At 34.7% G+C, this 102,013-nt stretch overlaps 22 protein-coding genes, 4 long non-coding RNA genes, 1 other non-coding gene and 2 pseudogenes across 46 annotated transcripts; 11 read left to right on the top strand and 18 right to left on the bottom strand.

The window, feature by feature from the left end:
* Window positions 1–960: 960 nt before the first annotated feature.
* Window positions 961–2,932, bottom strand: SADHU1-2 (annotated as a pseudogene; the record flags this gene model as incomplete). 2 transcript variants are annotated; one of them is made up of 2 exons in its annotated part: window positions 988–1,211; window positions 1,868–2,932. The 2 variants fall into 2 exon arrangements; another variant differs by having other exon boundaries at window positions 961–2,932.
* A 3,260-nt stretch (window positions 2,933–6,192) lies between these two features.
* On the top strand, window positions 6,193–6,266 carry AT1G30830. Its single transcript has one exon. It is a non-coding gene; the product is annotated as a tRNA-Val (tRNA).
* Window positions 6,267–6,607: 341 nt separating this feature from the next.
* On the bottom strand, window positions 6,608–8,931 carry DIS2 (Arp2/3 complex, 34 kD subunit p34-Arc). Its single transcript, NM_102820.3, has 10 exons — window positions 8,672–8,931; window positions 8,415–8,481; window positions 8,114–8,321; window positions 7,861–8,018; window positions 7,680–7,757; window positions 7,469–7,601; window positions 7,281–7,372; window positions 7,098–7,154; window positions 6,962–7,027; window positions 6,608–6,875 (listed from the first exon to the last, which is right to left on the bottom strand). Exons 1-10 carry the CDS (start codon window positions 8,731–8,733, stop codon window positions 6,840–6,842), a joined length of 957 nt encoding a protein of 318 aa, NP_564364.1. The 5' UTR covers window positions 8,734–8,931; the 3' UTR covers window positions 6,608–6,839.
* A 6,196-nt stretch (window positions 8,932–15,127) lies between these two features.
* Window positions 15,128–15,551, bottom strand: AT1G06373. Its single transcript, NR_139071.1, has one exon. It is a non-coding gene; the product is annotated as an other RNA (long non-coding RNA).
* Window positions 15,552–20,356: 4,805 nt separating this feature from the next.
* Window positions 20,357–24,931, top strand: AT1G30820 (CTP synthase family protein). Its single transcript, NM_102819.4, has 22 exons — window positions 20,357–20,676; window positions 20,971–21,131; window positions 21,210–21,289; window positions 21,385–21,471; window positions 21,564–21,614; window positions 21,697–21,814; window positions 21,899–21,955; window positions 22,063–22,127; window positions 22,222–22,305; window positions 22,417–22,467; window positions 22,550–22,612; window positions 22,694–22,740; window positions 22,832–22,901; window positions 22,980–23,042; window positions 23,134–23,223; window positions 23,317–23,355; window positions 23,436–23,663; window positions 23,753–23,838; window positions 23,932–23,980; window positions 24,062–24,142; window positions 24,230–24,323; window positions 24,407–24,931. Exons 2-22 carry the CDS (start codon window positions 21,014–21,016, stop codon window positions 24,586–24,588), a joined length of 1,803 nt encoding a protein of 600 aa, NP_174368.1. The 5' UTR covers window positions 20,357–20,676; window positions 20,971–21,013; the 3' UTR covers window positions 24,589–24,931.
* A 180-nt stretch (window positions 24,932–25,111) lies between these two features.
* AT1G30814 (uncharacterized protein) lies at window positions 25,112–27,191 on the top strand. 4 transcript variants are annotated; one of them, NM_001332930.1, is made up of 8 exons: window positions 25,112–25,522; window positions 25,610–25,761; window positions 25,855–25,971; window positions 26,089–26,195; window positions 26,278–26,538; window positions 26,584–26,685; window positions 26,779–26,832; window positions 26,930–27,191. In NM_001332930.1, the coding sequence occupies exons 2-8, from the start codon at window positions 25,614–25,616 to the stop codon at window positions 27,011–27,013; spliced, it is 873 nt and encodes a 290-aa protein (NP_001322833.1). In that variant the 5' UTR covers window positions 25,112–25,522; window positions 25,610–25,613; the 3' UTR covers window positions 27,014–27,191. The 4 variants fall into 4 exon arrangements, with proteins under 4 accessions (NP_001322833.1, NP_001031120.1, NP_001117391.1 ...); NM_001036043.2 differs by having other exon boundaries at window positions 26,278–26,685; NM_001123919.1 differs by having other exon boundaries at window positions 26,278–26,832; window positions 26,930–27,176.
* Window positions 27,192–27,546: 355 nt separating this feature from the next.
* Window positions 27,547–33,074, top strand: JMJ18 (Transcription factor jumonji (jmj) family protein / zinc finger (C5HC2 type) family protein; the record flags this gene model as incomplete). 3 transcript variants are annotated; one of them, NM_001198189.1, is made up of 10 exons in its annotated part: window positions 27,547–27,793; window positions 28,014–28,072; window positions 28,259–28,369; window positions 28,734–28,820; window positions 28,919–28,996; window positions 29,082–29,798; window positions 29,888–30,421; window positions 30,518–31,091; window positions 31,179–31,462; window positions 31,551–31,936. In NM_001198189.1, exons 3-10 carry the CDS (start codon window positions 28,334–28,336, stop codon window positions 31,698–31,700), a joined length of 2,460 nt encoding a protein of 819 aa, NP_001185118.1. In that variant the 5' UTR covers window positions 27,547–27,793; window positions 28,014–28,072; window positions 28,259–28,333. The 3 variants fall into 3 exon arrangements, with proteins under 3 accessions (NP_001185118.1, NP_174367.6, NP_001319118.1); NM_102818.7 differs by lacking the exon at window positions 28,014–28,072 and having other exon boundaries at window positions 31,551–31,700; NM_001332929.1 differs by lacking the exon at window positions 27,547–27,793 and having other exon boundaries at window positions 27,871–28,072; window positions 31,551–33,074.
* AT1G30800 (Fasciclin-like arabinogalactan family protein) lies at window positions 31,740–32,916 on the bottom strand. The gene has a single exon (NM_102817.2). The coding sequence runs from the start codon at window positions 32,842–32,844 to the stop codon at window positions 32,125–32,127; it is 720 nt and encodes a 239-aa protein (NP_174366.1). The 5' UTR covers window positions 32,845–32,916; the 3' UTR covers window positions 31,740–32,124.
* Window positions 33,075–33,442: 368 nt separating the features above from the next.
* AT1G30795 (Glycine-rich protein family) lies at window positions 33,443–34,155 on the bottom strand. The gene has a single exon (NM_102816.2). It carries the CDS (start codon window positions 34,006–34,008, stop codon window positions 33,679–33,681), a length of 330 nt encoding a protein of 109 aa, NP_564363.1. The 5' UTR covers window positions 34,009–34,155; the 3' UTR covers window positions 33,443–33,678.
* Window positions 34,156–35,772: 1,617 nt separating this feature from the next.
* On the bottom strand, window positions 35,773–37,126 carry AT1G30790 (F-box and associated interaction domains-containing protein; the record flags this gene model as incomplete). Its single annotated transcript, NM_102815.2, has 1 exon — window positions 35,773–37,126. The coding sequence occupies one exon, from the start codon at window positions 37,124–37,126 to the stop codon at window positions 35,927–35,929; it is 1,200 nt and encodes a 399-aa protein (NP_174365.1). The 3' UTR covers window positions 35,773–35,926.
* Window positions 37,127–39,748: 2,622 nt separating this feature from the next.
* On the top strand, window positions 39,749–40,303 carry AT1G30784 (annotated as a pseudogene). The gene has a single exon.
* Window positions 40,304–40,870: 567 nt separating this feature from the next.
* AT1G06363 lies at window positions 40,871–41,180 on the bottom strand. Its single transcript, NR_139070.1, has one exon. It is a non-coding gene; the product is annotated as an other RNA (long non-coding RNA).
* On the top strand, window positions 40,909–41,834 carry AT1G06357. The gene has a single exon (NR_139069.1). It is a non-coding gene; the product is annotated as an other RNA (long non-coding RNA).
* Window positions 41,835–43,277: 1,443 nt separating this feature from the next.
* AT1G30780 (F-box associated ubiquitination effector family protein) lies at window positions 43,278–45,920 on the top strand (the record flags this gene model as incomplete). The annotated part of the gene is made up of 5 exons (NM_102814.2): window positions 43,278–43,732; window positions 44,259–44,657; window positions 45,148–45,474; window positions 45,549–45,679; window positions 45,784–45,920. 5 exons carry the CDS (start codon window positions 43,278–43,280, stop codon window positions 45,918–45,920), a joined length of 1,449 nt encoding a protein of 482 aa, NP_174364.2.
* A 1,846-nt stretch (window positions 45,921–47,766) lies between these two features.
* On the top strand, window positions 47,767–48,004 carry AT1G06353. Its single transcript, NR_139068.1, has one exon. It is a non-coding gene; the product is annotated as an other RNA (long non-coding RNA).
* A 1,125-nt stretch (window positions 48,005–49,129) lies between these two features.
* AT1G30760 (FAD-binding Berberine family protein) lies at window positions 49,130–51,572 on the bottom strand (the record flags this gene model as incomplete). Of its 2 annotated transcripts, none has more annotated exons than NM_001332928.1 (3): window positions 49,130–50,018; window positions 50,155–50,641; window positions 51,022–51,561. In NM_001332928.1, the coding sequence occupies 3 exons, from the start codon at window positions 51,516–51,518 to the stop codon at window positions 49,398–49,400; spliced, it is 1,605 nt and encodes a 534-aa protein (NP_001319117.1). In that variant the 3' UTR covers window positions 49,130–49,397. The 2 variants fall into 2 exon arrangements, with proteins under 2 accessions (NP_001319117.1, NP_174363.2); NM_102813.3 differs by having other exon boundaries at window positions 49,162–50,018; window positions 51,022–51,572.
* Window positions 51,573–60,054: 8,482 nt separating this feature from the next.
* Window positions 60,055–60,859, bottom strand: AT1G30757 (uncharacterized protein). Of its 2 annotated transcripts, NM_001332927.1 has the most exons (2): window positions 60,688–60,859; window positions 60,055–60,576 (listed from the first exon to the last, which is right to left on the bottom strand). In NM_001332927.1, the coding sequence occupies exon 2, from the start codon at window positions 60,550–60,552 to the stop codon at window positions 60,448–60,450; it is 105 nt and encodes a 34-aa protein (NP_001319116.1). In that variant the 5' UTR covers window positions 60,553–60,576; window positions 60,688–60,859; the 3' UTR covers window positions 60,055–60,447. The 2 variants fall into 2 exon arrangements, with proteins under 2 accessions (NP_001319116.1, NP_683333.1); NM_148492.2 differs by having other exon boundaries at window positions 60,055–60,809.
* Window positions 60,079–64,108, top strand: AT1G30755 (elongation factor G, putative (DUF668)). Of its 6 annotated transcripts, none has more exons than NM_001332926.1 (13): window positions 60,079–60,544; window positions 60,973–61,314; window positions 61,413–61,741; window positions 61,822–61,914; window positions 62,012–62,102; window positions 62,186–62,279; window positions 62,356–62,453; window positions 62,530–62,599; window positions 62,689–62,786; window positions 62,867–62,983; window positions 63,079–63,155; window positions 63,232–63,276; window positions 63,362–64,022. In NM_001332926.1, the coding sequence occupies exons 2-13, from the start codon at window positions 61,066–61,068 to the stop codon at window positions 63,846–63,848; spliced, it is 1,848 nt and encodes a 615-aa protein (NP_001320549.1). In that variant the 5' UTR covers window positions 60,079–60,544; window positions 60,973–61,065; the 3' UTR covers window positions 63,849–64,022. The 6 variants fall into 6 exon arrangements, with proteins under 6 accessions (NP_001320549.1, NP_001320551.1, NP_564362.1 ...); NM_001332925.1 differs by having other exon boundaries at window positions 60,083–60,778; window positions 63,362–64,108; NM_102812.3 differs by having other exon boundaries at window positions 60,083–61,314; window positions 63,362–64,108.
* Window positions 64,109–64,114: 6 nt separating this feature from the next.
* AT1G30750 (TPRXL) lies at window positions 64,115–65,064 on the top strand. The gene has a single exon (NM_102811.2). The coding sequence runs from the start codon at window positions 64,151–64,153 to the stop codon at window positions 64,787–64,789; it is 639 nt and encodes a 212-aa protein (NP_564361.1). The 5' UTR covers window positions 64,115–64,150; the 3' UTR covers window positions 64,790–65,064.
* Window positions 65,065–65,099: 35 nt separating this feature from the next.
* Window positions 65,100–66,844, bottom strand: AT1G30740 (FAD-binding Berberine family protein; the record flags this gene model as incomplete). 2 transcript variants are annotated; one of them, NM_001332921.1, is made up of 1 exon in its annotated part: window positions 65,100–66,844. In NM_001332921.1, the coding sequence occupies exon 1, from the start codon at window positions 66,817–66,819 to the stop codon at window positions 65,209–65,211; it is 1,611 nt and encodes a 536-aa protein (NP_001322315.1). In that variant the 5' UTR covers window positions 66,820–66,844. The 2 variants fall into 2 exon arrangements, with proteins under 2 accessions (NP_001322315.1, NP_174361.1); NM_102810.2 differs by having other exon boundaries at window positions 65,209–66,812.
* Window positions 66,845–67,212: 368 nt separating this feature from the next.
* Window positions 67,213–69,158, bottom strand: AT1G30730 (FAD-binding Berberine family protein). The gene has a single exon (NM_102809.3). It carries the CDS (start codon window positions 68,983–68,985, stop codon window positions 67,405–67,407), a length of 1,581 nt encoding a protein of 526 aa, NP_174360.1. The 5' UTR covers window positions 68,986–69,158; the 3' UTR covers window positions 67,213–67,404.
* Window positions 69,159–69,863: 705 nt separating this feature from the next.
* AT1G30720 (FAD-binding Berberine family protein) lies at window positions 69,864–71,914 on the bottom strand. Its single transcript, NM_102808.4, has one exon. It carries the CDS (start codon window positions 71,640–71,642, stop codon window positions 70,059–70,061), a length of 1,584 nt encoding a protein of 527 aa, NP_174359.1. The 5' UTR covers window positions 71,643–71,914; the 3' UTR covers window positions 69,864–70,058.
* A 797-nt stretch (window positions 71,915–72,711) lies between these two features.
* On the bottom strand, window positions 72,712–74,587 carry AT1G30710 (FAD-binding Berberine family protein). The gene has a single exon (NM_102807.4). The coding sequence runs from the start codon at window positions 74,557–74,559 to the stop codon at window positions 72,964–72,966; it is 1,596 nt and encodes a 531-aa protein (NP_174358.1). The 5' UTR covers window positions 74,560–74,587; the 3' UTR covers window positions 72,712–72,963.
* Window positions 74,588–75,124: 537 nt separating this feature from the next.
* On the bottom strand, window positions 75,125–77,394 carry AT1G30700 (FAD-binding Berberine family protein). Its single transcript, NM_102806.3, has 2 exons — window positions 76,589–77,394; window positions 75,125–76,357 (listed from the first exon to the last, which is right to left on the bottom strand). The coding sequence occupies exons 1-2, from the start codon at window positions 77,214–77,216 to the stop codon at window positions 75,402–75,404; spliced, it is 1,584 nt and encodes a 527-aa protein (NP_174357.1). The 5' UTR covers window positions 77,217–77,394; the 3' UTR covers window positions 75,125–75,401.
* A 2,037-nt stretch (window positions 77,395–79,431) lies between these two features.
* On the bottom strand, window positions 79,432–82,232 carry AT1G30690 (Sec14p-like phosphatidylinositol transfer family protein). 2 transcript variants are annotated; one of them, NM_102805.3, is made up of 4 exons: window positions 82,012–82,184; window positions 80,455–81,563; window positions 80,105–80,368; window positions 79,432–80,011 (listed from the first exon to the last, which is right to left on the bottom strand). In NM_102805.3, the coding sequence occupies exons 2-4, from the start codon at window positions 81,553–81,555 to the stop codon at window positions 79,754–79,756; spliced, it is 1,623 nt and encodes a 540-aa protein (NP_564360.1). In that variant the 5' UTR covers window positions 81,556–81,563; window positions 82,012–82,184; the 3' UTR covers window positions 79,432–79,753. The 2 variants fall into 2 exon arrangements, with proteins under 2 accessions (NP_564360.1, NP_001031119.1); NM_001036042.3 differs by having other exon boundaries at window positions 79,456–80,011; window positions 81,989–82,232.
* A 1,134-nt stretch (window positions 82,233–83,366) lies between these two features.
* AT1G30680 (toprim domain-containing protein) lies at window positions 83,367–88,360 on the bottom strand. The gene is made up of 19 exons (NM_179404.3): window positions 87,895–88,360; window positions 87,528–87,661; window positions 87,314–87,369; window positions 87,173–87,230; window positions 86,983–87,075; window positions 86,737–86,820; window positions 86,431–86,511; window positions 86,259–86,324; window positions 86,052–86,168; window positions 85,907–85,954; window positions 85,685–85,831; window positions 85,408–85,590; window positions 85,190–85,321; window positions 85,046–85,107; window positions 84,826–84,909; window positions 84,566–84,697; window positions 84,258–84,489; window positions 84,096–84,163; window positions 83,367–83,851 (listed from the first exon to the last, which is right to left on the bottom strand). Exons 1-19 carry the CDS (start codon window positions 88,172–88,174, stop codon window positions 83,779–83,781), a joined length of 2,130 nt encoding a protein of 709 aa, NP_849735.1. The 5' UTR covers window positions 88,175–88,360; the 3' UTR covers window positions 83,367–83,778.
* A 1,290-nt stretch (window positions 88,361–89,650) lies between these two features.
* On the top strand, window positions 89,651–90,666 carry AT1G30670 (basic helix-loop-helix (bHLH) DNA-binding superfamily protein; the record flags this gene model as incomplete). The annotated part of the gene is made up of 2 exons (NM_102804.2): window positions 89,651–90,244; window positions 90,328–90,666. 2 exons carry the CDS (start codon window positions 89,651–89,653, stop codon window positions 90,526–90,528), a joined length of 795 nt encoding a protein of 264 aa, NP_174355.1. The 3' UTR covers window positions 90,529–90,666.
* A 29-nt stretch (window positions 90,667–90,695) lies between these two features.
* Window positions 90,696–93,115, bottom strand: AT1G30660 (nucleic acid binding protein; the record flags this gene model as incomplete). Of its 3 annotated transcripts, none has more annotated exons than NM_001332920.1 (12): window positions 90,696–90,896; window positions 90,983–91,129; window positions 91,215–91,262; window positions 91,346–91,462; window positions 91,564–91,629; window positions 91,710–91,790; window positions 91,942–92,025; window positions 92,141–92,233; window positions 92,327–92,381; window positions 92,484–92,539; window positions 92,650–92,783; window positions 92,959–93,081. In NM_001332920.1, the coding sequence occupies 12 exons, from the start codon at window positions 92,984–92,986 to the stop codon at window positions 90,822–90,824; spliced, it is 984 nt and encodes a 327-aa protein (NP_001321586.1). The 3 variants fall into 3 exon arrangements, with proteins under 3 accessions (NP_001321586.1, NP_001321585.1, NP_174354.4); NM_001332919.1 differs by having other exon boundaries at window positions 90,766–90,896; window positions 92,950–93,115; NM_102803.4 differs by having other exon boundaries at window positions 90,822–90,896; window positions 92,929–92,986.
* Window positions 93,116–98,541: 5,426 nt separating this feature from the next.
* WRKY14 (WRKY DNA-binding protein 14) lies at window positions 98,542–101,621 on the bottom strand. The gene is made up of 3 exons (NM_102802.2): window positions 100,659–101,621; window positions 99,868–100,008; window positions 98,542–99,448 (listed from the first exon to the last, which is right to left on the bottom strand). The coding sequence occupies exons 1-3, from the start codon at window positions 101,225–101,227 to the stop codon at window positions 98,866–98,868; spliced, it is 1,293 nt and encodes a 430-aa protein (NP_564359.1). The 5' UTR covers window positions 101,228–101,621; the 3' UTR covers window positions 98,542–98,865.
* Between the last annotated feature and the right edge of the window lie 392 nt (window positions 101,622–102,013).

Raw genomic sequence — 102,013 nt, 5'->3', positions numbered from 1 at the left:
CCTAGAAAAACTAGATCTACTGTCTAGCGTTCAAATTAATAATAAGAGAAAACTCCTTAATTTGGAAAATGAAAATGATCTAATAAAAGTCTAAGAGAGAAAATATTGATATCTCGTCTTTAAACTGTGTATGTCTAAACGGGGTTGTTTTTTCTTAAGCCTGTCAAAATAAGTTTGATTCAAAAAAGGGAAACTGAAAAAGATTTCTCAATTTTTAACGGATTTTTCTTATCATTGTTAGCATTTTTAAGAATATTCATATTAATTTGCTTTGAAATCTTTTCTTTTGAGTCATAGTTTTAAAACTGAGTAATATATATGTGATAGTCATTTGTTCGACCATATAACACGAATCTTTGGTACCAAAAGCTAAATAATCTTCTATAACATATATGATGATTGACGAATATTTAAAAGCATTCACAGTAAGCTAAATAATTGGATGTCAAAAAACTGTTAAAAGAATATTTCTGTTACGATCATGTCACCAATTAATTTCTTTTTTTATTTACTTTAATTATTGGATAAATTACAAATCTGTTTTACTATTGGATAATAACAAATCTTTTTTATCAAATCAAGGAGTTAGTTTTAAAATATATAACCTACTAGATATTTTACTGAATATGAATATTGGAAATAGTTGACTTTGAACAAAAACAAATATGTTAAAAAGAAAAAACAAGCTGAGAAATCTAATAAGGGAGAAGAGTGGGGAAGTACAAAAGCATTTTGGAAGGGGAGTTAAACAGAAGCACAGAACATTGTGCCATTAATTGTTTTTAATTTTAGTTTGATTTTTTTTCACTTTCTCACACTACTTTCAATGTTCATATTTAATTTTGTTAATTTATTTTAACATATATATATATATATATATAATAACTTTTAGTTTTGATAATATGTTAAGTTCAATATAATTAGTAATTTTTTTTTACAAAAATACACATTTTTTTTTGTCAACCAAATACACATTTCTTCATTCTATAATTAGTCGGATACAAACACAAAATACATCCTCGGAAAAACCTCGAGGGAAAGCACAAATATACACGACGGAAGGAGAGAAACGGTTCTACGCAGAGCCTTGTCGGACCCGCGAAAATGGAAGCAACGATAGAGGTCAGACGGAGAGAAAAACGGAGGAGCAGCGGTGGAGGATGCTTGTCTTGAAACGGAGCGAGACGGCGGCAGCTGCTTTGGGCACCGTGCTAGAGAGAAAAATTTCTTAGGAAGAACTTGTCACTCTTTAGATAATCAGAAATTCACATTTCAAATTTACAAATTACACATGAACCAAAATCTATGAACATATATAGAAAAACAAAAATTCACATTCAATCAAAATTCAGACAACTCAAATTCCAAATAAAACTTTCCAATCATCATTGCCACGAGGTATTTTGATACAAGGCCAACCCTTAATACCTCATAAAAAGCACGTCTACATCTTCTTCGATGACAATCTCAGACTAAACCATGAAATTCAAACCATCGAGAACAACAAAAATCAAATCGCAAAAACGTTTAACATATTTGAGGACCACTAACCATTTATGGAGCCACCAAAAAAAACATCAACAACTTAACCACTATAAACTTGCAACATAAATTAAACAGTAGCTTCACTAAAAAATCTACTAATGCAAATCCACAACCACTAGCCACCAACTAAGATGTAAAAAGCTTTGCGCAATCCGAGATAAAATAGAACAACACACTAGAGATGACAAACACAAACACCTAAAGAATAAAAATTCACGGTTTCAAGCCAGAAGCTGAAACACACGCTCGCAGCTTGAACTTTTATTGTACACCAAGCAATGAGAAGACGGCAATAAAAACATGGAAATGAAAGTATGACCACCTTGCCACGGAAGCAAACGATGAGCAAAACAAAGCCGAAGAAAAATTTACGAAGAGATAGAACTAACCACCCACACTTGACATAGCTATGAAAATCGTATTCCACTTGAAAAGGGCCAATCGTTCCCGAAAAAAAACCTCTCTTCTCTCTCTTGAAAACTAGATGTTAAATCTACTTTTTTTGCTTTTTCTTTTCCGATTGAAGATCTTCAAAGATAGTTGATGGGCTGTAGAGTTAAGTGGTGGTGAGCATCTCTCTTCTCCGGTGGTGTGAGGCGTGGTTAGGTCCATGGCTCGATGCTAGACGGCAGCTCTCCTTCACGACAGCCAGAGAAACGGTTCATGTGCTCTGCTGGTTTATGGACTCCAGTGGATTAGATTTTGTTTCTCACGGTTCGGTGGTTTGTGAATTGTAGCTCCGGCGAGCGGCGGAAGTTGAACCATGGATTGGTGGGTTCGCTACTTTGCAAAGGGGTTAGCAGTGGATCTTTGGCCGGATCCTAAATGGCTAATTGCGGGTGATCTTTGGCCAGATCTCGAGAGTAGATGGTTTGTTTGAGCCAACATCCATTTTATTCCGCCGTATTTGGCTTCCTCTTTGTCGGATCTGAAGGTGTGGTTGCTCTTGGAGTGGTTCAAAGGTTCATCGGTGGAATTAAAGGTTAGTTTTGATGTCTCTCTTCTTGCTTGTTGGGGAGAAGAGGTTCTGGGTCTCGGTTGTGGTGGTCCTCCCTTTCCCGAAAGGTTTGTTTTTGGTTCGGATAAGTCTCTCGGCGACAATTTACGGTGGGATTTGCTAGCTCCTCCCAAAGGTTTGTCTTCGAGTCTTGTCCGCAATAAATTCATCCTTGTTAGCATCGGATCTGGAAGGTGATGGATGCGTTTCCGGTGTACTGTCTTCTTCAGAGTTTGTTTTCTAGGGTTCCCATTTTGGACCTCTCTTTTTTGTATTCATGTATCTCTTTTACTCCATCAGCCTTAAAAAGCCCATTTTGAGAAAAAATATTATTAAAAAAAAAAAAAGCTATGAAAATCGTTGGACCATCAACAGAGGAGAGATCCATCGCATGAGCAATGGGGAGTGTTATGGCTTTTGTACAAGGAGTATTATTATTTGAATTTTATTAGATAATATATCATAAAATATATATAATTGTTGAAAAGGATGAAATTTTAAATATGGTATAAAATACCTCTAATAGGTTTAAAGACAAAAAAACTTTAATATATTAATTAATATTGTTTTAAACATACATAGTCAATATTGCAAATCTATTTCACTATTTGATAATAACAAATCTGTTTCAAATCTTGAAGTTAGTTTAAAAGTTTATCATTTAATTAATGTAGATAACTTAGATATGGATATTGGAAGAAGCAATCTGACTCTGAACAACAACAAAATTATGAAGTAGAAAAAAAAAACAAAGTTAACAAGTGTAATTGGTAGAAATATGTGGGGAAGTACAAAAGGGTTTTGGAAAAGAAAAAAAAGTTAATAACATAAGCACAGAACATTGTGCCATTAATTGTTTTCAAATTCAGTTTAACTTTCTCTCTCCCACTTTTTAAATATAATTTAATGTTTTAATTTAATTTTGTTATTTTTCATCTTACATTTCATAATATTATTAAAAAAAAAAGTATGAAAAGAAAGAGATAATACCAAAAAACGAAAAAACCGAAATTTATAAAAACAAACAAAATAAAATAAAATAAAAATTATAACCAAACAAAGAAACCAACAACATAAGCACACAATGGTGATATTGGCTCTCAAAATCGAAATATTAATATTGTTGCCACGAGCAGCCGTGATCTAAGGCCAGACCTAAATACCTTAGAAAACGTAGCGCTGATATCTTTTGCGATGATAATCTCCGATGAGACCATGAATTCAAGCCAATGATCATAACGGAAGTCGAATCGCAGAAAAAACTTACCACCTCCGAGGAGTTACCAAACCCGACGCCACTGAAGAAAGAATTAACAGTTTTACCATGTAAACCCACCACAAAAATTAAACCGAAGATTCACCCGTAGTGTGACGGTTTATGTGTGATTCAAGGATCCCAGGATACAACCTCTATAAACTGATTTCGCAGCACTCGAAACACAACTCTAACGAACAAGTTTCTACGATACTCTCGAGACTTACTTTAAGACAGAGAGAGATTGATGGAGATGTTTTGCTTTTGAAAGATGTTTGAACGTTCAAGTGTTAATCTGCTAGTGGATCCACAAATACTTAGAAGCCTAACCTTCTTATATAGAGTTGAGATACTTAGGTTTTAATTTGCTTCTTCACAAAATCAAAACCAAGTCAAATAGAAATATAGGAGGTAGTGGGTGACTTGATACTTCAACGACTCATATTCTCAAGGAGTTGAGGAAGCGAAGAGGACCTATTCTTTAGGGACGTGAAGAACATAGTGACTTGTTTCCTCCTTTCAAGACCAGACCCGACAACCACCGGAGCTCCAACGTGAGCTAGGCCATCTCTTAAGCCCATTTCTTTTCCAACACTTTAATTTAATTAAGCCTATTAGCTTCAAGTTGCCACGAGCATCCGGGGTGTAAGGATAACGTTCGAAAACTTATATCGTCATAACTTACATACTTTCAGCAAGCAATCGACACTATCAAACTGTAAACAAGTGAATCATCCAAAATTGAGAACATTGTGATCTCAGACACTCCGACACTACTAGTCGAGATCCCGTATCATCTGGCAACATTCGTCTAAAACTATCTTCTTCTACAAGCTTCAAGCTGCTAAAAGAGACTCATCGATAGAAATTTCTCCTTTTAAGTCATATGCTATTAGAACTAACCAAAGACCCAATAGAAACCGCTACAACAACCAAAGAGAACTATCACACGAGCAATAGGATACAAAAGAAACTAGAAAACCATCGCTCCTTCTGAATCTAAAATACGAAAAAGTGGGAGACCAAGGTTTGGAAGCACCATGCAAAAATCGATGTTGTTTTTAATCGCAACTAGAACCGATTAAAGATGTAGCAACCAGACGTTGAATCAAGGAACCTCAGTGACAAACATAAATGAATCTCTCAAATATGCTAGATGTCCTCGAGCTAGTACGAGGAAGAGAGGCTATCTAGAAATAGAAATCGATATAGATGAGAATTTAGACACGTCGAGCAAGATCTCGAACTGCAAATAACTTAAACACTCTGTCATTTACCGCTAAAAACGATATCGTTGAATCATAAAATAAAGGAAGTTTCCTCATGACACTAGCAAGAAATGCAAAAATGCCAAAAATACGAGTAAGGCAAAATGTCGATATGTTTCTAAAACCCTAATCTGTTTTTGGAAAGGAGCAGAAAACACATGTGTCTCACACGCCCGCTACCTGAGCATCATGCTACTCTACTTTCATCTTTCTAAGAGCATTTCCAAGCCATCTCTATACTTTATTTTTGCTTTCATTTTACTTTAACTTATCTCTATTTTTATTTATATAGAAGAAAAATTAGAGATTTCTAATTTTCTTAGAAACCATTAAAAAAATAGAAAAAAAAATAGAGACAATTTCAATAATTTAAAAATAATTAGTTCATTATTCTTTTATATTATTTTATTTATGTAGTTTGGTTCCATGTTTGTAGAATTTTTTAGTTCTAATCTCTCTTATCTGAATAAAACCAATAATAAGATAAATACGAGAAATTTGCGAAAATAAATCTAGTGTCCTTGTTGTGATTTCATTAAAATTTTAAAATAGTTCTCACGCTTTATATGGATTACCACAAACTCACATTTAAATTTTATGTTTTTTTTACCAAGCCAAAAGGAGGAGTACTATTTACGCAAAACCAAAACCTAATCTTGGTAATCGATATTCGATACCCAGCTAATCATTATCAAAAAAGTAATAATAAAACTCAAACCATAATTATCTAGAAAAATGAATCTGTTATAATACAAACACCAAAACGACAACGTAACGTAGTACGGTAATCGGTATGATGCAAAATTATCACAGTTTGTATGCTATATTGTATAATCTGAATCTACCGTAGTATATAAATCGTATGTTATCAAATCGATATTATGGTCTAGTATTAAAAGGATTTTGGTGAAATACAACTTCATATCCGAAAATAATCAGACAAAATTTCTTTAACGCAAGACATAAAACATCATTTATATCAAATACTATTCCAGCTTCTTTATCCATTCTCGAAACAATATTCTAGTCCTTAGAGCTAATGAGAGATTATACAATGGTTTGCGAAAATGTGAAGGTGATCAGTAAGGAAGATAGAATATGTTAAACCAACATCAAGAAGACAAAAAGGTTTCGTGGTGTAGTTGGTTATCACGTCAGTCTAACACACTGAAGGTCTCCGGTTCGAACCCGGGCGAAGCCAGTTAATTGCTTTTTATTTCATTTTTTGATACAATGAAACCTAACAATATATGCCCAGTCATAATTTATGGGCCTCAAAAGTATACTACGAAGGAATCGTTAATTTACTCGTGCGACCTTTGAATCTTCTTCTTATACCTTACTAGATCACTACAAATCTTTGATACATCTGTGTATAAGGATAAATTGAACGTTTGTTTTTATATGAAAATCAACTTTTACGACTATTTGTTGGTACGAATATTACTTCATTTAATTTGACTATCTGAGAATCTGAAGAACAATAAAGATTCATCTTCTTCATTTTTGTAAAAACAATTATAAAACAAAACAAAAACTTTATTTTCTGTTGAAAACACCATGTTTAGATCAAGACCAGACACAGTCCATATCAAGGTGAGTTTCTTACAATTTTCACATTATACATTTGTTCAAATATTTAGCAAGATCAGATGTATAGAAATATCTGAAAGAATTGTACTAAAATAAATATCACAGAGACTTAATCCAGTAAAAAAAATACATGTCTCAGCTAATCACAAGTTTTTACAAAATTGCTTCGTGAGAAATCCAACTACTTCGAGTTGGTGTGATTGACCTCGTTGAGTCCCTGTGAGGAAGAGGAAACAAAGCTCAAAAACAATGCAAACAAACAAAGAAAAAGTCTGTCGAAAAACAAATTGTTTCGCAACTTACTAGCCGTTTAAATGACTTGTTGTTCATCGATCTTGTTTTCTCCAATGGCTTAGCTTGATCCAGAGCCTGAGACAACAAGATTTTGTTAACTAAAGAACGCATATCCAAGTCGAATGTAATGAGTTTGGTGTTTTACCTGAATCATAGATTCCACGCGACGCCGCATCCTGGTGTGCATAAATCCCTCTGAGAACTGTGATATAACAACAAACGAACAAAAACTCAGTTTTACAAATCCATACTAAGATAGAGAGACTAAGTTCTGGTATTTAGAGAATATGAAAGTAGAAAACATGAAAGTTCGATAAAGAATATGAACCTTGACGTGATAACTAACATAAGCATGAAAGGTCGATAAATTCCAGACAGTACGATCGAGCTTTTTCCCTTCCACATGCCGAGGAAAAATGACTGCGATATATCGATAATCTCAAAGTTAGTTTCTTTCAGATTGGTACTACCAATGCAAATTGAGTTCGAACAGAATATATTTTAGAAAGATCATACCAAAAGTTACAAAACCGGCATTAGCGGATAGTGTTTCTTTAGGAGCTCCCTCTAATTCCTGCGGTGCGGTTGGAGACCAAGAACAAGAAGGAGCAGTATTAAGCGCAGCAGCACGCCTCGCCTCTACAAATTCCTATATCATTATATCCAAAGTTTCAGTACTACAGAAATCAAAACCTGTTTGAAAATTTAGCTTTGATCATTTTGTCACCTTAAGGAAAGAAGTCGCCAGAATCGTGTCTACGGAGTCTTTAAATCTCATAGGAAATGCCACAGTGACTTTATCCGCCTGTGATACACAGTTAAGTTCTCTATCACTCTCTAGATTCTTACTAATCATAAGAACCTACTTCAATGGCTACATACGAAAGACCTATAGAGTATATATATACCTGAGGCACGAGGAAAAACGTCTCGTTAGGTCTATGCATAATTGCTACAAGCCTATCCAGCTCAGGAGCAACCGTCCTTGAAGCTAAATGCTTGAAAATGATTTTTAACGGTGCACCCATCACCACTTCTCTAATGGAAGCTAGCTTCGTTAATAACTCTGCCAAAACATAGATACTTTCTATTAGAGAACAAAACCAACATCTAAATCAAAACAACATCTTATCAATTAGAGAAAGAGACTCGTTTAAAAACCTTCATCAGGACGAACTTTAGAGAAATTGAGCTTGAGGGTTAAACTAAAACCATCTCTAGGAGGATCAAGTATTTGAAAACCTGTCCCGTAAGTGGTTTTAATAGCTTCTATAGCTCCTAAAGGAAGTCCATCAAAGGACATTGCTTCAGGTGGTGGATTTGGTAACGAAACCGAAAGCAACAACAGATTTGGATTCTTCATTGTCACCTATCAAACAAAATTCATATAGTCTCAGAACATTGAACAAGATCATATGGATCTCAGAGGTCAAATACTCAAATGTTGGTATAAAATTCACACCTGAACATGGTAACGAACATCATCAAATTCAATCCATTGATAATCTAGCTCCACTGCTTTATCAAGACTGAACCAAAACATAAACAAAATCAAGCAAAGTATTGAACTTTGGTTCCATTCTACAAAACCCAGTTCTTCCAAAATGTTTCAGATTTCTTCACAAAATCAAAATCAAATCGACCAAAATAAAAAATGGGTCTTATTGTAGATTAGGTAAAACTAAGAGTGTACCTAATTAAGAATTGAAAAGCACTTACTTTTGAGCTCGCGTCAATAGCGTTTGAAGAAGAAACCTTGAATGTGACTGCAATAGTATCATCGATTACTTTCTTACGATATCTAAAGGAGTTAACTGAATCACAGAGAAACCCTAGAGCCTTTGAGTTCTTCTCACGGGATCTAATCGGAGAAGAAAGAGAGCTCGTCGGAGACAAACGAAGACGACCGAGATTCTCTGTCACAGCTTGAACGTTTCTTCGATAACTTTTTGGAATTTTACTAATTTGTTCAATTTTATTACTCAGCTACTCAGCTAAGTGTAACGACGCCGTTTCGTTATTTCTGTACTTTATATTTTTTATGAATTTAAATGGCCCATAGGCCCAATTATGTAAATACTATGTAGTATAAGCTGAGCCCATTTCATAAATATACAATTTGAGCTTAAACGTTTCAAAAATATTTAATGTTGCAAATATCTGTATGTTTGTTTTGACAGTGGCAAACTAGTAGTGTTTTCTAGATTTTTTTTTTTCCTTCAGATTTTAACATTTGTATTATTATTTTTTCTCTGGCTTTTGATTATACCTGGCTATGTTGATTGTAATCTGACGAAGGTTTTTAAAAAAAAAATAAGCACGTAAATTAAATGATATTTTATATTTTAGATTCCAGATATATGATTATTTGAATGGAAATAAACGACAAAAATTAGTGGAGCAATGTTTTCGTATTATCTGACGTCTTCATAATATTTTAATCTAACAAAAGTTGGAATTTGACCGTTTAATGTGTGCTTTTAAAATTGAGAGATTAATTTGGATAAGATATGGCTCTTTTCTTTTTGTAAGTGGAGATATTTAACTAATTAGAATGTTACATTAGTTTTTTCAACAATGAAAAGATAAGATATTTGATCTATAAGTCTACGTATATTTTCAAATTTAAATTGGCCAGAGTGGGATAAAGACAAATAACATATGCATGTGAAGTTTTTATTTTTATTGATATTAAAGTAGACTAGTATAGTCTCTAAATGTAATTTAACGAACAATAGTATACGAACGATTTATAGTTAATATTAGTTTAAAGCTCTTTAAATAATATTCTTATTAAGTTTTTTTACTTTGACGACAAATATTTTTAGGTTAGATATGAAAGCTACATCTACATATAAAAAGAAATTATTATTTTTTAGCTTTAAAATTGTCTATTTTGAAATTGATCGTGGGCAGACGGATGTGAGAGATGAAGGAGCCTCAAAAGCAAAACTATCTCACGTATCTATACGCACACACATATATACGGATATGGTCCTACTGCATCGACATAAGCTTACATACTATAAATGCATGTGATGGCTTTTCTTAGCATAAATATTCATGAATAAATATGCGAAGTTATATTTATATTAGGGAGAAAAAAGTAGATATAGTAAAATGAGTAACGTTTGTAAGATAGATCGTGACATGGTCTTGGCAAAAGAGGAGCCGCTAGGGACGTATCTTCGCCATTGCATATTTGCATATCGATCTATATATAAGACCAAGTACTGATTTTAGAAAATCTGAAAAAAGCAGAAAAAGAAAACAGTCGTACGTACGTTATTTCTATAACCGGAAAACTTTGATAAAAACTTAAACCTTTCCTCTTATATTGAGAGTGAAAATTTTAACCCCTAAACCATAGATTGGTTGACGTAAAAGAATGTTATTTTTAACTAATCGATGGTAGCTCATTTAGCTGAACAATGATATTTACATTTTTATATGTCGAGTCATGGAGATAGTTAAAACTTCCAAACCATCCCTCCCAAAACTTCTATTGTATATATATTGCAATTTTTATTTTTCGCAATAAGAATTTATCTTTTCTAGAGTCTAGACTAAATTGTACTTTTGTGTTTGGTATAAAACTCTCAAGCAAAGTTAATTTTGAATTGTTAGATTCCAGCATAATTATTTATACAGTTAGCTAGTAAGCAAAACTGATTATGAACTCGTGAGACTTCTTAACTGTTCTAATACAACTATATATTATTATTATTAAAATTTACCGTGTCAAAGTCTAGGGTTCTAAATTTCTAATTAAATATTACCAGAAAGTGATGTAAAAACAAGGAGTACTAGAAAAAGTAATATCAAATATGGATAAGGTGAGTCATCGCCACGCATGTTGTCGAGTACGTACAATTGCGAAGGCCCATCATTTTTTCATATTCTGTAAACGTCAATAAAGTGACTAATATACGTCTATATAATATAAAATACTTCTATGTATATTAAGTGAAAGATTCTTGTAGGACAGTATACATACTCCAGTGGATAATCTAAACTTATGAATTAAATTTCATTTCATTGCACTTGTGGGCCGTGACAAATAGCTCCGTAATTCTAGACGATAGACCATATATAAACACAACTATATAGTCTAATATGTTGACCCAGATGTTTTAAGAGTTGTGTTACAAAATGCAACACGTAAATTATCAAACCAAGTAAAATCACATGTCACATGCATGTGCTAAATGTTTGAAACAGATTCATTCATATTCGTATAATGAACGTGAATCCGAGTGATCACATGGACTAACTTTAATTTCGAACCTTATTTTGTCTCATTATATGTCGGAGAAACCACCGAATTTCTAGTTTGCCCATCACGGGATGCTCTACTTCATCTTCTATACGCTCTTTCTGTAACGTTTTATGGCTAGCTATATAATATATACAACAAGTACTGATCATTCTATTATTAATCTAGGTTCGAACCACATTAACGTGGATATTCTATGTACACTCATGTTCAGCCAGATAATTAGTCGTACCAAATATTAATATTTTGCAATAAATATCTCAGCTTTTCTCAGGTATGTAGCAATCATGAGTCATGCGTGATGTTTTTGGACAAATTATCTTAAAAGAAAATAATTCTACGAAAGGGTAGTAAAAGTGACAATATATGATTATATAATTTGGTTTACAGACCATCATAATACAGCAGCATGATTAGTGGCGAAAATAGTTTATTGCAAGAGTATGCATGTGTATGTATATATTGCATTTGTGTGGCAGTAGGTGGTCATTATCGCATATATACTACATGGGATTATTGTCACAGGTTTAAATGGAAACCAATGAAACCTTCACATTTTAGTTTAGTTCTAATTAAACAGAGTCGATATATTAAATGATTTAACTACTGTAACAAAAAGATATATAATTTTATCATTTCATCTTGTTGACAAATACATTTTGTTCAGCACTAATCATATCAATCACTTGTTATGCACTAATCGCAAAACGTTTAGGAAGCAACAATAATTTGGAACCTGTTTTATCAACAGTAAAAAAAAATTTTGTTTTATTGGATTAGTGTGGTCCCTTTGTTTTGTTTATCTCATTTTCACCGCAAACTAAACTAGATTTTGTTTGATTTGGAGATCTTGTAACGCAGTGAGTGGTTAAGACTTAAAGATCTCACGTGACGATGCATTGACTCATCAACGCGAATTTTACACGGCTCGATTTTATTATAAACCATTACTTCAAATCTAATTAATTTAACAACAGCGACCACGCATAAAATTGTTATCAGGCAAAAATGAATAATTTGCATACAAATTACTTGTTTACACTTAGTACTAATATAAACTCCCTTTTTAACCAAAGCCTATAACCTAGAGACATGTGCTGATAAAACCAACTATAATCTTTTTTTTTTTTTAAAGAAAATAATCGTACTATTATATATGTCATAATTATATTTATATTCAAATCCGGAAATTTGTATGCGTTGTAAGTTTTTTTGGGGAAGTAAAATTGGAGTGTGATATATGTGTTGTAACTTGTAAAACTAGAAAATTATTTTGATTTTACATTTGGTGTTAAGAGTAAGAGTTTTTGCACCTAATATTTAAATAATTCTTTATTAATAGGTGGAAAACTATCGAATGTTAATTCCATGTTGTTGGACCTATATGTTGCATTTGTATATGTTCGATCCTCGTCCTTTTTCAATGTGCAGATTAGTTCATATTTCTTTTTTATAACTAAAATTTTTAATACCAAAATCCAAATAAGTCTTGAAATTAAATGAAAGTAGTGCATTCTTCGCATTTAAAATATTTGCAGTAATGAAGGATCTACAGTATTATTAAATTTTTAATAAAAGAACTTGAACCCTAATCTCTTAACTCCATGCATGTCAAAAAAATCCAACCACTTGATTAGATTAGATTTTTGCTAACTTATTTATATTCATTTACTGATATAGATAATCATTTACTGTAGTTTGAAAATAAGAAAACATGATACATAATTAATAAATTTATATAGTTTGGCTTAAATTATAGCCACCTGACTTAAGATATTCAACTTTTTCTATAACCGAATCTTAGTCACTAATAAACTAATACAACTAATTTTGTTTGGATGTTGTTATGAAAATACTGAGTTCAATATTCATTTGGCTATTTTATCAAAAAAAAAAAATGGATATCATAGATTTATAGGTAACGCAACAGTACATGTATTATTTTATATTTTTCAAACTAACAATTCTATTATTTTAATGTGTTAAATTTTAGAGAAACTAAATAAAAAATAAATTGGAAATAAAGGAGAAAGAAAGGGTAGTTGTCGGCAAAGATATAGAAAACGTGGGGGCCAGTCCCGTAATATAGAACGGTCAACTGTCACTTTGTCAGTAGGTCAACAAAATGTGGGGCCAACAGGGTATGAAATGAGATGACGTGGCCCAACCGTTAGTAGCCGACACCAACGGACCAACCTCCTTCCTGTATCTTCCGACATTCACTTTGGTTCCTCTCTAATCTCTCTCTCAACCTTTTTTTGGATTTTCATTCTAACCACATTATATTTCATCACATCAATGCATTATATATTTTTCTTGATTAAACTATTTTGTTCATACAAGTGAACTAGTATTACTTTGTTTTTAAATTTATATTTTCTCTCTAGGAAATTAATAAGTTCCAAAAACACAATTTTCATTTTTTGTATGATAAGATTAACCTTTTGAAACGACAATGTCGTATTCGTATTTAAATTATTTTAGTCAATAAAATTAAACATTTAAAATAAGAGAATTTGTCTGTTTTTACTTTCATGAAACCTTACATAATACATATATTTGAATATTTGATGAACAATATATATCTTTTTTTTTAAACAATATATTTTTTAGCATGCAGAACGGGAGCACTTAAACAAGATTTGTTATTTTATATTAATATACAACCAAACTCTACATTTTATATAATAAAAAAATTAATGTACCTAAAAACAGTTTAAGTTTAACTAAAAACCTTTTTTTGGGGAGAGGTTTAATATATTCACTTAATCATCAATATTTTGGTTTGTTGAGTGCATTCGGCAAGGTTGATAGATGATGCATGTTCAACATTGGTTACTTTTTTTTTCGTCACATTGGATACTCATTGTTTAAGTTTACCATTCTCGAAAATATTTGTTTACAATACTCGTTCATAATACTTTTGTACTGATCACTATTTGACTATTTGTAATATATTTCAAATTACAAATATATTACAAAGTATACTACATATTTTAACTACTATTATTGAATAAATATACTCAATGATAGCATAAAGTATAATCTACTCTTAAAGTCTCAAATAGTATACCATCAGGACTTTCTTGGTTCAGACAAATCACTTTCACACGTAACACATGGAAAGATGCAAATGACGAGTTTGATTCCCTTATACGTGTCATATATAGAGAGTGAAGAATCTAAATATAATAATTCAGCCCTATAGTTCATGTATTTGATTGAAATTACTTCTATTTACTTAAAAGTGAACATCACGTATTAAAGCGTGTATATAGTTTCTCATATGTGGAATATTCAAAGAGTGAAAATGTCAAATTTCAAATATTTTATTTAGAAATTATACAAATCAACACAATTTTGTTTAAAAAAGTTTGAGTTTCTGTGAATTAAATATACGTTTGGGCTAAATTTAGATATTTACACTAGAAATGTTGGTGAGTTACACTATATATTTATCCGTTTTGTTTCAATATGCAAAATCATTTGATTCGGTATGTGCTTACTTGGTTGTGTATATATTTTGATGAACTAATACAAAAGATTGAATCTTAGTACTGATATGGAAGACTATATATTTGGAAGTATTTTTCTGAAATGTACAAATCTTATATGTCAAGTTTTGAGTGATTGGAAAACTTGAAAAAACAATCTGTATAAAACTTAACAAGATATTTTTTTTTGCTAAACTAACTTAAGAAGATATATTATGAGTTTTTTTTCTCAGTAATAAGAAATCACATACAAGTATTGTCACCCTCTTACAATTATACAAGTTAAACATTTTAATTAATACATTTAAACTTCTTACAACTGCGGAAATTAATTTGAGTTTGAAATGATAAGTTTTCATTCAAAAATGAAACAAAAAAAAGATACTTGAAAGACTACCTTTCATATACATTCTATTATTCATAAACATAAAAACAAAAAAAAAGCGAATTGATTGCGACAAAAAGGTGCATATTGAATAAAACACAAGGATGAAATTCAATAAGAAAAAAGTTATAACAAAATAACAAATTATGCACATTGATTATGTTTGACCAGCGATTAGTTGACATGTGGAGCTGACGATGTACCGACACGACGCTAACTAGGCGCCACACCAGACATGGCTCTTCTAGTCACCACCACGTCACCTTCGCCCTTTTAAGAAAAGAAAAAAACTACGTCACTCTCCTTTTTTCATTGGTCATGTAACTTTTATTTTTAGGAAACTTATTGCCCCTACAACTTTATATACTATATGTATAAAGTGTTTGTCATATAACAGTCACATATCCCAGTATACATTATTATACATAATCACATGCCCAAAATTCAAAGTGGATAGGATTTATATTGGTTGACTGTTGGCTCATTACAAACTATTTTAGTATCTCTCTTTTCTTTGATAACCAGAATGTTTTTGAAATTGATTTATACTTTACAAACTCGTGACCAATTTTTAATAATACTATGATGAATCCACAATCATAAATCTAGAGTTCGAATTCGAAAATGATAGCACTAAAAACATCTGTCTATCTAGTTGAATGGCATTGCACTTGGGTATTCATGATTAGTGTAAAAAAATAAAATCATGATTATAGTGTATTAGCTAGGTATGCTAAAATATTCACGTGTAATTGGTTAAATGTTAAGGGAAAAGATTATAGATAATGAAAATAAGCTATAAATCCCACATAATATTCAATACACATCTACCAACAAAATTTGTATACTTCAAATTGCTGATTGTGCAAATCTTAGTTATCCATATGACTATATTTTAATGGATTACGGGTCAAATTTGGTGTGACGTAAACCAACTCGCTGATCCAAATGAATTTAATTAATTCGCAAGACCATTGTTTAGTTTATTATAAAATTTGTAAAAAGAGCATGGACTTTGTCACTCTGTCTCAATAATAGTAATAGGATAACCTAAACTCCGAAACAAACGCAGATGCAACATTTGACCAGACATAGGAGATATAACACGTGGCGTACAGTGTGACACATTGATAGGTTTGGTGAAGGACAGACCCACCGATCCACTCAGAAAGTCTCACATTCGTGGCTCGTGGGTTGCAGTGTCATGTCCCTTGTACTAATTATAAGGAATAATTAAAGACTTTGACGTAAAAATCTCTTGAGAAATGAATATACATTGTACGTGACTACAAGTGTTTGCTCGATTATTCATTTTGGTTCCATTTTACTACCTTAAGCAGGTGCAATCACTAATTAAGGCTCACTGTTATAACTACAAATTATTGCAACTCCGTGGAAGAGAAAATAATATAAATAAAGCTGGTTCCACACTTCCACTCATTGCATACTCAAAAGTATATGCAATATTTAATAATCAGCACTACTATAAAATCAAAAGTATATAATATTATATGAACAATTTGGCACGAGATAGAAATAAAAAAAAACTAATGTTTCATGCATGTTTTGTTGATCATTTACTAGGATTTTAGTTTTGATTGTGTCAAATAGTGCATGGAATGATATAATTTCTGATTCATGCTCTTTATTTTTGCTCACTCAGTTTGCTCAGCAGATTTAGACACTTACTATAATTATTGTCAGAATAATAAGGATAAAATTTGACCAAAAATAAAGTAAATTAAAAGGATAAAAAGTCCATGTTAATAGAAACTCATTGGACAGTAGAAGATAGGATCATAAAGTGTGCATATGCATGTATGAATGTTAGTTGGTAGTTATAAGTTTGGTGGGTTTCTTAAAATTTAAACTATTAAAGATTACTCCTATTACCCTTTTTTTAATTTTCTTTTTTAACCTTTTCTTTTCTAATTAATTTTGCCTATTCTTTCCAATTTAATTTAAGAATATCTTTTAATCTACTTTTTGACTTTGGCAAGGAGAAAAACACACATTTTTTTTAAGTAAGAAAAAACAAGTAACAATTTATCCATTCTATTCAAAATATATAAATATAAAGAACACATCTGATTTATGTAAAAGAAAAGGATGATTTTTACCAATGAAAACAAGCTAATATCATTTTTAGTATCGATCCTTCTTAACAGCGACTTTTTAGCTCTCTTGGTAAATTCTCAGTTAAATAATTTAACATGTCCAAAAATTGATTCACAAACGAAAATAAGCAGACGAAAAAAAAAAAAAAAAAAAAAAAAACGAAAATAAGCATTACTTAGGCCATATTTATTTGGCAGTCGCAAGAAACATTGGCCAGCTTGTAATCGAGCAACTTAGCGAATATTTTGATTTGTGTTAATTTTCAAATGTAGACATCAACATTTTTCCTCATGTTTCATTTTTATTGAAACATAACTTTTAATTATCTCACTCATCCTATAATAACTTGACAAGCTTAAATAGTTTAGGAAAAAAATTGTTTTAAAAAAACTAAGAAAGAAGATCAATAAAAACATGAAACAATAATGAAAGTGAGTTGTAAAATAAATAAAAAAAAGATTAGATTGTTGAGCTTAATGAGCCAATGATAATGAACTGATTTTGGATTTGGAATTTCATTTGTTTAGTACAACAATTAATATACCGTAGAGTTAAAAACATGGTAACTACGTATACGATTCGAATGATCATGATCATGATTAACACATGCGAGGATTCACTTTAGAGACTAAACTGAGATTTAAAGATTCAATGACCAAATCTGATTTCTTGAATATCTAGTCTGATTTTTAGTTTCAATTATATTTCATGGGATATCAATACTTATTACATGAGTTTAATCCCAGTTAAGACGTTCCTGGTTTGGACCAATCGGGAACCGTAAAAATGCGAACAAAGTCGTTGTAAATTTCCACGTTTATGCGGACATAAATCAAACCGGTGGGTCCGGTCCGACCAATGCTAGATCTCTTACGCATGTGGTCACAAGATCTTGATCCAGTAAAAAAATAAAAAATAAATAAATCTAAAGAGTAAATAACTTCGTTGTAATAAATAAATTCTGCTTTCAATTAAAGGAAAGTCCAAATACGGAACTAATTCACCCACATCAAAAGTGGCCAGAGCCTATGTAATCCGGTTTAAACAAATTTACATCCAATCGAAATCGTTTTAACCAAAAGTAAATCAAAATATAAACCATAAGAAAATTTAATCAGGTTTTTTTTTTTGGGTGCAATAATTAGGTGTTGTTTACTTATGTATAGACAAATTTTATTCGAAATCAAACCAAGTTAGAGTAAAATAAACTGATCACAACCGAGAGCTTTACAAAAATCTTTTTATAAAAGTAATTTTGTTTAAAATTGGATCCAAGGAGAATTATTCGAAATTAGACGAATCTTTGGTTTTCTATACTTAAAAATTATTTTCGAAAATCATCACATTCAATCCAAAATTGAACCAAAAACCGGTTGAACTTCTTTGCTTTGAAAGAAAATTATATTTAACAAATTAATTGTACAAATTTCTATTTCCTAAATTATGTACAATTAAGATACTTGAACATCATCAACAAAAAAGAAAGATAAGATTAGTGATTAGTTAATACCGTTATAGTGGTCCATCTGAGTGGTCAGAGTGCTAAAGACAGGCCAATAACTCATATCCCCAAAACCATTCAAACTTCACATCCAATAGGCGAAACAGAGCTCATACATATTTTAACTATAAAGTTTACTACATGTAATTAAATCTGCGTAATATACATGACTTCTTGAATTAATTGAATACCACGATATTATTTTAAAAAGAAAACAATTATCTTTTAGACATACTGTATCTATACTTTCCTGTAATTCAATCTCACCTTTAAATCAATCAACATTATTCTCATTTATCTAATTATATTATGTATATATTAGCTAACATTTTGTTGTGTACAAAGTATACTAATCGTAAGGATCTTTGTTTAAAGGTAAGTGATACAAAAGTATACGAAATCACAAAACCTTAATCAACCAACATAAAATCATGAGAAGCGAGGAGAATTCATTTTTTTGTGACTCTTTGTCATGGGGAGGTTGCATGAATTAAATTATTATCCCATGCATATTGTTAGATCATGCCTTGATTAACGAAGATTGTCACGCCTTTTTTATATACGCACATATGCATGTGGAGTATTTAAAATAGTTGGCAAACAATCTCCAAGGTCACCAAATCACCGAATTTAGTGATAATTCTTCTCCAACGTAACACTATAATAGACGGTATACTTTTTCTTTGGGTGTTTGTGAACATTGTTATGTCATAAAAAAAAATATTATTTTTTTTATATCTTTGATTAAGTTTTATATTCAAATTGTTGGTTTTCAAATAAATGACAAGTATACTATCAATATTTTTTGAATGTTTTCGTTTCTGTAATATCAAATTTTTAATCAAATTAATATAAAATGATAATGTGCACAAATGTTTTCAAATAAATATCACATTAGTTAAAATTAAAAATACATTATAAAACTTAATTAAACATTAAAAACATTTAATTACAACATTTAAACCAAACAAACATAAAAACCAAATGCAATAAGGTAAATTTAAAATTCAGCAGTTCTAAATTAATTAGTATTTATCAAACTATTAAAAATAACTATTATTAAGTATTAGTATTTAATAATAAAAATTTTGTTTTTGGTGTGAGATTTGGTGTTTATGGTTGGAGATAAAAAAAATCTGAACACCAAAACACCAAATTTGATGTTAAAATTTGGTGTTTTGGTGTCAATGGTTGGAGTTGCTCTTAAACCGATTTTGTTTACTATTGGTTCAAATGTCTTTTGGTTTGAAAAAAAGATCAAGCACCAATAAATTATTACATCAAATATAATTAATTTTTTAAGATGTATCTTTAAACATTAAGTTAAATTTAGCACATTTTTTTTTGTTATAACATCTCAAAAGAATTAGGTTATGATACGAAATAAATCAATATTTTAAAACAAATTAGAAATTGGTATACAATAAATTTGCTAAGTACAATTACTATCATATGATATCACAAATAAAACTAATAAATTATTTAGTAATGATTACATTAGTGATTAAAATAACTTTGTTTACATCTTCATAATGGTTTTATAGAAGGTAAATTAACTATAAAAAATTTGGTCGTATCCGCAAATATACAGAAACAATCCAAATATAGAAAACACAATATTATAAAAATAAAAAATAGGTGGAGGGTTTACATTGGGGTTTTGAGAGAGGCGCTTCTCTGCTGCAAATTGCCTTTACTGTGTTTCTCTCTTCCCCTTTATAAAACCGCTTCCGTCGTCAATGGCGTGAGCCTAAACAAGAAAGAAAAACCATTCTTCTCTCTTTTCGTTTTTTTCATTCTCTCTCTCTCTACTCCATCGTTTTCACACTTTTCTCGCCGCCCTTTATCCTTATCCGATAAACCCACAAATAAAGACAGACTCTTTTGTTCTTTAAACAGAGATTGTAAATCCAGAGCCGCCGGAAAATACAACCGCCGGTTTACTCTCAGGTCTCTCTTTCACTCTCTGTTTCTATCTCTGGTTCATACTCTTGTGTCTTCTGGGTTTGATACAAATGATAATGCAACAGCTTTTGCTCTATTTGAATACTGATTTGAACCAATAAGTTTTTATTTTTTAATCTTTTTGGTCATCCCCTGTTTCTGATTCTGCGATAAAGAGATGTTAAATCTAGAAAAATCCAAATTCTCTCTCTGTTAAGCATTTCTCAAAAGCTTCACGCTTTCTCAGTTTCTGGTTTCTAGATTGTTGTTGACTGATTTTGGTTGGTGATATCTCTGCAGGATTAGTTGATATTATTCGATTTTAAAAATCAGTAGGAAGAAGATGAAGTACGTGCTTGTAACAGGAGGTGTTGTGAGTGGATTAGGGAAAGGAGTAACAGCAAGTAGTATTGGTGTTCTCCTTAAAGCTTGTGGTCTTCGAGTTACTTCTATCAAAATCGGTACTTTACTACTTTTACTTCTATGTTACTCTTCTCTCAAGTGATGTTTATTTGCTTACGAAGCACTCAATCTTTCAGATCCTTATCTGAACACTGATGCTGGAACTATGTCTCCATTTGAACACGGTGAAGTTTTTGTCTTGGACGATGGTGGTGAGGTAAATAAATATGACTTTTTTTTCTTTCGTAACTTTTTGAAAAAACTTACAAGTCTTCAGCTTTTGAGAACTTTTGAGTCTTTTTTGGGAAAAAGGTGGATCTTGATCTTGGAAACTACGAAAGGTTTCTAGATATCAAATTAACAAGAGACAATAACATCACTACTGGGAAAATTTATCAGGTAAGAAGAATTAGATCTCAACTAATTTGGTGGTTTGATTGATGAGTTAGGTTTACTAAATCTTCTTATACACTTCTATGTCTGGGTCACAGCATGTTATTGCTAAAGAGAGGAAAGGAGATTATTTGGGAAAGACTGTTCAGGTACCTTTCTTCAACTTATCTCTTTCTCTGGTGTTGGTTTCTTGTAAGTCTTAAAAAGTGTTTTGGTTGTTATGATTTTTAGGTTGTTCCTCATGTCACTGATGCAATTCAAGATTGGATCGAGAGAGTTGCGGTTATTCCTGTTGATGGAGAAGAGGATCCTGCTGATGTTTGCGTTATTGAATTAGGTGGAACAATAGGTATACAAAAAAAAACTGGATTCTTTTTTTTTGGTCTATTGTTTTTGCTTCTTCTGTGTAAACAGAGATTGTTTGTGTTTGCAGGTGATATTGAATCCGCGCCTTTTATCGAGGCGCTTGGTCAATTCTCTTACCGTGTAGGTAAGTATCTTTTTCCTCATACCATTGAATCCAAAAGAAAAGAAAAGTGGATTTTGTGGATATGATGAAATTAACTACTGCATCTTTTGGTTGGTGGTTGAGTTCAGGCCCAGGGAATTTCTGTCTGGTCCATGTCAGCCTCGTGCCTGTGCTTAATGTTGTTGGTGAACAGGTATAAATCTTTTCCTGAAATGAAGCAGCCATGATGTGACAGCATATGATACTATGTTTACATTATCTTGGTTTGTTTTTGTGTGTTCTTTCAGAAAACTAAGCCGACACAGCATAGTGTCAAGGGGCTACGAGGATTGGGCTTGACGCCGGATATCTTAGCTTGTAGGAGCACAAAGGTTCCTTTGTTTGCTTGCATCTCCATCTTGACTTTAAATCTGTTTCATTCAGAAACGTTTGTATTAGATTCTTGTTCTGATATAAAAGTCTCAACCTTTTGCTTCATGTAGCCACTTGAAGATAATGTGAAAGAAAAACTAGCTCAGTTTTGCCATGTCCCGGTAAGATTCTGCCTTTTGTCTCATGTTGTTATGTTCTTTACTTGAAATCTCTTTAATTACCAGCTTACGGTTCTTGTTTCAGCTTGAGTATATCTTCACTCTCTATGATGTTCCCAACATTTGGCGTATTCCTTTGTTGCTAAAGGTATCTTTTCTCAACTAAAACTATTTGTAGTTATTACATTGGTTTTTATAAATCATTAAGACAACATATTTACTTGTACAGGATCAGAAAGCTCATCTGGCAATCTCAAAAGTGCTCAATCTTGCTAGGTATGTATTGTGTCTTGTTTTGTCTTTTGTTTTCTTGCTTGATTTGCGACTGAAATGGATTGGAACTGATCTTGAATTGTTTATGAAACAGTATTCTTAATGAGCCTTCTCTAGGGGAATGGACTTCCAGAGCTGAATTATGTGACAATTTACATGTGCCGGTGGGTCTCAGCTCTCAGTTACTCTTTAGAAACCGTAACCTGTACATATATTTCTTAACGCATCAAATTATTTTACAGGTGAGAATCGCTGTTGTGGGGAAATATACAGGCCTCTCTGATGCTTATCTCTCTGTCTTAAAGGTAGATATTACTCATTACCTCTCAGTGGATAGTGTCTGGATAACAAAATGATTTCCTTGCCTCGGTTCTCACATTTGGATAACTTGTTTAGGCTCTCTTACATGCTTCTGTGGCTTGTCGCAAAAAGCTCGTAGTTGATTGGGTTCCAGCTTGTGATCTCGAAAAAGAAACTGAGAAAGAGGTACTGTGACTGTCTTTTGATTACACAACTATGTTTTTACTTATTCACAGATCTTAATGCAGAGTCATTTTTTGTTTTGTTTCGTATAAGCAGAATCCAGATGCGTATAAAGCTGCTTGGAAGTTGCTAAAGGTTTGAAACGTTTGCCATTTTACAACTTTAATCATGAGAAGCCTTGTGTTTTAGCTCATCTCTATTGGTATCTTCTTCAGGGTGTAGATGGAATTCTTGTACCTGGAGGTTTTGGTGATAGAGGAGTGGAAGGGAAGATTCTTGCTGCAAAGTATGCACGTGAAAACAAAATCCCGTTCCTCGGTATTTGTCTTGGAATGCAGATTGCTGTCATCGAGTTTGCACGATCAGTTCTAAGCTTGCAAGACGCAAACAGCACAGAATTTAACCCTGAAACCAAACATCCTTGCATCATTTTCATGCCCGAGGTTCTTAGATTCTCTGTTTCTATACTTAAAATGTACTTTCGTTACTGTCTTTCTTGATTTTAATATATTTTCATGCTTGGTGGGTTTAGGGTTCTAAAACTCATATGGGAGGCACTATGCGCTTAGGATCAAGAAAATCCATCTTCAATGTCAAAGACAGCAAATCTGCAAAACTGTAAGAACCATTCATCTTATATTTAACTTCGTTGGTCCTACAGATGAATGCTATAGATTACTTAGCATGATTCTGTCTACCTGGTTCTTATAGATACGAGAACAAAAGCTTTGTAGATGAGAGGCATCGTCACAGATACGAGGTATGGATTTGTATACACATTCATACTAACCAGTGAATATGACAAAAGTGGAGTTCTTATACGCATACACAATTCTCGTAGGTGAATCCGGACATGGTTGAACGCCTTGAGAAGGCCGGTCTTTCTTTCGCTGCGAAAGATGAAACTGGCAAACGCATGGAGGTCTGTTTTAATCTTTAAACCATGCTCTAGTTTAAATCCATTTGCTTCCAATTTAAATCCTTGACTAATCTTGTACTGATATGGCAGATCATTGAACTTCCAAACCATCCTTTCTTTATCGGTGCTCAATTCCACCCCGAGTTCAAATCCAGACCCGGGAAAGCTTCTCCTCTGTTTTTAGGTGTGAAGCCTTTTCTTAAGTTCAGTTATCTGAACTCAACTCAAGTCTTTTAAACAATCTTTTACACACTCTTCTTATTGCAGGGCTCATTGCAGCATCGTGTGGCGAGTTAGACACAGTCCTGAATCCAGCTTCTGCTCATCAACATTCGATTAGTAACGGTCCAACAAACATTTTCATCAATGGAACTTCCAAGAAATCTCCCAATGGCTTGGCTGATGTAAGATATAATAACGGCTACTGCAATGGCCTCTACACTAGATAGCTGCATTTGCTGAATTCTCCCTCTCCATTAGAATTATTGCTTTGTGTTCGATTTAGTTTGGATTTTGGTTTGCTTTCTTCTTAATAATCTTAGGATTTTTCCTCTGTACATATGATCCAAGCTTTTGCTCAGTTTTTTTTAGACTCTTTTAACAGACTTATGATCTGGAAAGACTCTAGAAACGTTTGAAAATGGCGGTTTGATTCCCCTGGTTCGTTTTTTTTTTCCACCAAAAGGGATTTCATATGATCTTATGTACCGTTGGAACATTTTACATCTCTCGATTTGGTCTGAATGTGTAAGAAGCATTTGATAAATAAAACTTTAAACAAGTCTTTATAAATGACTTCTATGATAAAACCGAATGAGTAAATCAAGAGTTACAATAAAATGATGTAACGTATAAGACATTTATTCATAATTTCATATCAAACCAAACAATCAGCGAGAATGTCTATTAATCCTAACCATGAGTGGTAAAGAAATGAATATACACAATGCTTTTGCAATGAAAGCCTTATTCGCTAATGAATCAAAGTACATTGTCTTCCTTCTTTAGAATTAATTCTAATCTTATATGATTGTCGTTCTTGACTACCATCGGTTCGATGAATTTTCCGAATCGCCTAATATCGACAACATCTTCGATGAATTTTCCGAATCGCCTAATATCGACAACATCTTCTCTTGCACCGATTCGTCTATTCATCCTCTTAGGGAAATTATCGAAAATGGATATAAATATATACAACTTAATGTATTTTAAAACCCTTTAAAACAAAAAAATGTTAAATGTATTTAAAAGTAAATCTTATAAATGAAGAGATGAAAAAAAACGTACCTTCGTAACTGTTCGTGGCTACTTAAAAGACCAACAAAGACTCTTTATCTCTTTTCATATCACAACTCTCTTCTCATCTTCTTCCTCAGCAAGGTAAAAAATCCTTTGATCTTCTCTTCAATGTTTCAAGATTATTATTATATCTATCTTTAAATCTTTTTTGTTTGCGTGTTCTCTCAGAGCTATGAAAGACCATGAAAGAGCTATACTGGAAGAAAGAATTAACTATTACCTAGCGAAACGTACCGAAAGAATTGTTTTTGCTGAGCTTGATACTGGAGGAAAAATAATCGAATGTCCAAATTGTCACGTTCAATTTACTCCTACTCTCGGTAAAATATATAAAGAACAAATCTCTTTTGTTATAGATTTTTTTTTATTTTCTCGAACTATTTTTTAACATTTTGATTTGGTTATTACTATAGGAAACTGGATCGCGGATAAGTTTGCATGTAAAAGCTGCAAAGCTAACTTATCTTTTAGAAACAGCACAGCAAAAACAGCGAGATGTCCTTGTTGTACTATCTCACGTCCTGTGCCAAGTATGTGTTCTTGAAAAAAATCAAGAAACTTAAATTTTTTTTTGTTTAGTTCAAAAATTGGATCTATGGTTCTGATTTGTCTAATCTCATCTTTTGTTTCATAAAAATGTTCTTTAGACAATTTTACAATGCTTGTGTGTGGCGGATGTCCAGTGAGCGTCGTTCATCAAAAACGTGATAAAACTGTGAAATGTTCTGAGTGCAAACATATCAATATTCCAACTGTAATGTCTTTGATTTTCTCTTATGATTTAAATACTGTTTGTAAATTTCTTCAAATAACTATAATGTTTGTTTTTGGTTTAGTTTGGAAGAACTTATGGGGTTCGTCCAGAGAACCAAGCTCGTCCTCCGCAAGTTTACCGGATTGTTCCTCCTCAAGGTAACGGGGTAGCTCCTCCTCAAGATAACCAAGATGGTCCGCGAAGTTACCAAGTTGTTCCTATTCCTCAAGTTAACAAGGATCTTCCTCAAACTTACCACCTTGTTCCTTGTCGTAACGGAGTTCCTCAAGTTAACCAAGATCCTTCGACATTTTACCAAGTTGTTCCTCGTCAAGTTAACGAGGTTCCTCCGCAAGTTAACCGAGTTGTTCCTCGTCCAGCTAACGAGGTTCCTCCGCAAGTTAACCGGATTGTTCCTCCTCGAGTTTACCAGCGGAGGAACCGTGCAGCAACTGCTGAAACTGAATCAACTGCGAGTTCTTCTTTCAATGTGAGTAAATGTTAAATCTTATCTCTCTCTTTCTCTTAAAATGTACTAGCTACTTTCTTTATAATAATAAAGTGCTTTTACCCCTTTTTGCAGCAAAAGCCTGAGATCATTGTAGTTGAATACCCTGATGATTCTGTAGCTGAAACTGTAAGATTATATACAATTCTTTTGCCTTTTGAGGTGCTTGTAATTGATTCTTGAAACGTTTTTTGAAACATTGTGCTTTTTGGTTGTGTTTTGTTAGGTGAGAATGGTTGCAACAAAGAGAGTAGTAGAAGTAGAACAAGACAAGACAGAAGAAGCAGGAAACAAGAAGATTCGTCTCTAATCGATTGAAAGTACAACACAAGACTTGATTAAAAGTACCACAAATTTGCATCTTTCTTTTGTTTTACACATTTTGTTTCTTTTAGTTTTCCTCAGTTGATCAAACTCTCATGTGGAGATGTTTTTGTCGTGATTTATTTTATTTCTAATAAGATTCAAGAACCTTATTTTTATTCTACAATTTGACTTCTCTGTACTTTCTGATCTATCTCAAAAGTATAGCTACAAAAAATAATAAATACTAAATTACGGGGACGAAATAATGAAACTTTCATCTCCATTTCCTTTAAAACGACGCGTTTTGGATAAAAAAACGAAACGGTCAAACTCTTTACTTTTCCGACGCGGAGAGAAACCTAAAACCAAAGACGACGTTCGACGAACGATCACGGAAGAACAACAAATGGCATAGAACCGTAAAATAAACAGAAAGCTGAGGGTAATTCAGTATTTTCCGCATAAATATTAGATCATCGTACGGTACGGTGTGGTGATCAAACGCTGATCCGTTAAAAACTCTTGAGAGTGCGTTTTCTTTGGCGGGTGTTCTCTAACTTCCTCGTTTCTCCAGATTCTTTACTTCAAATCACTCTCTTGTCTTTTCTCTGTCTCAATCTCTTATTTTTAAATATTCACATACTTCAATTTTCATGGTTTTTATTTTTTTTATCTAAAATTATATAATATTTGATAGAAAAAAAAAGAAGATTCGTATAACATCATCAGAGATAATCTCAAATACACTTCTTCTTCTTCTCGAAATCTCAGCCGTTCGTTTGTGGTAATCTCCTTCTCGACTTTTCCTTTTTTTTTTTAAACCTCTTTTGTAATTTTGTAGTAAATAATATTTTTAAGTTCCTTATCGTGGTTAAGTTCGGTTTGTTTTGTTTTATAATGTGTTCCTTCTTATTCGTCGTTACTACTAGGTCAATTAAATCTCTTTCTTAAATTTTCCCAGATTTGGGTATTTCTAACTTTAACTGCGAATTCAATTCTTATAGCATTAATTGGGCCAAAACAAAAGAACCAAAAAACTTTCAAGCTTTTTCTCCTTTGATAGGTAAAAAAAGATTGATTTTCATGAATTTAAATATCTGTGATTTTTGATGTTCTTGTTATTGTTCCTCTGTTTGTGAATTCAATTAGGGTTAGGAACTTTTTTTTTTTTTAACTTCTCTTTATTTTGATATATCGATATTTGTTTTTGTTGATAACATCGTTTTCTTATCTTTTTTTTTTTTCTCAGTTTCATTGGCTCTCAATCGAAGAAAACTTTTAGCTTACAAAATCTGCTTTGAGTAGTATTGATTTTTCAATTCATATGGAAAATCCTCCATTAGAATCTGAGATCAAAGAGGTGAGTTTTTCGATGTTTAATTCGTGTCTCAATCGATTAATTACTGTTTTTCTTGTTTGTTTATGGTTAATTACTGAAGATTATGTAACCTTGAATCAAAAACAGTATTGATGTTTGGTTTTTATTCATCATAGATTTGTATAGAGTCTTTTGTTTTCCGGATCTCGTTTGTTTACTTGATTTGGCAAATTACCTAATCACTGATCATAGATCCTCTTCGTCTTTGAATTATAGACTAGTTTTGTTGTTTATGCTTGATCTTTGTAACGCTGATTATAGTTTCTAGGTCTGTTTAATCAAACACATATTCATATATTTGTTGTTCTTCTCTAAAAATAAATTTATGTGTGTTTTTAATATACAGGATATGTCTTTGAAGAATCATCCTCCAGACAAGGATAAGGACAAAGACACTATCATGGAACAACCTAGTAGTCCACGTCATCGGAAGGTAATATGATGTAATCTGATGCAGAATCCAAAAACTTATATAAATCTTGAAACAAGTTTTGTTCTTACATAATGTTTTTTTTTTTGTATATGTTAAAGGTTGTTGCTAGATGGTTACCTGATGAAGCACAGAGGCCAATTATCAATGACGCTCCCGTATTCACTCCATCACTAGAGGTACTAATTGCTTTGTTGTTTCCATGATCTTTTGTTGATGTTTTTGAGTTCTTGTTCGTTAATTTCCCTCTTTATTGGTTATCAGGAGTTTGTAGATCCACTTGCGTATATCGAGAAGATACGTCCACTAGCAGAGCCGTATGGTATCTGTCGAATCATCCCACCATCGACATGGAAGCCTCCTTGCCGGCTTAAGGAGAAGAGTATATGGGAGCAGACAAAGTTTCCTACTCGGATTCAAACCGTAGACCTGCTTCAGAACCGTGAGCCGATGAAGAAGAAACCGAAGAGTAGAAAGCGGAAACGGAGAAGAAACTCGAGAATGGGTTCGTCTAAGAGACGATCTGGTTCTTCTCCCGCTGAATCGACTTCATCACCCGAGGCTGAGGAGAAGTTTGGTTTCAATTCTGGTTCAGACTTCACTCTTGATGAGTTTGAGAAATATGCTCTGCATTTTAAAGACTCGTACTTTGAAAAGAAAGACTCTGGTGGAGATATAGTAAAATGGACACCGTCTGTGGATGATATAGAAGGGGAATACTGGCGGATAGTTGAGCAACCAACAGATGAAGTGGAGGTTTACTATGGAGCTGACTTGGAGAATGGGGTGCTTGGAAGCGGGTTTTATAAAAGAGCCGAGAAGTTTACCGGTAGCGATATGGAGCAGTACACATTATCTGGCTGGAACTTGAATAACTTACCACGGCTTCCTGGCTCTGTACTCTCTTTTGAAGATTGTGACATATCCGGAGTTCTAGTTCCATGGCTATATGTGGGAATGTGTTTTTCATCATTTTGTTGGGTAAGTACACTTTCACTCTTTGATTTTATTATAAACATTTTTTCTCTAATGTTTGGATGTTTGATGTGATATTTCTTTGTCTTGAACAGCATGTGGAGGACCATCATTTATATTCACTTAACTATCATCACTTTGGGGAGCCAAAAGTATGGTATGGTGTTCCAGGAAGCAATGCAACCGCTCTCGAGAAGGCGATGAGGAAACATTTACCTGACTTGTTCGAAGAACAGCCTGATCTACTACATGGCCTGGTTACTCAGTTTTCTCCTTCAATACTGAAAGATGAGGGAGTCCAGGCTTACCGGGTCGTGCAGAATTCAGGGGAGTATGTATTGACATTCCCGAGGGCGTATCATGCTGGATTCAACTGCGGTTTCAACTGCGCAGAAGCGGTTAATGTGGCTCCGGTTGATTGGTTGGCTCATGGACAGAACGCTGTGGAACTATATAGTAAAGAGACAAGGAAGACTTCTCTGTCTCACGACAAGCTTCTTCTTGGAGCAGCTTATGAAGCGGTGAAGGCTCTTTGGGAACTCTCAGCTTCTGAGGGAAAGGAAAATACAACAAATTTGAGATGGAAGAGTTTCTGTGGGAAGAACGGGACACTTACCAACGCGATACAAGTAACGAAAAACAGATACTACTTGAGTCATGATACTGAATATAGTTTTCACTTTCTAATGCTTACTTTGGTTCATTTGTTTTGAAAATATTGACAGGCTCGGTTACAAATGGAAGAGGGGAGAATTACAGCTCTTGGTAGGGATTCTTCAAGCTTGAAGAAGATGGAGAAGGACTTTGATTCAAACTGTGAAAGGGAATGTTTCTCATGCTTTTATGATTTGCATCTCTCGGCTTCTGGCTGCAAGTGCTCTCCCGAAGAATACGCGTGCCTTAAACATGCAGATGATCTTTGTTCATGTGATGTGAAAGATGGATTTATTCTTCTCCGGTACACAATGGATGAGTTAAGCTCGTTGGTCAGAGCATTGGAAGGGGAATCAGATGATTTAAAGATATGGGCTTCCAAGGTTTTAGGCATTGAACATAGTGATGAAGATCAGACAAAGACTAGTTCAGTTATCAGTGAGGAGAAGAAGTTAAAGGAAGGTTCTTTTGATCTGAACATTGACTTAGAGATGGATTATCAAGAAGACGTTAAAGAAGAAGCCAGCACTAGTGGCGGCGAGTTAACCGCCTCAGAGAACCTTGGTGTATCGGTCGAGCCTATAAACCTCGGGTTCTTGATTTTTGGAAAGCTTTGGTGCAATAAGTATGCTATATTCCCAAAAGGTACTATCTTTGAAATGCTCTTTTGTTAATGTTACTTGATCAAATTTGCTGAAATGGTTGTTGATGTTTGTTTTACAACTTTAACAGGATTCAGGAGTCGTGTCAAGTTCTACAATGTTCTTGATCCAACAAGAATGAGCAATTACATCTCTGAGGTTTTGGATGCAGGACTCATGGGTCCATTGTTCAGGGTTACTCTGGAAGAATCTCCAGACGAGAGCTTCTTCAATGTCTCTGCACAACAATGCTGGGAAATGGTGATGCGGAGAGTTAAAGATACATCAACAAGTCTTGGTCTTCCTATTTTACCACAGTTTGAGAGTATCAACGGGCTTCAAATGTTTGGTTTCCTCTCACCCTCTATAGTTCAGGTAAGAAATCTAAATCCAAGCCTTGTTCTTCTTCATTAAAAAGCTATTCATGATGTTAACTCTTACACAACTTAACGCTTCTCTACAGGCCATTGAAGCTCTTGACCCAAACCATCGACTAGTTGAGTACTGGAACCACAAGAACCAAACTTCATCAGACTCAAAAGATCACTTCATATCATCAAACTGTTCCGCAAGTTTAACCAAAGGAAAACTTTTCGGAGTAGATTTGATGTAAACAAAAAAGACTGTACCAACTCCGAGACCAACAACAACAACAGAAACAACAATGACATATCTTTTAGATAGATAGAGAGAAGAAATTTCTTTCTGATTTTTTTTTTTTGTTTTGGGGGCATTTATTATTCATAATCTTTTGTTCTTATTTATCATAGCAAGAACAAATAACCTAACCTTAGCGTTAGTGAAGTGTAAACTAGAAAAGAAAAGTCATAATAATAGAAATTCTTCTTTCAAAAATCAAGAAAATTTGCTATTGCTTAATGTGAAAAACTTTACATTATGTAACAGAGTTTCACAAAATCTTGAAAAAAATTAGACTTTGAGTCTAAAAAATCTTGTAAAGACAAAAAAGAGATATTTCACGCCGTTAGTGGAATCTTGACGGTTACTTCGCCGGAAAAAGTCGCCGGAATGTTGAGTCAGAACAGAGCCAGAGTCGCCAATGGAAGCAAGAACGAGCCAGTTGAGAAATGTACTGTGGATGCAGAAGCAGAGGTTTGATTGGTGTCACTGTTGGATCCATCGGGATGACGACGGCGACTAGAAGGCTGAAAAGGCCAAGGACGGAGACTATCAGCTAAAGTAGTATCACCGGTACCAAAATCGCCGTAACGTGAGAAATCAAGAGACGAAGCAACGCCGTGAATAGCAATTGAAGAAGAGAGGAAAAGATCCGGTTCAGAGACAAGAACGCCGTCGAGTGCGTAACCGGGAACAGAGTTGTTAGTGACGACGATTGTGTTTCCGGGGAGAAGAGTCGGAAGACGAGAGAGTGGTTTGAAGAGACGAAGATCTGTGAAGGAGAGTCGTTGAGGTACGATGTGGTAAGCGACGGAGAGACGACGGGGATTAGCGTTGTTGTTGCCAGTGGTGGAGGAAGAGGAGGAGGAGATATCAGCGGAGTCGAAATCGCTTGGGATGAAGATAGTGGCGGAGAGAGGGATACCGAATTGGTCATCGACGGCGGAGAGAAAATCTGCGGCCCAGTCACGGAAATCTCCGGCTCCGATCATTGCTTCGATGATTCTGTCGGCGTGTTGGTGATCTTGGGACGTGAGATACGCTGGAGAAGCGGCGGAAGTGAGGAATGTGACGGTGGTGATGAGGAAGAGGAGAAAGAGATGGCTTGAGGTGGCCATCGGAGATTCAAATCGGCGGCGAAGTTGTAACAGAATGAGAGAGAATCTTTTTGAGTTCGTTAGGATTCTTCAACAATGAAGAAGAACTCTGTTCTTCTTTCTTTATTTATATACCTCTTTAGTTAAATTATTAAGAGGATGGATTAGTTAAACCGGTTTTCCGGTTTGGTTAAGTGATAAAACCGAGACTTTGTGTTGAAAAGGAGACTCCTTGAAGGCCAGAAGAGAGCAAAAAAAAAAAAAAAAGGAACCACCTTTGAATTTTTGCAATTCTCTCTGATTTCTCCACCACCAAAGTGATTATATAGTTATGAATATTGAACACAATTGCTTACATGCCGTATACAATGCATTATCTGCTGCTACTGTCAAAACAGCTCTACTCGTTATGAATATTGAACACAACCCCAGCCTTGTTCGTGCCCGGGGGAGTCATATTTGTACCCGACCCCAAAGAGAAAGGAAGCTCAAATGTTAGGTTGGGCCAATCATGTGTCTTCACATCCTCTAATATCCATAAATCAAAACTTTGGAAAATCATGTTTTGTTTGTTATTCTCCTTAACATTGTTGGACATAAATTAAAAACTCATTTGAATCAAAACGTAAGATATCTCTTTTCGAAACAATGGAAAACTAATAGATATCTAACATAGTATTTATTCAATTTATTAATTACTACACCAGTGATCTTTATTACAGTTTCATACCATGATATTACCATCAATTATTTATAGATGATCAACGGTGATATATAGAGATAGATAATACATTAAAGTAGATAGTTTAATATTTCATTACAGTTTTAGACTTGATGCCGTCAACGTATATACGATTACGGCGGCGTAGGCTTTCGGGACTGAAAGGGAGGAAACTTGAAACCTGGGAGACACGGTAGAAATGTTGGAGGTGGTGAAGGTAACGGTGGTTGTGGGATATTCCCTCCGAACGGTGCAGCGGCAAACTGTAACGGTGGGAAAAAGGGTCGTAAAAACGGTGGTAACGGCGTAGGAACAATGTATTTCTCGCTAGTAGTGGTAACTCCAATTACCGCCGGATTCTTTCCATTCAGATGGCGTGATGCGGTGGTTTCTGGTATGAGACGAAAGATCAAGATTAGGGTTAGTGCTAAAGTGGTGAAGTAAGAGTGGGTTGAAGAAGCCATGGTTCATGTGTTGTAGGATCAAGCGTGGTAAGTGTGTTTGTTTATAGCACCATATGCCATAAGAGAATGAAATTATTCATTGTAGTTTGTAGATATATATTTGTATAAACACATCATTCTCCATTGAAATGTTTGTTTATTCATTACACATCATAACTTTTCGCTTTGTCTTTCGGAATATATAACATGACGAGTTCACCTTATTTAGGAAATGTAATAAATATCATTTTATAAATAACTTTATTATAATCTCAAAATGTTTTTTCTTTCTTATGGGATGGTGCGAGCTGCCAAGACTTGGCATAGATATACCCTAATGATAATTAGCTGGCAAGAGTGGAATACAACTTAATGTTACATTAACATATCAAATATTTGATAAAAACGTTCTTCTGTGGAGCTATGTAAATTATAATAACAATAATTAAAAGATAAAATATATGATTTTTTTTAAAGTAAACCATTTGAGAAATATTAATTGTTGTTGTTTTACGTAACATCAAATGCAGAAAAAATAAGGATAACTACAACGCATGTGCATGGGTGCATGTTAGCTGTTGCATTTCACAACAAAAAGGATATAAACAACAAAATTCATAATCAGTGAAACCTAATCAGTAATATTAAAACCCGATCTTCCTTTAATAAAGGATTTAGTACTGCAAGAAAATATATAGTTTAGTTATAAATAGAGGTAGATATGTATGTGTAAACCTATGGATACATTGACATTAACTTGCAAATTTTTAACTTTTGCAATAGGAACAAGCTAATTTGATTTTTCTTTGTTTTTATTTTTTTGTTAATTGGTTTAACAAAATAAAGAATAGCCCAATTAGCCAAGCACTAATGAGACGAATCTAGAGCCAAGGGTTGGCCCTACATAGCCAAACGACTCCACACACTACCTAGTTGATGATGACTGATGAGTCTTCTGTTCACAGTGAAAATCCAGTGACATGCGAAGCATTGAAGTATATGTAATCAATCACTTTGCGAACGAAAAGTAGTATTCCTATATACTTTTGAAAATTTAGAAAAGAAAATAAAAACAGAGCAACACTAACGATTCCCATAGGTCAGCAAATGCAAATCATCATGATGTTAAAAAGCGCTTAAATATTGATTGCAAAAAAAACACCCACAAATTTGTCAAGCTCTTACATAGTTACATTAAGATCCTTCAAGTAATACATAGAACACACGTTAAAAAGAGGCAATGTGTTCGGGTGAGATAGATACGTAACAACCGTTTACGAATCCATAACGGCTCCTAAATTCTTCATTATTTCCAATTCCTAGGAGCCTAACTCTTCTGATGTCTTCGCGTGACAGAGTTTTTGGGGCAAAAATGATTTCACCAGCCTTGTTGGTGCCCGGGGAAGTCACATTTGTACCCAAACGCAAAGAGAAGGGAAGCTCAAATGTTTGCTTGGACCAATCATGTGTCTTCACATCCTCTAGCATCCACAAATCAAAACTTTGAAAACCAGCATAAGGGTGTCTTACAATGAAAGCTACCTTCCCTTTGTATTCTATCTAAATTGATTCATCTTCCCAGCAAATAACATCCTTAGGCGCTTTGAGGTGCAAGGTTATATTAAAAGGACAATCACTCAGCTGTGTCCATACGTTGGGGAAAAATGTTTTGGTTGCAAATAAAAATGTAAAAAATTTCCAATCAATTTAACGATTAAAAGAAAGAATCAGAGCAAAGAGAAGAGAAAACATTTCATAAATTTTGAGCAAGGATTCTACATCCAACTTAAATATGAATCACTGGTGTTTTAGACAACACATCATTTCTTTTGTTCAAGATCCCATAGTATCAAACCAATTTGTTTGGTACCTAGAAATCAACACATACATGTGAGTAAACAAAAGAAGCAAACATGACATATCCTTGAATAAAGAAACATTACAGAAACCTTATAGTTTCAACATGTTCCGGTGAGATAAAGACGTTACATTGACCACTTCCAATTCCATAGCACCGCCTAAAATTTTCATCATCTGCAATTCCTTCAAGCCTAACTCTTCTAATCTTCTTTGTTTCTACATGGTAATAGAAAATGTAGAAGGATCGAAGATGATAGCCTGACAAGCATGTTGGTGCTAGAATGATCTCACCAAACTTGTTAATACCTGGAAAAGACATGTTAAAGTTCTCAACAGAATCCCACACAGAGAGAGGAATCTCACATGTTTGCTTTGACCATTCTTGTTTCTCGATATCTTCTAACACCCACAAATCAAAAGTATCGAAACGAGAATAACGGTTTCTTACAATGGAAGCTAACTTCCCTTTATATTCCATCAAAATTGAATCATTGCACCATCTTACGACATCCTTAGGTGTTTTGATAAAAGTTATCTTCTCGGATCTAACATCAAAACAAACGATCACTGCATTCATACTTTGTCTTGGAGTCCAAGCACCATAATACACAACCCCGTTGATGCATACTCTCATAGTCACAGGGGAATAAGGTGGAATGTTGTTGTTTCCTTGGATTTGCCTCCATGAGTAATTTTTCTTGTCGCCTTTTAGAGTCAACACCAAGTGCTCTACAGTACTATCTTTATTAGGTATGCAAGAAGAAATAAGAGCCAAAGCTTTGAATTGATCATCCACCGGATCATACCCTATACATGTGCTTCTCATATCTGGAGCACGACCTGAGGGTAAGATTGGTAAGACAATGACTTGTCTAGTGCTAGGGTTACATATCGTGAATCTTGTGTAAAGTGAACAGGCTATAAAACCATTGACGGAAATACACCGTGACGCAAGGTTATTAGAAACAGTTAGAGAAGGTATTGTCGTATCGAGATTGGTTATCACTGAAGAAGAAGATTCATGTCCCTCGTGTGAGGACGAGAAGATGAACAAACGCTTCTCCTTATCACTGGGAAATGAACCGTTGCTGAAAGCGACTATAAACCGTGGTCGTGTTGAGGAAATGGAGTAGAAGGAATCGATGAAGCTTTGGTTATGGATAATGGACGACCATAACTTGGAAACGCATTTGAACTTCATAAGAGATTTGGCTGGTAATCTGGTGAGAATCTCCACCGTTAGATCAAAGGGGATATGATCTATCTCCTGACGTTTCATGATGACGGCTGACCTAAATTCTTTGAAAAGTAGTAGGGGTGAACCCTTATATTCGTCTCGTTTATTTTAACCAATTAAAATTTGGCACTTAAAAATAATAATAAAAATTTAATTTAATTATAAAATCTAATTTACTACTAAAACGAAATTATGGTTTATTAGAAAACGAGGTTAAATATCGGTTTGGGTTTAGAAAGTACGATTAGAGTTTAAATTTTATAATTAAACGGATTAAATATTGGTTTAGGTTTATAAACATATTTAGATTTTGTAATTAAATGAGGTTAAATGTCGGTTTGGGTTTACAAGATATGATTAGAGTTTAGTTTTTTTTTACGATTAAATGAGTTTAAATGGCGGTTTGAATTTACAAAGGAGAATTAGGGTTTAGATTTTGTAATTAAACGAGATTATATATCGGTTTGGATTTATAATTATAGCTTTAATTTATTATGTAATTAAGTAGGATTTGACATGACATGTTTTTATTGGTTAATGCAAAAGGAGGTGAATATAAGGGCTCACCCCTAGAGGTGAACCCAAATTTTCGTTCAAATTCTTTTACTTGTTTTGTTTTGTAATTGTAAAAGATGAGATCAGAGAGATAAAGACACAAACATAAGTACGTGCTCTGTTTGACTTAAAAGAAATCTTCGCTCAAAAAGCTTTACTTGGTCGAAGCTCAAATCGGGTGGAAAGCTCAAATCGGGTGGGAAGCCCATATAGTCATATTTGTGTCTTTTTATCTTCTCACATCAGTGTTGCAAATTTACTCGGTATAAGGTTGCAGAACTCAAATCCATGGACTTAGGATCAAGGATATACCTATGAAAACTTGTAAAAGCCTTTTCATTTATAGGAGAGACCTATTACAGTAAAATCTCTATAAATTAATATTCAATAAATTAATAATCTTTATAAATTAATAAAAAAAATTGGTACAAAATTGGAACTAATGTAAAAAAATGATAAATCAATAAATACTATGTAAACATTAAGGTCTCATTAATATCATAAAATAATAATTATATATACATATATATATATATATCAACTATAAATGTGTTATATGTGAGAAACTTTAATAAAATATAATTTTAGTATTTTTCTTTTGTTTAAATTTGTATTCGTTCTTGCTTGAATTTAAAACTAATATGTATACCATATCAAAAAAATTGTTGTTATTTTCTAGACATGATAATTGTTTTTGAACTTGTAATTGGTTCTAATAATATATTGTCTTAGATTTTAACCCGCGGTACACCGCGAGAATAATTTATTTTTTAAAGTTAGTATACATAAAAGTTTGCAAATTATATCTATCTATAAAATATTTTTATTTTATAGTTTACAATTATTATTAAGTAACGTCCCGCCAACCCGCTCCGTAAAAAAACCATTTATATTATTAATGTTGATCTTATTTATGATATGTTTATGAATTATTGTCTAAATATTTTGTAATTTTGTAGTAATTAAATGCTATCAAATATCTCTGCGGTTTGATGATTATAATCGAATTATTATAGTCATGGAGAAAAGCAATATCAAAAATGATAATTTTGTAGTAATTAAATGATATTAAATATTTTGAAAGTTTTATTTTAGTAATTAATCGTGTAGTTAATGTGGAGAGATTTAGGGAAGATTGTTAAATGTCAAATATTTAATTCGAAGATTTTTTTTCTAATTATCAAAAACAAACATTAAAATCTAGTGGCAGTCGTCTGAGAAAAGCTATAAGAAAATGAGAAAAAAAAACCGTGAACTCTCCCAAGCACGAAAATCGAAGACATCCTCATGAATCTATTTTCCGACGCTGGTGGAGCTTTTGCTCGCCGGCGTCGGGATGTACCTAAGCTCCTCCAATTCTCTTGTCTCAGTTCCGCATCTCGCAAACTCTTTGTCCCCTTTTGTCACTCTCCCGACCACCACAGCGCTTCCTTTTTGCTTTCGGTTTTGGTGGTCAGAGATCCACTTTTCAGGCTGCCCAGAACCTCTTCTCCCATTTGGTCCTCTAATCTGCTGGATACTCTTGATGAAACCTATCCCGTTGTGCTATTGACGAGATGCTTGAAAGCTAAATCTGCAAAAATGGTTGATCTCGAGCTTAACCTGTCACCTGCGCCTAGATCCATGAAGCCTAGCTGCTCCGCTACCCTCATCGACCAACGTTCTCATTGGGTTTTAGAATCGTTGGTCCCAGTGACGAAGTTGTCGACGAATGGATCAACCCTAATCCATCAAACCAATTGGTACCGCTGTCTCTCGCCTTTATCTCCTCCAGTGCCACATCCCTCGGCGGTAACTCTTTCAACTCCGATCTTCTGCTCGCCGTCGTCTAGCCGCCACACTCAAAGTCTCATCGCCCATGCCAAAAGAAAACTAGGGTTTTCGGTTTTGGGCCTATTCCAGTTCGGCCCATCAAGTTCCTTGTCTTGGCAAATTCATTTATTTGGGCCTTTAAGGTGTTTGAAGCCCAACTCCAATAGGTGTGATCCTAATCAATTTCTGCAAAAATCTAGGTTTAATCGAAAATCTTATTTGTCCATTATTAGCCAACGTTGGTGTCGATATTTGAAACCAGTTTTTCATGGACAACAATTGGAACATATTCGGTCAATGTTGCTTTGTTGGTACAATTATATCTCGAGAACCCTGCCTTTCGAAGCACCTAGAGAGATTTTTCATAAAACCAAAAGAGTGAAGAAGAACGGCACTATGATCCCGTCTCCACAGAGCGGTGATTACCGTAGCTTTTTCAACTCTTCATCCCCGCTTCCTTTGATTATCGAGCTCGTTCATGTGCAAATCATCAAGTTCAAGGATAGTTCTCAAATTTTTAAAAGCTTGAAGAAGAACGGCATTATAACCGCATTTCCATGGAAAAGTGGTTACCGTAGTATTCTCAATCTTTTTTATCCAGCAGCCTCCTCTTTGGAATTTGTTTCTAAAAGCTCGTATGCATTGTTTGCTCGAGCCGTCTATGACCACCCGTTGGTCGAGGATTTCGCGAAGCTCGTCTTCTTGGTCGAATCCGCTATAGTTTCAACAAATTTTTCAACCATTGCAAACTTTTTAAAAGTGAACATCCCTTTGGAAAACTCATGGAACTTGTATCTTTCTTTCTGTTGTATTATCGTAGCTTGTATCAACTTTCCTCTCTTGAGGCCTTAATGAATGAAAGTTGTGTTTTGACAAAAAAAAAATCTAGTGGCAGTCATCGTAAATAAGTCCCAACTACATGATTTATTTCACAAAATGGCTGCAAAAATGTATATGTAGATATAACGAAAGAAATCTTATATTTTCATAGAAAATTAAAAAAGTTATAAAATTAGAGAAAACTCTCTCTAAATTAATAATTTAATAAATTAATACATCTATAAATTAATAGAATGTGGCCCAACATTATTAATTTATAGAGGTTTTATACTTGAAAAAAAAAAAGAAAAAACTCGCTAATGCATGCAATCCCATAATATTACACATTGATCTTGACATTCTACAGATTAATGCTTCAGTTTCTTTAATTGTTGTGTGAAGACCATATATGCACTAGAAATTATGTACAAACAGAATTTTGAAAAAACAAATTAGTTTAAGAGAATCTTGAAAGACTAAAACATGAGTTTCAGGTACCAAAAAAAGAAGAGATATACTCTAAAACAGATTGAAGATCTGCCGGAATGTATAACAGTCAGAGATAACAAGCATGTGAGAAATTTGTAAAGCTCGGGAGAATCTATAAAGGAAAACTGAGGCCAAGATGGAAACCAACAAGATCACGGTGCATCTATCTCCATGTCGTTTGTTGACAATAGGTGTTGGAAGTCATTCATAATTGCTTCTAAAGTATTTCTACATCTTCATCTGGATTCACCTTTACTTCCGGTTCATTCATAGCTGCATCAATGCCCATAAGTGGCTGGAGCTTCACCAAAGGTACGCATAAGTGGTTGAGTTCATCGAAAGCTTGAGTTAGCGTGACATCATCTTCAGCCTTATAGATCATGTGACTAACAGCCAGCAGAAACTGGGGAGAAGGAAGGCGATGTTCGTATTGGTGCCATCCACAATGCCTATTTTGCTTGTCTCTGAATATAAATTTTTGTTTTTCCCCGATGATATGACCTTCCTCTTTAATCTCAATCTTCTTGTCATGCATTCACCTCCCCTTTTCTTGTTCCTTATGCCCATAGTTCGCTTCATCATGTTGGATGGTCCTTTGTGTTTTCTGGTTACAAAGTGTACCAATATTCTCCTTTGTGAAAGTAGTCTCTCGATTGGTGGATGAGCAAATCAGGATGATCATACACGTATAGGTGTTTCATGAGACAGTCACCTCCCGCAGTTCCGGACTTTGTCTCCCGCCATGCTCCCACGGCCCGCTTCCAAAGAGGAATAAGAGCTAAACGGAACTGAGAGGAGAACCGAATGAATGCAAGTGGTCCGGGTGCTCAACTTTACTTTTAGTAGATCGTGAGAACTAGAAGATTCCACCTTTGGAAAGCGCCTACACCTAATGGCTTAACCTTATGACCTCTTCGTCAGTGGGAGAAACTCGAAACCATTTTGGTATAACTTGGCCGTTCATACCTGAAAAGCAAATTATAGTACATAAAAATCAATGTAAAAACATGACATTGTAGAGTCAAAATAAAAGTCGAGGAAACAGAAGCAAGTATTCAAGACACATAAGAGCCCTAACCATATTTTCACTTGTGATCAATCCGTAAAGACTATTTAAAAATAAATAAGCACTCAAAACAAGTACATGTTCTGAGTATCATTCAACAACTCCTTATCAGTTTTGATTCATTTCAATATGAAAAATAATTCACTGGATTCCATCAACTAGAATATAACAAAAAAAGTACGAATAAAACAACATTTAGGTACTAAAACTTTTTTTTCAAATTTATATTAAATATAAAAATTGATCCTTAAAATATGAAATAGGATTCAATCAAATTTAATTGAATGAACGGAAAAAATCATCTATATACACAAAGTTTTTTTTCGTCTTTAATAATTTTTTTTATTGACGAGCCACATAAATTGCACCTATGGAAACAACTAAAAGAATTATTGAAATAAGTTCAAATGGCAGAAAAAATATGCTGATATATGAATTCCTATTTGTTGACTATTACTTATTAAATCTTGCTCTAGAGAGTCATACAGAAAGCAGCTTTTTCTCCACTCCAAAAAGTCACCCTCGAGAGATAAGTATTCTGAAAGCTCATCGATGGCACTTTGTAAGTTCTAACTATAGCTTTGTGTTCAACATGGTCACCGGTCTGATCCTTGGCCAAGTCCTTATATGTTATGTTAACAAATTCACTTTTGGCGTTAAGTCTCTCATTTGGCGGTTCCACATCTTCACTAGTTTCTATTGCCACTCTCACGATCTTCAAATGGGAAATATGGCTCTGCAGGAACAACAGTACCACTCATGGAGTCACGGTATGTGTACACCAAATAAGGCTAAGAAAAAATTACATATGAATGATCTTTTCTTTTTAACCAGTTTTATCAATATGATTTTGTCCAAACTATAGCTTTGATTTATCTTTATGAAAAATATAAACTATCAAACATAAGTAATTTATCAATAAGGCAAAAAAAAAAAAAGATAGAAAGAAGAAAGAGTTTGAATTTTAGTTGATTTACATCTATTATAAAATTTGAATTTTGTATGTCCTAACTTTTTTGAAAGAAACACTTACTGCTAATTAGTTTCAGTACTTATTTGAATTGTTTGTTAGGAAAACCAAATGTTGTTTGACACGATCGTAAGGATCGGTTATTATTTTCCCTAATCGGTTTGGCCTAATCGGTTTGGTTTAGATTAATCAAAACAAGACCATATAGTGTGTACGAAAAGGTTCTTATTCGTTGCCGTTGACCTAATAATTTCGATTTATCAAAATTGATCTTTGGTCAAAACACTCCTCGTTGACATGACGTTTGACTTTGAATAAAAAAGTATTAGCATATGCTTTGGTGAAAAGTAGGAACACAATGCAAATAATAGCAAAGATTTTACAATTGTCAACCAATTAATTCAAAGCTATAAATTTGAATCTTCAGTAACCCTAAAATTACGAAAAAGACTAAACATCAACACCCACACACACTAAATACAATGGCATCACTTTCACTTGTTCTTAGATACGTCGTCTTTTTGAGTTTCTTCATACTCCAAAAGCCCAAAGAAACATTTTCTTCACGACTACAGAGATCCCACGCTAAAGTAGCTCAGATTGGAGCCGACGATTATCCATCTTCTGGTCGTAATACACCGGTCCACGACCTTGGATTCCCTGACTTCCCTTCTTTCCAAGAAGCAGTGGCGCCACCACCGCCTCCGCCTGATCTTCCTCTCCTAGCGCCGCCTCTGCCTGATGTGCCTCTCCTTCCACCGCCGGCATTTCCTGATTTTGAGAAACCTAGGTTACCGGTTCCGGTTTGGCCTTCACTCCCCGAGTACCCGCCCTTTCCATTTGTAGATCAGTCTGCTCCTTACCAAGGCTTCGCTCCGAGATTTGATGAGTCCGCTAATTGGATGCCTTCTACCCCAAGCATCCCTCAAGTGTTTCCGTAAAGGCTTAAACCAATAACACTCATGATGAAGACTCATTTCGCAAAAAAAAAACTACTATTTGAATTTCAAAGTTTTTGTATCATTTAATAATTTTAAATCTTACGTAGGTTTCAAGCAAGCAATAAATAAATTAAAGTTAGAATATATATATTTAACGTAATATATACCATTAGAGATGATTAAGTAGTAAAAATATCATTTATTGGAAACAAAAAATTCCAAAGTTTATCACCATGCTAAAGAAAAAGATCCCCAAGTTTCTCATTATTTTTTGGAAACGTGTATTTAACCATATTCAATTATGCATGTTCTCACTTCTCATTAATTAATTTTTTTCCTAGTCGTCCCCATTCTTTTGCTTTGGGCTTTTAGTAGTTGGGCCCAATTCTAGCAATGAGTTTTGTCGGATTTTGTGTCGAAAAAAAAAAAAAGCTCCTTGAAGAAGAAGACCCAATTTAAAAAAAGAGGAACCTCCTTTGTCGAATACACATCTAGCTCTTTGCGGTTGTCGCTCAAATCTAGGTGTTTGCGATTCAAATCCAATCTTCTCCGAGTCGAATTCTGGGTTTCGTCGGGAACCGCCGTAAAAGGCAAGGACAGGTTCTGCAACAGACCAAGTAAGTTAGATCCGAACCCTGTTGATCTAAAGACGGTTAGATTGCCTTCCAAGTTTAGGTTGAAGAAACTCCTTTGTCGAGTCGAATCATCTGAGGTTTGCTTTGGAGATGGTAATGAGAAAGACACAAACCCAAGTGAGATAGATTTAGATTCGCTCCCTTTTGATCTAAAGATGGTTATACTTACTAGATTGTCTGCCAAGTCTCTTACGAATTTCAAACGCGTCTCTAAAATGTGGTCTTCCATCATCGGAAGCCAAAGATTCATCGATTCCTTCTTCACTATGTCCTCGAAGCAATCACGGTTTGTAGTCGCTTTGAGTAATGGTTTTTTCAATAAGCCTAAGGATAAGCTTATCTTCTTCTTCACGTTTTCACATGAGGGAGACTATGCTTCTTCTTTGGTACCTCATTTCGAGATTGCAGTACCATAAATGAGCTTTAGTTTCCACTCAGGGTCTTGTGACTCTGTCCATGGCTTTCTCTCTGTTACCGCTGAATTTCGGCACATGATATGTAACCCTAGCACGGAGCAAGTCATTAAGACCATCTCCATCAATGGTTTCTCATTGAGAAACTGTTTAATATAAAAATAAAATATAATCAAAAAGTATGAGAGAGAGTAGAATTAGTCTCTCAAGTGAGAAACTCTAAGAAACCCATAAGAACACTTGTATATCATCTATTGGTCAAATATTATTTTATTGTTAAAATTTAATTATATAACTAATATTTATTAAAATACTAATATCTTTTTTTTTTTTAGAAACCAAGAAGGTATCTCACTGATGGAGATGTCCTAAGTTTCCTGTTAACACTCGATTCGTGGGATACGATCCGATTGATGATCAACAAAAAGCATTGTCTGTATCTGTGCCGTCGAGAAAGAGAAATCTAGAGCACAAGGTCTTAACACTAGGGGGAGGTGGTCAAGGATGGAGACACATTGAAGTTACCAATGCGCCTTTTAGCCCGGTAACTGTGGGAGTAAGCATCGATGGTTTTGTCTACTATGGTGCTTATAGCCCAACCCCACCTATGAATCCAGTTTTGGTGTGTTTTGATGTTAGGTCTGAGAAGATAAGTTTTATCAAAGCTCCTAATGATGTTTTACAATGGGGGTATGAAGCAATATTCATAGAATACAAAGGGAAGCTAGGTCCATTGTGAGATTCCCTTATGGTCGTTTCCATAGTTTTGATTTATGGATTCTAGAAGACGTTGAGAGACATGAATGGTCAAAGCAAACATGTGTGTTTCCCTCCTCTGTCGCGTGGGATTATGTTGGGGATATCCAAATGTCTTTTCCAGGCACCAACAAGGCTGGTGAGATCATTATGGCTCCAAAGTTGTTGTCACTCGATAATCGACCTTCTACATTTTCTACTATAATGTTGAAACAACAAACATTAGAAGAGTTAGGCTCTTAGGAATTGGAGACGATGAAGAATTTAGGCGCTGTTCCGGATTCGTAGACGAGGGTGAATGTCATGTCCGCATCGCACCTCAACATGTAGAGAGTATTGCCCGTTTTAAGGATCCTATCATGTCAAGGATCCTAATGTAAGAGAAGAGTTGAACAAGCCAGTTTATTGTTAATTGTTATCTTATGACTGACGAGATGTGTGTTATTAATTGTGTTCATATCTCCGGTGACTATGGCCTGTTTGTTTCTCCATCCAAATGATCCATCCAAATGGAGATGGAAAATGATGTTTGTTTATGACAATTTAACAAGCATTTGGATGAATCATCTGGATGATACATCTGAATGAGTTTCAAAATTTAGGCAAATTAATGAAATTCATTTGGATGAATTTGTTTGAACCATTTGGATGGAGATGGTTCATTCAAAAATAACAAAAGACAGATATACTCTTGTTTATAATCATAATTTAAATAATATTTTTTTTTATAGATTTCTTATATAATATTTTTAAAATTATATATTGAAACAAAAAAAAACTCTAAAAAATCATGAAATCACGGATTATTATTTTATGTCATAATCGTAAAATCGTGGAATTGCGTTTTTTTGCCAAAAACCGCAAAATCATAATTTTTGATGTAAAATTATAGAAAGCGGTATTCCACCTAAAACCATAGAACTATATTTTTATGCCGAAACCACTAAATTATATTTTCTCGCCAAAATGGCAATATTATGTTTTTCCGCCAAAACTGCAAAATCATGTTTTCCCACCAAAATTGCAAAATCATATTTTCTCACCATAACCGTAAAATCATGTTTTCCCGTCAAAATCATAAGATTATATTTTTCGCCAAAACCGCAAAATCATGTTTTTTTGCCAAAACCGCAAAAATCATATTTTCCCGCCGGAACCGCAAAATTTATTTTTCGTCAAAACCGCAAAAATCTTATTTTTACGCCAAAACAGCAAAATCATGTTTTCCCGCCAAAATCATAAAATCATATTTTTCCGCAAAACCGTAAAATCATGTTTCCCGCCAAAACCGCAAAATCCCGTCAAAACCGCAAAATCATATTTTTCCCGCCAAAACCGCAAAATCATGTTTTTCCCGCCATAACCGCAAAATCATGTTTTTCCCGTCAAAACCATAAAATCATGTTTTCCCGCCAAAACCCTAAAATCATGTTTTCGCAAATCCGTAAAATTATGTTTTCCCGCCAAAACCGCAAACACATGTTTTCCCACCAAAATCGCAAAATCATATTTTACCGCCAAAACCGTAAAATCGTGTATTCTCGGCGAAACCGCAAAATCATATTTTTCCGCCAAAACCGTAAACGGTATTTTGCTAAAACCGTAAAATCATATTTTCCCGCCAATATGTTTGATATTGATAATGGGTAATGATGTTGAATATTTGTCATTTGTCAAAATAAAAGCATGGGTATTTTAGTCATTTTTATCTAAATGAGAATATGGATGAACTACAAAATGATCAAACAAATAAAGATTCATTTAAATGCATCATTTAGATTAAATTACAAATAGTAAAACAAACATCATTCAGATGTATCATTCAAATGAATCATGTAAGTGGATCATCTGAATGGAAATGATAAATGATGAAACAGACAGGGCCTATATGGAATCATTATGTAGGAATGATGGCGAAAAAGACGAGCTATTCTTTATCTCGGGATCAGAATAATAAGGAAAGGCGCAACTCCAATTTAAATCCCTATGACAAAGACATCTTTCCCACATAGTATAAGAGTTGGTTTAGACGCAACATCAAGTGAAGTATTTACCTTAATACACTCATCATCTAGTGAATGTTTTATTAAAGAGCAAGATCTTTTCCCAAATTGATCAAAAAGAAAGAAACAGAGTTTGGACAAGTATCAAAGTCTCAAACTAAAAAAAAAAACTAAATCACAAACACACTTGTACCAACTATATATCTTTGGAGTATTTAGTAATAGAGCAAATCATCCATCCATCAAGCCAGATCTTTTCCGGTCTGATCAAGTCGATCATCGACGTCGACATTCCCTTAGACCGATAAGGAACTGCTCATCACCACGAAAAATGTCCAGGTTTTCATACTGACCAAGCAAATCATCTACGTGAACAGTCCCAAAATTTTCAACGTTAAGGCCCTCCTCGGCTTCATTCTCAGTATCCTCAATGGCTTCAGTATCCTCAATGGCAAGGTTCTCTTCGTCGTATACTAGATGACATACAACCATTTCTTCAAAAGATATCGAGTTTCTTTGGTACTCGTACTGGTACCACCCGGTCTTGAGATCATCCTTGGTGAAAAGACCAATTTTTCCTTAAACCCTATGACTTCATTCCCCTTGCAGATTGGATGATTACTCTCCTAACTTATCCCAAGTACCCAAGAAGGTATCGTTTGACCAATCATTCTTTACGGAATCTGCATTCACTTTAGTTATTATATGTATTCCCTTGTACATAAAAAATGACTCACCTACGTACTGCAACATCATCTGCATAAGAGTGTTATTGAGCCCCAACAACAGGATAAGAGTGTTATTGAGCAGAATACGGTGAGGCTTGAGAAGAAATGCTCTTGTCCACAACATGGAACAACGAATGAGGAGCTGACAATGCATCTAACTTAGACAATGTTAAGCACTAAATAAAACAAACAATATTAACAAAACAAATACAACTTCAACTTATTTTTTAAAGAAACACATTTTGATTCTTTTAAAAGAAGTTTAAACATTATAAACATTTGAACTTTTTTTTTTTTGGACAACACATTTGAACTTTATACTACAGTTTAAATCCTAAAATTGAAGGATTTAGGTAGATATTAATACATGATTGTATATTCGGGTGAAATTAACAATCAATTACACTTATACAATCTTAAACACTAGACAAAATAAACAATATTAACAAAACAAATACAACTTAAAATTTTAAAATTTTAGTTACAAAATATCGTCTTGCGGTGTACCATACATTTAAATTAAACAAAATAATAGCATATATTTATATATCATCTTAAAAACAAAAATGTAAATTTTGAAAATAAAAATATAGGCTTGCGGTATACCGCGAGTTACTATATAGTATAACACATAATCATATATGTTAAAAATAACAAATTTTAAAAAACAAATCGTCTTACAGTATACGGTATACAGGGTCAATCCGTAGTTTGTCTGTACAAAATTGGTTCTCTATTTCCTATTACAATCATTTTTTTCTTTCTTTGGGATGAAATATAAAGATTGGAGGAAATTAGGAAGATGAATATCTCCTTCTAGATACATATTTTCTACAAGGTAGTATCCTATCACTATTGTTTAAAAGAGGTGTGTTTAAATAGGGAATTGTGGTGGAACAATAGGGAGTTTGCCATTAAACCAAACTATCATCATTTATAGGCAAATATGATTTGATTTGGTTTAGCCAAATTTGCCATTACTTCTAAGACCTCATAAGGGATTAGATTGGATAACAATTTTGAAATACAAGTGTGTTGGCCATGTTTAAAAGCACAAAAACACAAGTAACAAGTCTTTCCTAAGAGAAATCTTAAACCACACTCTTATTCTTGTCTAACTCCAAATTCACTCAAGTTCTGTAGGAATACTTTGTTCATGTCTAAAGAAATTCTCAGGATCAAACTTAGCTTTAATCTCCACCAACCTTTCAAAATTACCCTTGAAATACCTATTCCCCCATTCTCTTGCATCACTCCCTTTACCATTCATCCCCAAATCAAGATCTCTATAGTTCACGTACGCGGATCTCGGGCTTTTCGATACATACTGCTCCATGTAACTATACATTTCCCTCATCCACCCCATATGCTTCGCCTCGCTTGTTTTCCCATCTTGCCACAAAGTCAGCCATTGTATCTTGAACAATGTCCCACTCCTATGTGGGAAAGGTGTCTCTGTCTCGGGAATTTTTGCCATCATTCCTCCATAAGGATTCCATATAGTCAATGGTGAGTCCTCTTCTAGAAGCTTCTCCCACAACCCTTCTAATCCCTCTACTGGAATTGGCTCTTCCACATAGTCTGACTTGGCTTTGAAGTAATTCTTGAACAACGATTTCCCATCGAGTAAAGCTTCTGATGGGGCAGTGCTTGGAAAACCTGCAATGTACATCACCGATTTGATCCAGCTTGTCTCTAAACAATCTTTCTTCGTTAGTCCAAGCTGTGGGAAACTCCTTTGCATCACCTGTCAAACAAACCCGGGGTTGTTATTGTCATAATCAAAACTTTCCTTCCTTAATTTATCATAACCATTAACTTTCATAAATTAACAAACAGACCCCTAATATTACGAAATTTAAATTTGACCCCATTAATTTTACCTGCAACAAACGATTAGCGTCGCCGAGAAATTGGCCTTGGTACGAAGTCGAGATAGTTCTTTCTTTGCTCTTCGGAGTTTTGCTCGTCGGCTGAATAATCACACGGATAAAGAGATCTTCGTCGAGCTTATCAGCGACTTGTTGCCACTTGTACAAAAGCTTAGTTCCGTCTTGCTCAAGCGTCCTCGTGACGGTAAACACCGTAACAATCTCTGGCACCGGAACGAGCTTTATTTTCCAGGCAAGTATTACGCCGAAGCTTCCTCCTCCACCTCCTCGAATCGCCCAGAAAACGTCTTCTCCCATCGCCGCGCGATTCAAGATTTTGCCGTCAGCGTCAACGATCCTAGCATCGAGGACGTTATCAGCTCCGAGACCAAACTTACGCATCATTGAACCATAGGCTCCGCCGATTATGTGACCGCCGATGCCTAGGCTGGTGCATAAACCCGCCGGAAAACCGTGGATTTTGCTTTTCTCTTGGATCCTTAAAAACCATGAAATATAAACCAAAGAAGAACCGGGTCATAACCACAGCTTAACCATCATATTCGGTTGTTTTATAGTAAATTGGTTCGGTTTAAAAAATTTAAATTGTTCAGCTTAACCAAACCAAAGCCTAAATGTGGAAAATGTCCCCAAAGAAACTAAAATTTCATACTTTTGCGTAAACCCGAATATGTTTGAAATGAATGAATGTAACTTCTTCCTTTTCTTTCATAAATAAGTATATCTTGTACTATATAAAGTAAATCAAATATTTTAAAACTTTAGGGTGTAGCTTAGAATATTAAATCGTTTCTCGGTGGCAATATATAAATCGTTGTAGACGTGGTTAAAAAAAGAAGATTATAACATATGATTTACCTGTAATAAACCTCTCCAATAGAAGCACCAGCGTGAACCCACGCGCTGTTACTTTCTATATCAACACTGATCTGTCTAAGCTTGGACAAGTCGACGATCACAAACGCCGTTTCCATCTCCGAGACGTAAGAGAGGCCTTCGTAGTCATGACCACCGCTTCTTAACCGCAAGTGAAGCTTCAGCTTCTTGGCGCAAAGAACGGCGGCCTGAACGTGCGTTTCGTAAAGCGGCTCGAAAATGAACTCTGGCTTAGGATTTGAAGGCATCAAGTAACGGAGATTTTGAGCTGACGTCTCTAAGGCGAGTTTAAAGGAAGAGGCGTTTAGGTCGTGAGTGAAGAACGATGAGTCCATTGGAAAGGAAGCGTCGGAGTTGTCGACTAGACACATCACGAAGTCTTGTTGGATTGTGGAAAAAGACAATGGAATGTAAGAAAGGGATAGTAATAGTAGCGTTACAAGAAACGCGTTTGTGTTATTCATTAATACAAACGCCATTTTTGTGTGTTGTTTAGTGGTTGTGAGGTTTTTGTGTTTGTTGAGGAGTTTCATATGTATGTGTTGGGTTTAAATAGAGAGAGGGAAGGGGTTTATACGTAAAGTTGATGTAATATTTACGTCATGTTCTTTTGACTCTTGTTTAGTGTTAATTATTTCTTTACCATTTTCGAATCATTAATAATGGCTATTACTACTTGATTGTTTAATTCATACTTTATAGCCTTTTTGGAATTGGAGTGTATATATTCAATATCCTCAAACAAATCATTCCATCAAAAAAAATAATTTTAGGGTGATCGTTTTTGCTGAAAGCTTGAAAAATATGCCGATCTAATTATCCGATCCAGTTAAAAATCTGTAATAGAAATTTGGAATGTTGTATTATACTTATATTTAACAAAAACTACGAAAAATGCTATTATCTCTATGCATCAAATCTGACACTTGTTGCCTTATGTACTGTGAGTTCGAAGAAAAAGTCATTATTATATTTAATTCAAATTATTTGTATATTTTTCTATTTTTGAGCCGAATCTGAAATGAAACATTATTGACATTGGATAACCTCTTTCTAAAATTTTCGTGTCAATGAAAAAAGGAAAATGTTAATGTACAATCTGTTTTTATAATTAATTGATTAAGACCCCAAGTTTATGGAGAAATATATGGTGTTTGAAAGTAGGTCATAATTTGTGGGTTTTAACTTTAGAGGGGACAATTTCTTCATTATTTCAAAGATACTGACACCACCATCTCCAGTAATTGTGGCTCAAAAATTTAATATATTTTCTTCAATTTATATTTGAATAAAATATACAATAAATCTTAGAGAGTTGTCTTAAGTTGCATAATCCTACTCAATCAAAAATATTCTGTAACTAAATGGTATAGTTATTATGGTTTATTTTAGATATTTTTGTCAACTTTAAATTTTTTAGCAAAGAAAGAAAATTTAAGAGTGGAAAATATTTTATGTAACAGTGTAGTCTTAACTCTTAAGATAGAATCTAAATTACTTTTGGTCGTTTAATATGTTTTACGTTTATAGTGAGTGGCCAAGTAGAAAAATAGTGGATGATCCATAAATAGAAAGCCTACAACTCTTACTTAATTACTTGGAAAAAAAACTTACACCATTCGAAATATTATAAATTGGTTTTTCCTAGCAAGTATATATAGGTTTTAACCTTCAAAACTATATAGTCCGTAGAATATATTTGTTGTCGCCTCAATTTTTTTAGAATGGCGTTGTTATATATTAAAAACCCTTATATGTATTATTAGTTTTGATCGTATGTATAACTTATACAAAATATTATTTTATCAACAATTAAGCATGAAATTAAGTAACTATTAGCCGGATTGATGTTGGGGAGGTATAGTAATAGTTTTATTTAGGAAAATTTTCTTTCAAAAATCATCAATTATTTAGCTATATATATATATATATATATAAATATTGGATTCTAGAAAATACACTAACTAACAAATTTAGCTATGTTAATAACCAGATTCCCTTCTTTCTTATGGTTGTTTGGTTCAACTTTGATTACTTTCTGTCCTTTAACTTTTCATTTAGATTTATGAAATCTCTTTATAAAAAATTACTACCTTTAAATTGAGTTACAAATTGTTTTGTGGGTATCTGTGATGTATAGCACTTAATAAGAGATGTATAGTGATACTATAATACATTAATACTAATGATAATTAATCTTTTATTGATCGCACCACCAAACGCTAAGCTTGACCATTCATACTTGTGAATGCAAAGCCACTTTAGAAGTCAACAAACTGACCTATGTAGTACTAAGCCTCAATTTACCAACTCCATTTCACTTTAAATAGATTCTCCACTATCCCTTATGTTTACATCCTGTAGATTTTGGTATTTCCTAAAAGGACTAGTGTTTTCTAACAGATGATAAAAATATGATTTCATATTAGTATGAGTCTACCTCATACCCAAAAGCTAGCTCAAGAGTTGAGGTTTACCACATACTTATATATTGCTCCATAAATTATCAAAATCTCGATGTAGGACATATTCTAATACACCCCCTCACGCTCAGGACTGGACATCTGAAACGTGAAGTTTGTGGGACTGGACATCCACGGATGGTCTACAATCGAGACACATTGAAACCTGACTCTGATACCATATTACAAAATAAGAATTGAGCTGAGCTATTAAGAAAAGTTTGTTAAGATTTTCGATTCTTATTTCTTAAAGAGTAAAGTGTAAAACAATTTTCTTATATAGAACTGTTCTAACTTAACCAGTCAATTGAACCGGATAATAATATATTCTAACTAAACTGGATGGTATATGTACTCCAAGATCTAGAGATGTTGTGGTGGGTAAAAAAGCCCAACCCGACCTGAACCCAAAATAAACCTGCCCACCAAAAACCCAACTTTAGAAAACCCAGATGGGTTTTTGATTTAGTGGGTAAAGCCCGAAAAAAACTGATTGTTTTGAGACTACCCGTGGGTACCCAACTTGGTGTTTGTCATTTTCTTAGAGTTTATTTTAACTGCTAATATACTATTATATGTATGTTGTATCTATAATTTGCTTATAAATATATTTTAAATTGTATTTATTTTCTGTATTACATATATATTTGATGAGAAAAAGGTTGAATTGTGTTTTTGGCGGAAAAATGTTGAATATCATTTTTGGCGGAAAAATGTTAAAATTGTGTTTTTGATCGGAAAATGTGAAATCCTTTTTGGCGGGAAAATGTTGAATGTCGGTTTTGGCGGAAAAATGTTAAATTGCGTTTTTAGCGGGAAAATGTGAAATCATTTTTGGCGAAAAATGTTGAATCGCGTTTTTGGCGGAAAAATGTTGAATTGCGTTTTGGCGGGAAAATATTGAATGTCGTTTTTGGCGGGAAAATGTTGAATTGCGTTTTGGCGAGAAAATATTGAATGTCGTTTTTGGCGGGAAAATGTTGAATTGCGTTTTGGCGGGAAAATGTTGATTGTCGTTTTTGGCGGAAAAATGTTGAATGTCTTTTTTAGCGGGTAAATGTTGAATGTCTTTTTTGGCGGTAAACTGTTAAATCGCGGTTTTGGCGAAAAAATGTGAAATCTTTTTTGACGAGAAAATGTTGATTCACCTGAAAAAGGACTTAAAAAACCCGTAGGTACCCATTACCCAATGAGGTAAACCCATATGGGTTTTATTTATTTGGGTACCCAACCCATTTTAAACCTGTATTTTTTTTTCAGAAAAAATAGATTTATGAACTTAAAATTTTATGTGGGTTTTGAATACCCAGTGGGTTTTAACCCATCATTAACATCTCTACCAAGATCTTTACACACGATACACATATACTTGTGTGAATAAAAGGTGTTAGTGTAAAACACGATACACATATACTTGTGTGAATAAAAGGTGTTAGTGTAAAGGTCACCTAAACAAATGGTAAGATAAGTAGTGATTGATAGTATTTGTGGCCAATTTAGCTTAAAGAACAAAGTGACATCAACGACATTGCCTAAAGATTAATTATGCAATGACATATGTGGCCCATATACTGATCATTCTATCACACTTCTATTAATCACACTTGTATCTTTTGATATAATCACATTTATATACATAAATAAACATGACTCCAAGTGGTATATATATTCTTACCCAAATAGTGAATCACTTTTACCTCAAAAATTCAACTTAAGAGTGGAAGTCGTACGAATTAATTTCATTCGTTTGTGGAATTTTGCTTTATTTTTCATATGGTAAGAATGCATGTTAGTGTTTTTCTCTAAATTACTAAGTGAATTCAGTAATGGAATAAAACAATAGAAAATTACATTATTGATTGATTGATTTTGATTGAGTATTAAAAAAAACTGATCTTTACCGGGAGACATTGTTGACCACACTGCGATATACATATATAGATTAATTTAGTTCTCACGAAATATTATGGTCAGTGGTAACTAGAAAACATAACCAACTAACCAATGGTTAGAAAAAGTTGTAGAAAACTATTGAGAGTACGAATTTGATTTAAGAATTAGATTCTTAATGACATTATTGAGGATTTTAATTAGAACACTTTTGAAAGACGAGAGAGAGAGAGTGCAACTGCAAATGTAATCATAAGTCTTTGTTAATAATTGACGAGGTAGTCTAAAAGCATCCACATTGGTCATATCTGTGTAGATATTTTAAAAATAAATTAAGATTAAATTTAAAAACATCTTCTATTTTGGAGGTCAGAAATGTTTTTGTAAAGACATTATTACTCATTTAAAGACACTTCATCTATTTTCTTCTATTATTTTTATTTTAAAGACACGATCAAAATATCACCAATGAGAATAGTTTTACTAGCATCCACCATTTATTTAATTGTTACAAAAGGAAATAATCATAAATTAACTTAATATGAATTACTTTCTTAATTCAAATATCGATCGTCTAACATCATTTATATTTAGAAAAAGTGGGAAGTCGTGATGAAAATTCTTGCAAGTAGAGACTTAAACAAAAGAAAGAGATTCTTGCTGGGATATACTTTTCAGAATGCCATACACGCCATCTGGGGGAGCGGAATAAGAGATGACACGGAGAACAATAATCTACACCGGAAAAGCTAGTCAAGTTAATAAACAAGAATGTACGTAATCGGGTGAGCACTATTACAAAGGGAGGAAACTCATCGCTCGCGGGATGCATCTAAACTTGGTGTGCGACAAGACAATGCTAAGAATAGATTTAAACCAAAAGTTAAAAAAAGTTTGCATTAATCATGTATAAACATTTATTTTCTCTTTAAAAATAATTTAATATTAAATTAAAAAAAAATAACATCATATACATTTTTTGTAAATTCTTTTTGTGTGCAAAATATCATCTAGTACCATGCTTTAGGTCCATTCAAAAATTTAATGAGTGGACTACTCGACCGCTTCAGTCATCCTGAAAAATCAATTTTTACCCCTAGTTAACAAAAAAATAATCAACATTAATACTACTTTGTGAATAGGTGTCTTTCTAAAACATGTGTTTCATTTTATAAGCAGTTTCTGGTGGAAAATCGACGAATAAATGTGATAGGAAACAAAATATGTTCCCCTTAGTTAATGAGCTATACTCTACCAATAAAATTGAGTAATTTAGATTTCCAAAAAAAATTAAACGAATGTAAGTAACCTTTTTGTGAGTTTAGTGACATGCGGTGTAATCATACTGGTAAGAAACTCATGATAAATTATAACTGGTGTTTTGGTGTTTTATTTTGGAAGGAACATACCATGTTAGGATTAAAAAATATATGTCAACCAACTAATTTATTTTTGTTGAAAACACCTCTACCGACAGTTCTTCTTAACAGTTGAAAAAAAAACAAATGGAGAAAATGATTTGAAAGGTAAAAGTACAAAATAAGTCAAACTAATTTAGTTTAAATTGATCTCAAATGATTTTCTGACAATTGATAATAACTATCACGTTTGTCACATATACTGTGATATTTTGTCATTTATTAAGTATATAACAGATTAATAATCACACATCTGCAATAACAAAAACGACCTAATTCTTGTAGAAGTCTGCTGACTAGATTCTTGAGTTTTTACTTAAACTTATAAGATAATCGTCACCACTTAAGAGATCTACCACCTTTTCTTGTTTAGATCCGTCAATACATATGTAAGAATGTACAATTAATCTAATTGACCCGTGTACGTAGATGTTTTATCTTCTGGAATTTGGGTGTGTATTATTTAATCTTAAACTAATTTATTTTATTTCGTTCAATGGGAAGTGTAATTAGCATTGAGAAATTTCGCCGGTTAATGCGCAAACAGAGAAAGCATTCAAAAGCTCAAAAACAAATAAACGACGTCCGTTTTATACCATCCAATTGATGCACTTCCAAGTTTTGATGGGGTGGGTGTTATGCGTGTATGTATAAATGTATATAGAGAGAGAGCTAGACTCATTTCATGGGCTTATTATGCTTATACGGTTGTACCTATTTATATAATTTAAAACTATATATAACTTCGGCTAGTCCATATTGTGAATAACTTATGACCAAACCAGTGACGAATTATAAAAATTTAGCGATTGATTCAAAAGAAATTTACAATACAATATATGAAACTGTAATTAATTCTCATGTTGGTATTGCTATGAATCTTACCCGCACCACAAAATCTACAATAGAATGTGTAGAAACGTGCTTTACATAGAAAATTAGGTAAATGTCAAGAAAATAAAAAATAATTAACACTAATTGTAATGATAATTAACTGAGTTGATCTTAGAAATGCCAAAAGAGTACGGTTAAACATATATATATATAAATATAACACGTTATTTAGATCTCCTAAAATATATATATATATATATTTGGAATTTAAATACATGGACAAACCAATATTTAATCATATAAACTTTAATAATAATAATAAATGGTATATGTGAGGTGATTATTTCAAAAAATAGATGTTTACATAAAAAAATAGAGCATGATAATGAAGAAAATACTTAAAATATATAGATAACTAAACCATATAAAAATCCATTTGATAATATAGTGGTCCACCAAAAATCTTTCAAAATATTTAAAAATCACGTTTGTTCACTTCGACAAAAAAACAATTTGTGATTTACTTGAGGGTTGCTAGCTCTCCCAACTTTTGTTATTGGTTGCAATTTCTTTATATGAACTTAGTTTTGTTTGTACGTAGTTGCCTAAATAAAACACTGAAAAACGTACAAAGACTACAAAGTATTACTAATTCCGTAATTACTCAAAAATTTAATATATGTGATCAGTGCAATTGATGATATAGTTAGACACCGAACAACCATCTGTCAAACTCAAAAGTCAATAATTTTATATAATTTCCTAGTTTCACCAGCCGGCTCATGATCCGCATGCAAATCTTGAAATATTCTTGATAGCACAATAAATTTATTAAATTCTTTGTATGGGGTTCTTATCTCCATATTCCATGTTTTATGTGTCCTTGTATTAAATATTGTTAACAAGAGTCGAGACATATTAAACATGTCATGTTCCACTATTACTAACTTATCGTAGATAATGCTTGCCACAAGATACCGAAATAAATATATCATGTTAGCACACTTCTTTGGTTTGGTAGTTGGATCGGGTCATTTCCGATTTAATCTGTCGATTTAAGTGCAACTAAAGAAAATATTCGATGTCGACCAATAGAACAAACATGGGCTATATAGATATATATAACATTTGGTTTTTATTTTATTTTGTTAAAGAAAACATTTGGTTGCTATTTTCACATGGATCATTATAAATTTTGGTTTTGGATGCTATTAATCTACAATCCTCGTATAGTTATTTATTTTCTTCTGTAACCTCAAACATATATCTAATGTGTGAACTGAAATAAAATAAGATATAACCCACTTAACAATACCAAGTTCACATGTTAGCTACGCCATAAAGTTTCAAAATACTAAGACTTCACGCTCGCATGCTCAAGCAGCAAGCACCCACACAAGTAGTAACATATATATCTATATTTTATTTACATTGTGCTAAAATATCTCTTCTAGATAAGTTTTAAAACGAGAATCATGAGAAAAAAATAATTTATAACAAAATTTGTTGATGATGTTAGGATGTAGATCAATGTTTTATAATAATGATGTTGTAAAAAAGGCGATAAGTGTACTTTCAATCTTGTTTATCATTAATATGGCCTTTATCAAAGTGTACACTACTAAAAAAGACACTGCAAAAACAATATAATGAGAACAAGAACATTTGGAAATTCAGTTCACTATACCTTCTTAATCTGAAGAATTTGAACCACTTTAATAGAACACTTGTGATATTACCTTGAAATTTATAAATCAAAGTTAATATACAGATTATTCTTTCTTTAATTTGTTAATGGACTATACAAGTCAAAGATTTACCAAGACATACATGGCTAATTGTAATTAACAATCTCGAGCACACAATCTACTTTTGTTATAAATTGCCGCATCTATTTATGAAGACACCATGAAGCAGTAAAACTAAAATACATCTACAACGACGGACATTTAAAGATGTTTTTACTTGATATAATAATCACCATGTTAATACGGAAATTACATGATATTGAGTTATAGATAAAAATCTAGTAGATACATCCTAATTATATATAGCATAATAAAGCTTTAAATTGAAATGTTGACAAGGAGATGCATGAATTTAAAGGCATAGGCCATAGCTTAGTTACCATTTTTGTAAACGACCGTCTTCGCAACCACTTCTTTTTCTCGTTGACCTGACAAAAGCTTCAAATTATAGTTATTGTGGATTGACTTTATTTTACATAGTGTAGGTTTTGTTTATCATCACAAATTATTTTAACAATCACCATCTCTAATCTTTTACGCCATTAATATTAATATTTTCATAATATATTTTAGCAGTCAGATTTATAAATTGTACCTATTTATTTTGTTTTAAACAGTAGGTTAATGATAATAATATTAACAATTTACAAAAAATTATGTATTAAAATAACATGATTATTTTTTTTTTGTCGTTTTTGTTACGCTGAAAAATTACATACCCAATTTAAATCTCACTTCCAAAAGACATAAAAGGATTGTTTTTTACTTTGTGAAAATTACATATTGACAGTCCTATTTTGATGGGCCTAAAAATGGCCCAATAGTAATTAGTTTGGGCAGCAGCATTTCACCTCTGCGACGGTCGGAGCTCATCTTCAATCATAACTTCATCTTCTTCAAGCAAATCAACTAAACTCTGATCAATCCAGAAGGAGCGAAAGAGAACTATAGATCGGATGACTAAATTCCCAACAAACCATAGTTTATCCAAAATTTTCCTTGGACTAAACCGGAATTTCCACCGGTTCAGAATTAAACCGGTACGGTACACCCAATTCAGCAACAACAAACAAAAATAAACCAGAATCTCCCGATCACCGCACTGGTTACATTCCCGGCGCCGGAAACCGCCTCTACTACCGCGTCGCAGCGAGTAAGCATGTCTTCTGTCTTCTTCCTCTTATACTTTTCATTAGCGTTGAAATTAAGGTTTGAATATACTCGAAATAAGATTGGATAAATCTTCTGCAATTCGAAGAAATTCAACGAGAGAGAGATTGCTGAAAAAAAACTAACCTAAAAAGCACGTCACAAGGCCGGCGAGATATCTTCAACAATGGTCTTCTTCTCTTTCGATAAACAACAAATAAAAAAATTCCAAAAGGAAGTAAGAATAGTCGTCTCTCTGACTTCTCTTTAAAATGATAAGTCAAAGTAAACAAATTGATGCCACGGTGCTTCCTCTTTAGCTTGTGAATGGTGTATAATAAAAACTCTTCCTTGCTCTGACTTTGTCTTTCCCATTTTACCAAGTCTTTCTTTTTGTCCCCACCATAGTTGCAATTCTTGATTTTCTCTCAGGTTTTGAATCTTTTGGGTCATTTGGTCTCTCTTCTGCTGTTTTCCTCTGAAGATTAGAGCTTTACCAGAGAGATAACTTGTTGGAGAAGACAAATGGGAGGTGTTTGTTCTTGTGTATTCAAAGATGATGATAAGAAGAAGAAGTTGAGATCAAACGATGATGATAAGTCAAGAGGGTTTTCTGGGAAACTTAAGTCTATGAGAAGAAGTAAAACCTCTGATTCTTATTATTCAGATAATTACGGAGGCTCAAGACGGAAAAGTTCTAAGCCTGATGAGGTTGTTTTCAACTTTTCTGGCGAGCTTGGTCCGATGCCTCCATTAAGGAACGATTCCACCAAGGTTTTTGTTTTCAAAGGCTTCTTTAGGATATGCAACTTCTCTAGCTAAAGATTTCATCTTTGTATTGATGAGAATTTGGTTCTTGTTTTTTTCTACAGTTTATGCAGAGGAACTCGTTTATGGGACGGGCTGGGGTAATGGGGCTAGAGAAAGCTGTTGAAGTTCTAGACACGCTCGGGAGCAGCATGACTCGTATGAATCCGAGCAACGCGTATCTCTCTGGTGTTACATCGTCCCGTGGTGGCAAAGTCACTATATTGGCTTTTGAAGTGGCCAATACTATTGCCAAAGGTGCTGCTTTGCTGCAATCTTTGTCTGAAGAGAATCTCAAGTTCATGAAGAAAGATATGTTGCATTCCGAGGAAGTCAAGAAGTTGGTTTCTACGGATACCACAGAGTTGCAAATTCTTGCTGCTTCTGACAAAAGGTTTGTGTTTTATAATTTATCCCCATTTGTTTCTGTCTTTGGTTCGTTTTCTTTCTTGATTTATTTTCTTTTTCCTGTAGGGAGGAACTCGATCTTTTCTCTGGAGAGGTTATCAGGTTTGGTAATATGTGCAAAGATCTGCAGTGGCACAATCTCGATCGATATTTTATGAAGTAAGTTTAGTTTGTGTTGAACAAGTCCTTATCTAATGCTTTTTAGTCACTTACATGCCAGTGGATTTTCATTGTACACGGGTCTATAACGTTTCAGGCTTGACACAGAGAACTCACAGCATAAACTGCTCAAAGATGATGCAGAGGCAAGGATGCAAGAGCTCGTCACTCTTGCCAGAATCACTTCTGTATGTTTCCATGTTGAAGTTTCAATGAGCTGTTGTAATCTTTTTCTGGGAGATTTGAAACTAACTTGCATTGGCTTTATCAGGAGTTATATCACGAGTTGCAAGCTTTGGATAGGTTTGAACAAGATTACAGGAGAAAGCTTGCAGAAGTAGAGTCTTTAAACCTCCCTCGGAGAGGTTGGTCTTACTATTTATTTGATCAGTCTTAGCTCTTTCAAGAACACCCGATTTCATTTTCTTTTTCTACATGTAGGAGAGGGTATCGTCATCTTACAAAATGAACTAAAACAACAGAAGAAACTCGTGAAGAGCTTACAGAAGAAATCCCTATGGTCCCAGAATCTGGCAGAGGCAAGTGGTTATTGAATTGCTGTGTCTAAGTGTGTGGTACATATGCTAGTTATTCTAATATCTTCTTTTGTTGCAGATAATTGAGAAGCTTGTGGATGTTGTAAGTTATATACGGCAGACGATTGTGGAAGTTTTTGGCAACAATGGTAATGTTTCTTTGTACCGCTGGTCCTCTTATAATGACTCCACTTCTGGAAAACCAAATTTCAACTATCATTTTCTTAACCAACAATAGGTCTAAGAGACAATGAAGGGGAGCAGGGAAGAGAACGATTAGGTGAAGCCGGTCTTTCGTTACACTATGCTAATCTAATACAACAAATCGATAATATTGTAAGCCTAAGATTCCAGATTCTCACCAGTCTTATTCTGATATATATTCTCTGGTTGAAACTGATCCTTGAAATTTCTAGGCGTCTCGACCATCGTCACTTCCTTCTAATGTAAGGGACACGCTGTACAATGCATTACCCGCTACTGTCAAGACAGCTCTTCGTCCTCGGCTACAAACTCTTGATCAGGAGGAAGAGGTTTGTCCAAAAAAGATCTCTGTTTCTCAAGTATATCGTCAGGCATTGTTTGGTTCTGTTTCTTGTTTTGTTACCTAACTTGAGTGTTTCTGCAGCTTTCAGTACCTGAGATCAAAGCTGAAATGGAGAAGTCGCTTCAATGGCTTGTCCCGTTCGCTGAAAACACCACCAAGTAAGTATTCCTTCACCATCATTTTTGGTTTAATATGTTTCTCCTTGTTCATTTTGGTCACATTCAATTTTCACAGAGCACATCAAGGCTTCGGATGGGTAGGTGAATGGGCAAATTCAAGGTAAGTCTCTATCAGCTACTGAAGTTTTAAATTTTGAATCTTCAAACTGATCTAGCAAACTACGAATTGGTAATTTGGAATACAGGATAGAGTTTGGGAAAGGAAAAGGAAAAGGCGAGAACAACGGGAATCCAACACGACTTCAGACGCTTCATCATGCGGATAAACCAATAGTTGATTCATATGTACTCGAACTCGTTGTATGGCTTCATCGACTAATGAAGTCATCAAAGAAACGTGCTCACGGCGTTAAGCTTCAAGAAACCAACCATGTCTCTCCACCCAACAACAGAACCATCTCCAACACGCAACTATCACTCTCCCCTGACTTCACCTACAAAAACCAGCTCTCTCTAGAAGACAGGTTGTTGTTAGACAGAGTCCAAAGTATAAGATTTGGTCCAAATCTAAGTAAGAGTCAAGAGTTAGTCGGCTTGAAGAAGAACAAGAAAGGATTCAAGATTTGGGCACTGAGTAGAAGTACAGGAAACTCTCCAAAAGTTGATCTTTCAGATAAGAACTCTTCTAGTGATTTGGATGTCCTTGATGGTTTGGATTTCGCTTTCCAATAGGCGCAACACGTTCGGTTTGAGAACCGGTTTTTGATCAAATTCTTCTGTATTTATAGATAAATTCTATCATTCTTGTATATAAACACAGCATATAAGCACAAAACAGTGATGTAATAGTTGATACAGAAACAAAGACACTATATGGTTGGTTTAGTTGGATTTTGTGTTTCAGGTCAACTACTTTCTTTTTTCTCTCCATCAACTCCTCAGACAATCTTAAAGAAGCTAACAACTCCAGGTTTGTCTGTCTATAAGTTCTGCTGTTTAGTAAACCGGAAAATACACTGGGAAAACTCAAGAAAATGGACATGAAATTCGCCAAAACCGGGAGATGTATGCTCACAATCATTTTCTGCCTTCTGGTATCATCAATTTCAGAGGCTGCACAAGTAACCAAAATCACCACACCATTAGAACCAACAGGAGGAGTAAGCGTGAACCAGAACCAACCAATTCTTGGTCAACCTTCTTCTTCTTCACCTGTAAACCAGCCTTTAACCGGGTTAAGCCAACCATTAATCGGATTCAATCAACCTTCATCAACTGGTTTGAAGCAACCAATTCTTGGTCAGCCATCTACTTCTTCTTCGGTAAACCAGCCTTTAACCGGGATAAATCAACCATTAACCGGATTTAATCAGCCATCATCAACTGGACTCAACAATCCAATTCTTGGTCAGCCATCTACTTCTTCTTCCCTTAACCAACCTTTAACCGGGTTTAATCAACCATCATCAACTGGATTCAACCAACCGATTTCTTCGTCTTCTTCTTCATCATCATCTGCTCAAAATCAACCCTTTACGAATCGACTCAACCAGAACAATCTCTCTGGCGTTCCATTTCTTAATGGAAATTCAAAGTTGAAGGTCTCCGGCACAAAGATTATCTTTATCTGGATTGGTCTTTTCCTTGCTTTGCACGGTACTGACAGGAACTGAACCCTACACATCCTATGGAGTTTCATCAATGTATAATTTTCATTATATTTGTTCCATAACTTTTCTTATTGTTCTGTCTTGGGTTCTAGTTTAAGAGTGTGTATGTATGTATAATTACTGAAATGTTATTCTTCTTCTTTTTGTTATTTGCTGAGTGTTAGATCCGGTTTTAACTCCAGTTCCGGTTCAGTCTAATTTGGTTTTTCTCTTTTCCGATATATGGAATCATGGAGTGTATTATGAAGCAAACTAAAACCAACATATGATATAGAAAATTAGAACTTAGAAAGGATGTATTTTTCAAAACGTGTGCTATATATGCCACAATATAGCTTGCAGCTAAATCTATTAAAAAATATTCCAAGTTTCATAAAAAAACACTATAAGGAAGTTACTATTGTTACATGGACTAAAGTTATCTATCTTCTATTAGGAGGTAAAGTTGGTATACTCTGCTCATTTCTAAAGAAATTATCCGGATCAACAGCCGTTTTAACACGAACCAATCGATCAAAATTCTCGCCAAAATACTTCCTCCCATAGATTTCTCCCTTTCGATAACCATCCGCTCCATGATCATTAACCCCGATATCAATATCCCTATAGTTTAAATACGAACTCCTAGGATTTTTCGACACAAACGGAGTCATAATATTATAAGTCGTTCTTAAATTACCAATGTAAAGTCTTTCCGCTTCCGGTCCAGCATCGGGCCAAGTCACCGAATGCTGGATCTTATATAGTTTGTGCCGATGCGGAAACGCCGTTGCATTCACTGCGGTCACGTTTAAACTCCCTCCATACGGATTCAAAACCAAACCGGTTCTATCTAACGTCGCCAATTTCTGAAACAACCGGTTTAATTCTGGTTTGGTCATCTCTTTCTCTACGTAATCTGATTTTCTCTTGAGAAATTTAGCCGAATCCGGTTCTCTCTCGAGTAATATCTCCGGTTTGACTTTGTCCACGTCTACATGATTCATCCACCATAAGAGTGATTGGATCCACGTCATCTCCTTACAATCTTCTTTCTTCAAACCCAACTCCGGAAACTCCTCCGCCATCTTTAAAACGACGTCGTCTGCTTTTCCAAGATACAACGCCCTGAGTTTAGTGTTCACCGTACTTGTTTTGTTCTGCGTCGGAGATGATAACAACACTCTCATGAATAAACCCGGGTCGGTTCTAGGAGCTACGAATTGCCATTTGTAAACCATGTCAAGGGCATTTTCGTCTACAGACTTATCAACTCTGAAAACGGTTACGGTTTTTGGAACGGTCACGAGTTTCACTTTGAAAGCTAAAACGACGCCGAAGCTTCCGCCGCCTCCGCCGCGAATCGCCCAGAAGAGATCTTCTTCCATCGATTTCCGATCGTGAATCTGACCGTTAGCGTCAACGATTGTAGCGTCGACGACGTGATCTATAGTGAGTCCGAATTTTCGAATCATGTGTCCGTATCCACCACCGCTAACGTGTCCTCCAACGCCGACGGTAGGACAAACTCCGGCAGGGAAAGCATGGACCTCGCTCTTCTCCCAGATCCTATAATAAAGCTCGCCGAGCGTCGCGCCGGTTTGTACCCAAGCGGATCCTCCTCCGTCGTTTAAATCGACGGTGATGTTTCGGAAATTGGATAGATCAAGTACGAGGAACGTTACGGCGGAGACGTAAGAAAGACCGTCGTAGTCATGACCGCCGCTACGAATCTTCAGCTGGAGATTAAGCGTTTTGGCGCAAATCACGGCGGCTTGAACGTGTGAATCGACACGGGGCACGATGATGATCGACGGTTTTGGCATTGAGGAGGTGTTGAAACGGGCGTTTCTGATGTAGGCGCGTAAGGTAGGAGTGAAGGAAATGCTAGTACGTGGTAAAACGACGTCGGAGAGATCAATGTCGGAGATAGTTGTCACGTTTTTGAAACATTGGACAAAATCTTCGTAGATAGTTACGGAATCTGCAGAACTCAATGACATTGAGTACGATGCAGCGAAGAATAGAAGAAAGATAAGATACATTTTGTTCATTCTTTTTTTTTTTTTTCACTTTTGAGTTTTTTGTTAGAGATTTGGATAAATAGAGAATTTTTGGCTTTTTGAGAAAGTGTACTTTTGATTTTTCGGCCAAATATTTCCAACTTTGACAATGGTAATAATTGGTGTGATTTAACTAAACTTTGACGTAATGTTAGGACATCTTCGGCTAATTGAAATTTTATGGGAATTGTGATATTTTGAAACAAAAAATAGTAGGAAATAAAGAAATTGATATAAGCAAGAATCAATCAGCCGAATCTTGAAATCATAATGATATCTAGATTTATGTAAACAAAAATCTTAAGTGTGCTTGAAATATACAAAATACATGTGTGTTAATATGAATTACGATCTTTCCATTTAAAATCAGTTGATAAGAAATGAACCAATCCATGTATTTTTATTACTATATGATAGACTATCATTGATAGAATTATCTCATTAGCAATGTAGGAGAACAAGTTAACAACCACTTGTATTTTATCATCAAATCAGAGATCATTATACAGTTGACAACAATACATATTAATCCTTGTTTATTTTGCTGAAAACTTTAATACATGTGAATTGAACTTATTACTTCCGGACCGGAATACTTTGTTCGTTCCTCCAAAAGTTTATCTCATCGAACTTGGTTTTGATATCCACTAACCTCTCGAAATTGTCTTTGAAATATTTAGCCCCATAGATTTTACCTTCCTCGTACGTGGAATTACCACTTGACCCAATGTCAATATCACGGTAATTCAAAAACGCCTCCCTCGGATTACTAGACACGTACGGGGTCATGAATCTATAAAACTCATTTGCGAGCGCCAAATATTTCTTCTCCACATTATCTCCAGCTTCTGACCAGTCTATGATATATTCAATGTTGAACAAATTGCCTCCTCTATGTGGGAAAGGTGTCCTCGAACTCGGGATCTCACCCATTCTTCCTCCATACGGATTCCAATTCATTTCAACTTTCTCCAACTCAACCAATTTCTTGAGTATCAAACCGAGGCCGGTTCTCGAAACCGGACGCTTCACGTAGTCCGATTTCCGTTTCATGAACAACTTTTTTGTGACCGTAGGGTTTAGTAGCACAGAAGTCGGTGTACCAACCGGATAACCGGCCCAAAACAGAACCGAATCGATCCATCTCATCTCGGTACAATCGGTTTTCTTCAGCTTTAACTCCGGGAAATCCCGGTTCATCACGTTCAACGTCTTATCAAACCCGCCAAGATTCATCCCAATGAAAGTCGCTAAAACCTTTTTTTCACCCGGCTTTGCACCGTTGACTAAAGTCAAAGTCAGCTTCACAAACAAATTCCGATCCGTACTATGAGAGAAGTTCTGCCACTTCATTATAAGATCAACGGCTCCTTCTCCGACGGTTTTTCCGACGCTAAAAACCGTAACTTTCTCCGGAACCGGAACCAACCGGATTTTGTATCCCATCACGATGCCGAAACTCGCGGCTCCACCTCCTCGAACCGCCCAGAAAAGCTCTTCCCCCATCGACATTCGATCGAAGTAGGTGTTCCCATTAGAGTCGATGATCCTGGAGCCGACAACGTTGTCCACCGACAAACCATACTTTCTCATCATTGTCCCGTACCCTCCGCCGCTAATATGTCCACCAACGCCCAATGTAGTACACAAACCCGCCGGAAACCCAAGAACATTGCTTTTCTCAGCGATTTTATAATAAAGCTCTCCCAGTGTAGCGCCGGTATCAACCCAAGCCGTTCCTTCCGTGAGATTCACATCAACGGATTTGAAGTTGAGCAAGTCGATGAGGAAGAACGGAGCTGTGGAGGTGTAAGAGAGTCCTTCGAAGTCGTGGCCGCCGCTTCGGATCCTGACCTGGACAGGGAACAAGCGTGCGCAAGCTAGCACCGGAGAAATGTGTGACCACGTGGTGGGGGTGATGATGGCGATGGGTTTTGGGGTGGTGGGTTTGTCGAAACGGAGGTTAGGTATGCGGCGGCGGAGGACGGTGGTGAAAGAGGAGTTTGATGGGATGTAGGTGACGTCGGAGATGAAAACCTGTGGGTTTGATCCTTCTCTTACGAGACATCGGAGGAATGTCTCTGGATCGGTTTGCGACTGTGAAGTTGCAACTAAAACTGAGATTAGTAACATGCAAATTATGAGTAATTTTTCCATTTTTGTTTTGATGTCTATTTTAGGGAGTATGGATTATATATTTTGTAAGCTTATGTTGTGTGTGTTTATATAGGTAGGATTTAAGTCCAAGGTTCTTATCTGTTCAATGAATTATTTATTAATCTTATTATAGTATATTTCTGTAATCAATCATCTGGCAAAAAAATTTAAAATGCAATCAGTCCTATTTTCTTTGATTTTCTTTTGTATATTGAAATCTCTTCTTGTATTTAACGGTGGATTAATTTTGTACACTAATGTCTGCGCCAAAGGAAAAGAAAAAAGAAACTTGGTAATAGTATATATACTGTATAATAGTACACTTCTGTAAGCAATCCTTTTTTGGTAATCCAAGGTTTTCATTCGTTCAGTTAACAATTTTTGTTTCACGCGTTCTATTCTAGCCAAAGATATTATCCGGATTGAATATTAGAGTAGACTATATATATTTGACTTTGACTTGAGCATACGGTACGTGATAGCCAAAACGCGTCATTATCTACATATATGACTTTTCAAAGTTTATTGTTTACAGTGTTCATATGCAAAATTTAGGAGATTATTAGATATGTTTGTACGGATCGAACCTTTTTTAATAGGGTAAATTAAGGAATATGAATTTGATCAGATTTGTGTATCGTGCAAGTCTTGTTTTATTAAATCCCGCGTTGTCCGTTAGTATTGATTATTGAGAGAAACGTTGAATGTCTTGGTCAATGAATGTATACATATCTTTACGTGCATGTGAGTGTGTTATACTTATCCTGTCATGTAAGAAATAAACGAAAACACTTCTTGATGGTGTTTAAGATGGTGGTAGCGGTCGTCATGACAGTGAGTTTTTTAGGATATTTATTTGTAACATTTTAAAAATGGATCAGCACAATTAGTAATGTATGTCGATTTTGTTCGTTAACTATATATACTTCATGATACAACTTTATTTTGGTATATATGTTTCATATTACATTTAATAACAATATATCAAACCAAAGATTTTAATACATTTCTTTCTTTTCTTTTCATGTCACAGGATCATAACTTCACAACTCACAACATTCATCTCGTACGTATTATCTTCTAACCGGAATGCTTTGTTCGTTTTTCCAAAAGTTTTCCGCATCAATCGTGGTTTTAATATCCACTAATCTCTCGAAATTCTCCTTGAAATATTTAGCCCCGTAGATTTTACCTTCCTGGTACGTAGACTTAACACTTGACCCTATGTCAAGATCACGGTAATTCAAAAACGCCTCCCTCGGATTACTAGACACGTACGGGGTCATGAATCTATAAAATTCATTCGCGAGTGCCAAATATTTCTTCTCCACATTATCTCCAGCTTCTGACCAGTCTATGATATACTCAATGTTGAACAAATTGCCTGCTCTATGTGGGAATGGTGTCCTCGAACTCGGGATCTCACCCATCCTTCCTCCATACGGATTCCAATTCATTTTAACTTTCTCAACCTCTACCAATTTCTTGAGTATCAAACCGAGATCGGTTCTCGAAATCAGACGCTTCACGTAGTCCGATTTTCGTTTCATGAACAACTTTTTTGCGACTAGCGGATTTAGTAGCACAGAAGTCGGTGTACCAACCGGATAATCGTCCCAAAACAGAACCGAATCGATCCATCTCATCTCGGTACAATCGGTTTTCTTCAGCTTCAACTCCGGGAAATCCCGGTTCATCACGGTCAACAGCTTATCCGACCGGCCTAAATACATCCCAATGAAAGTCGCTAAAACCGTATTCTCACCAGGCTTCGTACCGTTGACTAAAGTCAAAGTTAACCTCACGAACAAATTCCGATCCGTACTATGAGCAAAACTCTGCCACTTCATTATAAGATCAACGGCTCCTTCTCCGACAGTTTTTCCGACTTTAAAAACCGTAACTTTCTCAGGCACCGGTACTAGCTGGATCTTGTAGCCGAGGACAACACCGTAGCTCGCTGCACCACCTCCACGAATCGCCCAAAAACGGTCTTCCCCCATCGAAACCCGATCGGTGAAGATATTTCCGTTCGAATCAACGATCCCGGAGCCGAAAACGTTATCCACCGACAAACCATACTTTCTCATCAGATTACCGTATCCTCCGCCGCTAAAGTGTCCACCAACGCCCAATGTGGTAGACAAACCCGCCGGAAATCCAAGAACATTGCTCTTCTCAGAGATTCTATAGTAAAGCTCTCCGAGGGTAGCACCAGAATCAACCCAAGCCGTTCTCTCGGTGAGATTTACGTCCACGGTTTTAAAACCGAACATGTCGAGAACAAAGAAAGGGACGGTGGAAGTGTAAGAGAGTCCTTCGAAGTCGTGGCCACCACTTCTGATCCTGACTTGGAGAGAGAGCTCACGTGCGCATCCTACAGCAGCTTGTATGTGTGTCCACGTGGCGGCAGCCACCACGGAGATGGGTTTTGGAGTAGTGGGTTTGTCGAAACGGAGGTTAGGTATACGGCTGCGGAGGACAGTGGTGAAAGAAGAGTTTGTTGGGATGTAAGCAACGGCGGAGTTAGGACTTGTTGGGTCCGTTGGTTGTCTATCGAGACATCGGAGGAAAGCTATTGGATCGGTCACGGATTGTGAAGTTGTAACTGATGTTGAGATCAGTAGTAGCAAAGAGATCACGAGCAATTTCTCCATTTTGTTTTTGGTGTTTGGATTATATATTTTTGAAAGCTGGTGTATGAATATTTATATAGAGAAGAGATTAACTAAACCTTTTATAATATCAAAGATTGTCAAGGGATTAACTATTAGTCCGACAATTATCTTATCCGAAACTAAGTGTAGAGAATTTAAGCAAAGTAGACAGTAGTTTTCAAAAGTTGATTAGCCAATTTTCGAAACTACCTAATTCTCTCTATAGGTCATGAGAAATTAAAACAAAGAATAAAAACCAATAGAGACTGTTTATTACACCAAAATTGTAATAGTCAGGGGATTAAATCATTCTCTTATCTACTGATTCTTGATGATATATACAAATATCGTTTTCACGTTGTTTTGACAGCTAAAGGTTTTGCCCGATTAATGGTTATAGTTGACTAAATATATTTGACTTTGACTTTTACGTATTGTTTATTGTATTTATGAGCCACTCCGGTAAGCGATAGCCAATACGCGTCATCATCTAAACCTATATGACTTTTCAAGTTGTTGTGTTTGCAGTGTTCATAAGAAAGACTTTTGGAGATTAATAAATTTTTAGCCTACGCGTGAGCGTGATGTTGCTAGTTTGGATCGAGTTTTTCTTTTTGAATATTTTGGATATGTTAAAGAGTTATATATTTGATCAGATCTGTGCATCGTGCAAGTTGTTTATCAAATTATGTCTTGACCGTTTCCGTTGATTATCTTTGTCATAAAATGTATCATATTGCATGCATATGCATGTGAGTGTGTTATTCTCTATATAAGAAATAAACGAGTGACTCTCTATGAATGACATGTAAAAATTCATTTTCTTTCTGTTAAAGGACATGTAAAAATTTATAAATTGACATTTCTTATACATAGTGCTTGACTGATATATATATAAATAGAGGAAACATTTTAACTAAATATAATTTGCAACAAATAAATTACATATGCAAATAGTTAAAAACTGGTTTCTTTGTTCTTTTCCATTATCAGTTTATCACTCACTGGTGAATTTTGTCTTCAAAACTACAAATAACAATTCCAACACATTTCTTACTGGAGTGAAAATAAAGAAAAGGTATAAATTTCTTGTCATATAATGTAAATATAAGTTTTGAAAGTACATATACAGGAGAACAAATGACTACTTCCTCATCTTCTAATCCAAGACACAGGTTTAAGTCTGAATTCGATAAAAACAGAGAGCTCAAATTAACTCTTCGCATTTTACATCAAATAGTTATAGTACTACTTCTTGCATGTTAACATTTAAATATAAATTTTGGTAGCAATTGTTAATAGAAGTGTGTCTCTAGTCTCTCTAGTGGCTGGAGAGCACTGGAATGCTCTGCTCGTACCGGAAAAAGTTGTCGGGATCAACTCTGCTCTTGATCTTAACCAATTTCTCGAAGTTATCCTTAAAATACTTAAATCCGTACACTTTACCTTCCTCGTACGTTGAGTTTAAGCTCTTTCCAATGTCAACGTCTCTATAGTTCAAAAACGCCTCTCTTGGATTCTTTGACACGTAAGGGCTCATTGCCTCGAACAATCTTTCTGTCTGGCTCAAGCAATCTTTAGCCACTGCTTCACCTGGCACGAACCAGTTTGCTGCGTACTGAATCTTGAACATGTTTCCTGCTCTGTGAGGGAAAGCGGTCTCGGTCGATGGAATCTCACTCATCCTCCCTCCGTAAGGGTTAAAAGCCATTGTGACGTTCTCGTTCTCTGTCATGATCTTGAATATTGACTCTAAACCGGTTCGTGAAATCGGTTTTTGGACGTAATCGGATTTTCTCTTGAGGTAGATTTGCTTTTGTGGGATCCGGTTTAGCATACTCGTTGTTGGTGCTGTACCGGGTGGGATACCGAGCCAGAACAGAACCGATTCGATCCATTTCATTTCAATACACTCTCTTTTGATCAGACCAAGCTCAGGGAATTTCGCGTTCATGATTTCTAGAAGATTCGATGAGTTTCCGAGGTACATTCCCATGAAAGAAGCCTTCACGGTTTTGTTGCTTGAGCCTAAAGTTAATCTTATGAACAGATCATTGTCAATCTTGTCTGCGATCTCTTGCCATTTGGCTACAAGTTCCGTGGTGTTCACGCTTCCTGTGTTTCCAAACGTTTCAATGTTAAAGACTGTGACTTTAGCTGGAACCGGAACAAGCTTAATCTTCCAAGCTAAGACAACACAGAAACTAGCAGCTCCACCACCACGTAAGGCCCAGAAAAGATCTTCTCCCATTGAGCTCCGGTCCAAAACTCTTCCTTTAGCGTCAACGATCTTAGCGTCTATAATGTTATCGATCGATAAACCGTATTTCCTCATCATGTTTCCGTAACCTCCACCGCTAAAATGTCCACCAGCGCCTAAACCAGGACAGATTCCGGCAGGAAATCCACGGAGGTCATTGCTTTTGTTGGCGACTCCGTAGTAGATCTCTCCAAGCGTAGCACCGGATTGGACCCACGCGGTGTCGAGTTTAGGATCTATATTGATAGACCGGAGATTGAACATGTCTAGGACAACGAAATCAATGGTTGATAAATACGACATACCGTCGTAGTCATGTCCTCCACTGCGGATCCGGAGCTGGAGGCCGAGTTTCTTGGCACAAGTGATTGTAGCCTGGATGTGAGTGACATCCGCGGCAGCTACAATCGCTACGGGTTTACGTGTCATGTTGTTGAAGTAACGAAGGTTACGGACGTAGTTGTTAAGGATTGTGAGGAAATTAGGGCTTCGTTGAGTGTATATGTAGTTTTGGATTGGGGATTTTGGATTTGAAGGTTTAAAATCGGTGACGCATTGTGCGAAAACGTCTTCGAGTGATGGTGGTGATGCGAAGGATGTTGGGATTGTAAGAAGAAAAATGGTGATGATTAGGGTTTGAGTTGTTAGAGATGTCATTTTCTTCTCTTTTGTTGAGTAATTGGTTAAGATGTGTTTAGGGGATTTGTATTCTTATATATTTGTAAATTTGACATGAATAGAATCGGCTATTCTTGTAAATGCATACCTTTTTGCAGATTTTTTATCTTTGTAAATTAGTCAATTACTCAATATGGAGGTTTAATGCTTATTATGGCGATTCATATCCATATCTGTTTTATATAATCCTAATTTATAACTTTGTCCGGTCTATTTTTTGAACTTTAATAGAAACAAGATTCTAAAACAAATGGCATGATCTTCATCTGTATCCTTTTTGCCGGAAAAAAAATATATATAAGAAAGACTTGAATTTTTGAAGATCGTATAGATTCAATATTGAAGATTGTATAGATTCTCTAATTAAAAATCTTATGTTTTCTAAACTAAAAAATCTTCTGCTTTTGCTTTTTTGTCAAATGTCAAGAATGCTATCTCTTTCATTTAAAAAAAAAAAAAGATGCAATTTCCATTTAAGAATGTTATCTAGTCAAGGGTTTTAATATCTTATGAATCCAGACATAATCAATAGCTATTTTAGCTGTATAAATCAAAATCAACTATTATTGTCTTTTTACAATAACCATATACTTATTGATCGATCAAAAATGTTACCAATAAGTGACAAACTAAAAAAAGTACTTAGAAGTGTGAACGGTATGATCATATTTTCTTTATCAACATAATACTAAAAGAAACTATCTTATTATACTATTTGTATTTAATATCAAACTTTATAAATTACTAATAATAAATAAAAATACGACATATAATCATTATACAACAACAAATTTCACTAACCAATAATCAAATAAATACACTTATGGTAACACAGGAATACTCTGTTCGTTCCTAAAGAAATTACCACTATCAACTCTCGTCTTAATCTTCACCAATCTCTCGAAATTACCTGCGAAATACTTCTTCCCGTAACGTTTACCTTCCACATAACTACTGATTTTACCATTATGAGAATTAATACCCAAATCAACATCACGGTAATTGAAAAACGATTGTCTCGGATTCTTGGAAACAAATGGTGTCATGAATTGGTACAACTTCCTCGTCAATTCCATGTACCGGTCGGTTAAAGTCTCATCTCTCCAATTCGCACCGTACTGAATCTTCCAGAGATTACCGGCTCTGTATGGGAACGGAGTCACCGTAGATGATATCCTCCCCATCTCACCACCGTATGGATTGAAAGCCATTGTCGGAATTTCAAGCTCGATCATTTTCTTCCAAATTGACTCTAAACCGGTTCTTGAAATCGGTTCACGTACGTAATCTGATTTCCTCTTGAGGTAGTTCACGGGTTGATTCCTTTGGAGTAGAAGTGTCTCCGACGAACCAACTTGGATATTTGTCCAGAATAGCACAGATTGGATCCAGCTTGTTTCGGTACAGTCAGACCGGACCAAACCCAATTCTGGGAATCTCCGGTTTAATATCGACAGTAGAGTTGTCGTGTCTCCTAGAAACATTGCTATGAATGTTGTCCTGACGGTCTTTTGAGATGAAACAGTGCCGTTTACTACGTCAATGACTGTTCTTATGAAAAGCTCGTCGGGAAGCTTCGGTGCAACTTGTTGCCACCGGTGAATGATATCCGTCGCATTTTGTTCTAACGTCCGGGAGATTCTGAAAACGGTGACGTTTTCTGGGACTTCAACAAGGTTTATTTTGTAGGCCAATACGACGCCGTAGCTCCCTCCTCCTCCTCCGTTTATTGCCCAGTAGAGATCTTCTCCCATCAATTTTCTATCCAAAATTTTTCCTAAAAATTTTCAAATACAAAAGTGAAAATATAGTGAGAACATATAAACATAAATATAAATATTCAGGTACATACAAATGTAAGAAAAATATATATGATTATGTTGCTTGTCTAAATTGATTGCTTGGTTAATTTTATGTTCACCAAGTTTTTAATTGATGTGACCAAAATCACTATCCGATCCACACTATAAAATTTAATTAGTATATAAAATAGAGATATCAATTATACCATTTACGTCGACCATTCTTGCATCGATGGTATTATCTACGGTGAGACCGTATTTTCTCATCATGTTACCGTAACCTCCACCACTGATATGGCCACCGACACCAACCGTGGGACAAATTCCGGCGGGATAAGCTAGGGTTTTGCTCTTCTCCCATATATAGTAATAAACTTCTCCGAGTATGGCACCGGTTTGGACCCACGCGGTCTTACTTGCCACGTCGACATCCACCGAACGGAGGTTAAACATGTCGAGGACGAAGAACGGTTTGCCAGAGTATGTAACGTATGACAAGCCATCGTAGTCGTGGCCTCCACTTCTGATTTTCATCTGAAGGTTGTGGCGTTTCCCGCAAGTAATCGCGGCTTGCACATGGGATTCATGTGTTGCGGCGATTATGAGGAAGGGTTTCGGAGTTGAGGTGGTGTTGAAGCGGAGGTTACGGATGTTGGCTTGTAATACGGAGGAGTAGGAGCCATTTCCGGAGAAGAAGATAGCGGGGGAGATGGGATGTTTGGGGTCGGAGTTTGAGGTTAGGCATTGTGTGAAAGTCTCCGAGTTTGCTGATGATGAGCTTGATTGCCATATGAAGACAACAAAAAAGAGAACAAGAATCAATGCATATTTCATTTTCAGAGATTGAACGTTGAAATACAACAAAAATAAATATAATGACTGAGTTTATGAATGTCGTTGAGGCCTTTTGGTTTTTATAGAGAAGATCATGCATGATGCCAAAATATTTGACCAAGAAAAGTCAAATGTGGGTTCAAGTTGTCCCAAAGATTTTGATTAGTGTGGTGATCGCAATATATTCTAGAATTTACATTTAAAATTCAAGAATATTGTATATACAATTGCGTGTGTCAACGTATTATAAAAGTTATCATTAATGGATTTAAAGATTTTGAATATACTTTTCAAATTAGACTGGATTCAAAAATCAAAATGAGAATTATGTCACGGAAGTAGTTAACCGATTTTGTTTTTTTTTGTCTTTTGAAACTATTATAGCTAGGCACTAGTTGACTATGTAGTAAGTGAACTCTATCGTTCAATTTATTAATATTTTTTTCTGAAATTTTCGTTCAATTTCTTTTACCAATACAAATTCAAAATCTTAGGCTCATAATCTCTTTTGGTTTGGACTAAAATCTCGATAATTCTTTAATAAACGGTAAATGATTTATCTTCATCGGATAGCTAAATTTGGGAGTAAATTTTCAGCCTTGTTCCAAAGAATTTTTTACGAAGTGTTCTTTCGATGTTGGGTCAACACCTATACTGCCTCTATGAATATAGAAATATAAATTCTATAGGTGAGACTCATAAAATCAGCATTGAATCTGCAGTTGTTATAAACACAATTTTTTTTTGTGAAAAACTGAAAATATATTAATTCCATTAAAATCATTTCTGTGTCTCTCAAATGCGACCTGAGAGCATCCCTACTTTTATAGTATCACTCCAGATGCATTAAATTCGAGTTTGTAATGTAGAAGTTTCATTTTTTTTTACAACACTCGAAGTAGTAATTTACGATCCCATGAATCGATTAAGGATGGCTATATTTGAACAGAACTATATCAACTATGAAAAACCCTTGGACAATTAACGACCTAATTAGTTAAAATAAATTCTTTATAAATATTTTGTGACAATGTTTTGGAACTCTACAAGGTAGAGATGTTGAATATTACGTAATTTTTTTTTTTGGGCAAAAAAATATTACGTAATTATAATAAGTGTTTAAATATGAAAAGTATTGACTGAAATATAACATGAACTCATGAAGGATACATTTGAGCGGCTGGTTTGACTTTCATATTGTTGACCAAAAGTAGTATTATTGGGGCCGCAAATAAAGAAGAAAATATAAACTAGACGTGGATTCTAAATTAATTATAACACTGATATGCTGAAAAGAATATTGATATTTTTTGTTAAGAATATATTTATATAAGCCATTTATATGTTACCCGCATGTTAGTCTATAGATTAGAGAGAAGCATGACTAAGCTGTCCATTAAAAAAAATGCAACAAAAATCTTAAAAAAACTTTCCATACAGACAATTCTTATAGAAATTAAAATAAAAGACGTAAGGTATTAGAAAATTTAAAATGATCAAACACATTTTGTTTCAACGAGAGATGTTGTTTTACCGTACGAAAGCAAAGATGTTGACGAACGCATTTATAGGAGGAGAAGTGCAAATCTATTACAAGTTACAAATTGTTTATATTAAAATCATTCAATTTAAAGAAAAAAAGGTAGAAGGATCAGTGCGTCTAGTCATCTATAATCTTTTTCTCTGATGATGCCATGCATGCGTGTGGTGTCGTAATCACTACATAGAATTCTGCAAAAATTGATCCCAAAAAACAAAATTGATTTTACTTTAGAAAAAAATGTAGTAGCTAATCTTATATTTTTCTGGCCAATGAAGCGGTTCGAGCCACTATTCTTCATCCATTGATGTGTACCAATAACAACACAAAGAGTAGATTTTGTGGCAGTCTTTGTTTTCGCCGCGTATATCCATTAAGGTAAGTTCACACACATGCATCATCGATCGTAACATGAGTAGTCTAAGGACATTTACTCATAAGTAAGAACTAAGATTTAACTATGGATAGAGATGACAAACAAAAAAAAGATTTAACTATGGATAGAGTTGTTATGTTTTTTTCCATCCGAATTTCAATTTTTTCCCGGTTTTGGGGTTTATAATATAATGAATGTTAGATCAAAAGAAAAATTATTAATCATCAAACCATTCCTCTTTTGGTTGTTCAACTGTTTTTCTCACTGTAAAACCTTTCAGAACAACCATACAAAACATATCACATATTTCTTCTTTGGTGTTACTCTGAAAGGCCATTGGGCCAATACTCAGCCCATGTAAAACTCTGAATATTCGAACATATTTATTTATCCATACAGTTTTAATCAAATAAATCAAATAGGGAAGAGAGGAAAAATCTCATACCAAAGAAGCAAAAGATTGACCTTACCAAAAAAAGAAAGAAGCAAAAGATTGAATATCAATGAAATAATGGGAGTATCTCTTTCTCTTACATATCACTCAAAAATAAATAATAACACCAAACGTTTAAATTTAGAAAAGAATATTATATATCCAGAGACTACATGAAATCCTCCACTTCAGGAAGAGGATTCAGTCTTGGTTCTGTACCTGTACAGAACTTTCTTCTTCTTGCCAGAGACATTGTCAACGGTAAGAACAATCTTACCAGCCTGACTGTTCTTGAAACTGTTCCTGATTGGTCCTTCATTTGCTCCCATCTTCTTCACCTTTTGGACTATTACCGTGTAAGCTCCTTCTTCTGTTGGCACAAACTCTTCCTTGTAATTCACTTCCCATCCCAAAACCGCTATGTCCCATACCAATGTACCTTCAGTCTATGAAAACAACCACAAAACAAAAAACCATAATTAGAAAGATAGGGTTTAACAACTTCAGGAATAAGGTAGGGTTTGGTTTTCTAATTATACCTCAGGAGCTGGGATTTCGATGGTTTCAGATGATCCAGGCTTAACAACAACTTCAGAGACAGTTTCGTTGGAGAATTCGGTATCGTCTACTGTTTTGAACCCACCGTACTGAACTGGGAGCTCATCAGCTGGAATGTACTTGAGAAGAGTCTCTCTGACCTTAGCGGGACGAGCCACAACAAACTTGCTCTTGGTTCGTTGAGTTAAGAATGGCGAGAGGACAGCTCTCATGGCGTAGAACCAGAATGGAACGTTGATGAATATCTGCAGAACAAAAACAAACAATGATTAGAAAGTCAGTAGACCAAATCAACGAGTCCCAAAACGAATGATGATAATAATCAACTCACGTTTCTGGACACGAATTCCGGATAGTTGTCCTGCAAAGTCTCGATTACTTTCTTGATTCCGACCCAAATCTCTGTTCTTGACACTCCAGGAGCGTTTTTGAGATCGTGGATCTGGAGAAGAGAAGTAACACCTCCTGGTTTAAGATTAAGCTTCTGGATTCCCTTCTCCATCAGCTGAAACCTCCATCTCAAGAACTTCTCTCTGTTCTTCTCCGACCCAATCGTCTGGTAAAGCTCCTCGCTGTGGACATTGTAACAAACTGGGTGGGACTCGCGGTCCACACCGTTCATGTAAGCTGCAGTGGCAAGATCCTCCCCAAACTCCTCTCCAAGGATCGAATCAATCTTGTTTTGCTTTCTCCATTTGAGGGTTTTCTTCAGCATCTCAAAGGCTTCGTTGACTTTAAAGTCTCTTGCTCTCAAGAACTTCAAGAGGATAACATCCGTGCTTTCAGCTCCTTTGCTTGGAAGCAATGGCACTCCCCAAAGCTCGATATCCTTATCCACCGACTCATCTTCATCCTCCACCTCAATAGTCTCAGCTTTCACTTCTTCAGTAACAACATCCTCGGTTTTCTTCTCTTCTTCCTTGGTTTCTTCTTCTACCTTCTCAACAACAGTAGTCACTTCTTCCTTGGGGATTATCTCCTCTGTAACAACAGCCTCAACAGTCTCAGCTTTCGGTGCTTCTTCGGTAACAACAGCCTCAGATTTCTTCTCTTCTTCAACCTTCTCCTCTGCTGCTTCTTCCTTCTTCTTCTCAACCTCAGCTTCAGGTTTCACAACCTCTTCCTTCTTCTCCTTCATAGGAGAGCTCTCCTTCTTCTTCGTCTTTAAGAGAGTGTTGTCAACAATAGCTTCCTCAAGCTTAGACTTGAGATCACTCAGTGCCTTTTTCTCAGATTCTTTCAAATCAGCAAAGAAATCACTCTCTTCTTTGAAGGAAGCACTCTTCTCCACACCCTCAGGCTTGCTCTCATCTTCTTCAACCTTAGTCTCTTCCACAACAGCCTTAACAGTAGTCTCCTCAGGAACAACAGCAGGAGCAATAACAACCTCTGACTCCACCTGTTTCTCCTCAACCTTAACTTCAGCAGTCATCTTAAAGCCTGTCATTCAGAATCGATTCAAACAATATTTAGTCACCAATTATACAATTCACCAAAGTAGTAACCCTAGAACTAATTAACCTTGTTGAATTAGTTGAGATCTAAAAGAAACAAGCTTAATTCTTCTTCCTGATTAGTAGAGATCTAAAATCAAAAACGTAATTCTTGTATAAACCCTAACGATTAAACGAACTCAAACAACATAACACAGAATCCAATTTCAACTCTGCAGAACTAAATCTCAGGAGGAAAAGATTGAAACTTTCTTTTTTTTTTTCCTGAAGGCGAGAGAAACCTAGCTCAAATTCGAAGCTTTCTAAGTTTATCTATATAAAAATCGAGAAATCAAGAGAGACAATAGAACTAAAACCCAAAAAGGATTCGAATTTAACAGCTTCTAAAGAGAGAAAAAGAGAGAAACCAACCTAAAGAAGAAGATAAGACTTACACTGTTTCTGGAAAAGATTCTTCTTCGGAATCTCTTTATAGAACCTGAAGAAGTTGTTCTTGTAGTGTTTTTTAAAGTTTAAGCTGCAGCAGAGAAAGAGATTAATGGGGGGTTGTGAATAAATAAGAGAAGAGAGAGGAGGAGGAACAAAGAAGGGAGCTTTATGCAGAGAAGGAAAAAACCCTAGGACTAGAGGTGGTCCACACCGCCCTTAGCAACGGTCACATGATGGACCCTACCAGTAAACATGAAGAACCAACCACAGCCGTTGGATGATCCAACCTGGCCCCAATTTGCCAGCCTGGCAAATTCTCAAAATCGCAGAACAAATATTTTACGTAGCACCAAGAAATATAAATTAATAAACAAAGATATTGGTGAGGTCCCACGTTTCGCTTCTCATGTTCTCTCAACGGTCGTCGATGCTGATCTGTTTACACGACACGTGGTGCTATTCGACAGAGTATGTTCGGCGCAACGGACGGATATATTCACTACCAAAGTCACTTTTTGTGTGAAATTCATTTTAATATGGTTTTATTTTGTTTTGTTTCCTTTCTAATTTTACAGAGTTATCACTTAATTCTAAATTACGTCCCATTTTAATATAATTAGAAAGTACCATGTATAATGTGATAGTGGAGAAGAATCTCTTCGTTGTAACGGTTCTCAATCAAATATTTGTTCCTTAATATATCATGATTTTCATTAAACAGTCGGAATTGGATATACGGTCTCCTTTATTGGTAAGTAAATGTCTCTTTTAGCTGTTGACACCAAAATATGCCAACAAAGACACTAATCATTATATTTTTATATTAATGAGTTGCTGTTTCATATGAATGGTTTCATATCATCAAATGTTTGCATGTAAATCAGATGATTAAGTGATTTGAATATTGGTCGAAAAATTCTAAACTTAGTTATTTCCTAATGTAAATATGTGATTAACATACACAAAAAATGATTATTTATATAAGTTCTCAATAAAAGTTTTGTCTATGATGTTTATGTCTTTATGATGTATAATTAAAAACAATACTAAATATATCAGAATAAGCAAATGTGTGAAAAAAAAACAATGGATTGATAAATTAGATAATACCAATAATTTTGGTCTTGGTCATATCCTTTGACGAGAATAAACTATTTCCACAACTTTCACCTATATTCCCTATATTAATTACGTTCGCAATGATTATATATGATCGACATTTATAGTGCACCGCCGCAACTGATTCTATTATAAAATATTTGCGTGACAATTAGATTAATACTCAAAGAAATCAACTAGATAGACGTAACACAAAGCAGTATAACATTGGAAATAATTGAATCAATTTGCAAAGAGTTTGCATAATTATAACAGAGAGGTAGTTGAAGTCAACAGTTATACAGCTAATTCACAACACCAAATCAGCCGCAACAAAAGGAGGAGACAGAGACAGAGAGAAACAGAACAAACTACAGAAACAGACAGAGCACAAAAAGATCACAGAGCTGTACAAAAATCGAATTCAGTCACATTTTGGATCAGACCTACCAGACACAATAGAGAAACACCATGATTCATAATTCCACATTACATAGTAGAGACATAATCTTGTTCTTGAATCTTGACAGTCTGTTAAAACACAAAGGTAAGAATCTCACAAGATCATCTTTTTCCTCACCAATGGTAACCCAAAAGGGATAAAATTTAGTTGACAAATGTTATCGATACGCTATGTCCACCGTGTTTGACGGCCTTTAAATTCACCAAACTGATCAGTACCGCTTGGGTGATCTCCTCTCTGGCATTCCAGGCGTCACTGGAGAATCCGAGTAGGAACCAGTTGTCCTGTCGAATAAAGATTTCATTACTGAACCAACATAGTAGAATTATCGATTGTAACTTTGAACAGAGTTTTGATAAAGGTTTGGTGTTCTAGGCAAAGGTCTCTACGCTTTGGGTACTTCGGAATAACTTCAGCTAGTTTTCGATGCCAAAGTAACAAAATACTATCATAAGTTCTTGTGAAAACTTGTTTAGTCCGTTAAGTTAGATTAGTAGAAATAAGAAGGTAGTTGAAAAGTTTATGTACCTGTCATAACACAAGTATGCATCACCAATTTGTCCTGCCACCTTGTTTCGTACTTTCCTCACACCAATCTAAAACATACAAAAAGGTTAGTAACTTTACACAATAAGAAGGCCATTTTTAAAATAATACATTACAGATGAAGATGAAGGGATTGGTACCCACTTGAACTAGATCAAGAGGTCCAGCATTTTCGTCGCGGTTTCTGTGAACTATAATACCATTGTCACATTTGTTTATAAAATGTGCGCTGCCACTAATATCGTAAAGGTTTGGTGCACCGCCATCCCAATGTTGCAACTGTTTTGGATGAGCGACAAACCAGACATGGCAGGAGTGGTGTTGGGAAAAGCGTTTGATTTTTGTAAGCATCTGGCTGACATACTCTGTCTCCGTCCTATCAAAACGAATATTAATCTTTCATGTTTCAGAAAGGAAAGAGGGTATTCAGTGAAAATATTTTCTTCACTCACTGGCGTGGAGTACGTTGATGATCGAGCTCATTGTAAGGATCTATAACAAGTCCTCGAATCCCATACCGAAGAACAGCTGCTTTTGCACGTTCCAGAACCCAATCAATACTTGGAAGTGAATCCATCTCACATCTGATTAGTCATGAGAACCCAAACACCAAAATTTTAACATATCATGTCCAAGTTGCACAACTTCCTGGGCTTTAGGTAGTTATTTTGCATCAGCGGAGAGTCGAGTTCTACAAGGCTGAATATCTTACCTTATGGGATAGAAGGTGTCATTCAACCACTTTTTCCCTTCATCCTTCTCCTCAACGCTCATCCGTTGGACAGATCTCCCATAGCTGTCGAAAAAAAGGGGAAACATACACACCACTTTCAAGAAAGGACAAAGTTAAGTACACGGTCAGACATTACAAGAGCACCAGCTATTGGCTGCAATCAGAAAGATGTAGATCTTTTCAAAGCAAAGAGGCTTACTCTGCATCAAAGAATGGTTTCTTTATATGTTTTTCCAAAAGTTTCCTGGCATGATCTCGTACCTTGAAGTAGCACAAATAAGAACAATCAGGTAAAGCTACTATAAAGCAGTTTTTCCAATTAAGGACAAGTTCAGAAACACACCTTATTCTCCATTGAACAGAGTGCAAATTTCCAGCCAACACTATGGTTAAGATTGCACAACATAGCATCAATCCATTCACTCTTTCCAGAATTAGGGATCCCTGTCACAACTGTCAACTCCCCTGGCACAACCTGATCAGGAGCAAATTGAATATATCACATTAGTTGATGAGCCTACAACAATATTTTTGAAAAAAGGACATGACTTTAACGCTTACACTATACAAGTTGTCCAAATTTTTCCACCCTGTTGAAACACCATACTCGTGCCCATGTGTTCTATCATAGTAGGCATCAATTTCATCAAAGAAATCTTTGAAGGAGAATAATCCTAGTATAGGATATGGCTCAGCATCTAAAATAGCTTCCTTGAGTAAATGAGGTCCCTTAGACATAAGAACCTAAGAATCGCCCAAGTAAGGAATCATTGTGGTCATTTAAATCAAGGTAATCTCGAAGGCAGTTTCATAAAATTTACATATAATCTAATCTAACCTCGTTTGCATCTTTAAAATGTTCATCCTCACTTTTCTTCGGCCACTTGACACGCCAACATCTTTCTTTACCCAAACGCCGTGCAATTTCTTCCGCCATAGCTTGACCAGGTCCATCTCCGTCAGTAGCAATAACAATTCGAGACGCCTACGAATAAAGACCATATTATTCCCAGATTCTTGGAATATTGACATTCAAACCAAATAATAAATTATCACACACCTTTTTTAGATAGTCATTGCAATTCCATAGAAATTTATACTTCGTGTCCTAGCTTCACCGAACAGTAAAATACTTAAGGAATCAAATAAAAGAGAACGGAAAAAAAAAGAGATATAAAGTATGAAACCTAGAAGACCAGTCAAACCTTGTCTTCCGATGGGATTTCCTTCGAAGAAACCTTCGCTGGAGCTCCATCAGGAACGGATACACAATTGAGAAAACCAGCTTCTTCCATTGCAAGTTTATCTATCTCCCCTTCAACCTAAAGTTTTATTTTCCCCAAAGAATTAACATACTGCTCTTCACAGTTTAGTTTCGTACGATAATTTAAAGGAGATAAATGCAGACATACTATAATGACTTCAGATGTTTTTTCTATGTCATCAAGACCATATAAGATCCTCCGTGTCTTCCTTTCCTGAAGGAAAATCAAAGAAAAAAGTATGTAAGAGAACAGTCGTAACAGAAAGCTCGAGAGAGTTATTTACATCTGCTATTGAGAAGGGAATTTGTATGATGTGAACCTGAAAGAACATCTTAGTTAGAGACCGGTACTTGCAACTCACAAGCTCCCCTCTTTGCCAATAAGTAAACGCAATTACAATCTGCCGCATTAAACATATAAAAATATTAGAGATGAGAAAGTATAAGACAGAGTCGGACACACAGGATCAGAACTAATCATGTTCCTTAAGTCAAAAATTTAACTAGAAAATCAGGAATTCTAAATTGCAATCAAGATCGGAACAGCGAGTGGCCATCGCCTTTAGAATCTGAGGACAGCAAAAATCTTGAAAAATAACCAATTCAGAAGAATACTCGTAAGCTACCTCGTCACCTATTCTTTTCTGCATAACCCGATTTCTCTCGAGTGTTTTCCGTGAAATCGCTCTTGCAGCGAAATAATCTTGAATCTGAAACGTAACCAAGAACACAAATAAAATTTATCAAACTCATATAACTACAACGAAAAGAAGAATTCACAAAGTTCAGTCATCATCTAAGGAAAGCAGTAGACACAGAAGAAATAATAAGAATAAGTATGTCAAAAGAAACATATGAAAGAAGACAACAACCTCATCACAGAGAGGTTCTAGCTCTATACCCTCCACCGTAATTTTTCTTTCAACCTTCTCTATAGGATCAGCAGATGCCAACCCACCATCCGCCTGCAAACAGGAATAAGGATAAGTTCAAAATATAATCAAGCTTTACTTCATAAAATGTTGGTCGTACTCGTACTCGTACTCAACCATCGCAACTCACCCGAACTCCACCTTTTAACCCACACTTCCCCCTAAAGCAATTCCATGTAGCTGATGAACTACAAATTAGAAAATAAAACACCATGATTAACAACAGTCTCATGACCAAAACATATTTTGATGAGATAATAAGATAACATACCCATCAGGGGCTATAAAAAGAGACAAGCTTTTTTCTCCAGAGTTTCCACCTTCACACTGATGTACCCACCAGAACAGTGGACAATCTAAATTAGCCTTTTTCAAGATACTCAACATGAATCCCAAAAGAAAGAGCAAACATCAATGAAAGCAACATCCAGATAGTACTTAAGTCTTGGCAAATATAAGCATATGAACAAGACTATAAGAAATACCGTCGGACATATCAAGCCACTATGTTGTCCTGGGGGGCAGTTTTCAGCATCAACTCCCTGTTCCGCCAATTTACGCCTCAAAGTCACTAATCTAGATAGAACAACCCTCTTATCTGCTTCTACTTCAGTATCAACTACAAAGCAGAAAATGCTGAGAAACTTCATCAAACAGTTCCATTACTATAGCTTGTAGTAATTGCAAGCAGCTATAAACCAAATGCATACACATGGAAACACAATATGACTAAATAACAAGAAGAGGAGTAATAAGAACAGAACCAGAATCTCCTAAATGACTAAAATATAACCCCAAATGTCAATAATTTCAAACATATATAGAAATCGAACTAAGGAATTCAACACATACCAGGAGTTGGGACTCTGGGGATTGAATTGTAAGATGATAAACCATTGGTCCTTTGGTAATAAGGACTGTTTTTGGACACAGGTCTCGAGGCCAAAACTGGTCGAAATCTTCTAGAAACGGAAGATACTTGTCTACTTGAAGAATAAGAAGGAGAAGAAGGGTATGAGGCAAAAGAAGGAAGAAGACAAAATTCGAGGAATTGCTTCGAACCCATGAGTACAGACATCGAGCACGAGAGTTTCCGAAAATGAATTTGTGGTAAACGAAGCAAAAATCGCATCTCGAAGTATCGATTTGAGTAAAAGCTCTTCAGCTATTATCCATTCATAGTGGTTGCTCAAGGGTTTTAGGGGTTCTTCTTTCCCTCCTCTGTATCCGTGTCTTATGGAGGAAGACGAAGGAAGATTTTGATTTCGCTCTCTTTGAGATAAATGGGCTTCGAAGCAAAAAGGCCCATTAATTGTTACTTTAGGCCTGTTAGCATTTATTTCGACCCATTATTTCCTTAAGAAAAACCTTGGCAACAAAGTCAAAGCGTGTGTGGCACGTAGAAGAGCGATTGGGCCTGGCCCATTTTTAATTAGTTGAGATAGGAAACTTGGCGGCAAAGTCAGAGAGAACAACGTGGAACCACCAATCTCAACATTTTTAGCCGCTAAAACCGTAGTAGCTCTTCTTTTACCGAGTAAATCGCGCCACCGATAAAAGAAAAACGCTAAAATATGACACAAATTACTTACTTAATTCATTTTTCTTAAATTGTTTTAAAATAGTAAAAAATAAATGTAATAGCCCAATATGCTATTATATAATACTAAGAACTAATATACATAATGAATTTTAGATGTTGTAGAATTAATGAATTTTAATATATGTTTTTGCGAATTTATACTACTAAACATAAGTTCATGAGGATAAACTAAATGCGGTTTGTGAATTACATTTCTATGGTACTAGATAACTAATTCTTCATTAGAAAGTAGTGTCTGATTTCTCTTTGGGATTCAAGTGTGAAATGTGGTGTATGCTTTCGTGGTATAATATAAAGAAATTATATATTTTTTGTATATATTTCGTGAAATTCCACGAATAAAAAAGTTATTGGCAAATTAAAATTGTTTGGGCTGATTGGTAGTAGCCTACTGAGGCTTTAGAGGCTGTAGAACTCTAACTTCATTTTAAACTTTTTTTTAGTTCCTAATCTAGTATCTTTGAAGAACTAATAAAATGTACCAAAATAACGTCAAGCTAATATAAGTATATATTTCTTGAAATGGAATTAAGAAAAAGAAAATAAACGAGGCCTAATATTTAGGAGGTTGTTAAGCTAAATCTAAAAGTTAAAACCCACTATAGCCCTTCCTTAATCCTCGCCAAAACCCTAACTTCTCCCTCTCTCTTTCATATTTATTTCGTGACAGTTAAGTTACAAGTTACAAACTTACTACCTGAATTGTCTTACTTCACTCAAAAGAAAACAAAAGACAGAATCCCTGCTTCTCTCATATATCTTCTCCTGTCCTTTCCTTTGTTTTCTGCGTTTACTCTCTCTAAGCTTGATTAGCAGCAATTAAAGCTAATTAAGTCTTAATTAAACCATTTACTCAAAACCTCCCCATCTGTAACTGCTCCTGATTGCTTCACATTCTTCATTTGCTAAAAATTCATCATCTATTTCTTAACTATGGACTGCTTAAGCTACTTCTCCAACTCAGATGTAATCCAGCTTCAGGATTGCTTTATCCCTGATGTGGATATGATTATCCCTGAAACTGACAGTTTCTTCTTCCAAGAGCAACCGCAACATCAGCCATTGTATCCCGACGAAGCTCTTTCACCGTCTCTCTTCGGGTTTGATCACTATGATCATTTCTACGAGTCGTTTCTTCCATCTCAAGAAATCTTCCTTCCTAGCCCTAAGACCCGAGTCTTCAACGAGTCACAGGAATTAGATTCCTTCCACACGCCAAAACACCAGAAACTCATTGACTCCAGCTTCCATTTCAACAGTCACGACCCTTTTTCCCCTAGCCCTGAATCTAATTACCTCTTGGATTCTTACATCACAGAAGCTTCCAACATTTCCAAGTTTCAAGCTCCTGATTTCTCATCGACGTTCAAGGTTGGGTGGACTGAACAAGGCGACACCAAGAAGCGAGAGCTATCTGCTCAGAGCATCGCAGCACGAAAGAGGAGAAGAAGAATCACAGAGAAGACTCAAGAGCTGGGAAAACTAATCCCTGGAAGCCAGAAACACAACACTGCCGAAATGTTCAATGCCGCAGCTAAATATGTCAAGTTCTTGCAGGCTCAAATTGAGATTCTCCAACTGAAGCAGACCAAAATGCAGGTATAAGATAAACCCTAAATCCAAATGGTTCCTTGCAGTATTTTCCTTCCTTTTTTTATACGATACTTGTTTAAATTTTGCAGACTCTGGATAGTTCAAAGGTGGGAAGAGAAATGCAGTTTTTGCTTGGTTCTCAAGAAATCCAGGAGAAGCTATCTACAGAAGAAGTGTGTGTGGTTCCAAGGGAAATGGTTCAAGTCCTAAAAGCCGAAGAATGCATCTTGACAAACCCTAAGATTTCTCGAGACATTAACAAATTGTTGTCAACAAATCTGATGAATTAGATTTGTCTATGTTCTGTCTGTTTCTAATTTGTTCCTTGGTAGTTTCAATATTAGTTAGAGTTTAACCATTAGTTAATTGTCTTCTTAACTAATGTAAATTCGTTGGTTTTTTAATCCAAAAGTGCTATGTACTCTGTTTCATCAAAAAGTTCAATTAATATATTTTCTTGGTTAATAATTAAATTTAGAATGTGTATAATATGCAAAATTAGAAAGAAAATAAAAATTATACTCTTAATGCTAGTTCCGAAAAATTAATAAGACAAATATGAAGAACATGACTTGGACACACTTCATGACTTCAAAGGGTAAGGCTCAGCATTTAGAATAGCTTCCTTGAGTAAATGAGGTCCCTTAGACATAAGCACCTAAGAAAATCATCCAAGTAATGGTCATTAAGACCAGAGTAACCACAAAAGCAATTTCATAAATTTTACATATAATCTACACTAACCTCGTTTGCATCTTTGAAATGTTCATCTTCACTTTTCTTCGGCCATTTGACAAGCCAACATCTTTCTTTCCCCAAACGCCGTGCAAGTTCTTCCGCTAGAGCTTGACCAGGTCCATCTCCGTCAGTAGCAATAACAATCCGAGACGCCTACCAATAAAAACAATTTTATACTTGGAATATTGACATTCAAAACAATCACACATCAAACCAAAAATATTAAGTTATCGCATACCTTTTTAAGATAGTCATTGCAATTCCATATGTACTTAAACGCCGTGTCCTAGTTTGACAGAAGAGTAAAATGCTTAAGAAATCAAATAAGAGAGAAATGGGAAAAAAAGAGATATAAAGTATGAAACCTACCTTGGATTCAGATGGAATTTCCTTTGAAGAAACCGTCTCTGGAGCTCCATCAGGAACAGACACACAATTGAAAAAACCAGCCTCTTCCATTGCAAGTTTATCTGGTTCCCCTTCAACCTAAAGTTTAATTTTCCCACAGATTAAGAATTAACATACTGCTCTTCACAGTTTAATCTGTCAATCGTATCATCATGTAAGGTTGATAAATGCAGACATACTATAATGATTTCAGATGTTTCTTCTATGTCATCAAGCCCATACAAGATCTTCCGTGTATTCCTTTCCTGAAGGAAAGTCAAAGAAAGAAGCATGTAAGAGAGTTGTTCATGTCTACTGTTGAGAAGGGAATTTGTATGATGTGAACCTGAACGAACTTCTTAGTTAGAGATCGGTACTTGCAACTCACAAGCTCCCCTCTTTGCCAATACGTAAAAGCAATCACAATCTGCGGCATTAAATGTAGCAAGTAATTAGAGATGAGAAAGTAAATAACAACAGACACACAGGACCAGAACCAAGAATGTTACTAGATATTTTCAGGATTTCTAAATTATTCTTGAAAACATAAGCAATTCAGAAGAATACTTGTAAGCTACCTCGTCATCTATTCTTTTCTGCATAACTCGATTTCTCTCGAGTGTTTTCCCTGAAATCGCTCTTGCAGCAAAAAAATCTTGAATCTGAAGCATAACCAACAACACAATAAATATGATCAAACTCATATAACTACAACGAAATGACGAATTCACAAAGTTCAGTTATTCTCTCATGAAACATATAAATGAAGATAACAACCTCATCACAGAGAGGTTCTAGCTTTATACTCTCCACCGTAATTTTTCTTTCAACCTTCCCTATTGGATCTTTAGATACCAACTTACCATCCACCTGCAAACAGAAATGAGGATAAGTCCAAAATATAATAAAGTTTTTTACTTTATAAAATGTTGGTTATCCTCATACTCAACCATCACAACTCACCTGTAGTACACCTTTTAACCCACACTTCCTCCTGCAAGTCCATTTAGCTGACGAACTACAGAATCAGAAAATTAAAAGACATGATCATGAACTACATTCTCATGAACAACAAGTTCAAAACCATAACTTTATTATATGAGATAATAAGATAACAAACCCATCAGGGTATATGTAAAGAGTCAAGCTTTTTTCTCCAGAGTCTCCAACTTCACACTAATGCACCCACAAGTTATCTAAATTAGCCTTTTCCAAGATACTCAACATGAATCAAGCAACATCCACATAGTACTTTAAGTATTGGCATATATATAAGCATGCGATACCTTCGGACATATCAAGCAACTACGTACTCCTGGAGGACAGTTTTGAGCATCGATTCCTTGTTCTGACAATTTACGCATCAAAGTCACTAATTTAGACAGAACAACCTTCTTGCCTGCTTCTTCTTCAGGAACAACTACAAAGCAGAAAATGCATACAAATGGAAACACGAGGACTCAATAACAAGAAGCATGAAAACATAGTGAAACTGAAGAATGGGAGCAATAGGAACAGAATCAGAATCCTAATTGACTAAAGAAACCCCAATTTCAAAAATATACAGAAATCGGAAGATGAAAAACCATTGGTACTTTGGTGATCAGGGACGTTTTCAGACATGGGTCTAGAGGCCAAAACCGGACGCGATCTTCTAGAAACGGAAAATTGCTCAAGGGTTTTAGGAATTCTTCTTCTTTCCCTCTGTCGCTTCTTGTCTTATGGAGGAAGGAGAAGAAGAAAGAAACAAAGGAGAGATTTTGATTTCGCTTTCTTTCAGATAAATGGGCCTCTATATAAAAAGGCCCATTAATTATCTTTTAAGGTTAAGAGAAAAAGAAAAGACTTTGCGACAAAGTAACAAAAAGTGACACGTGGAAAGAGGTAGCGCGTCTTTTAGTTTGGGCTTGGCCCATTTAGGAATTAAAGATTTGACTTAGTAATTTCGGTTAGAAAACTTGGCATCCAAGTCAAAGAGGGAGCACAGGAACTACCAATGTCAACTTTTACCGAGTCATTGTCTCAGGAGTCTATCGCACGAGTCACGACACAAAGCAAAAACAGCAAAATACAGTATATGACAGAAAACCTAAGTTAATTTTAATGGAGATGACAATTGAAAACCTAAAGTTAATATCAAACTAGTTTATGATTCCATAAAACTTGAAGTCCTATTGTAAGGTTTTGATGATTCATAATGAAAGCGGAATCATACCTAATGAATTCATATCTTCCTGAATAGTGTTAGGTCTTTGGTGATGGGTTGCAGATAATTATTTATTTAAGTGTGTTAGGATTGTTTTGAGCACCATAAAACTCTGTTTATTATATAGAGATTAATTCCTAAAATTCCTAATATTTTCGAATTAGTCGGGCTAATATATCCATTATCCATATATATATATCACTTATATAGAAAAGAAAACTTAAAGTTACTGATCAATAAGTTTATGCGAATAAATTAAACCATAAGTTCATGAGAATAATCGAACTAATCATAAGTTCCAAAAAACGTACTAATCATAGTGGTTAGTGTTTTAAAAAAATACAATAGTGTTGACCAAATTACTATTTAGTCAAAATAATAATAATTTAATCAATGATATGATAGATGTTAAGCTTATCCCATCCTTTGTTTCCATGTCGTAAACCATGATCACTGGTCATAGTTCTTTGATTTAACTTTTTGTGTGTGAAATAATTAGTCTTAACTATTTGCAAACAATCGTTTTCATAAATGCATGGTCTCATTAATTGATTTGAGGTAACAAAGAAACTACTCTAAAAGGCTTAATGATGGGACTTGCCACTAAATTTATCACATTAGTTCTTACGTCTATTTTATCATTGATATTACGTGGACTTTTATTATATTGGTGTAACACAAATTCGCTAGAAAGGAAGTGTTTACGGCGAAGCGACGGAGGTTAGAAATATAATGCATAAAACAATTCAATAACGGAAGAGATATAATATAACCGACCTAATTTTTTTTCTTTTTCGCCTAAAAATATGTATTAAGAAATATGATGGAAACAAATTAAAAGAAATTATCAAATTTGAAACCAACATTGTTATAGTCGATTTCACAGTTGTAATTATATCAACACAAATATGTAAATACATTTCCATTAAAAATATGTGTATAAATTTATAATATTTCATTGTTTCTTAACAAAGTTAGATCAAATATCTATATAACATACAACTACAAGAAAAGTTGTAATTTAGTTATACTGAAGAAGAAAACAAATTCACAAAAAGTACATACAATCAGTTCGAAAAAATACTAAAAGGCAAGAATATTGTGAGCACTAAAACAAATTTTTGAGAATATAGGTACTTAAAATTACAGTACATTAATATTTTGTCTTCAATATTAATCATGCAATAAGATTTCAGGAAATGTAATAATTTCTAAAAAGTAAAATTTGGCAATAAAATGTTAGGACTATTGTTTTCCCCACTCGTCAAATCAAAACAATTTATTTAGGAAACAAAGAGTTGTGATGAAGTTTTCTTTCTATCAATCAGACTAGATGGACGATTTGACTTGACCTAAAGTCACTATTTCCATTATATTCTCACACTCTCTCAAAATCCCACATCAAAATGTTAGTACTCATTACCTTTTTTTTCTTCTTTATTCTATTTCTATTTATGAATTTCTACAGCTGTGATTGGTTTGGGAGTAATTAAGAGGAAAAAGGCAAAAATGAACAAGAGAGAGTAAAAGCAAAAAGTAGTGAAATATTTTTACTCCATTAAAAATGAGAGTTTATTATATATTTCCTGCAAAAGGACAAAAATATTTTTTCTACCCAATTACTTTGATTGGTAATATTTTTGGCACAAAACAGAATAAAGTTAATATTTTTACGCTAATGATGTCTACCATGCAGAGCCTACAATTTTGTTACAAAAATCTGAATATAATAATTAATGGTTGACAAAAAAAATTGGTGGCCACAACTGATCCAACAAAGCTCGTAGTCTTTACGTTTGGTCAAGTTAATATTATTTTTATTTTATTTTAATGATCATCCATAAGTTAAAGCATTTTTAGATGATGAACTAATTGCAGTTTATTTTTTTAACGAAGTTAGAACGTAAGCGACTATATATATTTATTTTTTTGGTAACACGTAAACGTAGTTATAATAGATTATTAGATTTCATGGTTTTTAGTATCTGGATTTCAACTTGGTTTAGAAAAAAACGGTAAAAGAAAAAGACAAAAGATGGAATTAAAAGTTGACACACACATCAGTTGGATCGATCGCGTAAATAACGCGGGACAACATTTTGATAAAGGCTGCTCTGAGTCTGAGTCTCTGACACTCTCATGGATCATTTCATATAATTCAGTTATAATAAAATAATATTATAATTTATATATGTGAATGATTAAAACCAAAAACGAAATATGTGTATGTGAAACGTGATGCTTGCTTAGCTTGCTTGTCATTTTTAAAAAACTTTTCGTTTCCTTGATATCGAGTTTAATTTAACCAACGTAAAGGGAATATAACGTTTGAATCCAATTGATACAAGAGAAATAATAGATCCATGAGATTATTCATGGCATGACCTATCAAATAACTCATATGAATTACCAAACAAAAGTCATAGAATATAAATCTCACGTACTTTTTTTTTTTTTTTTGCCATACGATAAATATATATATGGTATACAAAAACTCAAAAAGAATTTGACAATGAAATTGTGATGAAATAATCTGTTAGTTACATATTAATATTATTCATAAAAATTCTAATTAATAAGCTATTAGTTATATACTAATGATATATACGTTTCGGAAAGCTTCTGTTTTTTGTTTACTTTTTAAATTACCGTAAGGAAAAATTGTTATGCATGTAATTTTAATGGTTTTTTAAAAAAAATTGTGGTTTTACAAGAAACGCGGCAATATTTTAATATATCAGTGTTAGCGATAAAACAAAACAAAATTCTGCGACATGCTATTAACCGTTGATATCTTAAAAATAAATAGTGTGCAAACAGAGGTGTGACAGTTTCACAAAGTATATGAATAACATCATAAAACGACAAATTAAAGACAACAGTTTTTTTTTGTGTGTGTTAAAGACAACATTTGTATGAATATTAAGCTCTTTGCCTTTTGGGAATATAATATAAAATTAGAATGGATTCTCTAAAATTAAATTCCTCATTAAGAAAGCCGTGAAACTAGGGCTTTTCTCCCTGCCTTTCAAGATCCCCCACATGCACTGTCTGATTGAGAAATTATTCTTACACATTTTACATAAATTTATAGTAATATAGATCCAAAACAATTCACACCGATCCAACTCCAATAATAGGCTCATAGCAACTTCTTAAACAAGATACTAGCTTACTTTGTTAAATCTGAAATTTTATGAAATGTTTTAACAGATTAGTCATGCAATTATTAGAGGTATTTTAATTATATTACTGTGAACAAATTTTCACAAGAAGATTTAACCAAATGATCTCAATTATTTATCGGAGAGTTTCAACACCCTTCGGCAGATTGTTTTTTCTTTCCAACATTTACACCATACATTATATTGAGCATAATTCACTACCGGCAAATACTCAAAACTTAAACTGCATCATCTTTATGAATATCGAAAAGAAAGAATATTAGAGCATTGAAGAATTTTTGAAAGACAAATATTTTTCATCTTCCTGTAGATCTTTATGACTTTGCTAATGTTGTATATGTCTATATGATCGAGGCCCAAAGATCATGTCCTAAGAAAAATAATTTGTAGCTAGAGATCATTTATTTCGGATGATAAAAAAAAAAGTTTTCTTTTTAGTACACGAATATTTCATCCTACGCCCATCGATTATTTATAAACAAGCAAATGTAAGATTTTCTACTTAAAAATAACAAATTCACCGTCCAGAAAATATAAAGTCAGAATACAAACAATCATTACAAATTTTGAAGTAGTAAAGAGAACCTAAATATATGGATACAAACTTGTGTGGGAATAAAAGCTAAATTTGCTCGATAGCTTTATTTTGGGACAAGGACAACAACCGATAGAAATACGTACTACCATTTATAAATATATTTGTTTAAATCTAAAACCCTTAGATTTGAAACACTTAAATTTGTTGTTGAAGTATGTCATCAGTCCAGTCCACCTGAAAAATAAATTTGTAAGAAGTTGCCTACAATAAACTAATTTATAAATGATATCAAAATTTCGATTTATTTAAATTCGATTTTATAATTGAGATTATTCGATACATAGCTTCATATAGCTTTTTTTTTTTTTTTCATACATAGCTTCATATAGCTTAGTATTGTTATTGGATGCGTTTGGTGATTGAACTGTACATGAACGAACTTATTCACTTTGTGTCCCATCCACCAAATATTCCTTAGACCCACTTCTCCTGCTCCCATTCCAGCAGCAAAACTTAGACAAATATAACTCATTAACTATAACAATCCAACTGCATAATAATTTATTTCAGTCGATTAATGTTTTCTGACTTATTAAAGAACTTTCGAGTCAAATTACTACGCTAAGATTGTAAGACAACAAATGCATGTAAGTCATAAATATTTTGTAGAGATACAACTTATACAACTAACATCTTGAAATATTTCTGTGTCATCAATTTTTTGTATAAGATTGGTTGAAATTTCACTCATGGTTCTAAATTTTGATCAAGCTGTAAATTTATATATCTTTTCGCTTTCAACCTTAAAAAATCATTTGATCAACTTTTCCACATTAATACGAAGGGAAAAATGCCAATTAAATGATGATACCGACGAATCCATTCTGTCAGTAATAACCAACGATAACAACAGTGTAATATGTTCACCTCATACATATATGTTTATACGTGTAAGTTACCGATTTTCTTTTTACAAAACATGTTTCGCAATAATTTGTGATGGATTCCCGGTAAAATATTATACATCAATAATTCAATCGAACTATGTTTGTTACAAATTCGTCTTAAATTATCGATAACCTTTTTAATGTTTTTTTGAAAACTATACTAATCAAGAATCCGTCATACAATACCGGTAATTATTCTTTACTTTTCATTTTATTATTGATACTTTAATTACAGTTGATAAAATGATTTTAAAAAATCCAAAACAAAAGTTGATAACTGTGTATGACTTTTTTTCTATAATAAAGAATACTCTCCATTTGAAATTGAATAGAGTGATACACTACTTTCGTAATATGTATATTTTGTCTTTTAACATTAATCTAATAGTCTTCACAAAATAAAAATTATAACAACGCATAGAAAAAATGCCGTTTTTTTTTTTTTAACTACAGACGGATCTTCCGAAAAAAAACAAATGTATAACAAATGACGATAAATACTGTTTACGGTCTGTCATGTACCAGCTCATTAGTCATTACCCCCAACCTGACCAGACCATATGATCTTCATTTTCACAAGCTCAACTTAATTTAATATAATTTGTTTACCTGTAATTAACACTATACTATAACGACCTTGAGTCTTGGTCGTCGTAATTATTATAATTATTATCTCCCGACCACCCGAAGAAATTGCTGATCCCATCGGACGCGGTCGTTTTATCCTTCCCGTCGCCGCCACAGCCATGAGAAAGCAACATGCTTAGAGAATCTCCTTCTAGCTCTTCAAGATCTGCAAAGAAATCATCTGGTTGGTGCTGATGATCATGAAGCTCCGGTCTGTATGGAGCAATCTGGTTATCATCATCATCATCTACGTTTTCCAACTCCATATCGTCCCCTCGTTCATCTTTGATGGCGGAGGATGAGAGGGTAGGAGGAGGAGTGGTGGAGGAAGGCAAGTAGATGGTGTTTTGGGAGCCAATGGATGAGGAGTTTACGTTTGCGGTTGAGGGTTTGGAAGGATTAGGGTTAGATGAGGAGGAGGTGGAGGAGCGTGTGGAGCCGGCGAGAGCGTTGCGTTGGATGGGCCAAGGATGGTTATGTTCGGAGGTATATGTAATCACCAACATGTTTGGATCGGTTCGGCTTCTTTCGACTTGCTTTCTTGCTGAACAACCTTTTGAGCTGCTGCATCTATAATAACCCCTGAAAGCAACAATCATAAGTAACCATAGAGATTAGCCAAATATATAATAAAAAACCATTATGAATCACTAATATTCATCAAGATTATCATCAAAATATGAGAAAATGAAGGATAAAATTACAAAATGAAGTTAATTAAAACGACATCATTGCAAATTTTTTCTTTCCTTTTGTCATTCATTACTTTAGAGTTAACGTAATGACTGAACTGTAATAGTAACTTATCATAATTTGTATATGTAAACAAATGTTATTTTCATGGGTGAGTATATTGTATAGACCAACAAAATGTCACAATTTGAGAGGAGAGTTGTAACAACATACGAATATAAAAACTTGAGCCATGAAAAATGTGGTGGTGAAAGAAAGTTTAGTTTCGAATCATATGAGTATTATGGTATGATGAGTTAATGTAATACCTTGGAAAAGGAGAGCCTTTGATAGGTTTTTGACCGTATTTACGCCAAGCCCATAGATCCGATGGAACCACTTCTCCGCTTGATCGGCTGTTCATTGCAGCCGGGGCCGGAATACACACCACCTTCTTTGCCTGACTCTTCCTGCATCCAAGTACATACATACTTACAAACGTGTGGTTTTTGATCTATATACAAGACACGTGTGTACATTAAGTTATGAAAGCTAAGTTTGGTAGTGGACTAGTGGGACATTATTATCAGTTGGGTTTAAGATATGATGTAACGCAGTTATATGTTCTTTTAATTGTGACAGTTCATAGATTCTCCTGCATGTGTCTTCAACCTCAACCCTCCTTCTTCTTATGAATCTAAATAATTATATATATAGTGTCTATATACACACAAATTCATGATTATGATATTGATCCTGATAAAAGACAAACAAAAATAAAATAAAACCCCCTATAAAACTCAATAAAGGGAAGTGTCACACAAACAAACAAACCATATATAATTCATTCTATTATTAGCAATGCATGCATCCGACTTTTTCCGAATGTTAATAGCGATTGATAGATTCCTATAAACCTAGCTACCAAGTGGCCTATAGAACCCTAATTCACTCTACTCTATATGGTATCATAAAAATAATGTAAATTGGATCCCAATTATTTTATACATATCATAACACAAAACCATCTTTGATTAATTCAATATATCGTGTGTAAAGCTAACAATTAATGAATCATTTGATCCAAGATCGAGAAAAGTTGATAAACTAAATTTTGTACCTTCTTTTAAGGCCTAGATTCCGAGGGGAAGATATCTGAATCTGCGAGGAGAACGTGGTACCATCAACCAATAGACAGTTTCTAGGACTGTTTGTGTCTACGTTGATGATGCCTCTCGGCGAGGCGGCTGCTGCGGCTGCGACAACGTGAGCCGACATGGCCGGAGAATTACACGGAGAAGAATCGTGGATGATGTTACTATGCGAGATCCGGATTCTTGGGAAGATACTACATTGACTCTTTATATGATCCTCCTCAAATACCTTTGGAACCAAGAAACCATTGTTGTTGTGAATGTTGTTGTTGTTATCTCCTACGGTGGAGAAATAGCCGGAGTTTGTGATGGAGTTTAGTTCTTGGAGGAGTGGATCGTCCATGCTCACAAAGGGATCTCCGAAGGGGTTTATGTTAAGATCTGACGGTGATGGTGTTGGATGTGACAGAGGAAGAGGCCAGATGTTCGAGGGAGGAGTCTCCGGTGATAACACGTGGCCTCCGATTCCTCGTACGACGTCGGTTAAGTCTCCTTGGAAGTTTTCCATGTCAAGAAGCTCAGAGACGCTGCACATAATCTATATATGACGATGATGAGTGTATCTTGGTGTATATATACAGCTATACGCAAGAATCTGATCAAAAATCAAGAAAAAATGATCACATCTAACGAATCCGAGGGAGAGAGAGAATTAGATGAGACTATCTTTCTATATATAGCATCATATATGTGAGTGTTTTCTTGGGAAATTTGTGATTTTCTTGAGAAAAGATTGAGAAGAAGAAGAAGAAAGGTTGATGATGAAGAGAGAGACGCTGACTTTTCGTGATGAGAAGAACATCTTCTTCCCCTTCTACATGTTGATATGAGAGAGAGAGAGAGATTTCAGTAGTAAGTATAATATCAACGGATATTAATATTAAAGTATGGATGGAAATATAAGTTAAAGTAAGTGAGATACTCTATTTATTAATCCTATAGATAATCCAATCGATGGCCAAGTCTTTGTACTTTTTAGTTTAGATTATCTTTTTGAGTTTACTTGAGTTTGTGAAGTTCTAATATAATATTGGTTTCTTGATTACTCGGCGCAAATAATTCGTTAGAATAGAAGTATTTTATAAATTAATACTTTTTTTTTCTGCCCGCAAGAAGAATAAACGAGATTCATATTATTGTAAGAGAACAATACCATTACACCACACTGTTTTTGGATATATACCATGTCAAGTTTTACTAATCTTTAATTTATTTAACGGAATTCGACCTCTCATTATTGATCCATTTTAATTAGATTACGATTTCTTGTCTTGACATGGTTTCATGACAAGATCACTCCACAGCGAATTTGATTATTCAT

Source organism: Arabidopsis thaliana (genome assembly GCF_000001735.4).
Source record: "Arabidopsis thaliana chromosome 1 sequence".
Classification (NCBI taxonomy): Eukaryota; Viridiplantae; Streptophyta; class Magnoliopsida; order Brassicales; family Brassicaceae; genus Arabidopsis; species Arabidopsis thaliana.
The sequence above is the reverse complement of the archived record's forward strand: the minus strand, read 5'-3'. Positions and strand labels throughout refer to the sequence as shown.

Coding starts and splice junctions, on each gene's coding strand:
- DIS2 (NM_102820.3), bottom strand. CDS start 8,733: ATGATACTATTGCAGTCACATTCAAGGTTTCTTCTTCAAACGCTATTG. Junction 8,019..8,113: donor TAAAGTTCGTCCTGATGAAG/GTTTTTAAACGA, acceptor ATGTTTTGGCAG/AGTTATTAACGAAGCTAGCT. Junction 7,758..7,860: donor CGTTTTTCCTCGTGCCTCAG/GTATATATATAC, acceptor TGTGTATCACAG/GCGGATAAAGTCACTGTGGC.
- AT1G30820 (NM_102819.4), top strand. CDS start 21,014: ATGAAGTACGTGCTTGTAACAGGAGGTGTTGTGAGTGGATTAGGGAAA. Junction 22,128..22,221: donor TTAATGTTGTTGGTGAACAG/GTATAAATCTTT, acceptor GTGTTCTTTCAG/AAAACTAAGCCGACACAGCA. Junction 22,902..22,979: donor GTGACAATTTACATGTGCCG/GTGGGTCTCAGC, acceptor ATTATTTTACAG/GTGAGAATCGCTGTTGTGGG.
- AT1G30814 (NM_001036043.2), top strand. CDS start 25,614: ATGAAAGACCATGAAAGAGCTATACTGGAAGAAAGAATTAACTATTAC. Junction 25,762..25,854: donor TCAATTTACTCCTACTCTCG/GTAAAATATATA, acceptor TTATTACTATAG/GAAACTGGATCGCGGATAAG. Junction 26,196..26,277: donor AACATATCAATATTCCAACT/GTAATGTCTTTG, acceptor TTTTTGGTTTAG/TTTGGAAGAACTTATGGGGT.
- AT1G30800 (NM_102817.2), bottom strand. CDS start 32,844: ATGGCCACCTCAAGCCATCTCTTTCTCCTCTTCCTCATCACCACCGTC.
- AT1G30795 (NM_102816.2), bottom strand. CDS start 34,008: ATGGCTTCTTCAACCCACTCTTACTTCACCACTTTAGCACTAACCCTA.
- AT1G30757 (NM_001332927.1), bottom strand. CDS start 60,552: ATGCTTACTCGCTGCGACGCGGTAGTAGAGGCGGTTTCCGGCGCCGGG.
- AT1G30755 (NM_001332925.1), top strand. CDS start 61,066: ATGGGAGGTGTTTGTTCTTGTGTATTCAAAGATGATGATAAGAAGAAG. Junction 61,742..61,821: donor CTTGCTGCTTCTGACAAAAG/GTTTGTGTTTTA, acceptor TTTTTCCTGTAG/GGAGGAACTCGATCTTTTCT. Junction 62,454..62,529: donor GGTCCCAGAATCTGGCAGAG/GCAAGTGGTTAT, acceptor CTTTTGTTGCAG/ATAATTGAGAAGCTTGTGGA.
- AT1G30750 (NM_102811.2), top strand. CDS start 64,151: ATGGACATGAAATTCGCCAAAACCGGGAGATGTATGCTCACAATCATT.
- AT1G30730 (NM_102809.3), bottom strand. CDS start 68,985: ATGGAAAAATTACTCATAATTTGCATGTTACTAATCTCAGTTTTAGTT.
- AT1G30720 (NM_102808.4), bottom strand. CDS start 71,642: ATGGAGAAATTGCTCGTGATCTCTTTGCTACTACTGATCTCAACATCA.
- AT1G30710 (NM_102807.4), bottom strand. CDS start 74,559: ATGACATCTCTAACAACTCAAACCCTAATCATCACCATTTTTCTTCTT.
- AT1G30700 (NM_102806.3), bottom strand. CDS start 77,216: ATGAAATATGCATTGATTCTTGTTCTCTTTTTTGTTGTCTTCATATGG. Junction 76,358..76,588: donor AAGAATGGTCGACGTAAATG/GTATAATTGATA, acceptor GAAAATTTTTAG/GAAAAATTTTGGATAGAAAA.
- AT1G30690 (NM_001036042.3), bottom strand. CDS start 81,555: ATGACTGCTGAAGTTAAGGTTGAGGAGAAACAGGTGGAGTCAGAGGTT. Junction 80,369..80,454: donor CGGAATTCGTGTCCAGAAAC/GTGAGTTGATTA, acceptor TTTGTTCTGCAG/ATATTCATCAACGTTCCATT. Junction 80,012..80,104: donor TCGAAATCCCAGCTCCTGAG/GTATAATTAGAA, acceptor TTGTTTTCATAG/ACTGAAGGTACATTGGTATG.
- AT1G30680 (NM_179404.3), bottom strand. CDS start 88,174: ATGCGATTTTTGCTTCGTTTACCACAAATTCATTTTCGGAAACTCTCG. Junction 85,322..85,407: donor ATTTGGACAACTTGTATAGT/GTAAGCGTTAAA, acceptor GCTCCTGATCAG/GTTGTGCCAGGGGAGTTGAC. Junction 84,698..84,825: donor GACACCTTCTATCCCATAAG/GTAAGATATTCA, acceptor ATGACTAATCAG/ATGTGAGATGGATTCACTTC.
- WRKY14 (NM_102802.2), bottom strand. CDS start 101,227: ATGTGCAGCGTCTCTGAGCTTCTTGACATGGAAAACTTCCAAGGAGAC. Junction 100,009..100,658: donor AATCTAGGCCTTAAAAGAAG/GTACAAAATTTA, acceptor ACTTGGATGCAG/GAAGAGTCAGGCAAAGAAGG. Junction 99,449..99,867: donor AAAGGCTCTCCTTTTCCAAG/GTATTACATTAA, acceptor TGTTGCTTTCAG/GGGTTATTATAGATGCAGCA.